This window comes from Euleptes europaea, chromosome 3, assembly GCF_029931775.1.
Source record: "Euleptes europaea isolate rEulEur1 chromosome 3, rEulEur1.hap1, whole genome shotgun sequence".
Taxonomy (NCBI): domain Eukaryota; kingdom Metazoa; phylum Chordata; class Lepidosauria; order Squamata; family Sphaerodactylidae; genus Euleptes; species Euleptes europaea.
Window position 1 is genome coordinate 103897232 of NC_079314.1, and position 143690 is coordinate 104040921.

The 143690-nt window shown below is 45.3% G+C and overlaps 2 protein-coding genes across 2 annotated transcripts; both read left to right on the forward strand.

Moving 5' to 3' along the window:
• The first annotated feature begins 10581 nt into the window (after positions 1–10581).
• CAPRIN2 (caprin family member 2) lies at positions 10582–70224 on the forward strand. The gene is made up of 19 exons (XM_056845943.1): positions 10582–10843; positions 12605–12667; positions 18445–18531; positions 19326–19564; positions 20370–20452; positions 21456–21620; positions 21993–22036; positions 25787–26440; positions 27766–27879; positions 41923–42054; positions 42279–42366; positions 46276–46331; positions 48762–48872; positions 53615–53767; positions 59882–60065; positions 61633–61818; positions 63644–63747; positions 68023–68086; positions 69596–70224. The coding sequence occupies exons 1-19, from the start codon at positions 10592–10594 to the stop codon at positions 70162–70164; spliced, it is 3348 nt and encodes a 1115-aa protein (XP_056701921.1). The 5' UTR covers positions 10582–10591; the 3' UTR covers positions 70165–70224.
• Positions 70225–83253: 13029 nt separating this feature from the next.
• On the forward strand, positions 83254–134664 carry IPO8 (importin 8). Its single transcript, XM_056845945.1, has 25 exons — positions 83254–83341; positions 89488–89569; positions 89849–90005; positions 92044–92202; positions 92602–92758; positions 94945–95034; positions 95500–95594; positions 98786–98870; positions 100539–100673; positions 102048–102147; positions 102898–102974; positions 104588–104704; positions 105481–105570; positions 108121–108286; positions 109070–109230; positions 110501–110626; positions 111051–111117; positions 111326–111451; positions 113169–113266; positions 114507–114602; positions 119215–119435; positions 127885–128090; positions 129983–130198; positions 133029–133145; positions 134534–134664. The coding sequence occupies exons 1-25, from the start codon at positions 83258–83260 to the stop codon at positions 134620–134622; spliced, it is 3117 nt and encodes a 1038-aa protein (XP_056701923.1). The 5' UTR covers positions 83254–83257; the 3' UTR covers positions 134623–134664.
• Positions 134665–143690: the final 9026 nt, after the last annotated feature.

Sequence of the window (143690 nt, forward strand, 5' to 3'; positions counted from 1 at the left end):
CAACAAAACCAGACTACTCAAACAATTTGATTTCCTTTCGGCAACACAGTTTTTTTTTTACACTCCAACTCTAAAAAGGAAAAGAAAGAGAATGAAGGGAGGAGGGAAACTCCTTTTGGCCGATGCCGTCCAGTATCCCAGGCTGGCCCCATAAAAAATAAACACGTTAACATTTGTCAAATAATCACATAACCCTTTATAAAATACTTCACAGAAAGAGAGGACATATAATAAATCACGCTGGACAAAACAAAACACAAAACTACGTTCCCTTTTCTAGGCATTTACCTCTTCCAGTGCCCTGGAGGCAACTGGAAAAATTCCGGATCAGCACAGGATTTTACAATCCCTGCTCTTGCTACTGCTTTTTTTTCATTGATAATATACCATTGGCTGAACCCTCTGTTACAGCCCCCGTTACCATTCCAACTCAGTGGCGTCCCACTGAGCCCCTTATCCATGGTGGCGTTGCTTCTGCCTTCTCCTCTTAGAAGGGCTTACCTCTAAGAACTGCCCCACCATTTAGGGTCCCGTAATTCCTTTCCGCGGTTCCTTACCTCCAGCCCGTTGCTTCTCCTGGGTCGGTTTAAAAGTGGGACTCTGCAATTGCACTCACCCCCAGATGCTGTGTCTGCCAAGCTTGAGGACCAGCGAAATCGCCGGGTGCACCTGTCCTACAAAACTTCGACACCACTCATCTGTGAGCAGTTGACAACCAGATGTCCCATCTGGGGTGCCATAAATCTGTTGGATGTAAATATACATTCTCCTCTGTGACCAGATTTATTATCACAAAGTAGAGACGACGCCAGGTTTAAGAAGCAAAGGGAGAAAAAAGCTTTTTTTTATTTTGCCAGGCAAAAGAGGAAGACATTTCAGCCCTATTCGGGTTCAAAAGTGAAAGTCTCCTAACAGACTCCGCCTAGTCCTCATATTTATACTTCTCCAGAGTTCTTTGTTCTAAGAGGATTTGAATATCTCCTCCTCTCAAATCCACCCTAACTCTGATCTCATTTTTGTGGTCACATGCATATGATCTCATCTGTTATTTGGTGATATCCTGTACCAGATACGAAAAATCACCTGCTTTGTTCAGTTTAAGTTAGACAGGACTATTTTCTACTGACTTACATAAATAACCACAGCTTACAAATATAATAGAAAAATAACATTTTTCTAATATGCTAGAATTAAATTAATTAAAATCTTACACATCCCACATTGTTGCTGTCAAGTTGTAGCTGACTTGTTCTCCCCTCCTCCATTTTCCCCTCACAACAACAACCCTGTCAGGTATGCTAGGCTGAGAGAGAGTGACCAGCCCAAGGTTACCCACCAAATTTCCATGGCAGACTAGGGATTCAAACCTGGGCCTTCTAGATTGTAGTCAGACACATTAACCCCTGCACCATGCTGGGTCTTGACTATGTTTTGCCCATCAGCAAGAGAAGCAGTGAATTGTTGTACATGTCTAATGACAATAATTTCAAAGACTTGTAATATCTTAAGGCAGCAGCAATCTGCATGCTGCATATTTCAGATGGTGCAACTGCTGTCTAGTCCAAGATGGAAAGAACAAATCTTATACTATAATAATTGTCAATGAAAAATGTTTAATGATGCTACTCACGCCCCCTCCAATGGTCAAAGAACCAAGGAAGGTTAATGTGATTAAACTTCTCCCAAAAAACCACGCAGGCTGGTTGATAGAGTATGGTGGATAGACTAATCTAAGACTGCAATTTTACCAGGAAAAAAAAGCCTTCCCTTTTCTGGTGCCTTTTACAGTATCTGGTAGCGTTGCCAACTTCCAGGTACTGGCTGGAGATCTCCCGCTATTATAACTGATCTCCAGCCGATAGAGATCAGTTCACCTGGAGAAAATGGCCACTTTGGCAATCGGACTCTGTGGCATTGAATTCCCTCTCCTCCCCAAACCCCACCCTACTCAGGTTCCGCCCCCAAAATCTCCAGGTATTTCCCAACCTGGAGCTGACAACCCTATAACTATGGGTATGCATCATGACTAGTATCCATTTTTACTAGTAGCCATGAATAGCCCTCTGCTCCATGTCCACTCCCCTCTTAAAGCCTTCCAAGCTGGCAGCCATCACTACATCCTGGGGCAGGGAGTTCCACCATTTAACTATGTGTTGTGTGAAGAAATACTTTTATCTGCTTTGAATCTCTCGCCCTCCAGCTTCAGCAGATGATCCATGTTCTAGTATTATGAGAGAGGGAGAAAATTAAATCAGATTAAATCTCCAGGTGAGCCTTTTCATGGCACAGAGATTAGCATAATCACTTACAAGTTCTTGAAGATCAAACTGCTGTTAAAAGTACAACTGCAGAGACTGGTTCACATTGACAACCCTAAGAGTATCGAAGGAGACGCTGCTCTGGGTATCTTGTAAGTGTGGAGATAAGGAACAGAAACTAGTCATTCCAGGGAAATTTGCCAGTGATGTTAAGGGAAAAGGTTTGGATAGAAATATTTTAAATAAATAGATATACTGGGGTTCCACAGGTCTCTGACTCTCTCCTTTGCCCAACCGCAGCTCAGTGGTCTGCTCAGCTGTGCAAAGCAAAATGTCAAAAGCATTATGTTCAAATCTATTACGAATCAATTCAGAGTTGCAAAAGTACAAAATCGCCATCTTGTATAAATATAGCACATGGGTTTGTGCAAACCTTGAGTTGTGTACATGTGGTGGTACAACTGACAGTCCAGTCTTGTGTGTATCAGAAACACATCCCATTTAGTTCAGTTAGATTTACTGCCAGGTAGTGGCCAAGACTAGCCTGATCTCATCAGACCTCAGAAGCTAAGCAGGGTCAGCCCTGGTTAGTATTTGGATGGGAGACCACCAAGGAAGTCCAGGGTTACTTGGCAGAGGAAGGCACTGGCAAACCACCTCTGTTAGTCTCTTGCCATGAAAACCCCAAAAAGGGGTCACCATAAGTTGGCTGCGACTTGACGGCACTTTACACACACACAGATGTTGATAGGATTGAACTTTAAGCAATATGTGGAATGACTCAGATGTGGGATGGGAAGGCAGGGTTGAGTAGTGACACAAAGCCCCCCAAAGTCTCAATGTCAACAGAATAATTTGGCAACATTTAGAGTATAATTGGAATGATCTTGAATATGAAGGGTGTAAACTGTGCTATTATATGGCTAAAAGTAAGTGAAACACATTGTATGTGTTATAATATTGTACAAAAATAAAATCTTTCTGGGTAATGGAGGCTTAGAAAGTGGGGCTTACGGCCATACCAGTGAGATATGGGAAATAAAGAGGGGCCGTGGCTCAATGGCAGAATATCTGATTGACACACATAGCGTCCCAGGTTCAGTCCTCAGCATCTCCAATGAAAAGGGTCAAGTAACAGGTGTTGTGAAAGTCTCTGGAGAGCCACTGCCAGACTGAGACCAATGATCTGGTTGAGTACAAGGCAGCTTTGCGTGCTCCAGGAACTATACAACCATAGAGAGACCCAGACAGCTAATATTTAAAATGAGCCTTAATTCTTTGCTGGGAAGTGAGAAAGACAATAATGATGGGAATTCCTGGGGAAAGTTTCAACATGTATCTGAGAGTCACACAACCTGATGGGTATGCAGAATCTTGGTATATTGACTGTAAACAACAATCACCAAGGGCTGGTGAATTCTCAAAGAGCCTGGCATGTTTTTCATCAAATGATTGAAGTTTGTGATTCTTAATAAATGTTCTGCAGATCCCATTGCACCACAGAATGAGCTATCCAAAAGGGAGGGGTCTGGAGACCAAGTCCTATGAGGAAAGGTTGAAGGAGCTGGGTATGTTTAGCCTGAAGAGAAGAAGACTGAGAGGGGATATGATAATAATCTTCAAGTACTTGAAGGGCTGTCACATAGAGGATGGTGCCGAGTTGTTTTCTGTTTCCCCAGAAGGTCGGATCAGAACCAATGGGTTAAAATTAAATCAGAAGAGTTTCCATCTAGACATCAGAAAGAATTTTCTATCAGTTAGAGCGGTTCCTCAGTAGAACAGGCTTCCTTGGGAGGTGGTGAGTGCTCCTTCCCTGGAGGTTTTTAAGCAGAGGCTAGATGGCCATCTGTCAGCAATGCTGATTCTATGACCTTAGGCAGTTCATGAGAGGTAGGGCATCTTGGCCATCTTCTGGGCATGGAGTAGGGGTCACTGTGTGGGGGAGGTAGTTGTGAAATTCCTGCATTGTGCAGGGGGTTGGACTAGATGACCCTGGTGGTCCCTTTCAACTCTGATTCTATGAGAATAGTCATCTAACAGAGGAAATGAAGGATTCAGTTTAAAAGAAATATGAAGGAAAGCTCCATGAAAGTGGAGGTGCTACACCCTCACTGTACCCCTACATGCCCAGTATATTATCAGGTATGGCCACAGACCTCCTCCACCAATATCCTTACAGGGAATGTGGAAAAAGACTGTGTGAGAAGAAGGGCTTTGAACAAATGGCCTACACTGCCTAGGCCACCATACAAAGAAGGCCTCTCTACCTTTTTTTGTTTCACATGGTGAAGCTGGATAACTGGAACTGCTACATGTGATGCAGCAATAGATACCCCTCTGCAGTCCCCCCTAGGACTTTATGCTGTGCAATATTCCTCAAACACTTCAGTCTTTATTTCAGTTGTGCATAGGGTTGCCAACCTCCAGGTACTATCTGGAGATCTCCTGCTATTACAAGTGATCTCCAGCCAACAGAGATCAGTTCACCTGAAGAAAATGGCCGTTTTGGCAATTGGGCTCTATGGCATTGAAGTCCCTCCCCTCCCTAAACCCCACCCTCCTTAGGCTCCACCCCAAAAACCTGCTGCCAGTGGCAAAGAGGGACCTAACAACCCTAGGGGTGCATACTACCAAGAGGTACCATTCATATGCAACTCTTCAAATGCTGAAAAGTATTCCACTACAGCAGCAAAATTCCCTACATTCAGGGGCAGTGGTTTCAAATGGCCCATCTTCCACCTATATTTCAAATGTTTATCCCACACAGGGTTGCCAGCTCTGGGTTGGGAAATACCTGGAGATTTTGGGGGTGGAGCCTGAGGGTGGTGTTTGGAGAGGGGAGAGATTTCTATGCCATAGAGTCCAGTTGTCAAAGTGGTTATTTTCTCCAGAGGAACTGATTGATCTCTTTTGCCGGGAGATCAGTTATAATAGCGGGAGATCTCCAGCCACCACCTGCAGGTGGGAAACCCTATCCCACACTTCCTTTGAGAAGGTGCGCTGGTGGTACACCTGAATATCCTTTCCTCCATTTTATCCTCACAACAATCTTGTAAGGTAAGCTAGGCTGAGAGAAAGGAGAGAAACACTCAATGCCAAGCAGAGTGTCCTGGGAGTAAGCCCCATTTGTAGATTTGAGTAGGGTTTTGAGTAAACCAGATTTTGGGGGCAGAGCCTGAGGAGGGTGGGGTTTGGGGAGGGGAGGGACTTCAATGCCATAGAGCCCAGTTGCCAAAGCGGCCATTTTCTCCAGGTGAACTGATCTCTGTTGGCTGGAGATCATTTGTAATAGCAGGAGATGTCCAGGTGGGGAAGGGGCTGTGGCTCAGTAGAGTGTCTGCTTGGCATGCAGAAGGTCCCAGGTTCAATCCCTGGCATTTCCAGTTAAAGGGACTAGGCAGGTAGGTGATATGAAAGACCCCTGCCTGAGGCCCTGGAGAGCCGCTGCTGGTCTGAGTAGATAATACTGATCAGACCAGTGGTTCATCTAGTCCAGCATCCTGTTTCACACAGTGGCCAACCAGTCACCCTGCTTGGCCACCCAGTTACCATTACCTTCCTCTGCCTGCCTAAGGAGAAACCCCCCACCCAATGTAAATGGGAAAAAACAGCCCTATAATGATGACCGACCAAGCCCTAGGGTTGCCAACTTCCAGGTGGTGGCAGGAGATCTCCTGCTATTACAACAGATCTCCAGCCGATAGAGATCAGTTCACCTGGAGAAAATGGCTGCTTTGGCAATTGGACTCTATGGCATTGAAGTCCCTCCCCTCCCCAAACCCCACCCTCCTCAGGCTCCGTCCCAAAAACCTCCCACCAGTGGTGAAGAGGAACCTGGCAGCCCTACCAAGGCCTGACCTGGATGCTCCAGATTAGCCTGATCTTGTCAGATCTCAGAAGCTAAGCAGGATTGGCTCTGGTTAGTACTTGGATGGGAGACCACCATGTCTCTTGCCTTGAAAACTCTACAGGGTCACTATAAATTTGTCTGCAACTTGGGCACTACTGGTGCCCCAAATCTACCCTCTGAGGCTCTAATTTTTGCTCTGTCTGATGGCAGTTCTTAGAGCCCCGTGGCGCAGAGTGTTCAGCTGCAGTACTGCAGTCAAAAGCTCTGCTCACGACCTGAGTTCGATCCCGACGGAAGTCGGTTTCAGGTAGCCGGCTCAAGGTTGACTCAGCCTTCCATCCTTCAGAGGTCGGTCAAATGAGGACCCAGCTTGCTGGGGGTAAAGGGAAGATGACTGGGGAAGGCACTGGCAAACCACCCCGCAAACAAAGTCTGCCTTGGAAACGTCGGGATGTGACGTCACCCCATGGGTCAGGAATGACCCGGTGCTTGCACAGGGGACCTCTACCTTTAATGGCAGTTCTGCTTCTGGAATGAATATTGAATGTCTAGATATTAAAACTGCAGGCATATGTGTCTCAGGATCACTACAAAGTCCATGAATTCAGGCAACAAGAACTCTGTTGTGAATCTAGAATTATGATGGCACCTCACCCGTCCTCCAATCATCTAGACATTAGGAAGGATTTTCTAACAGTTAGAGCGGTTCCTCAGTGGAACAGGCTTCCTCGGGAGGTGGCGAGCTCTCCTTCCCTGGAGGTTTTTAAAAAGAGGTTGGATGGCCGCCTGTCAGCAATGCTGATTCTGTGACCTTAGTCAGATGATGAAAGGGAGGGCATCTTGGCCATCTTCTGGTCACTAGGGGTGTGTGTGGGGGGGAGGTAGTTGTGCATTTCCTGCATTGTGCAGGGGGTTGGACTAGATGACCCTAGTGGTGCCTTCCAACTCTTATGATTTTCAACAAGAGGAGACTGGAAAGGCTCCTCCTCCTGTATAACCGTGCTTACACATTGCAGTCGATATCATTAGTTACTTGCACCCCATTTGTAAAATATATCGCAAGTACTTGTCAGAGAGAAGAAAAGGGCGAGAGTCCAGTAGCACCTTAAAGACTAACAAAAATATTTTCTGGCAGGGTAGGAGCTTTCGTGAGCCACCGCTCACTGCTTCAGATACTTCTCACTTCTTCTTCAGGTATCTGAAGCAGTGAGCGGTGGCTCACGAAAGCTCCTACCCTACCAGAAAATATTCTTGTTAGTCTTTAAGGTGCTACTGGACTCTTGCCCTTTTCTACTACTGCAGACAGACTAACACGGCTACCCACTGCGAATTGTCAGAGAGAAGTAATACTAATAGAATACTACGCTCTTTCCTGAACGCCGTTTCTGAGGATCCCAACAGCCATTTGCATTCAAAACAAAGCCCAGCAACAAAACGATCCCCCCCACCCCCACCCCCAACCATGCCTCAGCATCGCCCAGCACCCTTCCCCCTCCCTCCACGCCCCCGTTAACGGTCGCCATGGTCACGTGGGCGGGACAGAACGCCGGGGCGAGCGGGCCACGCGGCCGCCCCGCAGAGGGAGGGGCGGCGAAGTCCAGCAAGCCGATTGGCGACCCGGAGGGTGACCTGGCCCGCTGGCTCCGCCCTTTCCCCCCCTCCCCGCGGGGGGTGGGAGGCTTTATAAAGAGCGGGGCCCTTCCCAACGTGGGCTTGAGATTGTTTAGGCGGCTGAGGTGAGCAGGAGCTCCGGGCGGAGTTGGCGGGCAGCGCCTCTTGACGGTTGTCCTTGGGGATGCGGTGGGAGCCAGGCGGCGGAGAGGGAGCTCCTGCTGCATTGGGGATGGGGCTTCGCTTGTGTCGCTTCCCTCGCAACTCCGGGGCGTGGGCTTCAAAACGCTTGCCTTGCAATTTGGTAATTCGCAGTGGGTAGCCGTGTTAGTCTGTCTGCAGTAGTAGAAAAGGGCAAGAGTCCAGGAGCACCTTAAAGATAACAAAAATATTTTCTGGTAGGGTATGAGCTTTCGTGAGCCACAGCTCACTTCTTCAGATACAGCTGGAATGTGAATCCATCTGTCTTTAAGTAGAGGAGAGTGAATTCAGACAAGCATCAGTATGTAAATGTGAATAGCAGGCGTGATGGGATGAGGTGTGGTCTGCAGAAGAGTCTGTGATGTCCAGGGGAGAGATGGGGGTGGAGAAATCAGCATTGGTCATGAGCCATGAATGTCTTTATTCAGCCCAGGGTAAATGCATTGAAATGCAATTTGGGTGGCAATTCCATCGCTTTTCTCTGTAGCCGCGGTGGGTGGAATGGGATAACTGGCTTCCCCACTCCGCAACTTTTGCAGCGATGCGAACTGATTTTATTATTAGGGCAATAGCTAGATAAGCTGCAAATCACAGCGATGCGAACTGCTGCTAGTTATCCTTGGCTAGCTCGAGGCAGCAACAATTCCATCCCCGGATGCCCTCAGCAGGAGCTAAAATGCTTAACTATACTTTACCCCTCCGTTAGGGGTGGGGCTGTGGCTCAGTGGTAGAGCATCAGCTTGGCATGCAGAAGGTCCCAGGTTCAATCCCCAGTATCTCCAGTTAAAGGAACTAGGCAAGAAGGCGATGTGAAAGACCCCTGCCTGAGACCCTGGAGAGCTGCTGCCGGTCTGAGAAGACAATGCTGACTTTGATGGACCGAGGGCCTGGTTCATGTGTTCCTTTCCGTTTGCAAATGAAGTGTCTTGCTTAATCTCTCACTGACCACTCTCCACCTTGACCTCCCTGAGAGGTATGTGAATATTGAACGGGGGTGGGCTTATTGGCTGTAGAGCCTGCCCCATCTCATGGACTGGCAGCGTGCTAATTCTCTTGTATCTCTGGCCAGCAAAATAGATGCAAATGCCTTGCACTGCTCCTAGAGGCACCCTTCTTTTGGGGGAGGGGGGAGTGGCTGCTGGTTGTGATCCTGCCTCTGCTGAGCGTGTATCGAAAAGATTGGCCATTTCCGCACGGGAGGTTTTGCCTTGGGTTTGCCACTCTCTAGATGCACTTTTCCCCCATCCAAATTCTCAGAACTCAACAATAAGCCCCCATGCAGAGTTTTGAGAATTCGGATGGGGAAAATGTGCATCTAGAGAGCGGCAAAATCCAAGGCAAAACCTCCCGTGCATAAATGGCCATTGTGTGTTTAAAAAGCTCTCCCCGAGCTCTTTTTGGAAAGAGGCTTACGGATGTCGAGGTCAGTAGTATGTGCTGTCTGTTACACACATTTTGTACTGAATTGAGGTTAGTGCTTCGCTGGCTGGAAGCAGGACAGGTTTAAAGAATTGGTGCGCTGTTCCAAGTTCGTTCTTAAGTTTACTTTTTAAAGCTTGGTTGCTGCCGGGCTCGTGGCGGCTTAAGAGTTAGGTTGGGTTGCCAACTCCAGGTGGGGAAATACCTCGAGATTTGGGGGTAGAGCCCGAGGATGGTGGGGTTTAGAGAGGGCTGTTTAACTTGGAAAGGAGATGGTTAAGGGGAGAAGTGATAGAGGTCTATAACATTATGTATGGTATGGAGAGAGTGGACAGGGAGAAGCTTTTATCTCAATTCTAGAATGCAGGGTCGTCTGCTGAAGCTGGAGGGTGAGAGATTCAAAACTGATAAAAGGAAGTATTTCTTCACACAACGCATAGTTAAATTGTAGAACTATCTGCCCCAGGATGTGGTGATGGCTGCCAACTTGGAAGGCTTGAAGAGGGAAGTGGACATGTTCATGGAGGAGAGGGCTATTCATGGCTACTAGTTAAAATGGATACTAGTCATGATGCATACCTATTCTCTCCAGGATCAGAGGAGCATGCCTATTATATTAGGTGCTTTGGCACACAGGCAGGATCGTGCTGCTGCAATTGTCTTGTTTGTGGGCTTCATAGAGGCAACTTGTTAGCCACTGTGTGAACAGACTGCTGGACTTGATAGGCCTTGGTCTGATCCAGCATGGATTTTCTTATGTTCTTATGGGACCTTAGCTATAGATTCCATCCTCCCAAGCTTCAGTTTTCTCCAAAGGTGTCCATCTCTATCGTCTGGAGAGCATTTGAAACTCTGGGGGGGGGATCTCTAGGCCTCACCTGGAGGATGGCAACCCTAGAGTTAGGTGGTAAATCTAGTCTTTTTGGGGGTTCCCTTAATGCATTATCTGGAAGATGCCTGTGAAATGGCTTCTTCTCTCTGAAGGGCTGTGTTCAGTATTGGGTGTGCAGGCCAGTAGCTTAGTTCTAAAAACTTCTGACTTTCTTCAAACCTCCTGCATTGAGATTGAACCCTGTCACAGGACTGTATCCCATGAAGGTGCGGGAGGTTTTTTTTTCCTCCGTCGAGATCTCAGTACTGTACCCTTTTTTCCCCCTTGCGTGTTAAAGCAGAACGCGAAATGCTGAAGCTGCAGCAGCGAGGAGAGAGAACTAAAAAATTTGCTGGTTCCTTTGCAGCCTTAGCCGCTCCAATGGTGCAGCTTTCACAGTCCCCGCTCCGCCGCCCTTCACCTTCTTGCTGCTCTGAGGAAGGGGAGGAGAAGAGCATGAAGCCAGCCAAGCAGCAGGTGACCCAGGGCTCTCCTGGCGACAACCAGTCCCCTCTGAGCCCCCTGCAGGCAGCTTTGCATTCTGCCACTTCAGCAGCTCAGGCGTATGAGACCTACATCGATAATGGGCTGATCTGCCTGAAACACAAGATAAGGAACATTGAAAAAAAGAAGGTATGTGTATCCTTCTGAAGCAGCAAGTGGCACCTTAGGTACCAACAGGCACGTTAAGAGAGAGTGAGAGAGAGGGCCAGCATGGGGGTGTGGTTAAGAGCAGTGGTTTGGAGCGGAGGACTCTGATCTGGAGAACTAGGTTTGATTCCCTGCTCCACATGAGCGTTGGAGGCTAATCTGGTGAATTGGATTTGTTTCGTCGCTCCTACACATAAAGCCAGCTGGGTGACCTGGGGCTAGTCACAGCTCTCTTAGAGCTCTCTCAGCCTCACCTACCTCACAGGGTGTCTGTTGTGGGGAGGGGGAAGGGAAAATGATTGTAAGCCGGTTTGATTCTTCCTTAAGTGGTAGAGAAAGTCGGCATATAAAAACCAACTCTTCTTCTAAGACAAGTTTATTTCTTTTACATTCATCCCTTTATTTTATTTTTCTCTTCTCCCTTTATTTATAGTTATTCTTCTTTCCTCTGGGCTGAAGGCAATTGTATTTTAACTCTTCCTATTATCTTAGATTATAACCTCTTGGGGGCAGGGACCTGTCACTTTTTGCTGAAGTAATTCTGTAAAGGGCTGTGCACGCTGCTAAATGTAGGGAACTCTCTAGCCTTTAAAATCATTCTTATGATAACGAGCAGTTAGAAAAGATAAAAGCTTTCTGGTGCAATGTAGAATACAGTTTGCATGCATCAGGAGCCTTCTACATTGTGTCTCCTCGGCTTGGCTTACCATTTTTGTATAACATAAAGTGCTGATCAGGTGATGCTGAATTTCCATGCGGCATTAACTGTCACTGTAAAGAACTGTGCATGATTGTAAGTAGTTTCATGCTTGGTTAGCCAGTTTTCGTTTTAATTCTGCAGTCAGTGGCTTTGCAGTCCAGCTGCAGTAGTTACCACAGTTAAGCACAGCTCTTCATGAAAATCCAACAGTTTGCCTCATGATGGTGAATATATATTTTTTTTGCCGTCAAGTCACAGCTGACTATAGCGACCCCGTAGGGTTTTCAAGGCCAGAAACATTGGGAGATGGTTTGCCATTGCCTGCCTCTGCGTCAAGACCCGGGTATTCCTTGGAGGTCTCCCATCCAAATACTAGCCAGGGTCAGGGCTGAATATGTGTGACAGGCCCAACGTCACCCAGCAAGCTTTCCTAGTGAGAGTGGGGATTTGAACCTGGGTTTCCCAGGTCCTAGTCCGACACCTTAACTGCTGCACTATGCTGGTTTTCCATGGTGAATGTACCATTTTAAAATCTTCAAATTCTGAACAGTGATTACTGGTTTTATGAACTTCATATGGGAAACTGTGCATTCAAGAAACCATGTTCTCCTTGCATAAGAGAATGTCTGGCCATATTGTCTCTATATTGCCCTTTATTTTTATGCATTTTGAACCTGGACTGTAGCGGTGCTTGCAGTCTCAAAAACAATGCTCCTTAACTGTTGCTTGAGCTAAATTCCGAAGTCTTGCTTCTGCCTGTTTAAATTAGACTTAGCACTGTCTCCTGATGGCTCAGCTTCAGATTACTAGATTTAATAAATGTAACTGCTTTTTTCTCTATAAAAAATCAGCATGGGGAAGCTACGTAGCAACTGTTGTGGTTGCAGAGTTGGTTGTTATTACTTGAATTCATGTAACCTAAGCTTGAGATGTGCATGAAATTTTCTTCTTCCGTTACCTGAAACTCCTTCCCATACACTTGTAAGAAAAGGCAGTTCTTGCATGAAGCCTAACCCTACATTGGCTTAATATGTGTGTTTCAGCTCAAACTTGAAGACTACAAAGATCGCCTGAAACGGGGGGAGTCCCTCAATCAGGATCAGTTGGTAAGTTTATTTTGTGGGTATTCTTGAACTATTTCTGTGTCTGATAATGTTTATATTTGTATCTACCCTTTCACAGAGGAATTTGGTGGCACAGTTGATCCTTTTAATGATGGCTTCTGGCCTCGTTTTGCGACTGAAACTGTATGGGTCAGCCTGCCTGACGATCTTCACAGGGCAGCGGATGGGCGAAGTGCATCCACATCATTGCTTTCGATACCATCCGCCACGGTATTGTAAGTGCGTAAGAAAGGCCATGCTGGATCAGACCAAGGTCCATCAAGTCCAGCAGTCTGTTCACACAGTGGCCAACCAGGTGCCTCTAGGAAGCCCACAAACAAGACGACTGCAGCAGCACCATCCTGCCTGTGTTCCACAGCACCTAATATAATAGGCATGCTCCTCTAATCCCGGAAAGATCCTTTTGGGCTGATTGGCTGTGATGGTGCTTGGGACACGGCGGCTTCAACCCTGTGAAACAGAGGTTCCAGAAGGTGGTGGTGGGAGACCACTGGCCCGCTTTGGCCTATGGAGGGAAGGAGGGCTCAAAGCTCCATGTTGGCCCTGCTGTTTTTAACGTCTAGTCATCCAGAGATTTGGGGATACAGTGTCATCAGTGTGCTGGTGGCATACAACTCTTGTCTTTGTTCTGCCTAAATCCAGGGAGGGAGGCTATACATTGGTGCCTGGCTTGCAGCTGGAGGGCACTTCTGAATTCTGCCCTACTTTTTCAGAAGCAGGTGGCAAGTATAACTAAGAACACATGTTTATAGGCTGTTCTGTTGGCAGTGATCACTCCTTTAGTAAAGTGGATTTGGCCTTGGTTCTGGACAGGGTGAATTTGATTTAAATCAAATCGATTTAAATCACTAGTCAGTAAGACTAGATTTAAATCATGGTTTTCTGCACTCTTTTATGGCCTGCTGCTGTTATAGGTTTTTTCCTCCAGGGAGAGAATAAAATGATGAACCTCACGCTATACACACAAAAGGATCACAAGACTTGTAGAGTATTCTGCTTAGGTTTTCACTTTATTTTTATTGCTTGCCCCTCCCTCTTCACGCTTAGCTCCTTATGCAGGCCTGTTTCACTCCAAACAATCTTCTATTCATTGAACTTATTAAAACTTAAGGGGTAAGGGGTTGATTCTGTGTACATAGATTAGCAAAGGAGCAATGGGATTTAAGTTCTTTTTCTCAACTCTGTATGTTTACATTATAGCATTTTTGCTGTGAAGAGGCATATTATCTCTGCAGACACAAATTCACAGTTTTGAGAACTGCAAAGCCAAGTGTCTAAGATCATATCTTCTGGATAGAAAAACTGCCGAAAATAATCTTACAGAAACCTCTAAAAGAGCATGACATGCTGACTGGATAAATGGAATTCATTCACCAAAAAAATTTAAACATTGCATGAATATACAGCCTCATGTTTCATAATTAAAAACTAATTTCCTGATGAATAACCTTTGGACTATAATGTATCTTAAATCAAAAACTATCTTTGGATAGCTTTTTCCTCAAAAAACGTTTTATTTTTAAAAATCCGATTTAAATAAAAAATGGATTAAAAATAATAATAATTGCTTATTCTCCTCCCTGGTCCAAGATGTCTTGGACTAAGTGATATGTGGGGCGTCAGGCTGCCTGTGCAGAATGCAGCGATACACTAGACCCCCCCTCCCCATTTTACATTCACATACTGGCTACTAGTTTGTTTCCAAGCCCATTTCAAAGTGCTGCAGTTGACTTGAAGCCCTAAATGGCCTCAGCCTAAGCTATCCGATTGCATCCCTGTACAGATACCTGTAGCTTGCGATCAACTGACACCAGCCTTCTCTGAATGCCCGCCTTAAGTGAAGGGAAATTGGTGGATATGCAGAAGCAGGCTGCGTCAGCTGCGGCCTCCAGGCTTTGGAACGCCTTGCGCTGGGAGGCCTGATCAGCCCTTTCACTGCTGGCCTTTGAGGGGTTCGTTTCCAAGGGCATTCAAAGGGGCTGGACCCAGTGGGGCTGTATTGATAAAGCTCATCTTACGTTTTGGCTTTTACTTTGTTGTTTTATAGCTGATGCTGAGGTGCCGATTTAAAAAAAAACCTGCTTTGTTTTATTAGCTCTAATCTGGAGAACCGGGTTTGATTCCCCGCTCCTCCGCATGAGCTGCGGAGGCTAATCTGGTGAACTGGGTTTGTTTCCCCACTCCTACATATTAAGCTAGCTGGGTGACCTTGGGCGAGTCACACTCTCTCAGCCCCACCTACCTCACAGGGTATCTGTTGTGGGGAGGGGAAGGGAAGGTGATTGTAAGCCGGTTTGATTCTTCCTTAAGTGGTAGAGAAAGTTGGAATATAAAACCAACTCTTCCTCTTCTTCTAGCTGATTTTATTTGAAGGGTATTGACATTTTTAGCTGCTACTACTCTGTTTCTGTGTTTTGAGCTTTTGACCTTGTTAGCTGCCCTAAATATTTTTCATAGGGTAAGGGGAAAGTGCCTGAGATAAAGAGGGTTCCTATGTAGTATTCCCCTCCAGGAGGCCAAGTCAAGACCAGAAGCTGCATCACCTATTTCCAAGCAGTTGTCTAGGTCAAACTTGAATGGAAAGGCAGGCAAGTTGCAAAACGCATTGAAAAGTCTATTTTGTTCTGAATTTTCACTCGCTAAATAAGGTTTTGGAAAAATAACTAGCATGCTAACCTGGTCATGCCCTGACCTGGATGGCCCAGGCTAGCCTGATCTCGTCAGATCTCAGAAGCTAAGCAGAGTCAGCCCTGGTTAGTATTTGGATGGGAGACCACCAAGGAATACCTGGGTTGCTGTGCAGAGGAAGGCACTGGCAAACCACCTCTGTTAGTCTCTTGCCATGAAAACCCCAAAAAGGGGTCGCCATAAGTCGGCTGTGACTTGAAGGCACTTTACAGACACACACACAACCTGGTCATATAAGCTGACTTGGAGGGAGCTTTCTGTGTTATAAATTTCAAGGGGTCACTGTGTTTGCGGTTAGCAAAGATCTGAACCTCGAAAAAGGAGTTTTGTGACACCTTAAACGACTGATAAATGTTGAAAACATACGTTTTGTAGGTCATATGTATGTAGGGGCCTCCCTAGCTCAGAACTTGTTGGCTGTACACCAGTGAGCTTTTCATTCCTGCTTTCAGTGTTGCATGAGTTTCTTGCCTTGCGGGTCTAACTTAGTTCAGGCTCAGTCAGGTCTTGTCTTCACGAATCTCTCCCGATCCTTTAACCCTCCAAACTTAATGAAAAGCAGGATGCAGGTTTGTGCTGCCGGTCTGACATTGAATTCCTGCTGTATTAAAATATTTATGGATTAGAATGCGAAAGTGGTTTCAACAGTGAACATTGAAACCAAGTTGAATGTTGATTGTGGCTAAGGGCTGGGTAGCTTTAATTAACTGCCGTTTAAGGTGGAGAGGCTCATGATGATGGGTTAGGGCTGGGAGCATGCACTATTGTAACTCCTTCCCTAACCATAGTGTATTGCATGTTCCCTGGCCTCAGTTACAGTTTTTCTGCTTTGTCCGAGGGAGGGTTTTCTTGTAGCGTACCTCTTGACCGTATACTTCACGCAATGTGGCCTTGCTGGTACTTGGCCTCCTGGAATTATCAGGTGGATTAACTAGCATTTTGGTGAGGATGCTCAGCGTAATGTGTCTTACTTCATCCTGACTCAGGCTTTTAGCTCTGACAGTGCTTGGCGGGAAACAGTATTTCAGTTCCAGTAATATTTATGTTGAGATCACACTTGATTGTCCCACTTCTGTACTGAATTGTTTGTGATTGTGCAAAAATGGATTTAAGACAGCAGGAAGGCTAACTGTTTTGGCATGTAATACGTGCAAATGGCAGGCTTGAGTAGATGTGCTCGTTAACAGAATAGACAATGTTATGCACAGTAATAGCTATGGGCCTGTTGGTGCAACATGCCATGCTTTGCTTACGCAGAAAGGCTTCCCCTTGATCAGTGATCTGTGCTTGTCCCGCCTCTGTCATTGTATGGTCTATACTGACACGGCAGACTCTACATAGTCAGGGAGCAAAGGGCTCATGGGTCCTTGGAGCACTTCAGAATTAAATTTCCAAGGTCCAAGAGCAAACTTAAAGTTAAATCATGTTATGCCTGGGTGGCGTGACCTTTCTGAATGATGCCTTCTGGTACAAGCTGGCTGCGTAGTTTCAGTGGGGACAAACAATACATCCTGATTTATGGCATGAGCTAAGTAACTGTGCCAGGAGTGTGGATTTAAAGCCGTTTTACCCCTCTTGAATAGATGTTGCTACGGACATGTCTTATTGCAAACTTAAAGTCTGAATCTGTCAAGGTGTCCATGACGCCTGGTCCATTTTTCTGTGATGCAGTGTTAAATCATGATGCGCCTGTTCATCAAAAGGAAACACCAATATTTCTTAAACCATATTTGGCCAAGGACTTTAAACTAGGAATTTGCACACAGAGGCGAACCCCCTGGCGGGACAGGGTGATATTATTCCAGCTTTAGACAAGATTACTATCTCTGGTATGGCTGTACTTGTGCATGTCCTGTTGGATACAAGTTAAGGTGGGCGACCCAAACCATAACCTGCTTGAGTTGCCTGGGGAACAGAAGTTAGAGGAACAAGCTGTGTAAAGCAAATGGTTCCCCTAATCTTGCATCATCACTCAACCCGAGTTGTGCACAGATGAACTAAGCTTGGATGTGCGAGTGGGTACGCTGCCATCTCACTTCTGTTCCTTCCCAAAAAGTGTAATAGGCAAAGAGCATCGTATCTGAAACGGGTAGGTTTTTCAATAGAGGTGGATATTCCATGTAAACCCAAGATATTCTTGTTAAATCTGGTGCCTAATCTAGCTAAAGATCAACTTTGTATGGTGTTACATATGATAACTGTGGCTAGAACGACCTTTGCCAGTCACTGGAAACAAAAATCAACTCCAAAGATAGAGGAATGGCTGGTTAAAGTTAAAGAAATATATGTTTTAATTAAGCTAACAGTATATCAGAAAAATAGAGATACAATAAGATTGGATATGGTATGGTCACATACAATAAGTAAAATAGAGAATTTCATAAATAAGGGTGGGAAAGAGGAATGCGTTGCGCTCAGTCAGGACGTAATGATGAATATCTAGTCCAACCCCCTGTACAATGCAGGAAACTCACAACTACCTCCCCCCACATACACCCAGTGCCCAAAAGATGGCCAAGATGCCCCCCGTCCCATAAACTGCCCAAGTTCATAGAATCAGCATTGCTGACAGATGGCCATCTAGCCTCTGCTTAAAAACCTCCAGAGAAGGAGAGTTTACCACCTCCCGAGGAAGCCTGTTCCACTGAGGAACTGCTCTGACTGTTAGAAAATTCTTCCTAATGTCTAGATGGAAACTCTTCTGATTTAATTTTAACCCGTTGGTTCTGGTCCGACCTTCTGGGGCAACAGAAAACAACTCTGCACCATCCTCTATATGACAGCCCGTCAAGTACTTGAAGATCGTTACCATATCCCCTCTCAGTCTTCTTTTCAAGCTAAACATACCCAGGTCCAGTAAGGTTTGTTTACATATATTGATTTGGACACTCCAACTATACCCCCCCAATGGTGCTGAACAGCCTACTGGGTGTAGTTGGAGTGTCCAAATCAATATATGTAAACAAACCTTACTCTCATGATACTAAGAATACAGTAGATTTCTGTAGCCTAGTGAGATGAGTAAACGTGTCTTGACCAAATCCAATATTGATACCTTCATCTATTTACAGGAAGCAGTTGAAAAGTACGATGAAGTGATGCATAACCTAGAGTTTGCTAAAGAACTTCAGAAGACATTTTCTGGGCTCAGTCAAGATGTAAGTAAACTTCATTATTGATCTTGAAATGGGTCAGTGTTGGCTTAAGCCACCACAGTATGAGTGGGAACAGGATGGACAGGCTATCTGCTATTGCCAGAATAATCACTAATATAAGAATGTCTGGACTTCTCAGGCGTGTGGGTAGGTGAAACTGGTTTTGGACTTGCCCATCTGTTAGATGTCCTCTTCTGTGTAAAGTGCTAGAATACCTGGTATGGAATTGCTTTACTTCTCTTTCATTCATGCCGTAAGACATGCCTCTTCCATTCTGTCTTGGTGTAGTGTACCCTGATGTGATCTACTTGCCAGATAGCTGTTAGTTCTAAAAATTGTATGTCTAGCTGATCATAAAGAAGAGTCTAGCTCTGAAGATTTGAGAAAATACATTATATTACACCTTCATATTGGATGAAATGTTCTTTGAAATTACTATGCCTCTCTTCCAGAGCTGTTATTTTTCACACTTGATCACATAGTACAGTCCATCGTGGTGCCAGGGTGGTATAGTGGTTAAGAGTGGACTCTAATCTGGTGAACCGGGTTGGTTTCCCCACTCCTCCACATGAAACCTGCTGGGCGACCTTGGTTCTTTCAGAACTCTGTCAACCTTACCTATCTCACAAGGTGTCTGTTGTGAGGAGGGGAAGGGAAGGCAACTGTACGCCGCTCTGAGACTCTTTAAAAGGTAGAGAAAAACGAGGTATGAAAACCAACTCTTCTTCTTCACCTACTGATCAAAGGTGTGTCATGAACTTCACTAGTCTGGACAACTTATTCTTGTATTGCTGCAGCTGCTGAAAGCACAGAGGAAGGCTCAGAGAAGGGAGAATATAATGAAGCTTGAAGCAGAGAAGAAGAAGCTCCGCACAGTGCTGCAGGCCCAGTATGTGCTGCAGAATTTCACCCAAGAAAATGTGCAGAAAGACTTCAGAGCCAGCTTGAATGGTGCAGTCTACTTGCCTTCTAAAGAACTAGACTACCTCATTAAGTTTGCAAAGCTGACATGTCCAGGACGAAGCAAGATCCTTAGGTAGGTCAAAGTAGCTTTGGCTGAACTTTAAAGAAGGCGTGTTCTAGCACTTGGCTGTATGGTGCGTTGCAAGCTGGGTTTCAGAACATTGTGAATTACTCTGCCGGCTTCAGGCTTGGTGGTGGGATCTTTTGGACAAGAAGTCCTTGGTGTTGGGGCATCCTCTTCACTCCATGCAGCTGCTGGCCGCTTGCCAGAGCCGCTAGCTCTGACTTTACTACTCACCTGAGGACTGAGCAAGCACCAGAAGTGAGGAGGGGAAGTTGCTGCCAGCCAACTTATGTGGTTCCTTTGGAGAGAGCAGGCAGCAAGGAGGAGCTGCCTGCTTTTTATTCCCTTCTCCCTCTTGGCAGTCAGTTTAGATAAACAAGCCTGCTTGGAGCTCTGAAGCATACAAATATTAGCATAAATGCTGCCCAATTAATAGAATTCGTTAGACGAATAAACCTGCATCACTATGCTTATGTCCATAGAAACAGCATATCCTTCCTGCTTTCTGAAAAAAATTGCCTGTGGAATACATTCCCCTGAAACCATTTTTTTTACCAATTATTGTATTGTAAAGCATGTCTGTCCCCCCCCCCACCCCCCAAAAAAAACACCCCTAGAAAAGGAGTTGGCATACATGTCTGAAATGTAAGTGGATAATAGGATGTTACTACTCATGGGTGGAATGATTCTGGACAATTTTTATGAGCAAAAATGGTGTACTTCGCCATTGCTATAACATCGGATCAGCCGTGTAGAGTGTGTTCTTGAACTGGTCTGAAGCCTGTTTCAAATGGCACTGTTTTTGGCTTTTAAGTGTTGAAGACCAAATGGAACAATCATCACTCTACTTCTGGGACCTGCTAGAAGGCAGTGAAAAAACAGTGGTTGGGACAACTTGTAAGTATCTGCCTGCATAAAAGCAACCTTCATGTTTTCTATGGGTATGCCATTTTGGCTTCTAACCTAATACTGCTCGAAATAAACCACTACATCACTAGGCTGGGATGACAGCTCTTATTCTGTTTAAGGAACTTATTAGCTCTTAGAAGACCTATTTCAAGTGTAGTGTTTGCTGTTGACTAATTATAGAGTCCTTTTCAGGAAAAGGAATTTACTCACCTGTAGCTATAATTGCAAGCCACAGTGATGTGTTATGTTTACATACATAATCCGGCTTAATTGTGCTATACTATTTAAGAATAAGTTAACTTGCCAAAGCTTTAGGGAATGATTTCATTTCCAATATTAGGCATCATTTTAGGAATCATTTCACTTCCAATTTCAACATCTGGTAAGATGTGGGAGAAAATTGTGGATGTATGACCCTTGAGCACGAACTGGATATAAAACCTATCTGAATTTAGCTTAGAGCAGAGCTTCCCAGACTTTTCGGGCCACCGCCCTCTTGGTTCCACAAACTCAACCCCAGTGCCCCCTACCCTATCCAACAACACAGTTGAAGGGGTCCACCTCTAGTGCCCACCTTGCACCCCCTTGCCTCTTAGTTCCCCCCCTAGATAATCCTACCGCCCCCCAGGGGGTGGTACTGCCCACTTTGGGAACCACTGCCTTAGAGCATGTTCTCATATTGGGCAGAATACCTTTCCTAGCCATGCCCTTTTCTGCGTTCTATCTAGAAGTGTGACAGTGTCAGGGCATTCATAATACAGCTGTTTCTTATGTAAATCTATGACACACTGCTGCCAGTTGCCTTTAACTTTCTAAACTTCCCTAGTGGCTCTTGCACCTTTGCTTGGCAGCACTGCCCTACTTTTTGCCACTGCTACTACAGGGAAGCTGGGGTGTTCCTGATTGGGAGGACATCAATTACGATTGCTTTTGTTGCCATTGGGGCAGAACTCTTAAACTCACCTTAACCACTGAACATACTTTTTTTCAGACAAACACCTGAAAGAGCTGTTATCTAAGCTGCTAGATTCTCGTTACTTTGAAAACATCCCTGCTCCTTGTACCGAACCAGAAAAAGAAGAACTGAAAGAAGAAATGCCTGGAAGACCTGAAAGAACAAGACAATTGTCGAAACCAGAGTCTATCAAAGAACCAGGTAGCCTTTAAAGTGAACAATGGCTGACCTCAGCATTATGGAATCCCACATGTCTCTCAGCCGTAGTACCCTGCGGCTTTCCCCACTAAACCACTACTACTCTTGAACAAATTTCAGACATTCTTGTTAAAAATCTTTGGTCATAAGCCAAAAAGTCAGAAGTGTGATACTAGGCATTTAAAGGTTGCAAAGTCCCATGAAATAGCTGCTAGGTCACCTGCCTAAAACAGAACTCTTTAGTATATTTCCTCTGTGAATGTTTAGATCTGGTCTAGTATTAGTGTTAGGAATACTTACTCTGCTCAAAAGAGTTTATGGCGTGTCTCGGCTTTGTGAATACTTGAATTGAAACTACTTCATTATTTTTCTTAGAACCTCAAATGGATTGCGCTCAGTCTGAGATACAGTCTCAAGAGGTAAGTTACTAAAGGTCTTGGTTCAACAGATGGAGTGCAAATAATGTTAAACCAGCGCAGGGCAGCGTGTTACCTTGCTGTAGTGATCCAGAAATTATAAAAGTTGCAGCAGTATTTTTTTTTCCTGAGAAATTCTACCTGTTTGTTCCATCAAAGGCAATTACTGAGTTTGGTTTCAAGTATTTATGACTTTTCAGAGTGGATGCTTTCTCCTGGGCTTTGAGGGAATTATTGGCTTTGAGGGAATTATAGGTTTCAAGGACTCATCCTTTGTGGATGTAACCATGTTTAATGCTTCCTTGGAATTATTCCTGGTCATACCATGCAAGGTAACTAAGAAGTGAAAAAACTTGCATGACTTGCTGATGAGATGATAGCAATCCATACATATAAAACTACAGGTTCTGTAGAGCTGACATAGCAAAGTGACATCTGGAATAACTTCCATGTATCTCTGGACAGACTGAATACATGTTCTGAAATGCTTAAATAGTAAGGATTCTTGTAACATGTGAGAAAGCGAGTGTCAGACTAGAATGGAAAAGGGGTTTACTCGGGCAACTTTCACCGAAGCAGGGGGAAAATGTAAATTTCCGAAATCATGGCATGTTTTTTAAGTTTGGGTGGGAAAAAAATGAAACTTATGCAATGCTTGTTGAAAACCTGAGGTTAATTCACTGCATTATACATTTAATGCTAAGTATGACTTGATACGTGAAATTGATTGGACTGTGTGCAACTTAAAGGTGTCTCTTATACCCTGCTGTCGAGTGCAGCAGCTTACAGTTCTGCCTCCTGAGGCATCTAATTATTAGTTTCTATTTTCAGTTTATCTTAATTATTAGTTTCTATTCTCAGTTTATTCCTGGTTTCCTAACTCACTATCGGTATTGTAATGAACAAGGAAGGCTTAACTCTCTGGTTTAAACCAATGTGTGGAATTCAGCATTGTCCTACAGAAATAAAGACTTGTAAAACTTAGAAAGTACCTCTCTAACACTGAATAACTAAAAGCACTTCTGCTTATGTGGAAGTTTCACCGTTGAATAGTATGTCACATAGCAAAAGACAGATACAGTGTCCTACAGTATCAGATGGAGGGGGGTATAAAAATATGTACGTCTTTAAACTCTAGCATAACGTTTTCTAATTAAAATGTCTCAGAGAGATCCATAGATTCACATTCTGAATTCTTTTTTACTTTGAGCATCGTGGTTTGCAGAAAATGAAAAGTGTTTATGAATTTGAAAGAAGCCCAGTATGCATATGCAAACGTGACTCAGGAAATAGAGGAATCTGAGTTTAAGCAGCTGGGTGGGGTGGCATGGCTTTGAGCACAGAAAAGGCCGAGCACTCTGCCTCTGCTCCTTTCCAGCTTACAGACTCCTGAGGCTGCTTTGGGCGTGCAAAACAAACCTCTGAATCTTGTACGCCTCTCAGATTGGATTGCTACTCCTAGTTTGTCTAAGGAGATAGGCATGTGCTGGACAGTTGCTTCTCTTTCAAGCCTGTGAATACAAACTAGAAAAGAGGAAGCCTTCCTGCATCAACCTACCGGCTGCTCAAATACCTAGTCAGACCAGGTCTGCCAATGGGAAGTCCTTAGACATATCTCCCACTGGCTTTGAACAGGTAAAACTTGGATCAGGCACGTACTGTGGGGGCGGTGTAACCTCCCCTCAGGGCTGGCTGCAAGTTATGGTGCCCCCTAGGACAGAGAGTGCCCAGCCCCCCCTTTCCTGTCTGCTGCCACACGCCCTTCCAACCTGCATGACCTCCCCCACCCCTACATCCTTTACCCCCAGCTCACTTAACTCATGAGCTTTCCCATTGCCGGCACCGCAAATCATGTGCCCCACACGCATGCTTTTGGCGCAGCAGGGACGGGCAGGGCATGTGGCTGAGAGCAGCACTGCAGTGTACCTTCACCTGGTGGTGCTGGGCAGCATCTGCAGGTAGGAGCGCAGGTAACACTAGGATTTGCAAGCAGGTGAGTAGGGGGAAGGATACTCTAGTTGGTGGCAGGGTGGCAGAAGCAGTGTGTGTGTGTAAAGTGCTGTCAAGTCGCAGCCGACTTATGCCGACCCCTTTTGGAGCTTTCATGGCAAGAGACGAACAGAGGTGGTTTGCCATTGCTTTCCTCTGCCAAGCAACCCTGGACTTCCTTGGTGGTCTCCCATCCAAGTACTAACCAGGGCCTACCCTGCTTAGCTTCTGACGAGACCAGGGCCGACCCTGCTTAGCGATCTGACAAGATCGGGCTAGCCTGGGCCATCCGGGTCCTGCTAAAAGCCCTGGGCCCCAGCAGCTGCCCCAGCAGCTGGGTCTGCTGACACACACTGGCCCTGGTTCCCATTGTGCTTTGTCACTTCAATCCTCTCCCCTGGGAGTCCAGGGAGAACTGGAAGGAAGGTTAACCAATCCCTTTCATTGCTCTCGTTACCTTTGCAAATGCACAGTGGAGAACATGCTTTGCTGCGGGAGGGGTAGTCCATTGCTTGGTAAGTTAGGATCCAGCAATTGTCTGTCTGCTGCTTAGTTCAATCATGCCTGCCTTTAGTGGCTAAAGATTAAGTCAAGAAAGGAATCGCCCGTGTTCTCAAAGCATTTATACTCCTTCACTGTCCATTGGACAAAGTGGAGGGCGCTAAAATATTGAGATGCTTTATAAATTAAAATTTATTTTCAGCGTTAACTGATTTATTTTCATCGTTAGACTCCACAGTAGCTAGCAACCTTAAATATGCTGGTGTATGTAAGGGAACAAGGAAGAGTCTTTTCTGACTGATTAAAGATCTGGTGGAGGAGGGTGATGTTAATGCTTGGGGTTAGGAGCCCTGTGGCGCAGAGTGGTAAGCTACAGTACTGCAGTCCAAAGCTCTGCTCACGACCTGAGTTTGATCCCTACAGAAGTTGGTTTCAGGTAGCCGGCTCAAGGTTGACTCAGCCTTCCATCCTTCCGAGGTCGGTAAAATGAGTACCCAGCTTGCTGGGGGTAAAGGGAAGATGACTGGGGAAGGCACTGGCAAACCACCCCGTAAACAAAGTCTGCCTAGAAAATGTCGGGATGTGACGTCACCCCATGGGTCAAGATTGACCCGGTGCTTACACAGGGGACCTAAAGATCTGGTGGAGGAGAGTGATATTAATGATTGGGGTTATAGCACCTCCATTTCTGATCTGGAGGGGCTGTGGCTCAGGGATAGAACTCTTACTTGGCATACAGCAGGGCCTGTGTTCAGTCCCCAGCCTGTCTGGTTTCAAAGGACGAGGTGCTGTCACAGACGTCTGCCTGAGACCTTGGAGAGCCGCTGCCAGTCTGAGTAGACAATGCTGACTTTGATGGACCCAGGGCCTGATTCAGTATAAGGCAGCCTTGCGTGTCCATGCGCCTAATAAAATCTCATTTGCTGAGATCAGTAATGCTGCTGCTTCTATCGCTGCCAGTCCTGCCAGCAACAGTAAGTGTGATCTAAACTGGGACTAGCCTGCTTAAATTTGACAGCAGAAGGCAGGTGGTTGTAAATCAATTTGCAAACAAATGATTTCAAGGAGCAAACTGTATTTTGAAGTGCAGCATTGCAGGGCAACACTTGTGTGACTCTTTATTGATCGGTTGCACTTGGCCTCCCAGGGAACTGCTGGGATTAAAGACTGCTCTTGCTGGCATGACTGCAAAATTTAGCTCAAATTGTACTAAAAAACCGGGATTGTTGCTAGTGAGCAATTAAGTTTCTTTGGTCTGTATAGTTTCTCAATAGGCGCTACTTGCCTGAAGCTGACTACTCTTCCAAGAAGTGTGAAGAACTGAAACCTTGGGAAATGGAACACAGTAAAAAGAAAGATCCTCCCAGGTCATGGGAAACACTTGTTGATATGGAGGAACAGGAGCAGAAGAGGCAAAATCAAGAATCTCTGAAGCCTTTGGGATCCCCAAGGCAGCAAGGGAAGAAGCAAGAAGTTTCGAGGCCTTGGGAAGTTAAAGAAGAAGACCACAAGCGAGAAGTTCCAAAGCCCTGGGTAGCACGGGTCAGGGATCAGCAAGATTCTCCCAAACATTGGATGAGCAAAGTTAAAGAGGAGCCAGAGCAAAAGCAGGAGTTGGCAAAAACGTGGGTTAGTCAAACAAGGGAGGAAACTGTACCGATATCGCAACCTGTAAAGCCTTGGGGGGCGTGTGTTAGAGAAGAGGCAGAGCCAAAGAAACAGAACCCTGGAAAGCCATGGGTAGCACACATTGGGGAAGAGATGGAACCAAAAACACAGTCCCCAAAGACTTGGGTCACCCCTGAGGGGCCCCAGGCAACACAGCCTCTACAGAATTCTCCAAAGGCCTGGGGAGCCACAAATCCTGTGCCAAAGGAGCAGCCTGTGCCAAAAAAGCCTGATTTGGAACCGAAAGAAGTGAGTGGGTATAAGCAGTAGTATTCTATGAAAATGTAGAGTGCCTAAGTAACCAGGCAATTCTCCCAGTTTTTATTTATTTAAAACATTTTTATGCTGCCTTTCTAGATAATCAGGGTTCCCAGGGCAGCAAATGCCAAAACATTAAAATGTTTGAACAATAAATATACAGTTAAAAATTAAATTAAACACATAACACATCTGGCATTGAACCATAGAAGATAGTAAAGGCTGATCTGTACTGTGGGCACTCCTTGAAGCATTATCGAGGGGGGAGATGGACATCTACCTTCAGACTGAAAATAAAGCTGCAGAATAAAGGCTGGTTGGCTCTGGTTCTGCAATAATAAACCCCAAGACTTCCAGTTATCAGGGTGTAAATGGTTCTCAGTTACCAGAACTTTGTTCAAGGGCCTTTTTTTATCAGCACCTTATTTTAAGGGTGGGTGGACAGAGTCTGAAAAAATAATTTCTACATTTTGAAAACCAGATTGGGGGACCTCCAGTTGGGACCTCCAGTGGGTAGGTATTTTCCCCTGTTCCAACCGGGGTACTGCTGTAGTCAAACTCTTATGTACTCACAGTGGAGAAGAGATGAAGTGGAGAGAAGCTAGTCTGCCACAGTACAGAGGTGCTTAATAAGTTAGAGAGATTAGCCACCTCTTAACAAAGGTCTTCCAACCCTGACTTCACTGATGAAAAATACTCAGTTGCTTTGAATGCACCTTCAAATTTGGGGCAGTTCTGGCTTTGTATATTAGATTTTTTTTTTTGCTGTTAAGATTCTGTAATTCAGCAAGAAGACCTCATCAATAATGGTTGGTTCTCTGAGTCCCAAACATTACATTGGGGTTCCCCCCCCCCAAAAGGGAAGCTGTGTTACGTCTAACTTCCATGGCATTTGGGACTGGACAGGCAAGCTGTAGATGTAGTGACATGCAGTGCCAGAGACTGGATCTCTTGGTATGCCTACCCTCTACATGTAATCTGGTAAAACATCTTTCCCCCCCAATATTTTCCTTAGAGACGAGAACGCAAATTGAAGCCTGAATGCGACATGAACCAAGTGGGTAAAGTAAAATATCACTGGGTGTGATGAGGTTGCCCAAAGTAAGCTAATCTGGTAGCACTTCTGCAACTCTCTCCACTGGTGTGTTTTCCTAAAAATTAGTACAGTTTTCTCACTGGTGACGGTCTTTACGTAGCCAGTAAGCAGCAGCATCAGGACATTTTCACACTGGAGGTACAAATGCTTCAGATAAAACTTTGGCTTCCGAGGCTTGCCGGGGTCGTGTTCTAATGAATGGAATTCTTGTTTTGTGTAGGATGGAAAAAATGATGGAGTCAGTGGACAAGGTGATGCTGTAAGGAAAAAAGAGAGCCTTCAGTCAGTTGGGGAATCCTGTAAACTACCTAGGAGCATTCCGAGCATCATGCAGGTGTGCTAGTCAGATCATTATTGAAGCAGTCAGTAAACGTTTTATTTATTTTATTTATTGTTCATACTTCTAGCCCACCCTCCCCCCAGCCAAGGGTGGGCTCAGGGCGGGTTACAACATTAAAATTTACAATATAATGATAAAACATATAAAACCATTCCATTAATTATAAAACGATGGTTGTCATATGTATAAAGAGCCCACTGTCGCAGATGAAAGCCAACCATAAAATAACAGCTTAAAACTTGGTTGGCTATCCACCTCCAATAAGTTGGTTATAGACTAAGAAGGGGTGGGGAGTAGGGAGGCCAGCACTGATCTCACCTGTGGCTGTCCTCAACCATAGGCCTGGCGGAATAGCTCTGTCTTACAGGCCCTGCAGAATTCTTTCAGGTCCCGCAGGGCCTGGTGATACTAGGCAGAGCATTCCACCAGGCCGGAGCCAGGGCAGAAAAGGCCCTGGCCCTGGTCGAGGACAGCCACACACTCCTCGGACCGGGGACCACCAACAAGTTATCAGCAGAGCGTAATGCTCTTCGGGGGGGGGGGTATGCCAAGAGAGGCAGTCCTGAAGATATGAGGGTCCCAGACTGGGTAAGGCTTTAAAGGTTAAAACCAGCACCTTAAACCTGATCCTGGAGCCAGTGCGGTTGTTGGAGCGCTGGCTGTATATGGTCTCGGGGCGAGGCCCCAGTGGGGAGCCTCGCCACCACATTTTGTACCAGCTAGAGCCTCCAGGTCAGTCTTAAGGGCAGCCCTACGTATTTTATTTAGAACATTTAATCTTACATCTAAGCTGCTGGAACAGTTTCTTCTTGGTTTCTCCCCCCCCCCTTCAGAGAGGGCAAGCGATGTCACAGAAGAGGGTGTTAACTTCAGCTGCCTTTTTGGATGGCTGTGACGTTGAGGCGACTAGAACTCAGGCATTAATTTCAAATTTCTTTTCTGTTTTATTTGCTGGTGGTTTGAACTATGTTTTAAGTTGCTTCCTTTCTCAAGCTGCAGGGGTGGTCTAAGTATCCTGTTTAAAAAAAATACTATAGAGGAATATTGTATAGTCCGGAGTCATTTTAAACAACTTTCTGGTACTTTTAGAAAGCATTTTGATCCTTAGGGAAAGAACGCTAAGTTGTAACAAGTAATATATCAAAATGTTTATGGTCAAAAACATTAATTTTAAAACATTTGTTGCAATTTGAGTAACCTATCATGCCAAACCTGTCATGCTTTGAAGGGTTCGGTGACTTGTTTAGGTGCTTAGAGGTCTACCCCTACTAACAGCAGAGGGGCCATGGCTCAGTGGCTGAGTGTTGGCTTTGCATGTGTTGTGCCTGGGTAACCATACCTGCATCACAGGTATAATATATACCGTATTTTTTGCTCCATAGGACACACCTGACCATAAGATGCACCTAGTTTTTAGAGGAGGAAAACAAGAAAAAATCTTGTTTTCCTCCTCTAAAAGCTTGTCTTATGGAGTGAATGCTTGCACGTCGGGACGACACGAGCCAGCGTTCCCCGCCCCGATGGCCAGCTGGGAGGTGGGCGGGGCCGCACAGAGCTGCGCGTGCTCGTTGGGATGGCGCGAGCCGGTTTTCCCCGCCCCGACGGCCAGCTGGGAGGCGGGCGAAGCTGCACAGAGCCACACGTTTGCGTCGGGACGGCGCGAGCCAGCGTTCCCCGCCTGGACGGCCAGCTGGGAGGCGGGCCGCACAGAGCCGGCTGGGCGCATGCGCGTCGGGACGGCGTGAGCCGGCTCTGCGCTCCGCCCGCCTCCCAGCTGGCCGTCAGGGCGGGGAATGCCAGCTCGCGCTGCCCCGACTCGCATGCGCGGCTGTGCGGCCCCGCCCGCCTCCCAGCTGGCCGTCGGGGCGGGGAACGCCGGCTCGCGCTGCCCCTACTCGCATGCGCGGCTCTGTGCGGCTCCACCCGTCTCCCAGCTGGCCGTCGGGGCGGGGAAGGCTGGCTCGCGCCGTCCCGACGCGCACGCACCCAGCCAGCATTCACTCCATAAGACGCACAGACATTTCCCCTCACTTTTGAGGAGGAAAAAAGTGCGTCTTATGGAGCGAAAATTACGGTACATGCATGAGCTCCTTAGGAGCATAACCCAAAGGAGCAGCTTCCCAATGGCCCCTGCTTTCCAAGCATGCACACACATTCCAATGTCTGATAACGGAAGGCTCTGACAGCCTTCCCTCCCCCCATCCCTCCCCTCCTTTAAGTTTTGTTTCTCCCTGCAAGGGAACAATAGAGTTCTATTCATTATTGTAGCAATGGTCAGGTAGGCGCTGTCAAAACTAACGACGTTGCATTGACAAGCTATCATAGAATGTTATTGGAATTTCAAATGTCTATAAAACCTCTTGCATTGCCCTCCCTCGGTGTGACAGGATTGCAGAGCTCATAGTCTGTATCCTGGCTCACCCGGTTATGATTCCTTGATCAATAAAGCAAGCCGTAAGCTCAAACCCAGCCTCTTGCCCTCATTACTCCATAGGACTCTACGTTAATGGGGGGCCACTTCACATGCAGGTTTGATCCCTGGCATGTCTGATTGCAAGGATTAGTAGGTGGCGTGGAAGACACTCACCAGAGACCTCAGAGAGATGGTGCTGGTCAGAATAGAAAATGTCAACCTTCATAGGTCAGTGGTCTGTCTGATGTGTAACGATCAGTATCTTGCAATTGAAAGACGTCTGTCTATAGAAGTCTTATCAGAGGTGGGGAACGTCAGGCCCGCGGGCCGTTTAAGGGCCCACGAAATCATTTGGTCTGGCCCTTTGTGGGTCCTGACAGATCTCTAGCTCAGAAGGATCTAAGACTGGTGATCCGCCCCCTCCCGTGGACAGGATTAGCCTCTATTCAAGGTGTACGTGAGTTTTTTTGCCAAGAAAAGGAAACTCCCTTCCCCCCGAGTGCGCCATCAGTTGGATGCCTGCCTGCTTGCCTGGGGGGGGGGGAGTCAACTGGGGCAGCTGCCTGCTTGGGGCTCGGTCGGCTAATTTTTAAGTTGATAATTTTGTATGGCCCGCGAATGATGTTATAAATATCCAAATGGCCCTTGGCGGAAAAAAGGTTCCCTACCCCATCTTAATTGCTCTTTTATGTGGGGTTGCAGCAAGATGGACTTTGAGCTTAAGTGGAGGTCCTTAAAAGTCTCAAAGGTGAGAGTGCCAAGTGACTACATTGAATTTAATGTTGGGTCTTGGAACTGCTTTTGCAAGGTGCAGGAATAAAGTCCTGCCACTGAGGCATACCTGCTTACAATTTGAACAGAGCCTGTCTGTCCAGCTGCTTTGAGAGTCTGAGAACATTCTGATGTGACAGTTCTGTTGAGGAATTCTATTTCTGGATGATCTTTTGTCTAGACATAAACTAGGTCCAGGGGGGGAAAAGTCCCTCAGGTCTGTTATATAAAATCCTGGTAGCAGTTGTTCTAGTGGTACTGGACTTGTTCCTGGTTACTAAAATAAATAAACAAATAACTTGGTTGGGCCCAAGTGCACACCTTTACACATAAATGGGAGAGATCTCTGTATAAAGTGGGGGAGTGAAATTGGAAGGGCTGAATAAATCTCCCCAACTCCTTAAAAAAAAAATCTTTAAAAAAAAACCCTCATCACATCTTGTGGCAGTGAGTTCTGAACCCAGCTGGTTAGAAAAGCACCAAGTGGGAGGGGCTGCAGAGGACATCAGTGTTGAAGAGGGACATGGCTCAGCAGCCTTAATTCTGACTCTCTGGCACTTTCAGGTTAAACCCACACACCCCTCTTTGCATGTGAACGTGACAGGATCTCATTTTAAAGAAGACGGTTGGCCGCAGTTGCATCTTGGGTCTCGATAGATCTGACTTTTGTCTGAATTGACTGCTGCTTTGAAAAGCAAGCTCTTGATAGTGATCTGTGGTAGAAGTGTATATTAGTGTTTGGATTTGGAGTGTCCTTGGAAAAGAGGCCTTGAATTATGAATAGATAATTTCCAGAAATTTTGAAGCCATGGAAAAAACTTGCTTTTCCCCAGCTTTTGAGGGAAACATAAGAAAATATTCTGAAAGTATTTTCAGTATCTAAACTAATGTTACTACTCTAAGAATATACGTCATGTGTAACTTGAAGCAATTGTTTAGTTTATTTTTTTAAAAAATACTTTCCAGTGTTAGAATGGAAACAAGAAGATGCTTAAGCATGCATTGTTTTGGTTTGTGCGTGTTGGGGGGAAAATAGAGGGGGGCATTAACTAGAAAAAAATGAATGCTGTAATTAAAGAGTTCTCATGAAGGGTTCATACATCGAGTATTATCTAGAAACAGGGCAGAAACATGCAACCCTTGCTTATTGGACGTAACTGTTAGTGCACACGCCACAAGCAATTGCGCTTTCAAATTATTTCCGACTTTCTGAAAGAACTAGTGTCTGTTTCAAGTCTAGCAAATCATCGAAGTAAGGGTGCAGTCAGTAAATCTGGATATTGACAAACTGTAAATGAACTTAAATTCTGTACTATCCTTATAGTGTGGCCAAAATTACACACATGACCAGTTTTCAACAAAACCCTTCCATGACATTTTCCCTGATTGCTTCTGAAAGAACAGTAGCTTCTGAATACTTACTTTTGTCTGACTAGAGATCTAGGGCTGGGGCTCAGTAGTCAAGTATATGCTTTGCATGCAGAATGTTATAGGTTCAGCCCCCCGCATCTCCCGTTCAAGGGGCTTGGTAGCAGCTTGCAGGAGAGAGCTTTCTCTCCTCCCCCCCAAGACTTTGGATTGTTGTTGCCTGTCAGAGGTGATAGAACAAAGGAACGAACAGGAACCAATGATCTGTAAAAGGCAGCTTCCTGTGGTCATCTGAAGAGCTGCATGGGTTGAAAAACAGTTTGCTGCTCACATAGTGGTTACTTTATTTATTTAATGCGCATTTCCAAGAGGGGACCAGTGTCTTTCACTTGCTGCAGAAGGTGGAAGAAGCTGTAGTAGGCAAGATTTGAGGGTGCTTAGTGTCTGCTTAGGAACTGAAGTTGCCATAGCAGGGATGAAGGTTCACACATCTCCTAATTGTCTACATGAAGAGGATGGCTTCTGAAGCAATGTTCAGAATGCAGGGAGGCGAAGGAGGACTGTATGGAATCAGAGTTGGAAGGGGCCGTACAGGCCATCTAGTCCAACCCCTTGCTTAATGCAGGATCAGCCTAGAGCAGTGGTTCTCAACCTTCCTAATGCCGCGACCCTTTAATACAGTTCCTCATGTTGTGGTGACCCCCAACCATAAAATTATTTTCGTTGCTATTTCATACCTGTAATTTTGCTACTGTTATGAATCGTAATGTAAATATCTGATATGCAGGATGTATTTTCATCACATAGGGAGACATTTTAGATGTTACGTTAGGTTTGCATAAGGCAGCTAATTGTGCTCATGAACATTCAGCAATTCAGGGGAACCATATGCTCCGCCTGGGATCATTGGAGACGCCAATACAGTAAATAAAAACAAAATACACCAGTAGGAAAGAAACACCCAACCCCAATTCGTTCAGTCAAAATCTCCCTGCCCTTGGAAGGAGTGAGCCGTGAAGAAGGTGAGCTGTGACTCACGAAAGCCCATATACCCTGCCAGAAATGTTGTTAGTCTTTAAGGTGCTAGATTCTTGCTCTTTTCTACTGCTACAGACAGACTAAGACCCATCCCGATCTATCTCTTTGGAAGTTTTGCAAACGCACAAAGCTGCCTTCTACTGAATCAGATCCTCAGTATTGTCCACTCAGACTGGAAGCGGCTCTCCAGGTTCTTAGGTCAAGGCCTTTCACATCACCAAAATTCTTTTTTTTTTATATAAATTTTATTGGGTTTTATAATAGAAATTTTCCATTGCATTAAACAACGTCTATAACAATATCGAATTTCAATTCTAACCTAAAGTTGTTATAATTCCATATCATATAATAAAAAAGAGAAAAGAAAAAAGAAAAAAAGAAATGGAAAATTTTTTGACTTCCCCATCACCTCTATCTGCCTCTTAATAAAAAGTTCCTCCCGTCATAGGTAATCTAATCTTGATAAAATATCAATACCATATATAAAAAACCATAATCTGTTAGTAAATATAATTATGCTTATTCAATATAAAAAAAAAATCAAAAATAATCCTCTGGATCAGATTAGAAAATATTCTTCCATTCTTCCCAATTTTAACTCATATTCACAATAATGCATCCACGCCCCCCATTCCCCCAAAAACCGAACGTCATTTTCTTCATTTAGAATAGCTGTGAGTTTTGCCATTTCTGCCACTTCAAACATTTTAACAATCCAGTCTTTTTTCTCTGGAGTTTCTAGCCCTTTCCATTTCGCTGCATAAAGCAGTCTCGCAGCTGTTGTGGCATATATCAAAAAGGTTCTTTGTGTTGCTAAGTCGTCTGGAATCATACTCAATAACATCATTTCTGGTGTTTTGGATATATTCTTTTGTAGTATTAGTCTCAGTTCATTATAAATCATGTCCCAGAAGTCTTTGGCTTTGTCACAGGTCCACCACATGTGATAAAAGGAACCAATTTCTTTGTTACATTTCCAACAAATAGGGGACATCGTTTTATAAATCTTTGCAATTTTCTTGGGTGTTAGATACCATCTATACATCATTTTATAGATGTTTTCTCGCACTGACTGTGCTTTTATTCCTTTTAAATCTTTAGACCATAATCTTTCCCATTTATTTAAAACAATATCATGTCCCACATTTTGAGCCCAATCGATCATAGTTGGTTTAATCGTGTCCTGCTCACAGTATATTGTTAAAAGGAGATTATACATTTTAGAAATCAGCTTTGTATTATTGTCTAGTAGAATCCTTTGAAAAGGAGATTTTTCTTTAGAGAAACCTTTTTTTGCATCTTGTACAAAAACTGATTTGATTTGGTAATATTGAAGCCATTGTAAATCATCCTTAAGCAGTTGAAAGTCTTTTAGTGAGCATTTCTTTCCTTCCCAATTAGTTAGATCTTGATAAGTAATAAATTTGTCTGGTCTAAGTGGGCGCAAAGTTAGCATTTCTTGGGGCGATATCCACATCGGTGTTTCTGGTTCCAAAATGTGTTTATATCTCATCCAAATACGAAGTAGAGAGGACCTGATTATATGATTACGGAATGTTGCTTGTAGTTTAATTTTATCATACCACAAATAACCATGCCATCCACTTAAGTTATTATAACCTTCCAAGTCTAGCAAACGTACATTTGACAAATTCATCCAGTCTTTTAGCCATACTAAAGCTACCGCTTCAGCATAGAGTTGAAAGTTAGGCAGTGCTAAACCTCCTCTAGTTTTTAGATCCACCAAGTATTTATAAGCAGTCCTTGGTTTTTTTCCTTGCCAGATGAAGTTTGAAATGTCTTTCCTCCAAGTTTCAAAATATTTTGTTTGTGATATTATTGGTAAATTTTGGAATAAGAAGAGCATCCTCGGTAAGACATTCATTTGGATCGTTGAGATACGTCCCATTAATGACAATTTTTTGTTTGACCATATAATCATATCAGTTTTAATCTTACCCCATAACTTGAGGTAATTGTTGGTTAACAGATCTTTATTCTTTGCAGTGATCCAAATTCCCAGGTATTTAACTTTGTTAGCTTTCTCCCAGCCAGTATATGATATAAATTCCTGTTGTTGTATTTCCGATAAATTTTTAAATATTATCTTTGTTTTTTCTTGATTTACTTTAAAGCCTGATACTTTTCCAAAATCATCCAAAGTCTCCTGAAGTATATTCATTGACTGTGTTGGGTTTTCCAAAATTAGCAGTAGGTCATCCGCGAATGCTCTCAACTTAAATTCATGTTTTTTAATTCTTAGCCCGCGGATGTCCTCCATACTTCTTAGTTTCACACATAGCGGTTCCAACACCAACAAAAATAAAAGTGGAGACAAGGGACATCCCTGTCTAGTCCCTTTCGTGATTTGGCAGTTATCTGACATTGATTCATTAACCAAAATTTTAGCTTGTTGGGAGGTATAAATAGCCGATATACCTTTCTGAAAACGATCTCCAAAATTCAATTTATCCAAAATCCGTTTCAAAAAGTTCCAAGAGACCATATCAAAGGCTTTTTCTGCATCCAAAAATACAAAAGCCGCAGTTTGTTGAATATTATGGTCATAATATTCCAGTGAATCTAGTAAAATTCTTACATTGTCTTTTATTTGCCTTCCTGGTATAAAACCTGCTTGGTCCTCATGTATAAGATCCTTAATAAATTGCTTTATCCTACATGCCAAAACCGAAGCAAAAATTTTGTAATCCACATTTAAGAGCGATATAGGTCTGTAATTAGATGTTCTTTCTGGATCTCTTCCTTCTTTGGGTATCAGTGATATAAATGCGTGTGACCAAGTCTCCGGGGATGTTCCCTCGTCCAAAATTGCATTGTAAAGTGAACCAAAAAATCCAACTAAATTGTCACTAAAAGTTCTATAAAATAGTGCAGTAATTCCATCTGGTCCAGGTGTTTTATCCATTTTTTGTCTCAGTATTGCTTCTTGTATTTCTTCCCTTGTTACTGGAGCTTCAATACATTCTCTCTGGGTCATTGACAAAGCTTTCATCTGTATTGAGTTTAGAAATTTGTCTATTTTCTGTTTTGGAGTATTTTCTTTCTGATATAACTTAGAGTAAAATGAAACAAATTCTTTCTGAATTTCTGAAGTTGAATAAACTGGTCCTTTAGCAGTTTGGATTTTTGTTATAATCTTCTTTTGAAATGAGTCCTTCAGTTGTGTTGCTAAAAATTTTCCTGGTTTATTTGCATATTCAAAATACTTTTGTTTAGCAAGTTTCAGATTTTTATTCATTTCCTCCATTATTACCAAATTTAATTGGTGTTTAGATGCAGAAATCTGTATTTGAATTTCTCTTCTCTCCTCTTCCTGTGTTACCATTACCAATTTCTGCTCCAAATTTTGTAAATTCCAAAGTATGTTGTTTGTAAATTGCAATTGAGTCTTCTTCCAGGCCGAGTGTTTCTGTATCATAAAACCTCTCAGAACAGCTTTGAATGCGTCCCAAACTGTATTTAAAGAAGTTTCCCCATTAAGGTTAATTTCAAAAAAGTCTTTCATTAAAACCTGTAATTCCTTTTGTATCTTGTTGTCTTTTAAAAGTTTATCGTTCATTCGCCATCTAAATGCTTGTTTATTGTTCCAATCAAAGGTAACAGGATTGTGATCAGAAAAAGTTCTAGGTAAAATATGAATTTTACGTAGTTGCGTGAAAATTGATTTACTGGCCCATATCATATCAATTCTGGAGTGTGAATCGTGTCTTGCTGAATAAAAGGTGTATTCTTTAGCTGTTGTATTCATTGTTCTCCAAATGTCTTGTAATTCTAATTCTGAAGCCATGGCAAAGAAAGTTTTAGGCAAGCATCCATCATTGATATCTTTTGCTTTTGATTTTTTGTCCAGAGATGGGAGAATAATTCCATTGAAGTCGCCCATCAATAAAATTTGGTCTTGTGCGTACTGGGTTATCAGGTCATGTAATTTTTCATAGAAGGATTTTTTCCCTTCATTGGGTGCATAGATTCCAACCACTATTGTCCTTTGTCCCAATATTTTAGTTCTGATAATTACAATTCTTCCTTCATTGTCTTTATATACTAGTTCTGGACAGAGACTGGGGTGGGCATAGATTACCACTCCCTTTGTTTTAGTTTTAGCAGAAGCAATAAATGCTTGTCCAAGCATCTGTTTCTCCAAGTATTTTTTATGCTTTGAAGCTATATGGGTTTCTTGTAGGCAGATTAGGGAGTATTTATATTTCTGTAGATATTTGAAGATTCTGGCCCTTTTAGTTTTCTCATTCAGTCCATTTACATTCCAAGAAATTGCTTTTGCCATAATGTAGTATTTTTTAGCAAAATAAAAAGTCTATAATTTAGTACCACCTTCTGCACCCTGTACCTCTTCTTCTTCCTCTTCTTCTTCCTCCTTCTCTCCAGGTAATTCTTTAAGGTCCATTTTATATTTTCTCAAAAATTTCCCCACATCTGCTTGGGATAGAATTGTCGTTTTCACTTCCTTATAGGTGAAAGCCAAACCTTGTGGCATAATCCAACGATATTTGATGCCATTAGCTTTCAGTATAGACACAAAGTCTTTGTAGTTATTCCTCTGTGAAAGTAGATGCCTTGGAATATCCTTCAGTAGTATAAGAGAGGAGTCTCCTGCTGACACTGGATTTTCATAATGAATCTTCATAATCTTGTCTTTAACTCTGGTGTCATAGAACACTATCATCAAATCTCTTGGCTTAGATCTTCTCATTCTAGCAGGTAGTGGTATCCTGTATATTCTATTAATGGCTTGTTTTAATTCTTGTTCATCTATCTGAAATAAGTAGGCCAAATTTGGTATTGCAGATTCTTTATTATCTCCCATCATATCTGGAAAATTGCGTATACGAAGGTTGGTCTCTTTCACTCTCATCTCCATCATTGCCATTTGATTTTTTGCCGCCATCTGATCCGCTTGTATTGTTTCAATCTGTTTTTCTTGGCTTGTTAATTTTTTCTTTGTGTCCTTGTGCTCATCCATCACTTTCTTAATTGATACATCCATCGCTTGCATATCTGTCTTCATAACAATCATTTGAGTTTTTACTTCTTTCAAGTCTCCAGTGACCACATCCAACTTCTGATTAATAGCTTGGGATGCTTGACCAAGATTTGTCATCATAGAAGTCAACTGTGCCATCTGTGCAGACATCTGTTCAAACTGTTTATTTGTTGCCTCAGTTTGTTTAGTTAGCATATCCTGTAACTTTTTTTCCATGGTCGAGGTTTGTAAAGAGTCCCTTAGTTTAGTATAGGCAGGGCTATGTAGTGAGCCAGAGCGGGGTCGAGACATTTACATTCAAAAAAAGCTGGTAAAATACATGTCCACCGACAGGGCCTTTAAGGTGCTGGTTAAAAGATGATAGTTCAAAGATCAGCCTAGTAATTTTTTCGGGTTGAAAAGAGTCGAAATTGGCTTTAAAATTGCATTTTAAAGTTTTAAAATACCAGTGAGTTTTTTCGGTCGCTCTAGATCGGATTAATCAGGAAGTAAACAGGAAGTTACTAGTGCTGCAGACCTTCTATCGCCTCCTCTCGATGGTTATTCCTTCAGGAATGATTTGAAAGTAACTCGAGTGCGACGGATATTCAGTCCCGCGGCTACTTCCTGTTGTTTTAGTTCCAATGATAGAGAGGGTGTTATAGAGAGTCTTCCGTTCCAGGCACTCCCTTACTGCAAACGTGGCAGGAATTCGCCGGAAAATCAGGAAGAGAAATCACCCTCCCCTTCCTTCGGACCTCTCATTGGTGATAGTTCTTGTCAGTCTAAAAGGTATCCTTCCGACTCTTTGTTATGGTTTAGGCTGATCGATCCGATAAGGCTCCTGTCGCTAATCCCGATGACTAACTCAGATCAAACTTTTTCAGTTCGGATTATGGAGGGGTGGGGGTCCCAGAAATATTCTTATCAGCCTCCCGTCTGTTCAAATTTCTAGTAAGTAGACGAAGAGTTCTTTTGTACTCACTTGGGTGTCAAGAGGTGAGGTTCTTTTCTTTATGTAGTCCTTATGTTGGTATTAAGGCGGTGGAGGGTAGAGCTTGCTGCCAAAGTTGCGTTTTGGCGATGTCCTTCCCTAGTGCCCTCGCAGGACCGGCGTCTAGGACTCCGAGGGGCTTAAAAAAGCCCCCTCAGAGTACCTAGGAGGTCAAACCGCGTTTGCGGGCTGCAGGGAGTTCCTGCTTTCCAACCCACTTGCAAGGGTCGGATTGGGGTATCTATGTACCCCAAAAATAACGCAAACTTGGATTTCTCCCAGGACAACCTGGGGAAATGGAGTGCTCTCTCCAACGGCACCACCGGAAGCCTTCCACATCACCAAAATTCTGATCCTTTAACTCAGCTGTTTCCTAACTGTGCTCCATGGAGCACTTGGTGCTCCGTGAAACATCTCCTAGTGCTCTGTGAAGAGACTGGAAAGAAAAATGCTACTGTCATTGCTAGGTGAAAATTAATGACTCATTTCTCTCCTGAAAAGTGCTTCATGATGCAAAAGGTTTGGGAACCACTGTTTTAACTGAAGATGCCGGGGATAGAACCTGGGACCTTCTGCATGCCAAGCAGATGCTTTACCACTGAGCCATGTTTTGGTCTTCCTTCCTGAAGTACTGAGATTTTGAACAGAATGTCCTGCGAGGTTGCAACGTCCCCTTTTGTGAATGCTGCCATCGCCCCCCACCCCCAAAGGCAGTTTTCAATGCAGAAACCGTGGCAGGGAAGAGAAGGCAGAAACCAAGCACAAAAGCTGAGCCCGACCTAAGCCTCTCTCACGGAGCCCGCAACGGCTCCCCCTCAGACCAGAGACCCTGGGAAGGGGGAGGAAACGCCGGAGGGCTCCAATTTGCCCATCTGAGCCACCTCAGGGGGCGAAACTCATCCCCGGCGTCCCTAGCACAGAGCAGCCTCCCGTCCCCATGCTACGTGAGGAAGAAGCCACCGCGGCTCCCGCCAACTGCGTGGGAGGGGACGAGGGAGGGAAGGGGGGGAAAGGAATGTTGGCCTCACGTGATGCGGTGTGGCCAGTGGCAAGGTGGGTTTCGGGCCTGGTGGGGTGGGAGGGGGAAAGAGTGAGAGAGCGAGTTGCTGACTGAGGCAGCTTCCTCCCTTTCCTCGTCTGGGGAGCCTGAGAAGGGGGGGTGGGAGGGGGAAGAGCCCTGCGTGGGGTCTGAGGGAGTTTTCCGATGGTCTTAGGCGACCCCTGTGAAAGGGTCGTTCGACCCCCAAAGGTGTCGCGACTCACAGGTGTTGAGAACCACTGGCCTAGAGCATCTCTGACAAGTGATTGTCCAGCCTCTGCTTAAAGACTGCCAGTGAGGGGGAGCTCCCCACCTCCCTAGGTAGCTGATACACTGTCGAACAACTCTTACTGTAAAAAACTTTTTCCTAATATCCAGCTAGTACCTTTCCTCCCGCAATTTAAACCCATTATTGCGAGTCCTATCCTCTGCTGCCAACAGGAACAGTTCTGTCCACATCCTTTTGAAGTGAGGCCTCCAGAACTGCACACAATACTCCAGGTGCGGCCTGACCAATATCTAGAGTCTCAATTATTTTTTAGCTCTGTAGCTGGGGTGCTGAGGTGAAAAACTATTTATTACTTTGGTCTTCCTGTCAAGTGACTCAACTTGAGTACTTCTGCCAAACGAAGACGGCCAGATTGGATTAACGTGCTGAATTGCAATTCAGCATGTCGGTGCTTTAGATTGGGGTGTGAAACAAAAGGCCCGCGGGCCAGATCCTGCACCTTGAGAGCTCTTATCTGGCCCGTGAGCCAACCGAGGCAGCCACCCACACACCCCATTTTCGATCTGGGCTGGAGAGGCATGACCTGGCCCAACCAAGTGACATTTATGTCATATCTGGCCCTCATAACAATTGAGTTCGACACCCCTGCTTTAGATCCTGCTAGCTCAAGTTCGCTAGAAATTACACTGGATCTTTCTATTTCAGTTTTTCTGTGTCACAAGGAATGCTGCACTCCTTGGGGGATGGTTGCACCTTATTTACATTCTGGTTATCCGGGAAAGGAGTGTGGGTGTACGCCAGTTCTGCAGTGGATCTGTTAACAATCTAGCAATTTTGGAAGGTAGCGTTTCCAGAGTATGCTTCTGAGATGAGTAATGTCTGAATTCTATCTTGCTTTAAAGCTGTCACTTCAACTGGAGTGTATCAAGTAGAGGGGATCACTGTGCGTTTCAAGGTCTCGACAGTAAAACCTGATAGTATTTTACTTAGCTTTTGTATATTTGAACAGGTAAATTGGGTTGTATTTTTGAGGCGGAGGTAAAGAATATCTGCTGCAGTTTGATTCCCAGTACTATTTAATATGTGGAACGCCATCTTGGTAAATGTGTGCTGCTGGAAAGCTTAGCTGTTCTAAGTAGTTTGTTCAGTCTTTCCCTTGTTACTTCATTAACTATTCCATTAGGTGCCAAAGCCTCTACATCAACCAGCTGCTGAATTCTGTTCTACTTCGAGTCTTCCAAAGGATCCCGTACTAAGAAGGGAAAAACTACAGGATCTGATTAGTCAAATACAAGGGACTTACAACTTCATGCAAGTAAGTTTCTTTTGCTTAACACTAGCGACATTCAAGAGTACAGATTCGAAGCCTAACTGAGCATAAGTGTAAAGTAGAAAATTGCTCCAGTTCCAGGCTTTTAAAGGCCTGTTACATTGGAATTTGCACACAACTACAGTTTGGTTTAGTGTTCCCTTTATTGCTGACCTCTGAATAAGTTTTTCCTTATTTTCATGATTTTTGGTGAACTTTTTGTCTTCAAGGAGTCTCTCCTGGATTTTGATAAACCCTCACAAAGTGCCGTTTGTTCATCAAAAGCTCCTCCAGTTGATTCCTCAGGCAATCCTAGTGGTAGGTAGTAACTGGCAACGAGTTTATACTGGTGGGTTTGCTAGTTCTACAGATCTCATGTTTGATGTTTGGTTTGTTTGAAACATTTATATCCCCTCTTTCCTCATGGTTCAAGGCAACTTACAATAACAGTTAACAATGGGTAGCCATGTTAGTCTGTCACCAGCAGTAGAAAAGAGTAAGAGTCCAGTAGCACCTTAAAGACTAACAAAATTTCTGGCAGGGTATGAGCTTTCGTGGCAGGGTGGTGAACTGTGGCTCACAAAAGCTTGTGAGTGTGTGTAAAGTGCTGTCAAGTCACAGCCGACTTATGGCGACCCCTTATAGCAGTGATGGCGAACCTTTTAGAGACCGAGTGCCCAAACTGCAACCCAAAACCCACTTATTCATCGTAAAGTGCCAGCACGGCAATTTAACCTGATTACTGAGGTTTTAGTTTAGAAAAAAAACTCATACGTTAACATCTTATGCTAACAAGCATAAAATGATTCAAACAAAGTAAGGAAAGCAATCCCAAGTGCTTTAATTGATTTAAAATTATTTGGCAGAGAATTCCACACTTTAAGGATTTCATTTTCAGAACTAACTGTACTATCCTTTGTCATCCATAAAATTAAATCATGGCAATGACTGACAAACACCATTTTCCCCATCTGCATTCTCAAAACTCTGCAGGGGGGCTTATTGTTGAGTTGTGCATCTGAGTGGCAAGTCCAAGGCAAAACCTCTCTTTCACAAATAGACACCCCCCCATGCAGTTTTGAGACTCTGGATGGGGTAAATGTGCATCTCAGTGGCAAGTCCAAGGCAAAACCTCTCTTTCACAAATAGACACACACCCCCATGCAGTTTTGAGACTCTGGATGGGGTAAATGTGCATCTCAGTGGCAAGTCCAAGGCAAAACCTCTCTTTCACAAATAGACACCCCCCCATGCAGTTTTGAGACTCTGGATGGGGTAAATGTGCATCTCAGTGGCAAGTCCAAGGCAAAACCTCTCTTTCACAAATAGACACCCCCCCATGCAGTTTTGAGACTCTGGATGGGGTAAATGTGCATCTCAGTGGCAAGTCCAAGGCAAAACCTCTCTTTCACAAATAGACACCCCCCCCCCATGCAGTTTTGAGACTCTGGATGGGGTAAATGTGCATCTCAGTGGCAAGTCCAAGGCAAAACCTCTCTTTCACAAATAGACACACACCCCCATGCAGTTTTGAGACTCTGGATGGGGTAAATGTGCATCTCAGTGGCAAGTCCAAGGCAAAACCTCTCTTTCACAAATAGACACCCCCCCCATGCAGTTTTGAGACTCTGGATGGGGTAAATGTGCATCTCAGTGGCAAGTCCAAGGCAAAACCTCTCTTTCACAAATAGACACCCCCCCCATGCAGTTTTGAGACTCTGGATGGGGTAAATGTGCATCTCAGTGGCAAGTCCAAGGCAAAACCTCTCTTTCACAAATAGACACCCCCCCCATGCAGTTTTGAGACTCTGGATGGGGTAAATGTGCATCTCAGTGGCAAGTCCAAGGCAAAACCTCCCATTCACAAATGGCCAATAACCCCTGTCCTGAGCCCAGGCCTCCCCGGGCCACCTCGGGACTTCCCAGACACCGGCGGGGGCTAGCCACCACCCGCAGGGGGAGAAAAGGAGTCAGGACGGCAGGATAAAAGCCCCTCCCACCCGTCCTTTCCTCCGCCCGCCGACAAACTGCCACAGTTGGGCGCCTGGCCGGGGGGGGAGGGGGGCGAAGCGCCGACGACACCACCCCCAGACAAGAGCCGACCCCCACCACCTACCTTTCCCCCGCAGGTTCCCCAAAGGCAAAAAGGGCAGACGCCCCTGAACCGGCCCAACTGAAGAGGGGTGGGGGGCCTTCTGGCAGGCGGGGAGTCCAGCCCCCCCTGACACATGTGTGTGTGTGTGCACGCGCGCACCCTACTCCTCCACGTGGACCCCTCCAGAGGGCCGCGGGGGACAGCCGGCCAGCCGGCTGCTGGGAGTGAGAAGGGCGGCTGGGCGGAACACCCTCCGGGGGGGCGGAGGGGCACCAGACGCCGAAGGAGGCGCGACAGCGTCAGCGAGCGGAAGCGGCAATGGGCTCCCCTCTTCCGGGCAGCGAGAGGCGAGGAGGCCCGGCTCAACGGCCGGGGAAGGAGCAGCGGGAGGCCCTGATGCGCGCACCCCCTGCAGGGATTTCTCCCCCCACGGCCAGGCCCGGGAGTGGAGCGGGAGGCAGCAGGGAGGGGGGGTTCTCCGCCCCCCCTCGGCTCTGGGCAGGGGGGGATCGGGACCGAGGCTGGGGTGGAAAAATTCGGCAAGGAGTCCAGGAAAGGGGGGCTTTGAACCGAGCGGTTCAAAGCCCCCGCGGCCCAGCTGGGCAGCCGCCTGCCTACAGCCTCCCCCATCCGGGGCGGGGCGGAGCCGGAAAGGCCAGCAGCTGGGAGGAACCATGCGTGCCGGCAGAGAGGGCAACGCGTGCCGGAAGTGGCACGCGTGCCATAGGCTCGCCAACACGGCCTTATAGGGTTTTCAAGGCAAGAGACTAACAGAGGTGGTTTGCCAGTGCCTTCCTCTGTATAGCAACCCTGGACTTCCTTGGTGATATCCCATCCAAATACTAACCAGGGCTGACCCTGCTTAGCTTCTGAGATCTAATGGGATCAGGCTAGCCTGGGCCATCCAGGTCAGGGCCACAAAAGCTCACACCCTGCCAGAATTTTTGTTAGTCTTTAAGGTGCTACTGGATTCTTGCTCTTTTCTAATAACAGTTAAAAACATTTTCACTTAAAACCAAAAATAAAAAGGAAAATCCCCAATCTCTCCCCTTCTTTCCCCCTTACATGTAAAGTGAAGACTCTCTCTCCTGCACTGGGGTCCTGTCATTCTAAAAAAATAATGTTATTTGGAGAAACATTCAGCTATTTAAAAGTAACACAGTGTTTGAATATGCTCTTTCATGTCGTGCCATTAAGCCATTTTACTATTAAAAAATGGTAATTGATAGAGATTAGCTTTTGTTTTGCTTGACTCTTAACAGTCATTCACAGTCCAGCTCAGCAAAGTTGAATGTCACATGAACTGCATAAAACCTTTAGTTAGTACTGTTAGATTTATGCAGCATACTCTAGAAAAAAAAATGCAGTAAATTCATCAAAATATATTGGTTTGGTACCTCAAATTAGAACATTATTTCAAAAAAATACATACTAGTATATTATTTTACATTTAAAAAATTGAATCTGTGAATTCTCCTGTTTTGTGCTTACCCCATGGCGCAGAGTGGTAAGCTGCAGTACTGCTCTGCAGTACAAGCTCTGCTCACGACCTGATTTCGCTCCCGACGGAAGTGGGTTTCAGGTAGCCGGCTCGAGGTTGACTCAGCCTTCCATCCTTCCAAGGTCGGTGAAATGAGTACCCAGCTTGCTGGGGGTAAAGGGAAGATGACTGGGGAAGGCACTGGCAAACCACCCCGTAAACAAAGTCTGCCTAGTAAACGTCGGGATGTGACGTCACCCCATGGGTCAGGAATGACCCGGTGCTTGCACAGGGGACTTTTACCTTTAGTGCTTAATGCCTATAACAGCTTATGGAAATGCTTCCATCTTTGAATTGTTAGTCCTCATTTAAATATTTTTGGAACTAGTTCTGATTTTTTGGTAGCTAGTTGCACCTAGACCAAGGACCAACATTGCAATCCTAAGAACACTTTGCTAGGGGTCGGTAGACTGCAGTAGGATTCTGATCGGACCTGCTTAGGATTGGACTGTTCTCAAAGTGAGGCTACATGTCTGCATTCTTACTTTCTTTATCCACTATTTAAAGACAAACACAATATTACAGCATATTCCAACTCAAATAGCTCTTAAATTATTTGGAAAACGTGACACAACTCTTTCCTGTCTTGTAGCTTGTAAAGATCAAAAACTTGCAAGTCAAAATGACTTTCCTGAGCAGTCGGTGCAGGTAAGAATAAAGCTGGTTTGTCATACAAGGACAGCTAACATTTCTCAAGATAGCAAGTAGAAGTATGCTTTTAAATGGCTAGAAGGGAAGATGGTGACCAGCATCTAAAGAGTCTTGTCTGCCAGGTAACCTGGATGGAGCTCTGAAAGCGAGGAGGCATCTCAAAACTAGTTTGCTTATGACAGGCTATGAGAAGCTGAGCCCTCAGCAAGGGGCACAAACCTTGAGGCTTGTCTAAAGTAATTTATCTTTTGACTTCTGGTCAACGTTAATTGTATAAGACATGAGATTGCGTAAAAATTCAGATCCTAAGCTATCTACTGATTTGAGTCCTGAACCTACATTCTTTACCTTTAATATGCAGTTAACACTTTTCATCCAGCGTGGATGGATGAAAGTTCAGTATGGATATCCGGGCTGTGTGACCGTGGTCTTGGTATTTTCTTTCCTGACGTTTCGCCAGCAGCTGTGGCAGGCATCTTCAGAGGAGTAACACTGAAGGACAGAGACACTGTCCTTCAGTGTTACTCCTCTGAAGATGCCTGCCACAGCTGCTGGCGAAACGTCAGGAAAGAAAATACCAAGACCACGGTCACACAGCCCGGATAGCCTACAAGAACCGATGAACTCTGACCGTGAAAGCCTTCGACAATACTTTCAGAATGGAATTTCTTCTGGCCCTTTATGCTTGATACAGCTGAAGACTGCATAGGTCTATTTTCTTGTTGTGATTTTTTTTCCAAGCCTTGGGGTCAGGAAAAGGTTGTTAAAGCCAGAGCTCATTGCTGTGAACAAGTGGGAAAGAATCTTGGGGGATTAACGCATGGGAAGAATGTTGTTGGTTTGCTCCTCCCTTATCTCACAATATTTTATTCCGAGACAGGATAGTCAAACGCATGACGCTAGTCCATCCCGCTATAAGTCTGAAGCAAGTAGCTGCTGGAGGCTCCCTGTGCGTTTGAGCCACCCATATAATGTGGGATAGTAGTGGAGTGACCGCCGTGTCATTGCCCAAGGATTGGCTGAGGGGTTATCCAATCAAAGGCCAATTCTCCCCCTTTTTTTTCTTGGGACACCAGCGTTGCGGTATACCATCGTGACGGTGTGAAGCACCCCCCCCCTACAGGGCTGGTCCGGGGGGGGCGTCTGTCTGGCCTGGAGAGGGTCCGGGCTTGAGGCGCCTCTTCAGCCTCAGACCAGTCCAAGGGAGAGTCCGAGCTTTCCTCTCCCTCGGAGGCTACCCGGGTGGCTCTATGCTCAGCCAGCCTGGGTCACAGCCTGCTTCCTCCCTGGCTACTCTTCAGGCCAGAGAAGCTCCGCCCCTTCCACCCTCTGCCCTCCCCCTGGAAGTCCATAAAAGGAGCTCTCCTTCCCCGTCACGTCACTTCCCTTCCTAGCCAGCAGCACGGCTCACACCTGCCCTGCCCTTGCTCACCCGCAGCTCAGCTGTTTGTCGGGGCTGGGAGCTTGAACAAAAGGAGGTTAGTAGCGGGCTAGTCGTGTGATTACATGCACGTTGACGTTCCGGTAATGTAGCGAAATTAAAAAAAAGCGGTTTAGCACCGAAAAGATCGCTAGAAACCAAGGATTGCTTAACCCGTTTTTTTTTTTGCTTAAATCGCGCCTAAGGTGGGTCCGATGCGCTGCCCTTGGACGGTCATGTGTTTAGACCACAGGAATTCGCTACTTTTAAGGCACAAAGGCGAGACAGATTGGCCATGCATTAAACCCCTTGGACTCTGTAGAATGTTCATAGTAGCTGGAAATATTTTAATACATTGATACAAGCAACTCTTGTGTTCTGTGTTTCAAGTTGGTGATAAACGTAACTGTTCATGAGGTAACTGTCAGCTCCGAACTGACGAGTTAGTTCCTCAGTCATCATAATATCCTGTCTGAAGGTCAGATGACATAGTAAAGGAAACCCGCCAATTATGTCTTCCTTGTAATGTTAGAAGGCAGCTGTATTTGAGTTTTCTTAAGAGGAGTGGAAATTTCTGCCAATTCCTCCTCCCAGTGGAGGCCTGTCCATTTGCCCCTAACTGTTCCTGAGTGTCTGCTGACACCCCCCACCCCCCGGGGGAACAAATTGTAGGGCCACAGGGGAAGGGGAAATTAATGTAAATTGCCACCTCCTCTTCAGGAAAATGTAGCACCCTTGAGTCATAATGGCATGATTGGGTACTGGCTGATATGTAGTTTGGCCCAGAGAGTAAATTCAGGACTTCTGAAGTGACCTTAACTCAAGATCCTTCCATTTTAAGCTACAGAAATTCTACCTTTACAATCTACCACTTCTGCTTAATAGGTGGCAAAGAGTACCTGGTAGTAAAAAGTACCATTTCACTGAAAAGCGAACTTCCATACTGTAACCTTTTCAGGACTTAACGGCTAGCAGAGTTCTCATTATCAACCTTTTCATTTTGTCAGGCTGCTACTTCTCCTGTGGCCTTGCATGACTCAAACACTTCCTTGACATCTGACCATACCGCGTCTGGGTCTGGATCTGAAACCGAACTTGGAACACCGGAGAGACTGCAGGTAAGATAAAGCTATGCTGCTCCTTCCCTTGAGGCTGACTGTTTGAATCTGCCTTCAGATGTCAGACCATTGATTCAATCTTAGCTCAGTATTGTCTGCTGTGACTGGCAGAGTCTCTGATAGGAGGCGTTTCCCCAACGCCCACTGTTTGGTCTCCTTGACCTGGAGGTGACCTATAGTTAAGTGCCTTTACTGGCACTGACTTTTGAGTAGTGTGTTTAGGGGGTGGGGGGAGCCTTTGTGAGGAGAGCAACTGCTACCAAAATGACATATGCCAGAAACAGGTGAGTGCTCCTGGAAGATGTCCAGATGCCAGATTGGTGTACACGAGGGCTAGTGGACCTCTTCTCATCTATACTATAAAGCAAATTCTACATACTATTCAGTTTTAAAATCCAATACTTGTAATATAACAGTTAAAAGTCTGATTTAGTTCAAAAATTCTGATTCACAATATCTAGAATAATATATTTAAATCCATACGTACCCAATAGCCAATGTTCTGAGACCCTCTGAGAGAGGTCTGAGATTCTAGCCCTTCTGTGCCTTTATTTATACTGTTTAAGTCACCTTCAATGGGCTTGAACCTTGAGCTCGAGCAGAATACAGTTGTACTGCACATGCTCTGTGGCTCCCCTTTAGACTACCATATAAGGACTTCCCCTTCCACCAGGCTATTTTGCTAAACGTTAAACAGTCAGTTTTGAGTCATGTTATCTCTCTACATTTTTAATTTTACCATCATTCTCATCTCCTGGATAATACGAATAAAATGAACCTATTTATAAGGTTCTACCATCATTTTATCATATTAAAACCCAATATAATGTTACAGTACATTAGTCAGCAAAATACAAGGTTGTATGACAGACGTTTGTGAAGGTGATGTCCTTTTAGTACAGGAATACTAGTGGAATTCCTGCATGACACTTCAAGGATAGAATGCTAACAGTATTCTAGGTCCTTCAAGGATAAAGGACAAGCATTGAGCTCGGTGACATTTAAGTCTTTCAAGGATAAGGTGCAAGCATTGTTCTGGCTTGTCACATTTGTCCTTGGCCATGAATGCTCAGGCTTGTATCTTTTTAAATGGGCTTTTATGAGCTGTTAGGGTTTTACATTGAACAATTCTGCACATGTACAACATTAATACAGTAGTTTATATGCCCTAATATGTCAAAGCCTGTAACACAGCCACTACTAGAAGGTACTTGAGCCTCCTCTAAGGAGCTTGGGTTGCTCTTCTTGCTTCTCATTTTATCCTCAACAATCCTGTGAAGTAGAATATTCCCAGATTTTGACTGGCCCAGGGTCACCCATTGAGTCTTGTAGCAGGGTAGGGATTTGAACCCTGGTTTCCTAGTGTTTATTAATTTTGTGTTGGAAAGGATCTTGAATTGGTCAAACCAAGAATGTCCTTGTGGTTGGCAGCTTAAGTTCTCATTTTTTTTTAAACTGTGGCATGGTGTTGTCCGATAGCAGAGATAAGGCTTCTTACACTCCAGCCTCCTGCCCCTCATCCTCCACCCTCCTGCAGCATTACCACCTCGATGGCCAGGTTCTTCAGCTCCCATATCCACCTTTTCTCCACACTGTTGTCTGGGGGAAGTTTCACCCCCTTTTTAAAAGTATGGGATTTTTCTGCAAACCTGGCTGCATCGCCCCACCCCATGTTTGTGGAAGTGTCTCCCTTCTCTTTTCTTGGCCCCGATTTGTAGATTTAAGGAACCATAGCTGGGGCCGTATCGAGAATTAGATATAATGGTGATGAGGGAATTGCAGCCTTTTGAGTGACCATCTTGATATGGTACCTTTTTAATTCCCTTCAGTGGGGTGGATCCTGCCCCTCCACTAGAATCATAGAGTTGGGACCACCAGGGTCATCAAGTCCAACCCCCTGCACAATGCAGGAAATTCACAACTACTTCCCCCCACACCCCCAGTTACCCCTGCTCCATGCCCAGAAGAAGGCCAAGATGCCCTCCCTTTCATCATCTGCCTAAGGTCACAGAATCAGCATTGCTGACAGATGGCCATCTAGCCTCTGTTTGAAAAACCTCCAGGGAAGGAGAGCTTACCACCTCCTGAGGAAGCCTGTTCCATTGAGGAACCGCTCTGACTGTTAGAAAGTTCTTCCTAATGTCTAGATGGAAACTCTTTTGATTTAATTTCAACCCGTTGGTTCTGGTCCGACCTTCTTGGGCAACAGAAAACAACTTGGCACCATCCTCAATATGACAGCCCCTCAAGTACTTGAACATGGTTATCATATCCCTTCTCAGTCTTCAGGCTAAACATACCCAGGTCCTTCAACCTTTCCTCATAGGACTTGGTCTCCAGACCCCTCACCATCTTTGTTGCCCTCCTCTGGACACGAACTCTTCCTCCAACTTCATTGGTTCTTCTGTTGGAAGGACGCTCCTTCTTCCTAGAGGAAGGCTGGATATACCCAAGTATTTGCAACACACGCAATATGTAATCGGATTTTGAATGTTTATATAAAATCAGAGGGTAGCTGTGCTGATTTGCAGTAGAACAGTTAAGATTCGAGTCTAGTAGCACCTTGGAGGAGAGTGTTACAAATACCCTGGACCACCAAAAAACAACAACAAATCAGTGGGTTTTAGATCAAATCAAGCCTGAACTGACCCTAGAAGCTAAAATAACTAAACTGAGCCTGTCGTACTTTGGACATACTATGAGAAGGCGAGAGTCACTGGAAAAGACAATCATGCTAGGAAAAGTTGAAGGCAGCAGGAAAAGAGGAAGACCCAACAAGAGATGGATTGACTCTATAAAGGAAGCCACAGCCCTCAATTTGCAAGATCTGAGCAAGGCTGGTAAAGATAGGACATTGATTCATGGGGTCGCCATGAGTCGGAAAAGACTTGACGGCACTTAACAGACACACACAGCACCTTCAAGACCAGCAAGATTTTCAAGGTATAAGTGAAGGGAGCTTTGACTCTTGAAAGCTTATACCCTGAAAATCTTGTTTGTCTCTAAAGTGCTAACTGGACTCATATCGGACTATATAAAATCGGTTTATCAACTTGATAGCTCTGCTGTATTTTGTAGTTGGGTTGATCTTGGAAGTTTCATGGAATGTAACTGTTGGAACAATTTCAGGAGTTAAATTTTCAGCTGCATATTTTTGTAATGGGCACATGAGCTTGCCAGCTCACAAATCTAATTGTACTGTGTGTGTGTAAAGTGCCATCAAGTCGCAGCCAGCTTGTTGCAACCTAATAAGGTTTTTAAGGCAAAGAGACTAACAGAGGTGTTTTGCCATTGCCTTCCTCTGCATAGCAACCCTGGTATTCCTTGGTGGTCTCCCATCCAAGTACTAGCCAGGACCGACCCTGCTTAGCTTCTGAGATCTGATGAGATCAGGCTAGCCTGGGCCATCCCAGTCAGGGCCTTGTTGTGCTATTCTATATGGGAAATTAAAATCCATATTGTAGCCTTTCGTGCATCATGTACGACATTTAACTTTCCTGTGAGTGCAGCCACAGGAAACTGACTTCTTGTAGATTTCTTTGGCCTGGCTTTGTTCCTTTCATCTTTCTGTCAGGATTTACAAGTGATAAACATAGGCAATGTTTGCCTGTTGCCTTTAAGGCATGATATGATTTAAGGGTGGCTTGTACTTAGATTACTATCACACTACCTTTCAACATCAATATTGAGATTTTGGGCTGGCACCAAGAGGGTAATACTGTGAACTTAATTTTGGCTTTATTTCATTTAAATATGTCCTGGTTTTCCACCCCAGCAGGAACCTGACCCAAAACAGCTTACAAAAAGTATACATTGTATTTATGCAGCCACACAATGTTCAATCCAACTCCCAGAGCTGTTCTGGGATCTGCCTGGGCTGGCTCACTCACCAAGGGCTAAGAGCCAAGAGACCTTTGACTCTGGCCAAATCCAGACTTCAGTACCTGAAACCTGCAGCTGGCAGACCAGTTCCCAAGATTCCCCTCCCTACCTGAGCCCCTTGTGAAACCGTACTTTTAGGTTGGCCATGTCCTCGCAAGTCCTGTTTAACATCTTTTGATTAGAAAAGCTAGTAACTTCCCCGGCTGTGTCTCCAGGCATCTGTTCCACTTTCTCAAGAATCTGGGAACTTCACTTCACCTCAGTCTTTGTATCAAGCCAGCCAACGGATTTCTGAGCCATTAATGCCAAAAAAAATCGAAACGGCCCAGGTGAGTAGAACACTATGGATCTGGGGGGAAAATAGAAACTGTTGACTCTTGATTTTTAAAAAATCTGTATTTTTTTTTGCATGTTTCTAATAAATTGTTGCATAATAAAGGTTACCCAAGTGAGTGCTCTTAAATATTCACGGTAGAATTAATAACTGGGGAGGAGTGCAAACATTGCGGTGCATATGCATATTTTTCTGAGAGGGAGAAGCACTTGGTGCAGTGTAACATTGAAACCTTGAGATCAAGCTTTACCATGACACCAAAGTTGAGCTCCGCAAGGAAGCCCATTTGTGTTAGCCTTGCGCGCATAAAGATTTAAAAGAGCAACGTGGGTCTAATTCAAACAGGTTTGACACAGTCAGCAGAGAATGATGGAAATAATGAACACCCAGCAAAATTCAAACTAAGCAGCAGCGATTCTATTCTTTGCTACCCCCGGCTGCAGAAACTGCAGGCAGTCACCAGTATAGGGTTTAACAACTTAAAATTGCTTCCCGCCAGAATGACTCATTGTTTGGTTCCTTCAAGGCACCTGTTCCTCTTCCAAGTGACTCCCAGGGACCGTTGACACAGTCAGCTTCTACCGTGTCACCCGTGCCCCAAGCGAAAGCATTCCCGTCTCCTCCAGCAAGTAGCAGTTCCGTTACTGTGAAAGCGGCTCCCTTTCAGGCTATGCAGACCGTAAGTATAAATCAGCCCTCCAAGTAAGTAAATAAAATTAGGTGGGAGGGCAGAATCTATCAACCATAACAGTCTGTATGATAGACAGATTTCTCTAGATAAGAGGATGGGGAGGGACTGTAGCTCAGAGGTAGAGCCTGTGCTTTGCATGCAGAACGGAGCCTTGTTTACTCACCGTGTCTGGGATGAAGGGCATCTTGTCAATCGCGGGTATTACGATTACGTGCCCAGGGGGGCAGGACTAAAAAATTTTCCCAGCTTCCTGACCCCTGGGCAGGAAACCCAGTTTTCGTACTCGCTGAGCTAAAGGAGACAGGTAAGTGCAAAAGGCAACCATACACCAAAACAAGGTGCTTACAGAAGAAACATGAACTCTCGATATATGAACATACAAAGAACACAGGAAAACAACAGATTCTGTTCGGTACAGGTAAGATGGCGGACATAAGGAGGATCCTTTATTATGCCTCAATTTAGATTCCACCTAATGGTGATCCCTCTAATGGATATGCTAAGTCTTGGATAAATATTTAATGGGCGGGCAAGATGCCTTCATCCCAGAACAGAAGGAGCTGTCACGGTGAGTAAACAAGGCTCCGTTCTCGTTCTGGGAGAAGGGCATCTTGTCAATCGCGGGATATCCAAGAGCAATTCATCTGAGTGGGACCTAAGATCTATCCAAGACGTGCTGCAAGACCCTTCTACTGAAGGCTGCGTCAGCAGAGGCCATGGAATCGATTTTATAATGTTTTATGAAGGTATTGGCCGTAGATCAGGTAGCTGCTCTACAAATTTCATCCAGTGAGGCTTGCCTATTAAAGGCCGCTGATGTTGCCGCACTGTGCACCGAATATGCAGTGATGCCCAAAGGAGGTGGAATTTTGCTAGCCCTGTATGCTTCAGTAATGCATTGTCTTACTGCATAACTGATGGCAGAACTAGACATTTTTTGTCCCTTGGATGGACTAGTTAGGGAGATGAATAGTGCGTCTGAACGCCTAATAGATTCTGGGCGACTGAGGTAAACCTTTAGAAGTCGCCTAAGGTCTAGATGGTGCCACTCTTTCTCCTTTGGGTGCACTGGATTGGGACAAAAGGAGGTAGGTGAATCACCTGAGATCGATGAAACACAGAATTCACCTTTGGAATGAAGGTGGGGTCCGGTCTGAGGACCACTTTGTCCCTATTAAAGGTACATAAAATTTCGCGCACTGACAGTGCCCTCAACTCGGATACTCGACGAGCCGAGGTCACTGTCGTGAGGAAGATGGTTTTCATCCTCAAAGTCTGTAAAGGAATGTCCCTGATGGGTTCGAAAGGAGCTCATGTCAAGGCGGTGAGGACTATGTTAAGCCACCACATGGGAAAGCGGTGAACTACTGGTGGTTTAGTCTGTGTCACCCCTTTCAGAAATGTCATGATGTGGGGGTGTCTAGAAAGCGGTAGGCCTTCGTTGGATGATAGAACGGTAGACATGGCCGCCACCTGTCTGCGCAGGGTGGAGGCTTTGAGGACTGATCAACTCCATCTTGGAGGAACTCCAGGACCTTGGGGATGCCTGGAGAGAGTGGATCAATATGCTTGCGTTTACACCATAGGACGAAGGCTCTCCAGGAGGTGTTATAAATCCTCCTGGTAGAAGGTTTTCTGGCTTCTAACATACTATCTACCACCACTGAGTTGTATCCCTTCCTTAAGAGAGATGACCGCTCAATTTCCAGGCGGTTGAGCGAAGCCATTGAGGGTCCGGGTGAAACAAGGGCCCCTGATGTAGTAGGTCTGGAATGGCTGGGAGTTCCCAAGGTGGTTGAACTGACAGCCTCTTTAGGCTGGGGAACCAATGTCTCCTCGGCCACAACGGAGCAATGAGGATGACGTTTGCTCCCTCCTTCCTGATCTTTCTTATCACCCTTGGCAAAATTGGGATGGGAGGAAAAGCAAAGAGCATTTCCTTCGGCCATGGAGACAGGAGGGCATCCATGTCCTCCGCCTCCGGGTGGAAGTACCACGTTAGGAATCGTGGGAGTAGGTGATTGTCCGCTGAGGCGAACAGATCCACCTTGGGTTGACCAAACCTTTCCACTATCTGGTTGAAAACTGACCTGTTGAGGGACCATTTCCCTTCGTCTATGATCTGCCGACTCAACCAGTCGGCTTGTAGGTTGAGAACCCCCTGACATGTTCTGCTGCCAGGTTCGCCTCCGCCCATGACAGTATGATTTCCGCCTCCTGATGGAGCCTGGAAGACTTCGACCCCCCCTGCTTGTTGAGATAAGCTTTGGCGGAGACATTGTCCGTTCGAACCAGAATGTGTCTGTGTCTCAGTAGAGCCTGGAAGTGTTGTAGAGCCAGCCGGACGGCTTTTAACTCTAGGACGTTTATGTGCAACCTTCTTTCTCCTGCTGACCACTGGCCTTGAGCTATGTGGTTCTGGCATGTAGCTCCCCAACCCTCTAGACTTGCGTCCGTGTAGACCTGAATCTGATCCTCTATGACAAAGTGTAGCCCTTTGTTGAGGTTGCTGAGCTTGTATCACCAAAAGAGTGATTGACGGAATTCCAGTGACAATGGGATGGATTTGTCCCTGCTTTGTGTGATGAAGGTCTGGTGAGGTTGTAGGAGTTTCTGAAGAGGCCTCGAGTGCCATCTGGCCCATGGTACTGAGCTATGTCTAAGTTCTGGCTAGTCTGCAGTTAGCTGTCACTCTGATCAGTATGATCTGTTTAGCAAAGTCATGTGATGATGCTGGTCTGATCCAGTTTGTACAGCCAGGAATGGGGATTTCCAGAATGACTGAGATATTTGCGGTGTGTCTGATGGATCGGGACGTGAAGGTAGGCCTCCTTCAAGTCCAAGGATGTAAGGAACTGGTCTACCTGTAGGGCTTCTATGATCGACCGGAGGGTTTCCATACGGAACTTCCTGTATTTGACCATTTTGTTTAGGTGCTTCAGGTCTAAGATAGCCCTCCAGTCCCCATTTTTCTTGGGGACTGTAAAGAAAATTGAATAAACCCCACTGCTCATCTCGGGTTGGGGAATGGGCTCTATAGCTTGTATCTGGTGTAGGTGTAGTATGGCATCCAGGGTTCTCTGGTGTTTTCCCCTGCATAATGACCTTTGGAATTTACAAATTTGTCTCTGGGAAGACAGGTGAATTCTATGCGGTAGCCTGAAGATATCATTTGAGACACCCAGGCGTCTGTGTAGGACCTTGCCCACCGTGTATGGAACTGCGGAAGCCTGCCCCCCACTTCCTGTGACTTGGCATCACTGCTTTGGGGTTTTGGAGAATTTGTCTCCCCTGTTGCCTGAGAACTGTTGTTGTTGTCCCTGGGGGGGGGGGGGGACGAAAAAAAGGTTGCCTCCCTGCAAAAGGAGCCCCTAGGATTGTTCCAGGTACCCCTTTGCTGATCTGGTCTGAAAGGTGCCAGGGTGTGAGCAGACCTGAAGTTGGGGAAGGAAGAGGAAGATCTCCCTTCCTTTTTGTAGGATTTTGGGAGGACCTTTTTCTTGTCCCTGCTCTCTACAAGGATCTTTTCTAATCTGTCCCCAAAATGTTTTCCCTCTGTGAAAGGATAAGACACAGTAAGTGTCTTTGTTTTAAACTCGTTCTGCCAGGGGCGGATCCATAGGGCCCTTCTGATGGCGACATTATAGGCAGTGGCGCGGGCAGCGAAGGACATGGTATCAAGAGAAGCATCTGCCATGAACGCAGATGCCTTGAGTAGCCTGTTGAGTCCCTCTGCAACCTTGCGGTTCTCCCCGTCATAAATTTGAATAATTTTCCTGAGCCACACAATGGATGCTCTGGCCATGATGGAAGTCGCCGCAGAGGCTTGGATGGCCGAAGTGGAGACTTCATGAACCTTGGATAGAATCTCCGCTTTTCTATCAAGCGGGTCTCTAATTGTCCCCATCCCATCCTCAGAGGGGAGATCTGGGGAGTGCACTGCTGCCACTGGTGCATCAATCAGAGGAAGCTGAAACAGAGACATGGCTTGGGGGACCATGGTATAAAGCCTTTTAGTGTTGGAGGGAAACTGCCTATTGGCTAAGGGCTTGTCAAACTCTGCTTGTACCTGGTTCTCAAAAAATTCTGGGAAGGGAATTTCCCAGACCTTGGGCTTGGTACTGGGAAAAAATTCTTTTGCCCCCCTCTTCCTAGATTTTGGAGTGGGTTCAGCTACAGAATCTGCATCCTCATTAAGGTCTAAAGCCACCAAAGCCTTGCTTAACAGTCCCTGGAAGTCCTCAGTAGAGAACAGACGGGGATGTTGTTCCTCCAATAGAATTGGGCTCTCTTCGTCAGAGTTAAATTCACCCTCTTCTCTGCTCTCTGTATCAGAGACAACAGATCCGTCCTCCATAATCTGGAGGGTTTGTGAGGACAGGGGGGCTTTTAAGGCTGCCTTTGTGCGCCAGTGGGTCCCAGGTTGGTCCTCCTGTCCCTGTTGGGAACGAGGGGGTGGAACAATGGAGGGCCCCGGGCTTGGCCCCTGTACGAGAGGCACAATGGAGTCCCTAAAGGCCGTCAACATTTGGGCTTGCTTATTTAAAACGCTGTTAAATAAATCAAACATTTCCCGCTGAGATAGAGGAGCCTCCAACTCGGTGCGCATTACATTACCCCCTTGATGAGTCTCGGTAACAAGAGGCGCCTTCCTCCTGAGGTGTTCTAATGGCCGGGGTTGCTGCAGCCGCCATTTCGCGCCACTCGGTCCTTTTTGCGCCATTTTGAGGCGGCTCATTAAAGCGCGTCCTTTTCGGCACGGTTGGCCCCTCTGAGCCTGCTGCTGCGGAACCGCAACTGCGGCTGATAGCGTGGTCCTTAGAACGTCGCCCTGTCGAGGCGACGAGGGCCGAATCATGATCCTCCTCAGAGAGAAGGTCCGAATCCGTCTGCCATCTTGCTCAGCGGGGCGAAGTGGGGACGGAGAAGGAAAGTGAAAGAGGAACGGACTAGTGAGGGGAAGAAAGCGTTTGCGGCCGGAGCCGACAAACGGCAAATAAAATTGGAAGAGGAAGACGCACTAGAGACTAAACACAGATGTAATTTGAACAATCAGATGGAGTTCTATAACAAAGCTGCCACCCTAACCAAGGCAGGACGGAAACTGGGTTTCCTGCTGAGGGGACAGGAAGTTAGGAAATTTTTTTAGTCCTGCCTCCCTGGGCACGTAATGGTAATACCCCCGATTGACAAGATGCCCTTCTCCCAGAACGAGAAGGTCCCAGGTTCAATCCTCAGCATCTCCAGTTAAAGGGACTAGGCAAGTAGGTGATGTGAAAGACCTCTGCCTGAGACCCTGGAGAGCCACTGCCAGTCTGAGTAGGCAATACTGACTGTGATGGACAAAGGGGGTCTGATACCATGTAAGGCAGCTTCATGTGTTCATGTGATGGGTATTCCGGAAAAAATTCTACCAGTCTCACGGATGTAGAAGAAGAGTTGGTTTTTATATGCCGACTTTCTCTACCACTTAAGGGAGACTCAAACCGGCTTACAATCGCCTTCCATTCCCCTCCCCACAACAGACACCTGTGAGGTAGGTGGGGCTGAGAGAGCTCTAACAGAGCTGTAACTTGCCCAAGGGCACCCAGCTGGCTTCGTGTGTAGGAGTGGGGAAACAAATCCAGTTCACCAGATTAGCCTCCGCTGCTCATGTGGAGGAGTAGGGAATCAAACCCGGTTCTCCAGATCAGAGCCCACCGCTCCAAACTAGTATGTAAATGTACATACTAGAAGTTCTCTAGAGAGGAGATCTTTGAAATAACCCTTCATGTTTCTGTAACCATGTAGTAGCTCTTGCCAAATCATGTCACTGAATTGGATTCTCGTTCTACAGTTCTGGCCAAACGCTCAATGAATTGGGAATCCCACTTTTCTTTTTAAGCCCTACCTGAAGTTGCTTGGGGGAGCGATGCCATGTGGCTAGGCAGGGCTTGCAAAGAAGGTATGAGTTGTTCTAGTGGAGGTGGTCAGGGATAAATATTCTGCTCTGTAAGAGAACAAACTGGAACGGCACACTGCAGCCAGAAGGCTTGTGATGCATAGCAGCTGTGCTTTGAGGAATTGCAGGCGCTGCTCGAATAAGTGTCTACCCTGTTGCAGGTGTTCAAAGTGAATGCGCCTCTACCACCTCGTAGGGGGCAGGATATAAAAGAGAACCCCCCACAGCCTGCAGGATATAATCAGAACTTCTCTACAGCAAGCACACAGACTCCACTCCAGTGTAAATTACAGTCTACTCAAAATGCTGAACAAACCACTTTTTCTCAAGAGTCTTTGCCAAAAGGTAAGAGGATTATGCATGAACGTTTGCAGATATGGGAAGTAAGAGACAGGCTGTCTTCACACTAATTATCTGCCTTGTGTTTAATGCTGTTGGGAAGCAGATTTTCAGCCGTGCTTCCCTACAGCATCGTGGTGCATTTGTGCACTTCCCGAGGTTTTTTCCAGTGTTTCTCAAACTTGCTTTGCTCATAGGATTTAGGCAAGATGTCAGTAAAAAAATTGGATTTTCTCACCCACATGGGAGCCATTTTCATTGACCCTGTCCCCAGGGCAAATTATAGTGCTGTGCTGGTCATCTGCAGACAGGGAAGGGGATGATTCCCTTTCAGCTGGCTTTCCAAACAGGGTGTTTGAGTCTAAGCACAATTGTGTTTACCAAAATATTCTACCTTAACTTGCATCAATCGTTGTACATAAAATACCGTATTTTTCCGTGTGTAAGACGCCCGCATGTATAAGATGACCCCTATTTTTTGAACCCAAAATTAGGGGGGGGAAGGAGTCGTCTTATACATGGGGGCGTCTTGGAAAAATACGGGCAGGGAAGAAGCCTTCCCATGGGCCCCGCTCGCTTCCCATGCACCCGGCTCTCTTCTCCGCCCATCAGCTGATGGCTGGAGAAGAGAGCAGGGCCCATGGGAAGCTGTCTCATGGCCCCCACTCTCTTCCCTGCCCGTAATATTCCGTGTATAAGATGACCCTCCAATTTTTAAGTAAACTTTTAAAGAAAAAAACATTGTCTTATACACGGAAAAATACAGTAAGCGGTGCTAGTCTCTGTATTTCCCCCTTGGGGACTACAAAGGGAGACCGAGAACTGAGAGAAAGTGCTCTAGCTATTGAAGGAATCTCCTGTAGGCCTGAAGAATGAGGCTAAAGTGTGTATTTGTGCCAGTCTGAGCACTGGCTCACTAGGTAAACTTGCACTTGAATGAACTACCTTAGCTGCTCTGAATAGGTGACCTTACTGTATCTTAAGTGCAGTTGGAAGGAGAATCACATTTCCTTTACAAGCAGCTTGTGCACGCAGTCAAGCTAGTACCGTTGCCTCCTTGTATTATAAAATGTTGTTTTAGTACTGAGGGGTGGGGAGGTAATCTATTAAAGCAGCAAAGTGTAAGGCAACCCTCTGAGCTGCAGAGCAGCATTAGTGTACAAGCGAGAAAATATTTTTTGGCTGTATGATCTGAGTTCTGATAGTTAAAACTGACAAAAGTAAAATGGGGAAAATAAGTGAATCATTTACTTTTGTTGTGGGTGGCATAATAGATGCCTCTTGGTTCCAATACATGTTTGGTTTGGCTAAAATCTATATTTAGGATAATTGTGTTAAATGTAATCACTGTTTATGTACTTTCCTTCCCTTCCTCCTCCTTCATCCAAGTAATCCCAGTAGTAGAGGGAGTGGGGATTCTCCTAGGGTGTTGGTATAAATATGGGGTGGGGAGAATCCTAAAAGATTTTAGGGTGTTCCTTCCTGCAAAAGCTTAATAAAAACTTTATGATGAATTTGATCATATGTGGTAGCTCATAGGAGATACAATTAAAAATAAACTTCTCACCTTAAGCAGCTAATTACCATTCTGAGGGAACACTTCCTGTAAGCAACGGTAGCTTCGCCTTTTATGCAGCACAGACAACGCCTTTCCCCAGACCACCTCAATCGTTCGTCACAGCCCGTGGGTCAGCCAGAGTCCCCCTCAGAGGTACAAGATCAGTTGCCAACACGTACCGCTCTCCTGGTGGCTATAAAGGTATGTCCATTTGATAAAAATCTCTCCTTTAGAAGCATCAAAACGTAGCACCATAATCGTTAAGTGAAGCACGCAGAATGGCAGCCTCATTGCTTGCGCACGGAAGGTCATTTAATATGTTAGAAGGAAATGAATCTTGGGGAAAAATCAAAGTGGGCACAGGCTGTCAGATGTTGAATTTTGGCAACACCTGGGAACACTCTTGCAATTCGTGGGTGGACGTTAGTGACCAAACATACATGGAGACGGTGCTACAAAAATGGAGATGATGTAGTGGTTGCAAGAGGGAAATTTATTTTCATGTATAGATCCTTTTCATGTATAGATCCCCAAGTAATGACTACAGGAGAATTACACAACTTTAAGGTTGACAATGAGGAAATTGAAATTGTTCAAGACTTTCTATTCCTTGGCTCCACCATCAACCAAAAGGGAGACTGCAACCAAGAAATCAGAAGGAGATTGAGACTGGGAAGGGCAGCCATGAAGGAGCTAGAAAATATTTTGAAGTGTAAGGATGTGTCATTGGCCACCAAGACTAGATTAATTCATGCCATCGTATTCCCTATTACTATGTATGGGTGTGAAAGCTGGACAGTGAAGAAAGCTGATAGGAAGAAAATAGATTACTTTGAAATGTTGGAGGAGGTGTTGGAGGAGAGTGTTACGGATTGCGTGGACTGCCAAAAAAACAAATCAGTGGGTTATAGATCAAATCAAGCCTGAACTGACCCTAGAAGCTAAAATGACTAAACTGTGGCTATCGTATTTTGGTCACGCCATGAGACGGCAAGAGTCACTGGAAAAGACAGTCATGCTAGGAAAAATTGAGGGCAGCAGGAAAAGAGGAAGTCCCAACAAGAGATGGATGGACTCAATAAAGGAAGCCACAGCCTTCAATTTGCAAGATCTGAGCAAGGCTGTCAAAGATAGGACATTTTGGAGGACTTTCATTCATAGGGTCGCCATGAGTCGGAAGTGACTTGACAGCACTTAACACACACACATAGAGCCTTGTGGGCTTTGAGTAACTTGCTTCTGACCAAGAGCAATTACAAAAGATGCCTGGAGCGAGAAAGAGGTTCCTTATTGTGTAGCTCTTAAACACTTGTACTGGATAAATCTCCTCTAGATATGAACATTTTGCAACATCCTGGTCATGAGCCCACATCTTAACCTGAACAGTCGCCATAGCTGGGCAATAGCTGGTGTTCTGATTTATTTACTCTATTTATATTCCGCCTTTCTTACTCAGAATCAAAGCAGATTACACAGGGTAAGTTGGTCACAGAGCCAGTGTGGTGTAGCGGTTAAGAGTGTCGAATTAGTACCTAGGAGACCCGGGTTCAAATCCCCACTCGATGCCATGGAAGCTCGCTGGGTGACCTTGGGCCAATCACACACTCTCATCCTAACTCACCTCACAGGGTTGTTGTGAGGATAAAATGGAGGAGAGGAGAATGATATAAGCCGCCTTGAGTCCCCATTGAGAGAAAGGTGAGGTACAAATAAAAAAAATAATAGTTCATATGAGGAGACATCTAATTACATGAGGAGAAATCTAATGAGCAGTGTTCTAGGACTAGGATTGCTGAAATCTGAATGAGCATAGCGCATTAGACACAATACAAAGTATGGCTATAGTGAAGAAAAATGATATTGATCAGTGTAATATCAGCAAGGTGGAAGTTCCTGCAGTTTATCAGCATGCCCCGAGGTGACCGGAGCAAATTATGTCAATACTAAGTCCATAGATTTGGATCTTAAATCAAAATCTTAATCTGGTAAAGTAAAATTACTTTTACTGCTTCATCTTCTATTCCAGCAAGTTTTGAAGCCTACAGGGGATCCCCTTCAGTGTCTAATGGCAGCTATGGCCAGTTGCAGCTTTCTGGCAGAGATTATCCTGGTGTGCAATATCCTCAGAGGGTAAGGACGTTCACTGCAAGTCTTTCTTTTTGCAGACTCGCATCTTTGATCCTGTAGTGTTCGGCTTTTCCCATCGCAACACTTAGAAAGATTATGAGCTTAGAATTCTCCAAAGCTCTGCTTTTGAAACAATTCGCAGCTTCATTACAATCCTTGCTTTACCATACCAGAAAAAGTTACCACCTTTTCCAACTTTTGATAATACAATACCGTCTTTCGGACCATGAGTCCTGTTTTTTTTTCTTATTCACGTAATCAGTAATTGACCAAACACCTATTTGAATCTATCTTTTATTGATAAAAGAAGATATTCTTTCTCGGCTCAGAGGGACAAAGGGCATCTTCATGATGGGTGTTTCCTTTTCCTCTTAGCTCGGGAGGCAGGATTTAATATTTAAATTTTCCCCCCTGGCTCCTGAGGGTAAACGCCCCCTTAAGGCCATTTTTTCCTGCCTTGATCGGGAGAGCAGCCTTTCGTAGCTCTCAGCTGCAAAAAATCCCACGAGGCTTCAGCCTTAGCAATTAAGTCATCAGTGACTTCAGCACTGGTCTCCAGAGCTGCAATAATATGGGCTAGAAAATTAACACAGCTCATTCCACAGGAGGAAAAACAAGCCTGTGAGGGAGTGTCCAGACTTTTAAGAGCAGTATCTTTCCTTGCTGACTCCACGTTAGACACTATGACTTACGCAGCCAGAGCCATGGCAACCTCAGCAGCCACTAGGAGAGCCCTGTGGTTACGCCCATGGCAAGCGACACATAGGTCAAAATCTGTTTTGATGGGTTTCCCCTATCAAGGGAAAAGACTCTTTGGAGACAGATTAGACCCCATACTGGTGGAAACTAAAGATAAAAAGAAAGCATTACCCAAGAGTCTCCAAAAAGAATTCAAACACAACTCAGGGTACACTCCATTTCGGACTTACCACACACTACAAAGATTTAGACCAGACCAGCGTAGAGGCCAATGGAACCAGAACCGTAACTCCTTTCGTAGAGGAGGAAGGTTTAATAGAGGAGCCAAATTCCACTCATTCCAGGGCGACAAAGGGAATAAGCCCAGTCGCCAAGCAAAACAATGACGCTACACTACAACCTGTGGGAGGACGACTAAAAAATTATCAGACTCAATGGTTAGCATCACACCCAGACCAATGGGTACTCAATATAATAACACAGGGCTACCAAATAGAATTCTCCCACATTCCAGCAAACAGACTGGTTACTTCACCAACATCCAAGAACAAGGACAAACTTCAGAGAACCTCTCAAGCAATACAACATCTGCTGGACATAGCGGCGATAGAGACAGTGCCTCTGTCGGAGCACTCATTGGGAATCTATTCAGTATTCTTCACCGTTCCCAAGAAAGACGGAGGATGGAGAGCCATCCTAGATCTGAAGTTTCTGAACAGATTTATCCCACTGAGACGTTTCCGAATGGAGACACTAAAATCAATCACCGAGGCACTAAGGCCAGGGACTTTTTAACGTCCATAGATCTTACCGAGGCTTATCTACATATCCTCATACATCCACAACACCGCCGATACCTGAGGTTCCTATACCAAGGATCACATTACCAATTCAGGGCCCTCCCCTTCGGGTTAACTTCAGCCCCAAGGGTATTCACCAAAGTACTAGTTACTCTGGTAGCACAACTACGCATAGAGGGAATAAGAATACACCCGTATTTAGACGACATACTGATATGTGCAAATTCAAGACAACAAAGCGCTCTACACACACAATTAGTGATAGAAAAATTGGCAACACACGGATTCCTTATCAATTACAAAAAGAGCAAATTGAACCCCACTCAACGACTAGCACACCTAGGGGCAGAAATAGACACTCAGCAGAATACACTTTTTCTCACAAGAGAAAAAATCAACCTCATCTCGTCCCTAGCCCAAAAGATCTACACTATCAGATCATCAAAACTAATGACCCTTGCCAAGTTGCAGGGTCATATGGTGGCTTGCATCCCCACTGTCCAATGGGCTCGACTCCATGCGAGACCATTACAATGGCTTCTCAGGCCCTACCAACAAGATATACAAAAGAAAAGAGATATCAACATCCTTCTCTCCAAAGAAGCCAAGAACAGCCTAATATGGTGGTCACACCAAAACAACCTATCAAAGGGCCTCAGATACATCCTCCCTATTCCGGAACAGATTTACACCGATGCTTGCACAACAGGTTGGGGGGCGACATTCCACACACACATAGCCCAAGGCACCTGGTCGCCCCAGGAACAAAAATTACACATAAACGCCTTGGAGATCAGAGCAATCTACAGAGCCCTGCAGAGCTTCAAACAACAAGCTCAAGGAAAGAATATACTGATCAGAACAGACAATGTAGCCGCCAAGGCACATTTAAACAAACAGGGGGGATCCAGATCATCACTTCTTCACAAGGAAGTGTTACCAATTCTTCAGTGGGCAGAGTCCAATCTAACATCAATTTTGGCAGAGCACATACAGGGAGTAACCAATGTACAGGCAGATTGGCTCAGCAGGGAGACTCTCAGCGAGACGGAATGGTCTCTACACCCAGACATATTCCACCTTATAACACAGAGATTTGGAACACCAATAGTAGACCTATTTGCAAGCAGCTCAAACCACCAGCTTCCTCGTTATTTTTCCAGGTACAAACAACCAGGGGCGGAACAGACGGATGCATTGACAGCACCCTGGCCCAAGGGAATGCTATATGCCTTCCCACCCCTTCCACTCATTCCAAGAGTACTAAGGAGGATTCAAACATTGAAAGCACATGTCTTATTCATAGCACCGTATTGGCCCAGGCGCCCATGGTTCCCCACATTAATACAAATGTCACGCAACAATCTCTGGAGACTTCCAGACACTCCGGACCTACTGATACAGGGACCAGTTCGTCATCCCGAACCAGAATGGTTCAAAATGACCGCTTGGGTATTGAAAGGGGAAGATTGCACAGATTAGGTTACACTGAGGACATAATTAACACCATTCAGGCCGCACCATTCTGAGCAGAAGAAGCCTTCACGGTAAGTAGCCAAGGCTCTTTTTATTAAGCAAGATAGTGTACAGTAAAGAAGTGAAATAATTGATCCTACACAAAATGTGGTCATACAGGCGAGTATGATTAAAGTTCCTAACATTATTCTAATACTTATAAAAATTAGGTACAACAATTAAAACAGATCAGATTTCAGTCTCTTGTCTATTGCTCTTAAGGATTATAAAATAAACCGTGTCTTACCAATCGTGGATTTCTTCAATCTCTGCCTTCTGAGCCTCAGTTCAAGGAAATCTGATTTGCTGTTCACAACCATGTGTATTTATAGAGAAAATCCATCTATCTGATCAATCTCTAAAGTTGATTAACACAATCATGTTACTATTTCTAAGTATCTAACTGGCTATTGTAATAAGCAATACCAGCAGAAACTCATTACTTGCTCAGCAAAAATACTTTCTCAGGCCTAACAGCTGCAAAACAAAGGATGACCTAACCTAGCAGGTGTACAATCTCCTTATACTAGGGATGAAATTATTACTACCGTGACAGTCCCAGATCAGAAGTCAGGAGCAAGCACTGATTTGCGAACAATTGGAGATGAACATTGTTTCACGATTTAGCCCATTGCCTTGAGAGTGGTGTGCTGTAATGGTTGATCTAGGGACAAATCTTAATTTCCTGTTGCACCCCAGTTATACAGACATTACTGATGGGCCCCTCAGATATATTGAGTTGAAACTTGTGTGCGGTTTTTCTGGCACCAAGCTTCCAATCTGATGTTGGCAAAACTGGACTCCTTTGGAGGTGACTTGCTCTGTATTCAGAAATATACTCTCCGTGTTGGTTTCCTAAAGAGCTCACTGTGGTTCTAAGCCCACGGGATCAAGCGCTTCCACTGAAATGGGGCTCAAGCGAATGAGTGCCAGAGGCATGTAGTAGAATGACTTAACAGGCATCAGCTGTACCCCCATATAGGCACGCCAATCAAACATTCATGTTGCTGCTCAGTTCTTTGCTCCTTATTCCACTATGGAGAAGGAAGTATTGGGAGGCTGCCTGTGTAGGTCTCAACATCCATTCAGTGCAATATATTCGTTTTAAGCATAGGAAAGAGGAGGATCAGCCCATGTTTCTCTTACTGTTTTGAAACCTGTTGACTCTCAAAATCTATGAACCAGGGCTTAATCTAAAGCTTGGTGGAAGAAGATTTTCAGGTGGTTGTACTTGCTGAACAGGAACAAATGTTTCTCTTCCTAGGATATGAATTACCAACAGAATTATAAGCGAGGAGGCATTAATAATGGGCGAGCAAACTCAAGAGGTAAGGCTTTGGTAACGCTTTAAAATACAATGCAGTATTAGATGCCGTGTGTTGAGATGCAGAAAGTCTTTGGGCTGCATCTGCTCGGATACACTTCCTCCACACCTGCTCTGTGTGTGCTCGAGATAAACAGGCTGCAGCAGGTTGTATATATATTTTTCCAATTTCTGCAAATAGTAGACAGACATATGATTTGCAGCTGATGGAAACATCCACTAGGGGGAGTCTCCCTCTCGGGTTTTTGTCCTTCCTTGGCTGAGGAGAGGAGGCTTCCCAAATCTTTCTCGATTTGTGGGCACAGAAGCCTTTTATTTTATTTTTTAGTGGAGAGTCAAAAGCTAGCAACAAGTGCAGCGAGTTGTTCCATAGAAGGATTAAAGGCAGAGCCTGCTAAGAAGCCCCTGTTGTGCCATTCTTGGGACAGCTACCCAGAATTGTCCAGAGGGAACTCCCTGCTACAGTCACATACTCCTCAGTGCAGTAGGAGACTCTGCCTTTCGGGGCTCTGCAAGCAGGAGCTCCCAGAGGGAGCTATGATTTCCCAACTAATAATGTTAAGGTAGTACCAGCTAAGTCATGTCATGTAGAAGCGCTCTGTACACTTCATAAAATCTTTATATAGCTTCTGTGTTTTAGGTTGCAGGCGAGAAACCAGACAGGAAGAGAATTGTTCAACAGGTAGAGCTCAAGGTAGAGCTCGTGGTAGAGAATACTTCAGAAGAAAGGAATTGAGGAAAGCTGAGAGAAATGGCAAAGAATCAGAGTCCGAAAGCAATCTTGTAGCTGCCAAGATGCATCAGTTCAGTTAGTGCTCATAGCGCAGTTGATATTGGTAACTTGGTTTTCTACACTAAATAAACAGACATATTTTTAAGACGTGTGTTTTCTTAGTGATAAGAACATTGCATATATTTAATTTCCTGTATTAGAAAATAACCACAGTGGGAAGTGACATGTTGCTTCTAATCTGATCTTAGAAAGTGGCCTAAATTTGCCAAGGGTGAGCTAGGGGCTCACAAAAGCATTTCTGAGAGTTAGGGGTTAGTTTATGGTACTTGAAGAGGTAGAACAGGCCATTTTCAGAGCTTAAGTATTGACCTGCAGTATTCTTGACTGATTTCTGGAAACCAGGCTGTGCCAAACTTGAAGTGACTAGTTGCAGTGTCTCATGATGTGCCTGTCAATCCATAGTCAAGGAGTTCTGTGTGTTGTGTTAATCTTCACCACATAAAAAACAGCCATTGCAAATGCATCTGAAACTCTACTGTTCTTCCAGTTTAAAGAAATGCACCAGGAATATGTAAGAACTAAGAGCAAGTCTCTAACTAGAAAGACAATGCAAGGCATCTGGCTGGTGACAATGTATGACAGAAGTACTTCTAGAAAATATCTGGAATCTCAAAGTTTGGAAAAGCTAGATTCCTAAAAAATATATATTATGGTCTCTTCCCCCCCTTCCCTTTTCAAAGGTACTTATCTAAATTAACTATTGCTCATGATCTTTGACAGCAGGATGGAGTGATTCTTCTCAGGTGAGCAGCCCAGAACGTGACAGTGAGACCTTTAACAGTGGGGACTCTGGGCAGGGTGACTCCCGCAGCATCACTCCCGTTGACATGCCCGTGACGAGCCAAGCGGCCACCATACTACCTGTTCACGTCTATCCCCTCCCGCAGCAGATGAGAGTCGCTTTTTCTGCTGCTAGAACTTCTAACTTGGCTCCCGGAACTCTAGATCAGCCCATTGTGTTCGACCTGCTGTTGAACAACCTTGGCGAAACCTTCGATATCCAACTTGGTAGATTCAATTGTCCGGTGAATGGCACCTATGTCTTCATCTTCCACATGCTGAAGTTGGCCGTGAACGTCCCCCTGTACGTGAACCTCATGAAAAACGAAGAGGTTCTAGTCTCTGCGTATGCCAATGATGGGGCTCCGGATCATGAGACTGCTAGTAACCACGCAGTCCTCCAGCTTTTTCAAGGGGACCAGATTTGGCTGCGTCTTCATAGGGGAGCCATTTACGGAAGTAGTTGGAAATACTCTACCTTCTCAGGATACCTCCTGTATCAAGACTGAATGCTGTTTACAATAAAGCTGCTTCAGACAGCGTGGAGGAAGGTGAAAGGCAGGAGACTAACTTTTTGCACTTCATACCGGTTACTTAGACACACAACTCTGAAATATGGGGGATTATGGTGTTCTGTCTTGCAATGCGAGATGGAATTGGGTAAGCACTAATGTGGCACTTTATCAGTTGTGATGTAGTCTTGATAGTAAAGCTGTGAATGTATGTTTGCACTTATCCTTGAACTGTAATATCAGCTTACTACACTACTCATAATTGGCTAGAAGTATGGGGTATTCACAATGCCTTGTGCCTAAATAAAAACAATGAATATGCCTTAGTATCGGTGTCTGTTCTGGTTGGGTATCTATGTTTGTAATGCTTGCTGCCCCTTCTTAAAAATCCCATCTTCAGCGGCCGAGTCAAGGACTGAGATTAATTTTAAAAGGTAGCTTTCTAAAAAGATGCGCAACTAAGTAGATAACTAATCTTGAATTTAAAATTTGTTCATTAATTATTTTTTGCACAGCAACTAGAAAAGCTAGTTCTAGGAATAGTTCTGGAGTGATCTGATTTATTTGAACCTCAGTCTCTTCACACAAGTTTTACAATGAGTTCCTGCTCCCAGCACATTTCACTGGCAAATGATAATGCAATTAAAATATTCTTGAAGCTAGTCTCTCCTAGTAGAGGAATCGGATCCTTATATAGTGTGGTGTTGGGTGACCTGGCAAACTCACTCAACAGGTTGGTTTTCCTGGTCCTGTTTCTTTTCTTTTTTAAATGATTTTATTCATTTTTAAAAGGGGTACAGAAAAGGAGAAAAGGGAAAAGACAGATATGGAAGTTTTGACAATTCATCTTGTGTCCTTGCCCAGCAAATCCCTTCTACATGTCTTGTTTTCCCATACAAAGTTTCTTGGGGATCAGTTTCTTCCTGGGCCTTGAAACTTGCCTCTCAAGCCCCTGGACAAGCATGTAGTTTTGTAATCTGAGACGCTGTTGACTTTGCATATAAGCAGCAGAGCTACTAGAGTCTTAATAGGATCCCTGTGTGGAATGGTGCTGCTAATGAAATTCTTCACACTTCAAGTTCTTTTTGTGGCCAGCTGTCTACCCTTCAGCTAGATAACAAATGGGGGAGAAAGTCCACATTCTGTGGGGTGCCTGTTTAGTTTCCCACAAATACATCTGTAAAACCCAGTATGCCGCTATTTCTGAGTTCTGCTACATGTTGTATAGTTACAGCGGTGAATTTCTGGCTACACGTCAAGTCCTTGGTTCTCATGCCTGTAAACTCTGTACAGTTTCGCTCGTCCTGATTTCCACAGCTGTGCTCTGATGTTTAGTCTTCCTTCCTGGAAATCGCTTATCTCGGGGTTGCTTAGCCATGTTTACCTTCACAGCCTGTAGTGCTTTTAAACATGTAACCTGTCTATGTTTCGCCATTACCAGCTTCACCTGCCTGTAGGCAGTTCTTTAATCTGTCTTTTTGCTCCTAATAAAGTATTACTGCTTCGGAGCTACCTGCCTGGATGAGTTTGCTTAAGGGATGCTAGGGACGGAGGCCTGATCCTGACATTAGGCTAGTAATCTGTTTTTGGGCTGCGGTGCCGTGTTCTCCCCAACACCATGGGTGAAGCTCTGGACACCAAAGTGCCCGATACCACGAGTCCACTGATTCCTGACCAAGAGCCAGTAGACCCCAAGGTACCGGACGAGGAACCTAAGCAACCCCGAGATAAGCGATTCCCAGGAAGGAAGACTAAACATCAGGGCACAGCTGTTGAAAACAGGACGAGCGAAACTGTACACAGAGTTTATAGGCATGAGAATCAAGGACTTGACGTGTAGCCAGAAACTGGCCTACTCATGTCAAGAACCTTTACTCCTGCTACCAGCAAAGGCCTGACAGTAAGAATCTGTGTTTCTATCCTTAACCATTGAAAGATATGTGGAAGTCCAAGTATATATTTGGATCTTCTCAATGTCGATATGCTCAAGGAGTTCTACAGCACTGGTAGGACTGAAGTTCCCTTTTATACGTGCCTTTGCCCACCTAGTTTAACTACTGTCTACCAGTTTACCTAGGGTGACTGCTGGCTGGGCTGTTGGGCTTCCAACCGCAACAGAGTATGTCTGAGCTTTCACACAGCATTGCTGCCCAATTTTTTTGTGTGGTTTCCCTTTACTTTCTTAAACCACTGTTTATCATGTTTCCTGCTGATATGCAGCCAAGTGCACATGCTTTTACGCTGTGTTCCGAGAGATGCCCCCCACTCTGGCGCTGTTTTCCCTGGTAAATTCCGCCCCCCCCCCCCACACCACTGGGGTAATTTTAAAAATCAGCAGTAGGCAAATCACCTTATCTGTTAGGTCCTCTGAATCTGGGTACCCAAAGGCTGGGAGGGAAAAGATTCAATTATGTATAGAAATATGTTTATTTTAAGGTGCTGATCTCTATATTAAAAACATTAAAAAATATATTAAAAGGAAGCACAAATGGCAACTAATACAGGTTGATAAACTAAAATCACAACCCAAAAGCATTTCGGCCCCCTAGCCTTCATCAGTGGTCTAATAACATCACTTAAAATGCTCACCAATACGTATTACAACTGTATACCAGTATTATAGCAAAATAATAGCAACAACCCAGGTATGTATGTAGGGATGTATTCCAATTTCTGCCCAATATATTCTATAAGATTTATAAAATTAAAGAGTCCACTGCCATGGAATATTTTCTGCCTGTTGTTTTCTGGGCTGTGTTAGCCTTCCATACAAGGTGTGAACATAAGAAAAGCCATGCTGGATCAGACCAAGGCTCATCAAGTCCAGCAGTCTGTTCACACAGTGGCCAACCAGGGGCCTCTAGGAAGCCACAAACAAGACGACTGCAGCAGCACCATCCTGCCTGTGTTCCACAGCACCCAAAATAATAGGCATGCTCCTCTGATACTAGAGAGAATAGGTATGCAGCATGACTAATATCCATTCTAACTAACAGCCATGAATACCCGTCTCCTCCATGAATATGTCCACTCCCCTCTTAAAGCCTTCCAAGTTGGCAGCCATCAACACATCCTGGGGCAGGGAGTTCAACAATTTAACTATGCGTTGTGTGAAAAAATACTTCCTTTTATCTGTTTTGAATCTCTCACCCTCCAGCTTCAACAGATGACCCCACATTCTAGTATTATGGGAGAGGGAGAAAAACTTCTCCCTGTCCACTCTTTCCAAACCATGCGTAATTTTATAGACCTCTATCATGTCTCCCCTCAGCCGCCTTCTTTCCAAGCTAAACAGCCCTAAGTGTCTTAACCGCTTAGGTTAAACAGCCTTACTGTGTGCATACCAGTACTGTACATACCAGTAGCAGCCTTAGTTTGCGGCAATGAGAAAACGACGGAATCACTGTCTTGTGGTAGATTCCTAGGATGGAGCAGCTTCACAACGCTGCGACTTCCCAGATTCTCTTGGATCCCTTGTTCCCCCCCAAAAAATGGTACTGCGATGACTACAGTCTCCACTGAGGGGGGCAGGTTTTCAGTGTTGCATATTGCAATTAAAAGCGAAGCTTCCATGTTTTGAGTTGGTATCTGAAGAAGTGAGCTGTGGCTCACGAAAGGTCATACCCTACCAGAAAATATTCTTGTTAGTCTTTAAGGTGCTACTGGACTCTTGCCCTTTTCTACTACTGCAGACAGACTAACACGGCTACCCACTGTGAATTATGTTTGAGTTCGTAAACGTTGGGCTTATTAAAATCTGGACAATGCTGGCTTTTTAAAATCTGTTTTGTCAATTTAACTTTTAAACTTCATACTTGGCAGTCGTGGTACGGAAGGGCATCCCTCATCCATCGCTGGACGATGAGAGGAAAGATGCCCTTCATTGTGGGCAACTGCAAAGAGTGCGAATGGATGAGATACTAAGACGTTCTCTGAGGCCTTCAATATTTTCAGTGCACAAAGCAGCACCACTGCCTGTCTGCTCTTGTAGATTTTTCCATCACCCAGTTCTCTTTATTATTCACATAATCTTTATTTTTTTTGCAGTTTGTAAATGGCTAGTTACCTTTCACATCGCCCTTCTCATTCCTACTGTGTATCTGGCTTAGAAGAAGCCATAGCTGCCTGAGAATGTGCAGCAAAAAGGGGGGGGGGGTAGAGTAAAATTTAACTTCCTTGATGTTCAAAACTGGTGTTCAGCAACAGGAGGAATGAAAGCAGTGTTACTGCAAATTCTGTAAATGCTACCGTAGTGTTGATGCCTACTGTGCTGTGACTGGACAAATTACAGTAATTTTGTAAGTAGTTGTCTCGCTCAAAATGTCTTTGCCAAGCATCTTGTAAAATCCAAAATGCACTCATACTTTTTGTTGCATACAGCAGAATTTCATTGGCTGCATTGTCTGAAAACCGCACAGCTGTGAGCCTTGGGCTTTTCTTGTCTTCAGTGGGGAATACGTCGCTAGCTGCCGTGCTGAGTGCTTCAGAGGACCTTTCTTCTCTACACTCAGCTGGATTGCAAAGCATCTGCACCATGTCTTGACCAATAAAAGATAATAGAATCTTGCTGGAGTACTGGCCTCTTTTTATTTCTTGCATTTTGACTAGTTAACATGTTCACCACCTGAGTAGCACAGTAGCAAGCATCTGCTTTGTAGGCATCAGCGAGAACTTGAATATCACACACACCTTGAGCACTCAGTGATTCTGTGGTCAGTTCATGCCTTCAGTGGTGATTCATCATGTAATGCATATGTGAATGGGAAGGGGCTGTGGCTCAGTGGTAACAACTGCTTGGCATGTGGAAGGTCGCAGGTTCATTCCCCCTGCACCTCCAGTTAAAAAGACGAGGCAGGAGGTGATAAGAAAAAGAGTTGGTTTTTATATGCCGACTTTCTCTACCACTTAAGGCAGAATCAAACCAGCTTACAATCACCTTCCCTCCCCACAACAGACACCCTGTGAGGTAGGTGGGGCTGAGAGAGCTTTAAAAGAGCTGTGACTAGCCCAAGGTCACCCAGCTGGCTTTGTGTGTAGGAGTGGGGAAATCCAGTTCATCAGATTAGCCTCCACTGCTCTGTTGACATTTAAGACTGCACATAGCAAGCAGATTGCAATGATCTGAGTGACAGTCAGGTGATAGGTGGTGTCACATGATCGCTCAATGACTGAGCAGAAAATCTGGCCAAAACTGGACTGAGCAAGATAGTCCTGGCAACTAGGCAGCCAACAGTTCATTGGCTGGGAAACTGTGCCAGATGTGTATATATGTGTACTATTTGTGTATAGTTGGTGTGGGTTAAGAGAAGGAGGTGCTTTGCGGAACACTTTGACACTGTGAATAAAAGAGCACTTATTTATACGTGCTGTCTCTGCTGTTTTCACTCGCTGCTGGGGTGACTAACGATTCTCACAAATGCCATCAGGGCTATGGGCCCAGCTCAGCTCAACTGCGCTACGTCCTGGAGGTTCTGAACGGAGGTTCTATCTGTGGAACAAGGGCTGTGGTGAGCAGAAGGAGCGAGTGAATGTCTGGTGAGGATTCGGACGGAGCAGAGGAGGAGGCAAGCTGGTCTGCTGGCAGTGATGAGGCGGAGGAGGAGAGCAACACGGAGGTCGAGCAGCTGGGTGCTGGCGACATGGCACAGGCGGCTACGGCGCTACTTGTTGATAAGCTCAACTCCACAAACTACAATGTCTGGTCGTTGCGGATGCAGCACTACCTCAAGAGAGAGGCGTTGTGGATTTATGTCTCTAACACCCTGGACCCAGAGACAGCTCAAGACGTGGCGAAAGATGAAAAAGCACTGGCTATCATTGTGCTCAGCATAGCTGATGATCAACTTGTACACGTCTCGGGTAAGCTGAAAGCGAAAGAGGCATGACTCTTTGAGTCAGGTGTACATGCAGAAAACGGCCGGCAATTTAATAGCCATCACCAGGCCCATGTACAGAACTGTAATGCAACCGGGGGTGCCAATTCGGAAGCATATAAACACTTTAACAGAATGCTTCCAAATGCTTGAACGGAGAGGGAAAACTTTGTTGGAAGAAAACAAGGTGTTTATTATACTAAGCTCTCTGACTGAAGAATATAATATGCTCATTACCGCTTTGGAGTCAGTGGAAACAGATAAGCTGACCTTGTATATAACCGGGTGATTGCTGGAGCACGAGCAAAGATTGAACGTGTCAGTGTCTGGGAAACCTGCCAAGTCAGAGGGAGGCGAGGAAAAGACGCATTGCTTCACCGGCGAGGAGAGAAACACAGAAAGAAAGCCGAAGGGAGATTTTCAACATGTGGCGTTGAGAGTCAGAAAATGCTTTGTTTGTGAATCTATAAATCACCTAAAGAGAGACTGCCCAAACATCAAGAAAAGGAGCCGAGGGGAACAGTCTTCAAAGGGTGCAGCCAGAAGTCAGAAGGTGTCACTGGTGCTGACTGAGACTAATGACACTACTGGTGTTCGGATTCTGGATTCTGCAGCTTCTCAAAACATTTGCCAAAATGAGGAGCTGTTACAGGACATACGCAGTTCCAGCTTGCAGCATGTCAGTTTATCTGATGGACGTAACTCAGATGTGGCATGTGAGGGAAGTGTGAGGTTTCCTGCACTGAATTGTGTGTTTAAAAAGGTGCTGTGTGTACCAACCATTGAAAATAATTTGCTAAGTGTATGTGCTTTGGACAAAGCAGGGTTTACTGTAACATTTGCTGGAAAGTCATGCCTGATAGCTAAGGATGCAGAAGTGCTTCTAAAGGGGAGGCTGTGTAATAATGTATATGTAGTGGAGAATGTGCATGTGGAGGCTAAAACAGTAATTAATCAAAGTCCACATGACGGCTGCTTGCATTTGCTCCATCGGCGCCTCGGCCACGCAGGGTTCGATGCTATAAATAAGACGTTGTCTATACTGGGGAAAGAAAAAGTAAAAGAAGTGTGGGAGGTTTCTGGATTGTGAAATCTGCAAATGTTTCAAATCTAAGTCTTACCCAGTGGCTAGACATAGTGACAGAAGGTCAGAAAAAGCTCTACAGCTGGTGCATGGCAATGTAATTGGCCTGTGTAGAGAGAGCCACTCAGGTAACAAATATGCGTTGATTCTGACGGATGACCATAGCAGATTCACATGGGTGTTTCCCATTAAGAAAAAATCTGAGGTGTTTGAAACTTTTAAGTACTGGGCTAAAAGAGTGCAAAAGCAGCTTGGCCAAGAACTATGTGCTTTGCAGACAGATTTTGGTGGTGAATTCATGTCCAATGCATTTGCTAAGTGGTTGCAGGAACAAGGTGTGCATCACAGGGTGGCAAATGTGGCTGTGCCACAGGAAAATGGGATAGCCGAACGGCATGGTGGGATGCTAGACTAAAATGTATGCAATGCTGCAAGACGCAGAATTATCCATGACCTATTAGGCTGAAGCCATCAAGGCAGCCAGTTACTTATCCAACAGGATCTGGACTAGGTCCATAGACAATATACCATACAGCGCACTGTATAACAAAGACCCTAGCCTGAGCTATCTAAGGGTGTTTGGAGTGAAGGCCTGGGTAAATGTTCCTTTAACCCAAAGGAGGAAAGGAGGAGCAAGAGCCAAAAAGCTAACTTCCCTGGGTTACCAAACAGGAATGAAGGCCTATAGGTTTGCAAATGAGCAGAATTCCTTGAGTTACAGTAGATCTGCCAACTTTTGCAAGAGCTGTAACTGGGATAGAATTCATGGACAGAAGGTGTCACAACAAGTACTTCCTTTGACTGATATCTCTCAGGATGGAAATGGGGTGAAACAGGAGGGATCTCCTAGTAGGGCCTCATCAGAGAGTGTGCAAAGTGAAAGGCAGATACCTAGAGAGTTCAGCAGGAGTACCAAAGGAATTCCTCCTGTGAGGTTTGGTTTTGAAACTAATGATGTGAACCATGTGTGTATAAAAGAACCGAAGAGTTATCAGGAGGTGATGTCTTTTGAAGGGAGAGAAAAGGAGGGTTGGCTAGAAGCCATGAAATCAGAGTTTGACTCTCTCCAAGAGAATGAAGTGTTTTCAATGACTCACCTACCGGCACAAAGAAATGCCATTGGTTGCAGATGGCTGTACAAAGTCAAATATCTTCCTGATGGGAAAATACTTAGGAAGGCCAGGCTCGTGGCCAAGGGTTATTCTCAGTAGGAGGGACAGGATTTTGATGAGGTTTTTGCCCCCACTGTAAAGTCTGAGACATTAAAAGCTGCATTATGCAAGGCTGCAAGAGACAGAATGCTTGTGCACCACTTTGATTTTACCACGGCATACTTGAATGCAAGTCTCAGTGAGGAATTGTACATGGAGCAGATTCCTGGTTTTGAAAGTAAGGACGAGCAGGGGATACTGAGACTGCATAAGGCAATCTATGGTTTAAAGCAGAGTGCACGTGCATGGTCACAATGTCTTAGCAAGGCTTTAACCAATCTTGGTTTTCAGCAAGGAGTGGCTGACCCTTGCATGTTCACAAAGTGTGTAGGTGACACAGAATGTGTGCTCATCGTGTACGTAGCGATATCTGCTTTATGTTCCACACAGAGGAACAATTACAGTGGTTCAAGAAGGCTGCTGGAGGCTTGTTCAAAATCAAGCACTTGGGGAATATTCAAAATTATCTGGGGGTGCAAATAACCAGGAACCCAGAGGGATATTTTGAATGAAGCCAAGAAAAGAAAATTGAACAGCTGTTAATAAAATTTGGAATGACAGAGGCTAAATGTACAGACACTCCCATGGCAACAGGGTATGCAAAGGAGGTGGATGACCAGGTGTTCCACAATAAGGTTTTGTATCAGTCCCTGGTGGGATCTTTGCTGTATTTGTCATGTTGGACCAGACCTGACTCATGTATAGCTGTACATTTGTTATGCCAGAAGTGTGTGTGTCCTTATGCCAAGGATTGGACAGCAGCAAAGAGGGTGCTGCGGTATCTGAAGGACACAGCTTCAGTTAAACTGAGTCTCAAAACTGATGAGGAGGAGCCAATCACTGTTTACAGTGATGCTAGTTGGGGAGCCAGGGAAGACGGGAAGTCCACTACTGGGTATGCGGTGTATTTGCATGGAGCCCTAATCATGTGGAAGTCATTAAAGCAGACCCATGTCTCGACTAGTACTTGTGAGGCTGAGTACTCCGCACTAAGCGATTGCGAAATACAGTTGGAATGGCTACAGCAACTGGTAAAAGATCTAAGCCTGGAATGGAACCTGCCTGTGGGTATATACTGTGATAATACTGCAGCACAGCAGTTGGCAGGGGACCAAGGTATTAGAACTAGAAGCAAACACATCACAATCAGGTACAATAATGTCAGGGAAGCGGTAAACAATGGGTTTATTACATTAAAACATTGTGCTTCAAATGATAACATTGCTGACATGTTTACAAAATGTTTGCCTGTGGAAAAGTTTGTGCAATTCAGTTGTTCTTTGGGGCTTGCTATGTTAGTCTAGGAGGAGTGTTGACATTTAAGACTGCACATAGCAAGCAGATTGCAATGATCTGAGTGACAGCCAGGTAATAGGTGGTGTCACATGATCGCTCAATGACTGAGCAGAAAATCTGGCCAAAACTGGACTGAACAAGATAGTCCTGGCAACTAGGCAGCCAATACTTCATTGGCTGGGAAACTATGCCAGATGTGTATATATGTGTACTATATGTGTATAGCTGGCGTGGGTTAAGAGAAGGAGGTGCTTTGCGGAGCACTTTGATACTGTGAATAAAAGAGCACTTATTTATACGTGCTATCTCTGCTGTTTTCACTCCCTGCTGGGGTGACTAACGATTCTCACAAACACCATCACGCTCATGTGGAGGAGTGGGGGAATCAAACCCGGTTCTCCAGATCAGAGTCCACAGCTCCAAACCACCGCTCTTAACCACTAGACCACTGCCTGAAACTGGAGAGCCGCTGCCAGTCTGAGTAGACAATACTGACTGACCTCAATGGACCAAGGGTCTGATTCAGTATAAGTCAGATTCATGTGTATGAATTTGTACAGGGATTCCTAGAGGGAAATTTACTACCACTGTGACCTGGTGTCCACGTACTAAAATAAAGCTTTCCAAAGTGATTGCAAAAAGGGAAAAAAAGAACAATATGAACGAAATTGGTGCACCTGTTTCAATTCCATTGCAGATGCAAGTTTTCTAGTTGGGTAAATATTTCAGCTGAGCCTGTGTTATTTCCGGACAATGTACTTATGTGACCTTCAGCAAACACAAACAGAGTACCTTCTGGATCAGATACTAGACAATAGGAGGCAATTCATATAGACTAACTAAAGTGTTTGGACTCAGGTTGAGTGGACCATTGCTGTGTCTGCCATGTGATACTTAGCTGCTGGAGGCAACCTGACTGCATATATATTCAAAAATCACTTCTACTATATTCATTTTTTATGTAAAAAATTATTTTTCAATACAAAACATACCAGCAAAAGCATACAGATTATTACATTTTATTGGAGCTTACTTTGAAATTACATTTCAATTATTAACTTTGACTTGCGCTTTTCTATATTCAGATTATATTTTCATATCTAATAATACATATGTTACTTAAATTCTTACATTCTATTTCTATGATTACTTTTCAACTATGGTTAAAGGATTCATTCCATTTTTCATAAAATTCAAAGATTGATCTATTATGTACTGAAGGTGTCAATTTTGCTATAGTTGACTTTCACTGCATTCATTGTCTATTATGAAATATCTGACTCAAAGCTCTCCTCACCTGTAGCCTCATTAGGTTACCTTCAGCACCATTCTGTAACTTCTGCAATATGAGAATATGAGAATGATCCTGACCTACCTTTCAGGGATATTTCGATGGTTTCTGAGAGAACATACAAGAACCACGGGGAACGTGCTATGCTGATATTACTTCACCAGACAACATCTGGCAAATTAACATTTGAAATGGCTTGAAGAACTTAAATGCTGCTGCGGATTGGGTTGCTGTGTTGCTTTGTGTTGTAGTGAACACAAACTGTCCTCAGCGGACTGGAAGGAACAGCAAGAAAGGAGTGATGAGTTTTGCAATGCGGTACAGAGGTCTCTGTAGCAAAGCACACTCTTTACGCCAATAAAGGTGATGATTGATTGATTGACTGAGCACACTCTTAGGCCATTTATCCATGGAAGGTTTTGCCTTGGATTTGCCACTCTTTAGATGCACATTTCCCCCATCCGAATTCTCACAATTCGACAATAAGCCCCCATGCAGAGTTTTGAGAATTCAGATGGGAAAAATGTGCATCTAAAGAGTGGCAAATCCAAGGCAAAACCTTCCACGAATAAATGACTTTAGTCTAAGGCTGCTGAGATGTGCAGCTTGGAGAGAATTGATCAGACTTGCAAGAAAGGTTGCCCCACCATCCGCGTGCAAATGGCAGAGGCAGTTTCCTCCCCCCACAACCTTCCCAACATTCCTAAATAATTAGAAAAAAAACTTTGACAAGCTGATCATAGTGTCAGCTTTCATGGCCGAAGTATGCTCTACCACTGAAGTATGCCCTTCCCCTGCGGCCACAGAGTGTGACTGGAACTCCAGAGGATAAGGAGAAAAAGTTCCGTCGCACTGTGAAAAAAAGGGTCTTGTGGTGCCCTAAAAGCTAACAGGTTAATTGAACGACAAACACCTCAGTAACATTTTCTTATACCCAATTCCCTGTAATATATTTACTTAGAAATAAGTCTCAGTTTGTTCAGTGCGGGGCTTGCTCCCAAATGTGCGTAAAGCACCATCAAGTCATAGCTGACTTACAGCAACCCAGTAGGGTTTTCAAGGCAGGAGACTAACAGAGGTGCTTTGCCATTGTGTGTGTGTGAAGTGCCGTCAAGCCGTTTCCAACTCATGGCGACCCTATGAATCAATGTCCTCTAAAGTGTCCTATCCTTAACAGCCTTGCTCAGATCTTGCAAATTGAGGGCCGTGGCTTCCTTTATAGAGTCCATCCATCTCTTGTTGGGTCTTCCTCTTTTCCTGCTGCCTTCAACTTTTCCTAGCATGACTGTCTTTTCCAGAGACTCTTGTCTTCTCATAATATGTCCAAAGTACGACAGCCTCAGTTTAGTCATTGCCTGCCTCTAAATAGAGAAGCAGCTGACTTATGACAGCCCAGTAGTGTTTTCAAAGCAAGAGACTAACAGAGGTGGTTTGCTTTCCTCTGCACAGCGACCTTGGGCTTCCTTGGTGGTCACCCTGCGTAGCTTCTGAGATCTGACAAGATCAGGCTAGCTTGGGCCAACCAGGTCCAAACCCAAAATCTTTTCCCCCTTTCAGTCAGTTCAGACTCCTTTAGCATATACCTGAAGTTGGGATTTTTGTGCATCAATTTACACTTAGTAGAAAAGGGCAAGAGTCCAGTAGCACCTTAAAGACGAACAAGAATATTTCCTGGCAGGGTGTGAGCTTTCGTGAGCCACAGCTCACTTCTTCAGATACAGCTAGAATGTGACTCCATCTGTCTTTAAGTAGAGGAGAGTGAATTCAGACAAGCATTAGTATGTAAATGTTAACAGTATGTAAATGTGAATAGCAGGCGTGATGGGATGAGGTGTGGTCTGCAGAAGAGTCTGTGATTTCCAGGGGAGAGATGGGGGTGGAGAAATCAGCACTGGTCATGAGCCATGAATGCAAGGTCTTTATTCATGAATGCAAGGTCTTTATTCAGCATTGACTTCAGTTTGAATATCCACTGTAATTCAGCAGTTTCTCAATTTACACTTAGCAACACTGAACTTCATTCGCCCGCCCAAATAAGCGCGCTCAAAGCCCCAGCTTTAAAGGTGCCCGAAGACCCGCCCGCCGCGGCTTTATCGCCTTTCCGTAACGCATCATGGCCACCTCCACGCAGCACCGTGGGAAGAAGCCCCGCCCCGCCCCTTTACCCTTTCCGTACCACAACATGGCGCCCGGCATGACAACCCCGCGGTTCGAGAGGGGAAACCGGCGTCGAGGTCGTAAAGCAGCCTGCCCTCCGCACGACGCCGTCGCAAGCCGGTGAATGGCTCCTGTGTGGTGAAGGGGGAGAGGCGAGCGGGCGGAGAGGCCGAGGGCCATGGATCCCAACAGGATCATCCAGGCGCTCAAAGGCACCATCGACCCCAAGCTGCGCCTGGCGGCCGAGAATGAGCTCAACCAGGTGAGAGAGAGCGCGCGCAGCCCCGCCGGACCCTCCCCTGTTCGTCGGCGGGAGGGGGCACTTCCGGGTTCAGCCTCTTCCCCTCGCAGGCCTGTCGGTAGGGGGGAGGGGGCCTTTTGTCGTCCCCCCCCCCCCGGACGCCACTTCTTCAGGGGAGTCTGCTTCGGGATCCTCGCCCTGCTTTTCCTGGTCGTCGTGTGGCAAAAGGGCGCTTTATAATTGCATGATAAACATATCAAGGAAGCAAGATATTGTGACATTCAACAATAGCCATACAGATTAGCTTTGGATTACACACACTAACAGATCACTTCAGGATACAATGGTTCCATATTAACATACCATACCCTCATTAGCACATTATCTTGATACTTACAGGACAATACTTTTGCAGGACAATACTCAGCTCAAACCCAACCCCTTTCTGACTATATATTACTCTTCCTACACCCTTGACACTGAGAGACACTGTCCTTCAGTGTTACTACTCTGAAGATGCCTGCCACAGTTGCTGGCGAAACGTCAGGAAAGAAAATTCCAAGACCACGGTTACACAGCCCGGATAACCTACAAGAACCAAGATATTGTGACTTTTCTTAATTAGGATATAAACCCCAGGTGTACAGAAATCATAATTCAGATGTGAGTCAACATCAGGATTGTGTAGCAACTGAGTTGGGCAGAAGGAGTCATAAAAACGTTAAAGATAGGATATGCATAGTGAGTTGGAAGTTTTGTAAACTCTGGGTTGGAATCGCCATGATCCCCATGTTCTAAAAACATTTGTTCTATGGGTGTTCAATTATATATACATGCCAGTGAGATCCAAGAACGCCATAAGAAGCTGATATAGCCCATTGTAGCAGTAAAGCATTGTTCACGAGTTTCTCAGTGGGAAAAATGTAAACACAGAGCAGTCTGTAGCAAATTCTGTTTGACAGCTGTATATAAGCAGTCTGTTTTGGTCCTGTTACATTAGCATTAAAAGACATCAGCTGTTGTATACTAGAAACATTTCCAGTGGTTCCAGTGTTCATTTGGATCTGTCTGAGAAAGTGAAATAAAATCCTCAGAATGTTCTGCTAATAAAATTGTTTTCTGTTCGTTTGGATGCGGGATTTGCAACGTGGTTTTTTTGAAAGGGGGAACGACATAATACACAACATGCAACATAATGCATCAAATAGTATCTGTCACTTGGTGTCTTCTTTTGAAGAAATACAATGACAGCATTGTTCTGTTTTGCTTTAGAAACTTGTGGATTCCCCTTCGGCAGGCAGCTCTTAAATACAAGCAGTGTTAGATTAGAATATGATCAAAATTTCATGTAGGATCAAACAAAGGATAAAAATGTCCACCAGCTTTTGATATGATAAATAAAGGAAGGCCGAATTTGATGTTGGAAAGCATTATCAGGGCTGAAATGAAATCCCTGGGTGCCTCTGTTCCTAGAAATTTGATTCTAAGTGGCTTCTAGGAATGAGACTACTTACCAGCGCCTTGGGTAGAGTGACTGCCAAAAGATTTCAAATTAAACATGATTTTTAAAAAAATGGACTGCTTTAAAAAGCTAACCAGACCTGCCCTCCCTGGTCCATTATCCCCCCCACCTTTTTTTGCTGAAAGATAAACAGTGGGGATTATAAGCATCCCAGAAATGAAAAGTAGTGTATATTTGGTGCACAAGGCTAGCAGATGCCAGGCAATCAGAGAGGGTAAATAGTTGGTTGCCCCCCTCAGTAATAAGCTCGCCAGACTGAAAATATAGCAAATCTGGGAGCTATATATTTGGGCAGTCATTCAGTGCACCTTAACAATCGTTTGCAAGTGGATTTTGCCAGTTCACACAGTAAAATCCACCTTCAAAGTGCATTGGAAGTGGATTATTTGGGCTGTGTGAAAGTGCCCTTAAGTCTCTGGTGTCATCTGATTCCCACGATCAGAAGGATTCCGTGTTAAATTGACAGTGTCATTGTTTGAACTGCTTGTGATTCCTGTTGATAGCAGTCACAGGGGGCAGAAAACCTGAGCCTGACTGGCAGGACTCTCAGCTTGGGTGCTGGTGGCCCCCACAATTTCACATTCCTTCATACATGCCAAAAAATCCAGGTATTTAGTATCCAACCCAAGCAAATAGGTGCATGCTGCTGTTCCATCTCCTTATGATACCAGTTGCCTGTGGGCAGAAAGAAAGCCGAACATTCTGCTGTTACCACCTCCTCCTGGCTCTTCGTCTGAGCCTAGGCACATGTCTCTGTGCATGTTCCAGGAGAGAGGAATCAATGCCTGCTGCTGCTGCTCCTTCTGGATTGAAGAAGCCAAAAAAGTGTGATTTCCAGCCCAGAAAGAATCCTAGAAAATATAATTCTGCTCTTAGTTCAAAAAGCATCCTTGACTGAATGTTTGATAGCTGTGGTTTTCACACACACAGTACCAAGTGAAAGGATTGCTAGAGCTGATCCTGACTTCATTGGAAAGGATCTTGCTTAGAGAGGAACAGATCAGTTACACCAGTGTTTCTCACACTGGGATCTGGAGTCCCTTGCAGTCCATAAAGTCACTCCAGTGGACCAAGGAGTCCCCCTCATACCCATCCAGCTCCTGCGTAAGCAGATCTGTCTATGGGAGATGGGGGCTTTCCATCTCAGGGAAGGAGACGGGATTGAATTCACATTCTTTCAAATGATGGGAGCTTTTTAGAGCCACTGCCACCACTCACAGTCATCTAGCTTCTAGATCACCCCTCCTTTCCCCCCCTTTGCCATCAAATCACAGCTGACTTACGGCAACCCCATAAAGTTTTCAGGGCCAAAGGCATTAAGAGGTGGTTTGCCATGGCCTGCCTCTGCGTAGTGACCCTAGTATTCCTTGGTGGTCTCCCATCTAAATACTGGCCAGGGGCCAACTCTGCTTAGCTGTTGAGATCTGATGAGATCAGGCTGGCCTGGGGCCATCCAGGTCAGGGCTCACCACCCCATTGTAGTAACCCACGCACTGATTGCTTCTGGATATCTAGTAGCTCAGAAACTCTTAACTGGCTGAGTGACACTAAGGAGGTACAGTCCTAAAGCAGTCATCAGCTCTTCTTCAGGTATAAAATTGATGTTGTTTTTATTGCATTTTCCATCACAAAGGATTTCACTAGAGGAGAAGAAGAGTTGGTTTTTATATGCCGACTTTCCCTAGCCTTTTAAGGGAGAATCAAACCGGCTTGCAATCTCCTTCCCTTCCTCTCCCCACAACAGACACCTTGTGAGGTAGGTGAGGCTGAGAGAGTTCGGAGGGAAACTGTGACTAGCCCAAGGTCACCTAGCAGACTTCATATGTAGGAGCGGGGAAACCAATCCAGTCCTCCAGATTTGAGTCTGCTGATCATGTAGAGGAGCAGGGAATCAAATCCAGTTCTCCAGATTAGAGTCGACTGCTCCCAACCACTACACCACATTGGCCCTCATTCTACATCCACAGACACCCCCCAACAGTCGATTTTGATTGGAGTTCTGGTTGTGCACGACACTGGTCTTTTTCTGTGAACAGCTCTGAATGTTTTCCTAGGCCCTTTCCTGCCTTGGATCAACCAGCCTTTATCTATAATACAAATAAGAAATAAGGAAACACAAAAAAATAGCATCTCTGGCACAAAGTCCTTTCCAATTCAGGGCCTTTTGAGTTGTGGCCCTATAGAATTGTTTGTATGTGTGCGCATATACACACACACATGTATATATATAGAAAGAACCCTGTGGAACCTAACCTTATTGGTCATGTACAAACAATACAAACATACTTAAACTTGTTTTTAAAACATAGCTGCTGTGATCGCTGTATTGTTTTGAGGACATAGGCAAGCATGACACGTCTCACATTTTGAACTGGGGCAGTTTGGTGTGCTGCAGGCACCAGTGAAAAAGATAGAAGAATTTGGGGGATCAAAAAAAAAATCAATCAAAATGGAGATCTCTTGCTCGGTGAAGTTTGGGAATGCTTTTTATCCTTGACACATCAACACACTTAACTGCTGAATCCTGAATTACGCTGCTCCCACTGGGAAATGTAGGATGCATTTCCATAGCAATTAACGTGGAGTGAAATGCACCCCTTCGTGTGTATCCCAACTCTGGGGCTTTAACTGTATCACTGGAATAGTAAAATATTGTCGTGAAATTGCAATCCATAAGGCACCTTTTGCCTGTCTGTCAGCCACTTGGCAAGATCCTGATGACGCCTCCTTTTCATTTCAACTTTCTAGCCAAGTAGACGGGGAGAGCTTTGGAGAAGCGCACGCTGCGTCCGCCCAGAGGAAGGCAGCTGCAGCCAGTGGAGTGCTGTCCATGAGCGGCAGGTGCTGATCCATGGGCACCGAGCCTTAGGGTTCCTTCGTGTTCATGCTTCCATTGCCGTTGAGGAGCAGCTGCTGCTGGCAAAATTCTTTGGCATTAGAGGCCTTTAATAGGTGCCCATCTGCTTATCATCTGGGAAGATAAAGGGCTATAATCGATCCAGGATGGTTGTACGCCATCCAGTCAGCCACGTTAATTTTTTGAGCTGATGCAAATAAGGCTGGTATTGTATCCAGTTGCTCTCTTGACACAATAGATTAGGTTCCAATCTAGTACAAATGGCTGTTAGCTCATATTTGAGAAGCTGCTTAAATTGTGAGTGCATTTTGATGTTACCCATGTTCCACTTTTCAGATCTGGCGTTCTTTGTGTGTAGAAGGTCAGTAGCATTTTGGGTATTTTTCAAGGTCCCTCTTGTTGGGGTGTTTTTGTGATCGCAGAAAATACTTTTTACAAAGTGGGGATCAGTTTATATTAAAAGGAACATGAACCAGCTAAAGGCTATTTCCCCCCCCCCTCCACCACCGCTAATTTTATGAAGGTTTTGAAAAGAATAACAGAAGAGAGCAAAAGACTTCATGTCAAAGTTTACAAACTATACAGAATCAAGTGAATACAAGGTAAAATAATTTTCAAAGCACAGGCACCCAACTTTCTTAATTCAGTAACAGCATTTCCTCATTTGCAAGTATCTGTCACCTCTGTCACTATAAAACTTATGCATTAAGACTACCGGGACCAGTAATCTAATACCTTATTTTGCATAAAGTGAATGAAGTATGTTAAGTTTTTAATACCTTGAGCTTATTCCAAACTGTAGAAAGCTAAGCCTTGAATGGAGGAAGGTCTTTCTTAAGGCAGTATCTTGCAGTTAGGAGATTTGCTGCTGCTAAGGGATAGATCGCAAGTGGAAGCACTTAATTTATTAAAGCATTTGTATGCCGCTCCCTCAAAGCGGTGAACAAAAACAGTATGTTCCAAGTACATCTCCACCAGCATCGTTAAAATGATAACAACCACATCTTACAAAACAACAAAAAGCTGTAATAATAAAAAGGGTACCAAAGTGTTTTCGGCCCTTAGACCCCCTCAGATGGCATCCTAAACAACTCAGTTTTACATAATTTCTTAAAGCACGTGAGGGTCGATGTCTTACATTTTGAGATAGCATGTTCAATAAGACTGGAGCCACTGCTGTTAAGTGTCCGTGGCTGTAGAGGTGGGAGATCAGCCACTGCCCACAAGTGGATAGAGAGAAGAGATCGTTGAGATGACCAGGGCCACCACACAAGATAGGGTTGCTAGCTCCTGGTTGGGAAATACCTGGAGATTTTTGGGGTGGAGCCTTGAGAGGGCAGGGTTTGGGGAGGGACTTCAAATGCCATAGAGTCCAATTGCCAAAGTGGCCATTTTGTCCAGGTGAGCTGATCTCTATCAGCTAGATATCAGTTGTAATAGCAGGAGATCTCCAGCTACTACCTGGAGGTTGGCAACCCTAACACAGGATCATATTCTGTTTCCCAATGCATTTTTTAAAAGACATGCGGCAACCCTACTGGATTCAAGGACGGAACAATCCCTATTGCATCTAACCCAGCCCAAGGAAAGCACGCCAAGTGCCACTGATTTCAATAAGAAAATATTAACTGTCTTTTAAAACAAATGGTACCTAAATGGTTAACATTTTCAAGGGTGCACTTTATTTGGGAGGAAGGGGATGTCCCGTATTCATGGCAATGCTGTTATACTTGCATTTTTACAACATGTACCACTACAACATGGTTTAATGTTTGGTATGATTTTCAGTCCTACAAGATCATCAACTTTGCTCCAAGCCTACTGCAAATAATTGTTTCTGATCAAGTGGAATTCCCAGTGCGACAAGCAGGTGAGTGAAGACTCTACCACAATTTCCTTCTGCCTGTTGTGACTAGGGCTGTGCATTGGTGGTTGTCCACACATGGGGCACTACTATTGCGGAGATGTGTAGTTAAAGGAAGCCTCAGCTTCTTGTGATCGTTTTGCTGAATTTCAAGCTGTTAGTTCCACAATTGGGACTTCCTTTGCAGATCCCTCTGGCACTTGCTTTAGAACTTAGCCAAAGCCTTAAGCAGTCTTTCTTAATGCTTCTCAGTCAGAACTTTTAAATTTTTTTTCTGTAACTAAGCTGCCATTTATCTGAAGAACATGGTTACGCAGTACTGGCCGGATCGGGAGCCGCCACCCGGAGAAGTGATATTTCCATTCAACATTCATGAAAACGATCGGCAGCAGATTCGGGACAATATTGTGGAAGGAATTATTCGTTCTCCAGACTTAGTGAGGTATGTTAGGGTCAGGGATGTGATCTGGCAGGTTAAGTAAAGTTTACTCTGCATTATTTTGTTTTTTGAAAATCAAGGTTTTGCAGGAAGTGAGAATTTTTTTGAGAGAGACTTGGTGGCAGCAGAAAAGAACTGAAGATGCTAAAAATTGGGGTTGGTTGAAGGGATCAGTAGGACTAAGGAATGCCATACAGAGGTGGGGGATGTAATGTCAGGCTGTGTGTGGCATGTGCGTCCTACTGATTGTTGGAAATCTTACTCAGCTAATAGGGGCTGTGGCTCAGTGGCAGAGCCTCTGCTTGGCATGCAGAAGGCCCCAGGTTCAATCCCTGGCATCTCCAGTTAAAGGGACTAGGCAAGTAGGTGATGTGAAAGACTTCTGCCTGAGACCCTGGAGAGCTGCTGCTGGTCTGAGTAGACAATACTGACTTTGATGGACCAGGGGTCTGATTCAGTATAAGGCAGCTTCATGTGAATGGGGGCTTTGAAATGTTTGACTTCTCAACTTCAGCAGAGCAAGATTAATTTTTCGTGCAGGTTCTCCTTAACATTCTGTAAAAGCAAAATAGCAAAAGGAAACTAATTTCCAATTCCTTACTTAGATATCGCCCCCACCCCCACATTTCCAGTGCTTTCTTGGCAACCAGCTGGGGCTAGAATAATTTAATGTGAACACCAAAGGCATGAATCTGGTGCTTGCTTGATGAAATAGCAGAGAAGTGGGCGGTAACAGTGGCCACCTTGATCCGAGAGACTCCTTGTTATAACTAGAGAGGAGGAAAAATAACAGCAAGGATGAGGAACTGGCAGTGGATGGAACAGAAAGGATTACGGAAAGAGATCTAAAAGCATTAGAGTCAGTTCTGAACTTTACAGTAATTCTTAACTGGAGGTTTCCAGGAGAACCGTTTCCAGGAGATGGCCGTGATAATCTGTGTATATGTCTGTGTGGGGAACACAGAGGATAAAGCAGGCTCTGAATCGTGAAAGCTTATGCTGGAAGAAGGGTTGTTAGTCTTTAATATGCCGCTGGGCTCCCATTTCGTTTTGCTTCCACTGCCTAATGCCGCGAACCATCTGGAGTTACACAGAGGAAGGCAAAAGAGAAGAGCTCAGAAACTATTATGGCTCTCTTGCAAGAGTAAAGAAGATTTGCTTCCCAGATGAGGGTAAGGAAATAGGAATTTAAATGGCTCTCTTATCTGAGTGTTAGCTGAGATGGTGTGTTCCCAGTGCAGAGGCACTATGCAGTGGAGGGAATGGAATTGTACCTTCCAGTTGTCCACATTTGGGTGTAATCTGAACCTACCCGGACTACTGTATCCATATACCACATAGGATTTTGAAATGTTGATATTTGGGCCTGTGTGTGTTGTATTGTATCTCTGTAGGCGTACATGCAGATCTGAAACCCTAGTGTGAAACTCTCGCAGGACATTTGCACCTGGTATGTAGTGAAAGAAGGTGCTGTCTTATTCCCCACCACATACAGTTTCCACCCTACTCTGGGGGAAGACTGTCCAAGTCAGCCCAGGATTATCCATCACAGAGTGATGATCTGAAAGTCCCCTTTCTATAATCCTTTCTTTCCCATCGACTGGGAGATCTTCACTGTTTTCTCTCCTTGCCTCTATAGCTATAAAATGATCTGTCTGATCAAAGTGGTTTTCTGCCTTCCGCTGCTATTTCACTAAAGCATAGGATCTTTGCTAGCTTTTCTGTTTGAGCTTTTTAAAAAAAGTTTACATCTTGACTTTGTAGTGGTGGCTGATAGCAATTTCATTAATCCATGGATGCGACTCCAGATCTTTTCCCTTGTGAAAGGCTTCTGATATCCGTCACATTTATTTATTTATTAGATTTATACTCCACCTTCCCTGGCACAGTTGGGCTCGGTGGCTTTTGGTTGGCTAAACAATATTTGTTAAGGCACAAACCTCACTCCAGCTTAAAGCATTTCCCGCTGGTCCTGTTTACCGGAACATCATAGTTCTTGTTGACTCTTCTCCTCTCTCTCCTTTTCTTCCCAACCTTTCAGGGCCCAGCTAACAATGTGCCTCCGTGCCATCATCAAGCATGATTTCCCAGGTCATTGGACAGCCGTGGTGGACAAGATAGGCTATTACCTGCAGTCTCCCAATAGTGGGAGCTGGCTGGGAAGTCTGCTGTGCCTGTACCAGCTAGTGAAGACCTATGAGTAAGTAGATCTTCATCAAGGAGGCACTTCCTTTGCAGCCCATTCAGGGAAGAGTGACTGGAGAGCTTCTGATTCTTTGCATGAATTGATTTACTAGTGGGGCATAGTGGTTAAGAGTGGCGGACTGATCTGGTGAACTGGGTTGGATCGCCCACTCCTACACATGAGTGGCAGACTCTAATCTGGCAAGCTGTTAATACTTCTAAGCTGATGCATGAAAGCAAGGTGGGGCCTTTCCATCAAAATCCAAAATGCTGACGAGCACCACATTTTTGTGCTCTGGGCTGTTGTGAAGATCTGGGGGCAGGGTGGTGGCAGAAATGGTCCCTCAAACAGGGTCATTAGGGTAAGAAGACAACTTTGCTCACTGACTGTTTCTGGGTCTGGCTGCTTCTGCAGGTACAAGAAAGCCGAGGAGCGAGACCCCCTTATCGCCGCCATGCAGATATTCCTGCCTCGGATTCAGCAGCAGATGATCCAGCTCCTTCCCGACAACTCCCATTACTCGGTGCTCCTTCAAAAGCAGATCTTAAAAATTTTCTATGCACTTGTCCAGGTATAAGCCTTTTGTCCCCAAAGGGACAGCAAGGAGAAGCCCTAATAGAGCAGGGGTGTCAAACAGCAAGGAAAAATCCTCCTAGAGCAGGGGTGTCAAACGTAATTGTTACAAGGGCTGGATCTGACATACATGTCACTTGGTCTGGCTGGGCCATGCCTCACCAGCCCAGATTGTGAGTGGGGGAGGGGCGGCCGGGAGGGGGGCTCCCTCGGCTGGCTCATGGGCCAGATAAGAGCTCTCAAGGGGCCGGATCCGGCCTATAGGCCTTATGTTTGATGCCCCTGCTCCTAGATGTCTGTTTCTACTTTAAAGTGTTGCTTTCATTGTTATCTAGTTTCAAAAAAGTACCCTGAAGGTGGTAGCCTTAGGCACAGGCATCTTAGCCTTTGAGCAGAGAAGATAAGAAGAGCCCTGTTGGATCAGCGGTTCATCTAGTCCAGCAACCTTTCTTACACAGTGGCCATCCGATTTCTCTGGGCCACAACAACAGGGCCCAGAGACCAGGGCCTTCCACTGATGTTGCCTCCTGGCACTGGGATTCAGAGGCTGACTGTCTCTGAATGCAGAGGCTCCCCTTAGTCACATGGCTAGTAGCCACTGATGGACCTGGTGGCCACTGGTTGCCACTGATAGACCTGGTTGCCACTGTTGGACCTATCTTCCATGAGTCTGTCTTAACCCCTTTTTTAAAGCTGTCTGTGCAGAGAAAACTGACGTGGTTATGTTTCAAAACAATTCCTTATTTTATAAGCCTCTTTAGAATTGCCATTTTTTTTATTTTTCGACTAAGAAATATCGTTCTGACAATACATAGTAACCAAAAAAAAAATCCTTTGAAACTCTTTTGTCCCGCTTCCATTTGAGATCAAATCATGAAGATATAGTTGTCAGGAATTCCAACTAGCCAGCCCAAAATCCATACTTGAATAAGGCATCTCCAATACTTAATAACTGCCTCCCCCCATGGTGAAGTAATCATGGAATCATAGAGTTGGAAGGGATCACCAGGGTCATCTAGTCCAACCCCCTGCACAATGCAGGACATTCACAACTACCTCTCCTACCCCACCCCCAGTGACCCATACTCCATGCCCAGAAGATGACCAAGATGCCCTCCCTCTCATCATCTGTTTAAGGTCATAGAATCTTTAATAAGGACTGCTTTACATCTTTTTCTGAAAATCATTAGAGATACTGTCTTAATGATCTCCTCGGACAGGCCAATCCACAAAGTGGGGGCCACTACCGAGAAAGCCCATGCTCATTCCAGGAAGAATTAAATGCTTCCATGGGCTACAATGGTAAGTAAGAGCTTGTGAGCGCAGTCAGTGAATAGATGGCTGTGTTAAATCTCTGTGACGGACTCTCCCTTTGAGAAAGGCTCTTGTACCTTCATGTCTGAGTGTGGCTCGTAGTCAGGTGAAGCCTCTGGTATGTTTGACTTCCATCGACACAAATTCCCTCTATTGGCTGGTCTTAAATATGGTAGTCTGTGCTAAGGCTTAGTAAAAGCAGCAGCCTTTTGTGTTCCCTTTCTATTACTTTTGTGCACTGCAGCAATTGCTCTCCTGTTTTCCCTTCTGATGTTTCGGTGTTTGTCTGTGTAACTGCTGTGTCTTTCTCCTTAAAGAAACCCTTAAAAGTTTCAACATGGGATAACCACAAAATGAGGGTGAAGGGATGGCTGTGGACCACCAGTTGGCCATGACATTATGTAGCCCCCTAGGACTATAAGGAAGGCAGCCCTATGGGTGGTCTCCTTCCCCATGGAGCACGACAGGTCCTCTAGCGGTACTGCATCTTCCCACTAATGATAAAACCAGTTTTTTCCCCTTCTAGAGCAAAAAGCAAGCTGTGGAAGGGCTGTGATAGAGCCTCTGCTTGGTGGTAGAGCCTCTGCTTGGCATGCAGAAGGTTCAGTCCCCGGCATCTCCAGTTAAAGGGACTAGGCAAGTAGGTGATGTGAAAGACCTCTCTGCCTGAGACCCTGAGAGCCGCTGCCGGTCTGAGTAGACAGTACTGACCTTGACGTACCGAGGGTCTGATTCAGTATAAGGCAGCTTCATGTGTTCAGTTTCAGGAAGGAAGTACAAGTAGTGTTTTTTGGGGGGGAAGTTGCGAGACCTTTGCTGTTTTTGTATCCAACCGACGTCTGTCTGTCTCTCCCCCTTCTTTTTCCCCAGTATGCACTGCCACTTCAGCTGGTGAACAACCAAACCATGACTCAGTGGATGGAGATCTTCCGGACGGTCATTGACAGGAACGTGCCTGCTGTAAGGTTTACTCTTCTGGTCAACGTGAAAATCTTGGGTGGATTGGGGATGTTGAGCGCAAGGAGTATATCGGCATTTCTGGTGCAGGGGCAGTACTCTGCCGTAGAGGGCTTTCCTCTGGCATTAGATGCTTCCGTGGTTTTCAGGAGGATGAATTACAATTAGTCACATATTAGGATAAAATTGTAGCTTTGCAAGAACATTAACTAGTAAGTACTCCTTGAATAATATGTGATTTTTACATGATTGTCGAAGTATTATTTTATTAATTAAAATATATGTCCCATCTTTGTATAAACATAAAGCGGATTAGAGATTTTTTTTTTTTTTAAGGAGAGGTTTTAGTGCAATGTTTGGTGTGTTACAAACTTGTATCGCAAAGATATGAATCTCTTATTATGCTGTGTTTAATGTTAACTTTTTTATTGGTTCGCATGCCGGCTGATAGTAATTTCATTTGAACAGGAAACTCTGCAGATCGATGAAGACGACCGACCAGAGTTGGTGTGGTGGAAATGTAAGAAGTGGGCTTTGCGGATTGTCGCTCGCCTTTTTGAAAGGTAATAAGGCTGAGAACAAAAAAACGTTTCTAAATTCTATTTTGTCTCCCTGTATACTTTTTTCGTACATCTAACAACCACCACCAAATCTCCCTCTTTCAGTTTCTCTTTCCTCACTTCCAACAGCCTTGTGAAGAAACCCATAATTCCTTCCCTAACTGAGAATTAAACAATAAGAAAATACCAAGGAAAGAGAGAAAGGGGCAGGAAAGGGGGAGGAAACTTGATGGCAGTGGCAAACTCTGCGTTCTTTTGTCAGGCTTCCATTCGTATCTTTTGAGGAAGCGGACCCAGTTTTGTATCTTTCTTTACTCGTTCGTCTCTCCGTCCAAGCCTGAGGTAGCGAGGCACTCTTGGCTTGTGTCCCATCTGCCTACGGTTGCCAACCTCCAGGTGCATTTGTAATATCAGCCACTGGCTGGCATTTCTGTTTTCATAGAATCATAGAGTTGGAAGGGACCACCAGAGCCATCAAGTCCAACCCCCTGCACAATGCAGGAAATTCACAGCTACCTTCCCCCTCCACACCCCTAGTGACCAGAAGATGGCCAAGATGCCCTCCCTCTCATCATCTGCCTAAGATCACAGAATCAGCATTGCTGACAGATGGCCATCTAACCTCTTCTTAAAAACCTCCAGGGAAGGAGAGCTTACCACTTCCTGAGGAAGCCTGTTCCACTGAGGAACCGCTCTAACTGTTAGAAAATTCTTCCTAATGTCTAGACGGAAACTCTTTTGATTTAATTTCAACCCGTTGGTTCTGGTTTGACCTTCTTGAGCAACAGAAAACAACTCGGCACCCTCCTCTATATGACAGCCCTTCAAGTTCATGATGGTTATCATATCCCCTCTCAGTAGTCCCCTCTTCAGGCTAAACATACCCAGCTCCTTCAACCTTTCCTCATAGGACTTGGTCTCCAGACCCCTCACCATCTTTGTTGCCCTTCTCTGGACACGTTCCAGCTTGTCTACATCTTTCTTAAATTGTGGTGCCCAAAACTGAACACAGTATTCTAGTGGAGGTCTAACCAGAGCAGAGTAAAGCGATACCATCATTTCGCATGATCTGGACACTTTGAATATGTTTTGCACACTTTGAATATGTGATTGTAACCTTGATCATTATAGAACCCTCAGCTAGGGATATTCTTATGTGTTCTCATACAGACTTTTGTTGTTCAGAAATTGTTATGTAGTTGTGTATGAAATTGTTATATAATTGAGATGTCAATATAGTTTCGTTCAAAATTGTTATAAACTGATTGCTAGTAGTTCTTTAAATTGATCGTTTAGCCACAGGGCTATGTTTTGTTTTGCCAAACCTCCAGGTGGGGGCTGGAGATCTCCTGCTATTACAACTGATCTCCAGGTGACAGAGATCAGTTCCCCTGGGGAATATGGCCGCTTTGGCAATTGGACTTGATGGCATTGAAGTCCCTCCCCTCCCAAAACCCCACCCTCCTCAAGCTCCACCCCCAAACCTCCTGCCAGTGGTGAAGAGGGACCTGGCAACCCTATATCAGCCCTGTCTGGGGATCCATCAGACATTCAGTAAGCCTCTTGGTTTGCTACCCTCCTGGGACTGGCAGACTTCAAGCTGGGTGATGGACTGTGTTCAGCTTAGCAGGTCCCAAGGATAGCATCCTCCCATTTCGGAAACACCCTTCTTTCAGCGGTAAATCGGCCCCAGAGAGCTGTTCTCACTGCTAACAGAAGGGTGCATCCCCCTCTTCATCCCTGCTGGTGTGTTTCTTGGACTCCCTTTCCTTAGCTGATGGCACTGTATCCAACCACGACAGTGCTGCTCAAAATCATTTTGTCTTACAATAATAAAAGTGTGTGTGGTGCTTTAGTCCCAGGCATTTAACAAGTGTTGTTTTAATACTTGCAATAGCCCTGTATAGCAGGCCAGTCGTATTGCAGAGAAAAGGGCTGAGACTGACAGGATATGTCCCTAATGAGTTTGTGGTGGAGGCAAGATTGAAACGGGAGATTTAATAGAATCATAGAGTTGGAAGGGACCACCAAGGTCATCTAGTCCAAGCCCCTGCACAATACAGGAAATTCACAACTACCTCCCCACACACACACACACAGTTACCACCTACTCCATGCCCAGAAGATGCCCTTCCTCTCATCATCTGCTTAAGGTCATAGAATCAGCATTGCTGACAGATGGCCATCTAGCCTCTTCTTAAAATCCTCCAAAGAAGGAGAGCTTACCACCTACTGAGGAAGCCTGTTCCACTGAGGAACTGCTCTAACTGTTAGGAAATTCTTCCTAATGTCTAGACGGAAACTCTTTTGATTTAATTTCAACCCGTTCTGGTCAGACCTGGAGCAACAGGATTTCCAGATTCAGAACTTGGGCTTTTAAGCCACTATGTGAGAGGAGTTCTCCCCATGTAATCCCACAATGTGTGCAAGACGCCACAGTGTGCCTCTGAACGCTGTTACTTACAGGCCATTTATGCAGGGCTGTTTCCCTGAGGTCACCCCTGCTGACTGCTCCAGTGCTTAGTTTTGATTAGCTTCCCGACTGTTGGAGGTCGCCTTGCTCTCCCCCTGCATTTCTGCACATTTTGCCTGCGTTTTCCGGATTTTCGCTAAAACAGCATTCAGAAAACACAGGTGAGATGCACGGAAACACGCAGGGAGAGCGAGGCAAACTCTGGTGGTCAGGAAAGGCATGCATAATAAAATGAAGCACCGGAACAGTCGGCGGGGCGACCACAAGGGAAACAGCCCTGCATAAATGGCCACAGGGGCCGATTCATGCTTTCCCCAGCTGCATCATGGAGACCCGGGAATTACCCCTTTCTCCAGTGCTTCGTGCAGTCCAGGTTTTAATGAAGCAGCATTTGTCTAAAACAACCACCGTATTGCTCAGCCTCGTTCAGAAAAACAGGGCATTTGATGTTGGGGTTTAGCATCCCTTTTGTCATACATTCAGCAGCCTCTCTTGAGAGCTTTGAGTAAGAGGCAGTGTGGTGTATGGGGGAAGCTGGCTTAGGGTAACATCTAGAGAAATTCGGTGGAGGCTGCACTGCCACTCAGCCCCCACAGGAACATTTTTGTATGTATTAAGCTTTCTGTGAATAAGTAAATTGCCAAAGGATTTGTTTCTTTTGACAGATACACATTTTGGTTTAAAGCTTACATAGTTGATTTGGATATCTCTTTTCTTAAAGGTATGGTAGTCCGGGGAATGTAACAAAAGAATATTTTGAATTTTCCGAGTTCTTTTTGAAAACCTACGCTGTTGGAATCCAACAGGTAAATATTTTTCATTTATTTTGGGAAGGAGTGTGATGGCTCCCCAGTAAGGGTTTGCTGTTGCCTTTTATGCAGATATCGTCAAAATCAGTCATTCCTCTTCCTTGGCCAGGGGAGGGTCTGTCTGTGGCAGGAAGGAAGGAACAGCAGGGGCACCCTTGGAGTGGGAGGTAGGCTTAGAAAGTACTTAGCAGGCTCTTCTAGGCACTCAAAGGCAGTGTGTGTTCTTTCAGTAAGTTTTTGTACCCTGATCTTCTCTACCTTAAGGGGTCTCAAAGCAGCTTAAAATCGCTTTCCTTTCCTCTTCCCACAACCGACACCCTGAGAGGTAGGTGGGGCTGAGAGAGTTCAGAGAGAAGTGTGACTAGCCCAAGGGCACCCAGCAGGCTTCATGTGGAGGCGTGGGGAAACGAACCCGGTTCTCCAGATTAGAGTCCACCCCTCTTAACCGCTATACCACACTGATTTGTTCATTTCACCGAAATTTTGAACAAGTAATGTGTTGATCCGGGCTGTTAACTTATAGGAAGGTCACTTTGAGGAGGCTGTGGAGAAGATTTGCTTCATCTTCAAAGTGGATTGCCAGAAAGTCCTGTTTTTGTCGTAACCACTACTCCTTCTGATGCCTTTGGCTTGGCAATAGGGGTGTGGGGGGGGGGAGAGGGGAGCTCTTGAGGTGGATTTTGCTCCAAAGTTTCCAGTTGCTCTTCACCAGTTTAGCTGTTGGCAACCTGAATAACCCAGACTGCTCTTGAGTTTGTCAGAGCTCAGAAACTAAGCAGGGTTGGTCCTTGTTAGTACTTGGATGAAGGACACCAAGGAAGTTGCTATAGAAAGGAAGGCAATGGCAGACCACCTCCTCTGCTCATCTCTTGGCTTGAAAACCCCATGAGGGGAATGCCATGAGTCGGTTGAGACTTGACGGCACTTAATTATTATTATTTATGTGTTAAACCGCTAATGTCTATAGATCATCTGAGATTGCATATTTGGGGTAAGGGGCAATGACAAATTTGGTATCGAGAGGTCCTCCCTCCCTTATCAGAAACAGTTTGCTATTAATCCAACGGCATGTCTTCTACAAGCTTTTCAATGGGATGAAAGCAACTCTGGGTGATTAGTATCCTGCAATTTCTGCCAAGATTTTTAGCAGTACCAAAAAATCTGCTAATAATCTTAAGACAAGAGTCACCGGAAAGCCAATCATGCTAGGAAAAGTTGAAGGCAGCAGGAAAAGAGGAAGACCCAACAAGAGATGGAGTGACTCTATAAAGGAAGCCACGGCCCTCAGTTTGCAAGATCTGAGTAAAGCTGTTAAGGATAGAACGTCTTGGAGGACATTGATTCATAGGGTCGCCATGAGTCGGAAGCGACTTGACAGCACTTAACACACACACACACACACAATTTCTGCCAGTTGTCCTTTATTCAGATCAACTTGTGAGCTATTAATGAAAGGGAATCCAGGGTGCTTTTTTCCTGTTGTAAATGCCAGTTGGTATTGAGTAGCTCTCAGTATGCCTAAGGTCAGAACTCAGATGTTAAAATGGCAGAGCGTTGAGTAGCTTTTCTTCTGCTTTAGGGTGCTATGAGACTGCCCCAAGGTTCTCGTTGCAAGGTTTCTTTAACACAGTCGGATGTTTGTTCTCTTGCTCCCTACCCCTTTAGGTACTGCTAAAAATCTTAGACCAATACAGACAGAAACAATACGTCGCGCCTCGTGTCCTTCAGCAAACATTAAACTATCTGAACCAAGGGGTTCATCACTGTATAACCTGGAAGCAGATGAAGCCGCATATACAGGTCAGTGCAAAAGTCAGTGATTCGCACTAGTGTGCAATACTGTTTGAACTAGGATTTCTTGGACCTTGGGGCAAACATTCCCCCCCGTGGATGTTAAAATGGGAACAAACTCGCTGTGATAGAAATAATAAATAATCACCCAGCCAATATTTTGGTGGCTTTAATTCCCAAGCATTCTTTTGCCAAGTCAACAAAGTTCGTCACACAGGGGTTGCATCATAGCTGTTGATTCTGCTGTCATTATTTGTGTTCAAATGTATCTACGGCCAATTTTTTAAAGTTATTTCCGTGTCTGTTGTTTCATGCGTCGGAGTGGATCCAATAATGAGATCGGTTATGTCAATTCACCTCCTAGGTCAGGCCACCTTGCGCATTTCGTTGTGATAGTTCCATGAATAGGTGATATTTTGGACTGCTGAGTTTCTGAAAAACGCAAAATTTCCCCCATACCTGTCCCCCACATCCGCCATGAGTGCAAGGTACTACTGTGCAATGTCCAAGCTGCAGTCGATTGGTATTTTTGGATGCATTTAGCAATTTGAGCAAGAGGCATCATCTCCATAGACCAGCCATTATATTTTAAAACCGTTTTTAATATACGCTAACATTAGGTGAGCTCCATCTAACAGCCGTGTCAATGCCAGGCTAGCATGTAGCGGCAGACGGTAGCAGCAAGGCACAGTCTTTCAGATGCCCAGGTCATTAAGGACTTTGTAGGTTAGAAATGGAGAGCCAGCGTGGTATAGTGGTTAAGAGAGGTGGACTCTAATCTAGAGAACCGGGTTCAATTCCCCACTCCTCCAAATGTAGCCTGCTGGGTGACCTTGGGCCAGTCACAGTTCTCTCAGGACTCTCTCAGCCCACGCGGAGGAAGGCAATGGCAAACCACCTCCAAATGTCTCTTGCTTTGAAAACCCTACGGGGTCACCATAAGTCAGCTGTGACTTGAAGGCATTTTCTACCACAGGTTAGAAACAGCACTTTGAATTGTATTTATTTATTCTTTATTCATGCATTTATAACCAGTTTATATAATTCTCCTTTCCACCATTTTATCCTCCCAACAACCCTGTAAGGTAGGTTAGTCAGAGAGAGCGTGATTGGGCCAGGGTCACCCAGTGAGTTTCCATGGCGCGAGTGGGGATTTCAACCTGGGTCTCTCAGATACTAGTCCAGCACTCTTAACCACTATACCACACTGGGCACATTGTACTCAGAAACAAACTGGGAAGCTATTAGATAATTGTTCTGTAATTATATTTTCTAGACACTAGAACATTGTTTTGCTTTAGGATTTCTTAATGATGCTTTTGTTGGAGTACTGAATTACGGTGGAGTAATTTTCTTGTTGTGCTTTGTACTCTGCTTTATAAGACTCTCTGTGAAGAAGTGATCTTCTCCCTGATGTGTTACAAAGATGAGGATGAAGATCTCTGGCAGGAGGACCCCTATGAGTACATTCGCATTAAATTTGGTAAATATCTGTGGAAGTTCTTGATGTTGTGCTGTTGTGTTCCTAGAATTCCCAATAACAGTACCAAAAAACGTGTTATAATTATCTGTTGAAGTTCATCTCTCCAGTTAAGAGGGTTGTGGATCTTTTGTGTTTTTAGCCAAAACTTGTAATTGTATCATTGTTTAGGCTCTAACAAAGGAAAGAAGCCCACCCCATACTGCAAGGAGAGCCCAGCTCTGCTACAATTACCTGAACACATGAAGCTGCCTTCTACTGAATCAGACCCTTGGCCCATCAAAGTCAGTATTGACTACTCAGAGTGGTAGCGGCTCTCCAGGGTCTCAGGCTGAGGTCTTTCACATCTCCTACTTGCCTAGTCCCTTTAACTGGAGATGTCAGGGACTGAACCTGGGACCTTCTGCATGCCAAGCAGACGCTCTACCACTGAGCCACAGCCCCTCCCCTTTGTTGCAGTGTCCTAGAAACCCTCATTAACTACACATTTAAAAAGCACAATGGGGGCAGAGTTGGGTGTCAGCTGTAGTGCTCCTGCTAGTGAACATCTGAAGGGCCCTGGTGGCCCAGACTAGTGGTCCATCTAGTCCAGCATCCTGTTTCACACACTGGCCAGACAGTTGCCCTTCAGGGCCAAGAAACAGGGCATACAGGCCAAGGTCTTCTCCTGTTTAGTCATCCTTGTACAGTAAATTTCAAGGTGATTTTCCTGCAAAATTATCCAGTGACACATTTTTTCTGAAACTTTGTCAGATGTGTTTGAAGATTATGCATCCCCCACAACAGCGGCTCAGATTCTTCTGTATACTGCAGCAAAAAAACGAAAGGAGGTACTTCATTCTCATTTTTTTAAAAATGCAGTGACAAATTTTAAAGGATCAGAAGTTTGCCCCCACCCATGTTCCTCAAAGGCAGTTGTGCTGTTTCTTATATTTGTCTTCTTCCATTTTTAATTTTTATCTTATTGTTACATTTTTATCTTCCCTGTCATGATCTCTCTCCTGCTCCAGACCCTGTAGGATAGGTTGGGCTGGAAGCAAAATTGACTGACCTGAGGTTATTCAATCAGATTTGTGGCTGAGCGAGGGTTTGACCCCTGGTTCCATAATCTGGCACTCTATCTGCTATACGGCACCGGTCCCCTGGAATCTCAAAGCTTAGTTATGCTTAGCTGGGGTGGAGAGGGGAATGCTCTGAGCAGCTTACAATATTCAACAAAAGCAGCTATCTAAATCAGGGGTGTCAAACATATGGCCTGTGGGCCAGATCCGGGCCATTGAGAGCTCTTATCCAGCCCGCGAGCCAACTGAGGCAACCATCCTTCCCCCCCGTCCCAATCTGGGCTGGTAAGTCCGGTGCGGGCTCTCCAGCTGAGGCAGCCATTCCCCACCCTTGATCTGGGCTGGCGAGCCCGCTTTGGGGTCTCCATATGAGGCAGCCACCCCGCACACACTCCCACCATGGCCCTGCCTGACCAAGTGACATTTATGTCATATCCAGCCCTCGTAACAAATGAGTTCGATACCCCTGATCTAAATCTAAGGCTTAAAACTACTGTTTACAAAATAGAGTGTATGTTAAGGCTGGAAAATAAGCCCCTGCTTTGGGGTCTCCTAGGAGCCCCGTGGCGCAGAGTGGTAAGCTGCAGTACTGCAGTTCAGGCTCTGCTCACGACCTGAGTAGCCGGTTCAAGGTTGACTCAGCCTTCCATCCTTCCGAGGTCGGTAAAATTAGTACCCAGCTTGCTGGGGGTAAAGGGAAGATGACTGGGGAATGCACTGGCAAACCACCCCGTAAATAAAGTCTGCCTAGAAAATGTTGGGATGTGACATCACCCCATGGGTCAAGAATGACCCGGTGCTTGCACAGGGGACCTTTACCTTTACCTTGGGGTCTCCAGATGAGGCAGCCACCACCACCACCACTCCCACCATGGCCCTGCCCGACCAAGTGACATTGATGTCATATCCGGCCCTCGTAACAAATGAGTTCGACACCCCTGATCTAAATCTAAGGCTTAGAACTACTGTTTACAAGATACAGTGTATGTCAAGGCAGGAAAATAACAATACATTTAAGAATACTTAGAAATGTCTTTATCCTCTGCTGCTTTCCCAAGGCTCTGCTGTGTATCTTCTTCCCGTCCCTTTTGGAATGTTTATACTATCCCTGTGGTCAACCATACAAGTTTGTTGCTTGCCCAGATGAGAGTTCTTGAGTTTCCTGATTGCCTTGATATAATGTGGCAAAGGCTTTCTAGGGCAATGCTCAATGCCTGCTGTGAAATTGTAGGCTTGTGACAAAATTCTCACTCCTTTGGCGGGGAGATCTCAGTTGTCTTGAAGTGTAATCTCACAGAGCAGTCACGCTGTTCTGGCTTTGATAGTAATCATTGGTGACTTCTCTGGCCAAAACTACCTTTGTTTTCATGCCACCCCTTCAGGTGTTACCCAAAATGATGGCATTTTGCTATCAGATCCTCACTGAACCGAGCGGGGACCCGAGGAAGAAAGACGGAGCGTTGCACGTGATAGGATCTCTAGCAGACATTCTATTGAAGGTAATGGGATGAAGTCGCAGAGGAAGAGTCTGTCTTTGTCTCCGAAGATTCTGTTTTGCTCGTTGATACCAGAGACTGAAAATATATTTTAAAAGTAATGCAGGAAACAAGTAATGCAGGAACCCATAATCAATATTTCTGATAAAGGATATGTAATATATAAGGGCTTGATAAGTAAGTACTGCCCGAATTCTCGTTGTACATACTCTCACATTTCATTTTTGTCCTATCTTAGTTCATGGGTGTGACACAAGAGGGCACTTTGTGCTGTCAGCAAATATGGTGTCAGGGAACCCTCCTGCAACTTGTGAAAGGGATCCATTCTGGTCTTGAGACTTAAGCCTGCAGTTGGTCATTAACTCGGGAGTCGGGGACTGTCCAGCAGGGATTGTCTGTGCATGATCACCTAGGTCTTATCAACACAGGGAACTGCAGAGAACAGGCATGTTAACAAGCGATGGCTGAATTACTGTAACTTGCTCTACGTAGGGCCTCCCTTGAGACAGATGCGAAAACATGGCTTGGGATCGTGTTATAGTATAAATCTAGAATATCCTGAGTGTGCCTGTGAGGTGGTTGTCCTATTGAACATTTGGGCCAGTCTACATTTCACTGGACCTGTACGGTATCAGAATATTTTCTAGAAATGGACTTAAATTAGAGGCTGCTTTGACTTAAGTTAGTAAAATGGTTCCAGGGCAGTTTTCTGAGAAGTAGGAGAAACCATGCAATAAAATGGAGATTGACTTTTTGTTTGTTGTTGTTGACTCCGGCAGAAGGGTATATTCAAGGATCAAATGGAGCTGATGCTACAAAATCATGTCTTCCCATTGTTCATGTCCAGCCTTGGTTATTTAAGAGCAAGAGTAAGTGCCCAGAGTTCATGCATTATTCTGTTGGGGTTATTTTGATATTGAACATCAGTCGAGAGCATCTGTTTCAAATTGTTGCAAAAAAAATCTATGGTAGAAGCTGTTGGGGAGTGGGGTCCTCTCCTCAGTCACCTGCACCTCTCAGCCACACCTGTGCTACTCCTTCCTCTTGCACACTTAAAAAATTGCCAGATTTCATACCAAGGCAACCAGGCTGCCATTTCCTGCATTGCCAAAACTTGGTGGCAGCAGAGGGGCAGTAAGCACCTCCTTTGTTCACTGTGGTAACTGGGCTGGCACTCCCAACCAAGTCGAGTGGTCATGTGGGAGCATGTCCAAATTTTTATGTAGCATTTTGGTAGATTTGTCATTTCTTCTCCGTTTTTATAGTTTGGGTGCCCAGGAGTACTGAAGTGCTCCCTTTATTATGTAAAGACTCAATCACCACCGCAGCCTACAGAAGAATACCTTCTTAAAATAGTTCCGTGGTGTTGTGATACAAGTTGTAATCTACAACTTACTTTTTACTGTGCATCTGAATGTCTAGAACTGACCCTAAACTTTTGGATTTCTGAGGCTAGTTCATCCCATTATATTTTCTGTCAACTTTCTTGGAGGATACAGCAACCGCTGTCACCAGATAATCATGCTGCTGCCCTGCTATCTGCAAGTCCAACCCTAGAAGCACCCATGACAGGTCTAGGATTTTTTTCCCAACTTAAGACACTGCTGAAAGCACCACCGAATGAGAGGTTGGCAGCTGGTGGTTAAGAAGGACCAGGCCTTTTGGCGTCTTTTTCTGGGAACTCACTTCCAAAGGAGACTTTTCGGCCTGTCTCTCTACTAGCTTTTCGAATATCAATTGAGACCTGACTTTTTCAGAAGGAATTTGGAGTTGTGCACTGAAGTCCTGACTGTGTGCAGCTGTTTTACATGTCTCTTTGCTGTCGTTTTAAGCTATTTTTGCTGGCTTTTATTGCTGGACTTCAAAAGGTCATACCTTTTTGAAGGGAGCCTTCACAGAGCCCGACTTGATGGTGGCACAAAGAACATAAGCTGGAAAGATGAATAAGGAACCCCGAGTCCATGTCAAAGCCGGTGATTTAAACTGGGATTTTAATCAGTTTAGCGTGTGCGGAATTTAGCTCTGCATTCAGAATCGTGAGATGGGATATAAATGTTCTAAACCAAGAGTGCCTGAATCGATAAAGAATAACAAAACCCATCACATCGAACAGGGGTGGGGAAACTTTTTTTCTGCCAAGGGCCATTTGGATATTTATAATATCATTCGCGGGCTATACAAAATTATCGACTTAAAAATTAGCCTGCTGTATTCTTGGGTGGTCTTAGCAGCTCCGTAGCTTACGACTCTTCTGCAAGGGGGGGAAAGGTTCCTTTTCTCGGCAACACAAACTCATATCCTCCTTGAATAGAGGCTATTCCTGTCCATGGGAGGGGGCGGATCACCAGTCTTAGATCCTTCTGAGCTAGAGATCTGCCAGGACCCACAAAGGGCCAGACCAAATGATTTCGCTGGCCTTAAACGGCCCCCAGGCCTGACGTTCCCCACCCCTGACATAGAAAAAAGTCTAGTGACTGCAGCAGGGCCATGCCTTGATAAGGACTAGATTAAACCTCCACAAAGTGGTAAACAAGTTGTCAGAGACTAGATTTTCCCGTGTTGGTAAACAGATTGAATATCTCAGATTTTTTTAACGTTGTCTATTTATTGAATAATCGTTCACCCCAAATATTGGAGATGGTGGCTCAGTTTTTTTTAAAAGTTAGTTTATAAGCCCGCCAAACAGCTAATTAGATGGCAGTATCAACGAACTGTATTTCTCAATGTAACCATCTTTTAACCATTTTATAAAGGGCACCTTTTAACCTGGGAGCCAGCGTGGTGTAGTGGTTAAGAGCGGTGGTTTGGATCGGTGGAGTCTGATCTGGAGAACCTGGTTTGATTCCTCACTCCTCCACATGAGCGGCGGAGGCTAATCTGGTGAACTGGATTTGTTTCCCCCGCTCCTACACATGAAACCAGTTGGGTGACCTTGGGCTAGTCACAGCTCTCCCATCCCCACCTACTCTCTCAGCCCCACAGGGCGTCTGTTGTGAGGAGGGGAAGGGAAGGTGATCGTAAGCCAGTTTGATTCTTCCTTAAGTGGTAGAGAAAGTTGGCATATAAAAACCAACTCTTCTTCTTCTTTCCATTCCTTTTGTAACCTTTTGAAGTGTGTTTGTATGCCAATAAAGGGAGGATGAGGATGACTAGATTAAACCTCCAGTAAGTAGTAAACAAGTTGTCAGGGTCATGAGCACTCTTCCTCAGGTTAGATATTTAGCCCCCCCCCCAAAAAAAACACACACACCACAAGCATAAAAGAGTAGTAGTAGGAAAAGTTTCTGCAGTAGTAGTAGGAAAATGTCTTCTAGTCCGCCTTCAGCGCCTGTGGGAGACTATAAATAAAGACAAAATTAAAATCTCCAGTTGTCAAGTTGTTGAGAGTCTGATCCACTTTCTCCTTTGGGTGTTTTCAGTCTTGCTGGACTCTTCATTCCTTCAGCACATTGAAGTTCCACAATGAGCTCAACCTGAGGAATGCTGTCGAGCTGGCCAAGAAGAGCCTGATTGACGACAAAGAAATGCCAGTCAAAGTCGAGGCTGCCATAGCCCTGCAGTCGTTAATCAGCCATCAGGATCAAGGTTTGGTTTTTGTTCCTCATCTGTTCCCCTGCTCTGATTTGGCTTACCGTTTCCAATTTCTTTCATTCATTCATTCATTCATTCATTCATTCATTCATTCATTGGATTTTTATACCGCACTCATCCCCGGACACATCACACTCAGTCTAAATATATACTTCTGATCTTGGAAGTTACTGACAATCTTTTGTTCTTATCTCCCTCGTTTTGTCTTCATACTTCTGTTGACCTCTTTCTGGACCGGATTTGCTGTTCGGTTTGTCCCTTTCGTCCTGTCTTTCTTTGCTCTCTATTGATGAAATCTGCTTTCCCTGTCTCTTCTCGTTTGTGTTTTTTAAATCTCACCTTTTTGTACCGCACCTTTGTACTTTGAGCACGAAACGTTTAGTTTTCTTTAATTTGGTGATAGTTAAGCATGCAGATAGGCATGAGGTGATGGTATGGATTGGTGAACTAGCCGCTGATGTCAAGTGTGGATCTGATGGCTTGCTGAAGTGGAGGCTATTTTCCTGTGTAACCTTATGGAGAAGGAACTTCATATTGCGGTTGTGTGCACGAGCTTCTCAGTTCCCCAAATGGTTTACATTTTCTCACTCTCAACATCCATATAATGTATCTCCTACACTCGCTAGCAAAGTGGTTCAAGAAGAAGAAACAAACGGACCAATTTGCTGACACGTGGGACACAGTCATACAACGATACCTATAAAGGGGACTAAGGTGTTTTTTTTCCCTCTTCAGGAAATTCTTGAATCTTTCTAACATGCTTCTTCATCCTTTTAGCAAAAGAATACGTTAAGCCCTACATCAGGCCTGTCATGCAGGAGCTGCTGCTCGTCATCCGGGAGACGGAGAATGACGATCTCACCAACGTCATCCAGAAGCTGATCTGTGAATACAGCCAGGAAGTAGGATCCATTGCTGTTGAAATGACGCAGCACCTGGTAAGATTTCTGATTTTGCCTGAATGAAGTTTTTATTCAGGAGAGGAAGAATCCCTGGCACACATTTTATTACACTGTGAATTTTACCTGGAATTTAGAAGAACTATAATCGACCCCTGGTTACAACAATTTGGACTTTTACATCAATCTATAACCAGTGAGAGTTCAATCATTAAATTTCTGCACGAGGATAAAAATCCTGCTATATCTTACTATGTAGCTAAATTTTGTTGGAAGGCCATTACTAAAAGGAACGCTCAGAATAAATAGGGTTATACTTTTTGTGATGCACCAGGTGATGAGTGATGGGTGAAGCATGGTATAATGTATTTTTTCCCTTTTTTCTTTTGTATTTTAATATGCTGACAAATTTATTTTGAGGTGATGCCGACATCTTCCATCTTTTTCCTTGCGCTTCAGTTGGGTTAGTCTCAGGGACTGCAAAACCATCTGTTCCATTAATTCCTTGCTTAATTCCCCAGTAGAAAAAGAAAACCACTAAAATCCATTATAGGGAGGGGCCGTGGCTCAGTGGGAGAGCATCTTCTTGACAGGCGGAAGGCCCCGGGCTCAGTCCCCAGCATCTCCAGTTAAAAGGATAGGATAACAGGTGATGTGAAAGGCCTCTACTGGAAATCCTGCAGAGCTGCTGTCAGTCGGAGTAGACAGTGCCGACTGTGATAGACCAGTGGTCTCATTCCTTTCCTTTCCTTTCTCCCTTAGAAGCTCCTTGATTCATAAATCTTGAGCACCATAATTCTAAATCTGTAAGGACCAAGATGCCCTGACCTGGATGGCCCAGGCTAGCCTGATCTTGTCAGATCTCAGAAGCTAAGCAGGGTCAGCCCTGGTTAGTATTTGGATGGGAGACCACCAAGGAATACCAGGGTTGCTGTGCAGAGGAAGGCACTGGCAAACAACCTCTGTTAGTCTCTTGCCATGAAACCCCAAAAAGGGGTTGCCATAAGTCGGCTACGACTTGAAGGCACTTTACTCACTCACTCAGGACCGCGATAAATTTTGCCACTGAGTTCAGTATCTTGAGACTGCACTTTTTCTCATTCACCCCCTTCTTTACATTGCCATTCTCCTCTCTGTCTCTTCTTGCAGTTGTTGGCTGGTAAGCTTTTGGGGGCAGGTATACAAAGCACCCTCTCTGTCGGTGCTGCGTAAATAATTCCATAGGGTCCAGGAGCTGCAATTCAGGAGGTTTGCGGATGGCGCAGTGCCAGATAAGATGACTCGCCTCTCTGATTTTTCTTCTCTTTAGGCAGAGATATTCGGCAAAGTTCTTCAGAGTGAAGAATATGAAGAAATGGAGGACAAAACTGTCATGGCCATGGGAATCCTGCACACCATTGACACCATCCTGACAGTCGTGCAGGTCCACAAAGAGGTTAGCTTTCCCTGTTGTTCTAAAGCCGTGCAGGCCGGCCAGCTGCTCTAACAGGAGGGGCCATGGCTCAGTGGCAGAGCCTCTGCTTGGCATGCAGAAGGTCCCAGGTTCAATCCCCAGCATCTCCAGTTAAAGGGGCAGGCAAGTAGGTGATGTGAAAGACCCCTGCCTGAGACCCTGGAGAGCTGCTGCCGGTCTGAGTAGATAATACTGACTTTGATGGACCAAGGGTCTGATTCAGTATAAGGCAGCTTCACGTGTTCAACAGCCCTCAGTGCCTCACGGGAGATCCATATCTGTCCTGTGCAGAGCTTTCAGCTGGAAACTGATAATGAAGACTTTACAGAAAGGTGTTTAAAAAAAAAAAAATCTCAGTGTGTGAATTTCATATCAGTGAGTCTTTTTTTTGTTTCATTTCTTCCAGATAACTCAACAGTTGGAGAGCATTTGCTTGCAGATCATCGGCCTCGTCTTGCAGAAGCGTGTAATAGGTATTGTTTAAAAAGCCAGCCTTTGACAGTGCCGACTGTGATAGTTGGCATATAAAAACCAACTCTTCTCCTCCTCCTCTTCCTCCTCCCAAGGTCACCCAGCTGGTTTTATGTGTGGGAGTGGGGAATTAACAATAATATGGATCTATGGGAAATGTGCAAGGCATGGTTTTCCGGCCTTCTTCAGTTTTTGTTTTTTCCCTTTCAGAGTTCTACGAAGAAATCCTCTATCTGGCGTACAGCCTAACCTGCCATGTGATTTCGCCTCAAATGTGGCAGCTTCTAGGTGTCTTATATGAAGTGTTTCAGCAGGATTACTTTGAGTACTTTGCAGGTAATGAGCTACGTACTGTGTTCTGAAGGAGAATTGATGGATGCTATCATAGCCTCAGAGACTTGGCGAAAGACTCATGTTGGCTCGCAGTCGTTTGGATAGCCGTGATGGAGTGTATCAATTGTCATAATGTGTCGGCTACTTTAGCTAAGCAAAAACAAGTTTGGTTCACTTTTCGATGCCAGGCATTTGGCGCCGCTAGGTTTGAGTTGAATAGAACCTTAAAGACCAACAGGATTTCCAGGGTATGAGCTGTTGGGAGTCAGAGCTCCGTTTGTCAGGAGTTTAGGGCTTGAACGTAAACCGAATAGCCATTTTCAGGATTTGTCTGGCTGGGGAGAGGAAAAAAATTAACACTGCATTAAAGTAAAAAATTTAAAAAGGCTGCCTTTATCTCTGAATTTCTTCACCTTCATTTTCAAAGGTGAGGAAATACAGTGTAGTAGATTTGAGTGTTGGAGTTGGACCAAAGGGGGCCCCATGTTTAAATCCTCATTTAAGCTTGGAGGTTATTGGTACAGAATAGGGGTAACTCCATGTATACCCACAAACTATTCTCTGGGGGAGTATTCACCCTTATACCTAGGTTTAATGCTGCCACAATCTCTTACGACATACTTTGACTTCTTGATAGTCCCACACTGCGGACGATTATTTATGTTGGCTAGATTGAATGCTATTCCATCAGGGGAGCTATTGGGTCATTTAAATAAGGTGCCATATTCTGAGCACATGCGTCAATGTGGTTCTGGTACACCCTTCAACATTCTCTATTCACCTGTGGCCTGCTCATTGTGGCAAGAGATAGATGGATAAAACCCTAGGTGTAAATTGGATAATTTGAGGTTTCTTTTAGCTGGGGTGGGTTTTAATATTACATTGGCAGTTGCCAAGTTTTCCCCCAATTGATTAAGGTTAAAAATTATTAATTCTCTATTTTGTGTGTGTGTGTATAAGTGTGTGTATACACACACACACACACACACACATATATCCTTTCTTTAGTCTTAGTGTGACACTGTTCAGAGCTGAATTGGCTCTATGAGCAGTATCATTAAAGTTAAAAAAATTATTCTCTGGGTAGTTCTCGTTACTCTTGCAAATGCAGAGATTGCTAGATCACATTATAATGATCTGTTGCAGTAATATACTTACACAGCTTTCAACTTTTAAAAAGATAAGTCTTCAGTTCTTTTCCTTTAGACGTTATAAGGGGAAATGTGCTGGCTGCACATTTCCCCTTATAAGTCTAGAATTAAAAGAGGTGGACTTCCTTAAAAAAAAAAAGTAAGGTGGCAGTCAATATATTGTTTCCATAGACCATTATAATGCGATAGCAATCTGCATTTTTTTTAAAAGCCTGTAAAATTTACCTCCATGTGTGGGTGGGGAAACCGCAGCCACAGTGTCTGAGGAAAAGAACACAGCGCAGATGTGGGCAGAACCTGCAGAAACCCACACCTTCCCTTCCACACGGCATTCAGAGGCACTTTGCTTGTGACCTTTCCCAAAAGATGATATTAAACTAGGTTTGGGAAACATTGCAACAAAGTGCAAAGGGGGAAATATGGGCCTCAGAGGTTTGTGCTAGAGGGCTATTCTGGAACCACAAATAAACTTGGTGGGTGACTTTTTAAAAGAAAGAAAAGCCATTTTACCTTGCTAAACTTTCATTCCCCACCCCCCAATAATGACCTTGTTGCTTGTCTTTCTCTAGATATGATGCCTCTTCTGCACAACTACATCACTGTTGCCACGGATACATTATTGTCAAATCCTAAACATTTAGAGATAATTTATGCTATGTGTAAAAAGGTGAGTGTATACATTTCCTATTATCCATACCAACTGGATACTCCCCATTTTTTTGTTTGTTACATCCTGCCTCAGGGGAGGAAGAAGGGTTGAGTGGAAAGGATGAAAAAATTTTCGGCCTATTGAGAGCTTTTTAAAAAATCGAGAATTTTCAGATTTGTATAGCATTATTATTAGCACTATTGCAAGAGCCTCTGTTATAAGAGAGTGTGAAGCCATAGATTCACGCACGCCATAGATTCATGCACACAATTTGACAAAAGATTGATGTTGGCTCGCAGTCATTTGGATAGCTGAGCAAAAACAAGCTTGATTCACTTTTTGATACCAGATGTTTAGGGCAGCTAGATTTGAGTTGAGTAGCACCTTTTAGATCAGTATTAGCACTATTGCAATAATATACTTGCACAGCTTTACAGTTTTAAAAAGAGACTTCTAGCCCCTTTTCTTGTGAAGTTATAAGGGGAAAGGTAGTGGCTGCATGTTTTCCCTTATAACGCTGGAATGAAACTTCCTTTTTTCAAAAATGAAAGCTGGGAGCCAATACATGGTTTCAATCGACCACTTATAATGTAAGGCTATATGTTGAGAATTCTGATCGCATCCTGTTTTTGTTTTGCTTTTTAAATGACGAATTTTAGTGAGTGTGTTTTTACTGGAGAGCCAGTATTAATGTAATGGTTACAGACTAGGATCGGGGCGACCCAGGCTGGAATCCCCACTCTGCAGGTGATGCTTGCTTTGTGTCCTTGGGCCTGTTCCACGCTCTTGGCCTCACTTATCTCACAAGGGAGGTGGTTGTGGAGATAAAGGAGGAAGAGGGGAGAGCAGCGTAAGCCACTGCGAGTCCACATTGGGGAGAAAAGCAAAGTAACAGAATAAATAATAAATGTTAAATGAACTCCATGGGGATCACCGTTCCCACACCAGGAAACCTGTGACTGTTCCCAGTATTCAGATTCTTCCTGTGCAATTAGCATTCCTGGTTTTGTTTGCTGTTATTATCCAGTTACCTTTGGTTGCCCTGCAGGCCCATTCATCGAAGAGATCAGTCTTCAAATGTTGTCAGACACAATACACTGGTTCCATTAAATTGTTTGCATTTGTCAATTGAGCTTGCCTGGTCTGTCAGGGCAGGTTCGGTTCCTTCTGTTTAAATCTACACAAGAAGTGTTGTCCGTCCTCCTGGCAAGCTGCAAACAAAATGGCTGCTCTAAATTATTCTGGGTTTTGTTGCCAGGTTTTAACTGGGGATGCAGGTGAAGACGCAGAGTGTCACGCCGCCAAGCTCCTAGAGGTCATTGTTCTGCAGTGCAAAGGGAGGGGTATTGACCAGGTAAACTGCTGGATACAACTTTTTTTCTGTGCATGTATCAAGAAGCTAACTACTTGTGTTAGAAAGACAAACTTTTTTTTTCTTTTGATATGACTTTCCAGATGGGGAAAGTTCTTTTTCAGTTCAAATGTCTTTAGAAGGTGTAGTGGTTAGAGTGTTGGACAAGGATCTGGGAGACCCAAGTTTGAAATCCCACTCTGCCATATGGGCTCGCTCACTGGGTGACCTTGATCCAGTCATGCATTCTTAACCTAACCTACCTTGCAGGGTTGTTGTAAGTGTAAAATGGAGGAGAGGGGAACAATGGCAGCTGCTTTGAGTGCTAGTTGGACAGAAAGGAGCAGTATAAATGAAGTAAATAAAATTTCCCTCTGTTGTGAGAATGTCTCCCTCCCTTTCTGTTGGCTCCAGCCAATACAGAGGAACTGTTCAAAGTTGCCCTATAGGGACATGAAGGGGCTGTCTAAGCAATGCTTCTTGTATCACCTGGAAAATTCCTAGAGCAGCAGAAGAAGAAGAGTTGGTTTTTACATGCCGACTTTCTCTACCACTTAGGGGAGAATCAGACCGGCTGACAATCACCTTCCCTTCCCCTCCCCACAGCAGACACCCTGTGAGGTAGGTGGGGTTGAGAGAGAGTGACTTGCCAAAGGTCATCCAGTTGACTTCATGTGTAGGAGTGGGGAAACCAACCCGATTCACCAGATTAGCATCCACTGCTCATGTGTAGGAGTAGGAAATCAAACACGGTTGTCCAGATTAGAGTCCACCTAAACCACCGCTCTTAACCACTACACCACGCCAGTACTGCTGTGTTGGAAGGAAGCGTGGAGGGCTCCTTTCTCACTTTGCTTGGTGCTGGAGGCATAAGTGGCAATGGCTCTGTTTTCAGGGGCTCCTTAGACAATGTGGGGAGCACTTTCTGGAACACTGGAGCACCCCTCATAACAACGGAGAGGGAGGAGGCCGTGCCTGCTTCTGTTGGCAGCTGAGTGCAGGACAGGAGTTGGGAACTGGGTCATAGTGGGAGGCGAATGGGCCTAGGGAATAGGGAAGAAGCCCGACAGTGGGGAGGGGAGCCAGAAGAGGAAAAGGACTGAAACGTGGGGGGGGGAATTGGAGGGACCAGTGTAATTGCTCCCCTTTCAAAGCATCCTTCGTCCGTCAAACTGGCTGACTCCTGGCTGACTCTTGACTGGTGAGAAAAATGTTTACCCAATGCATCCACTAGGTGGCGCTCTGGGTGCTTTACTTCCAAACGATTCCATGAAAGATGTCCGGGACTCGATTAAAAACACCTTAAGTGGGGAAGGCATTCTAAGAGGGTCATCTAGAAGAACAGCCTTCATGCATTTTTCAGAGGCGAGGTGAGAAGGACCGATAAAGAGACTTGGAGGCAGCTAACCGGAAGACTTATGAAGCGATAGCCAGTTCTCCAAACGCAGGCAGGGTCTGAGAGCGTGACCTGATGGAGATTGCTGAAGCAGATCCTACATTGAAACTAGCCTCATAGAGTCAGCCAGTGTAAAGGGTGAAAGGGAAGGTGGTGGAATACCCTCACTGCTCATGTCAAGGTTTGGGCTCTTCCGCCAGGTCTGTTAGGTCCATTTAGTCACATTGGAAACCCTGAGGGTTGGAATAGAAACCAGCCTCATTGCCCCTTTCCCTCCTGAGCCCCCTACCCTTCTGTCCCTTCAATCTTACTAATGGCATGCATCTTTTCTGCTCCTGGGGCCAGGGCAAAGTACGTGTCCCAGCCAGCATGGCGTAGTGGTCAAGTGCGGCAGACTCTAATCTGGAGAACCGGGTTTGATTCCCCACTTCTCCACATGAGCAGCAGACTCTAATCTGGAAAGCCAGGTTTGATTCCCCACTCCTCCACGTGAAGCCTGCCGGGTGACCTTGGGCCAGTCACAGTTCTCTCCAAACTTTCTCAGCCCCACCTACTTCATAAGGTGCCTGTTGTGGGGAGGGGAAGGGAAGGTGATTGTAAGTTGCTTTGAGACTCCTTATGGTAGAGAAAAAGCAGGGTATAAAAACCAGCTTTTCTTCTTACTTTCTCTTTTTCCTCTGCTTGTTCTGCCATTTCCTTTTAGCTTTATATTTCTCATCCTGCTTGGGCCTTCCCCTTTTACAACATAGGGAAGCTGAGGTTCTCAATCCTGTGTCTCCCTCATAATTGGAGGGGGGAGGCAATTCCAGTAGGAATTGTGCTGGGTATGCTTAATCATTCCTCTGCCTGGAAATACCCAGAAGTAAGTCTGGCTGAAGAGAAAAATGACCTTGGGAAGGGTAGATGTTGGGGAGAATGGAGAATGGAATGCGGATAGGTGGGTGTAGTGCTGCATGTTGATTCTCCTCTGCTTTCTCCCTGGTTGGTTTGTTTCCTTTGGCAAGCTTGCGGTTGCATGCCAACACGGATAATGTGTAGTCTTGTCCACAGCCATCCCTGCTCTTGGGCAGACTTTTCACGCTGCCCAATGCTGTCTCTTCAATCTTTGGCCTTCTCCCTTCCCAGCCGGTTTGACCTTCTGCTTCCCTTGCTAGTTATGCTGATTGCATCTTTCTGGGGTGGATTCTTACACCTCAGTGGTTAGAAAGCATCTAAATATGTGGTGAGATCCAGGGGCTTAGAAGATGTCACAAAGCCAGTTTCTTGCCTGTTATTTAGTGTGATCTACGTGAGGGAGAGCCAGCGTGGTGTAGTGGTTAAGAGCAGGGGAATGTAATCTGGAGAACCGGGTTTGATTCCCCACTCCTCCTCAGGAAGCCTGCTGGGTGACCTTGGGCCAGTCACAGTTCTCTCAGAACTCTCTCAGCCCACACAGAGGCAAGACATGGCAAACCTCCTCTGAATTCCTCTTGCCTGTGGGGTCACCATAAGTCAGCAGGGACTTGACGGCACTTTACGCAGACACACATCTGTATGAGGGCTGTAAAATAATTCAAATTTTGCATCAAGGTCGTCTTTCTGTGGTCCGTATTAAATTACGGAAGTTTGCGTGTGTCCTCTTTTCATGGTTGATTCTGCTTTTGCTGGTCATGGAGAGGATCAAGGAAGTGGTTCAGTGTTGTGCAGTGGTTAGAGCATCATCTTAGGAGTTAGGAAACTGGGGTTCGAATTCTCATTCCGCCATGGACGCTTGCTTGGTGACCTTGGGGCAGCCACATTCTCTTTGCCAAACCTCCTTTCCAGGTCTGTGATGAGGATAAAATGGGAAGGAGAGAAAATGGTGCCCTGATTTCCTCTGTTAGCCGAAATGCTCCTTTATATGGGGAAATTAGCTGAGCAATCGGTAACTATGTATTTTTATAGCGATCTCGCACTCAGCTATACCAGAATCCGTTTAATGAGACGTTTGAATAAAGACAGAGACTAGGGGTTCCAAATTAAACAGTGTTTATGTATTCAAGCATTCAAATGGTGCAGTACAGACATACAAGAGGCTAAGAAATATCAGAGAGTAGCACAGAGACGTTTGCCAACGTGGCAGGAGAGCGTTGACCCAATATTTACCGTATCTAGATGAGGTGTTGTCCAACTCACGCAGGCTATTAACAGATTGAAAAGGAAGACCGAGATGGGGGTAGGGGTTCCCGTAGACTTGACCAGCAAGGCGGGAGGGAGCGTGGTTAGGTCCGCGAAACCAAACCAACAGAGTAACGGCTAAGATGCCAGTAAAGATCTAAGGTGTCTAGAATGGGCCAGGGATATCCCAGTTATACTATTTTCTGGGGGCGGGAAGAGGGGTTTGACCCCTCCCAGGTTCCCAGGTGACAAAAGGTGACAGAAGGATTAAGCTGTATCTACCGGGGCAGGGTAGTGAGAATTTGGAAATCTTTTCTAATGCCAATGGCTTTCGCAACCCGAGATGGTCAGGAATCTTTCTGCTGATGTGATTTACATTCAGGAACAATAGGTGCGATCTGTGCAAATGTCCTGGGGTCTCTGCAGCTGGACAGGAGAGATGACTCATCTGGATATCAGGATTACTACTAACGACCCATTGAGCAACAGAGGAAGTTGGGAGGGGGAGCAGCTCGCATTGAGTATGTGGCTGTCAGCTCTCTGTGAAATGGCTGCTACTGGAACAGAGGTTTTACAGGAACATGGCTCCTCTCAGGCTCACAAGAGACGGCTCTCTGCATTTGTCCCTAATGGCTGGTTGCCCGGGCTGGCGAGAGCGGCTGTGTCAGTTTCAAATGGGCCGCGCCGCGACCGCCCAGTAGCGTTTGGGGCAGACGCGCGGCTGGAAAGCAGTGAGTGCGCTTGCATACCGGGTTGCCAGGTCCAGTCCTGGAGATTTAGGCAGGCCCGTATGCTATCACCTCAGAGGAAAGATGGAATAAGCACTAAGGAGTTTCTTTTCTTTGAGGAGAATAAAGCTCCTTTGAATTGCAAATGGAAGTTTTGTTGAGAAGAGAAAAAGAAAAAGGTGTATAGACACAGTTATCCCTTCAAGTTTATATAAAGAACCAAAGGTGCTCTCTTGCTGGAAAGAGAATTGTAATCGATGTCTGTAGAGAATGCATCTTTAAAGCCAGGATATTTCTTTGAAACTGTGTGTGTGTATGTTCCCCCCCCCTTTCCCCCCTTGCTCTCTGTCTCCAGTGTATCCCACTCTTTGTAGAAGCTGTTCTGGAGCGTTTAACGCGAGGGGTGAAAACCAGTGAATTGCGCACGATGTGCCTCCAGGTTGCCATTGCTGCCCTTTACTACAACCCCGAACTCCTTTTGCACACTCTAGAGAACATCCGGTTTCCTCACAACCCCGAGCCCATCACCGCACAGTTTATAAACCAGTGGATGAATGACACCGACTGTTTTCTCGGGTAAGTGTCAAGTGAGGGTCCTTGCCCCCCTTTTCCGAGCAACTTTGTGATTGTGGATCAGGGAATTTGGACACTGTTTGGCATTTTTTTTTGGTAGATTGTAAAAAGCATGATCTCGCCAGAGACAAATAGATCACAATACACGTTCAGAGGTGGGGGAGCTGCCATAAAGCAAGATGTAGTTGCAAAGTTATTGGCTGATACTGATCCAAATGTAACCCTCGCCGTGGCAAAATTTTTATCTTTGGTTTTTAATGAAACCTCTTTTTAATTGTACTGTTTAGATATTATATTTTTGTATGTTTGGGTATTTATGTATTATGGAATGTACTGAATTTGTTTTGCTCATGACCTGTTGGTCCATGAGCATAAAGAATGGAATAAAGGAATAAAAAAAGGGGGGTCCTTGCGGGGGGGGGGATGTTAAGACAACCGTATTATTTTTTTGGAAAGTGAATTGTAATCTTGACCTGAGCAGCAACGAGGGAGGAACCCTGTAAAATCTTGGGAGGGGAGGGTAAGACTTTGTTTGCTCTTTGTTCTATCCCCCAGCCTCAAGTGAAGAAAACGTATGATGAAGTTTTTGTTTCACTACGACAGAAAAATAATTTTTTTACATTATTGCTGCTGCCCTTTAGTTGTATTAGATGATTTGCCCTAAGCCTACTCCCCTTGAGAAAGGCAGGGTATAAATGAAAATAAAATAAACCTAAATTAAAGCCACACAAAATTCCTTGTATATAAATAATTATATAAGAAAAAATGGATCCTATTTTCATTGTTTGTTCATTCAAATAAGAAATCAGGTCCATGCCCTGAAAGACTAAGATAAGTCTGAATACTTACAAATAAGTGGCCCTTTAGTTGTCAAACAAGCTATGTAAAATGCAGTAACTCCATGATATCAACAGTTCCTTGTATTCTCTTGCCAGTTCTTGCTGCAGCTTCTAATCACATGCTGTATCGCAACATCCTGTATTGTGACTAAGGGATGTAATTATCTGTCTTCAATCTGTACCAAGGGATGCTATGAAAAGTTTTAAATAAAGTTTAAAAAGAGAACAGTCTATGCCAGCAGGCTTGGAAATAAATCCATAGAAGTTATCAGTCCACAGATTTTTTTTTATTAGCCTGCTTCCCAGTCCATACCAGTGATAGCCAGTTGAGGCATGTTAATGGCCTTTTAAAAAGCAAAAACGGCAACACTTCCAATTCACAAAAAAATTACCCTGCCTGGTCACCTGTAGATTATTCTAGCTCGCCACGGGTGAGCAGCTGCTGACAAATCTGATTCACCCATATGGCAGAATGGGTTGCATAATGTTAAAAAGGCTGGGATTTTGGACTGAAATATCACCAGCAGCCTTGGTGGTTGATTTTTGCTTACCATTAGATGAGGGTAGTCCATTGCAACTGATATTTGCTAGACCAATCAGCAGCGTTTTATACTTTGATAGTTTGGTGGGTAGACTGAAATCAAGGTTTGGGAAATCAAGGTTCGTTTCACTCATTTCTTGTAGGTAGGAAATACAGTGACGATGGGAGAGGCCCATATGTTAATAACCCCCCCCCCCAGCTTTATGTCTTTGTGTCCCCAGAGGTAGCCGTGAGGGTTGTGGGCTGTGGTCTCGAGCCCATGGTCAAGTGGCTGAGGATAAACATATTAAAGCTCAATTCAGACAAGACAGAGATTATATTGGCTGGGAAGGCAGACCAGTGTTCAGCTGGTGTTGATTTACCAGACTTAGGTGGGAGAGAGCCAGTGTGGTGTAGTGGTTAAGAGCGGTGGACTCCAATCTGGAGAACCGGGTTCGATTTACTGCTCCTCCACATGCAGCCTGCTGGGTGATCTTGGGCCAGTCACAGCTCTCCGAACTCTCTCAGCCCCACCTACCTCACAAGGTGCCTGTTGTGGGGAGAGGAAGGGAAGGCAATTGTAAGAGAGCCAGCATGGTGTAGTGGTTAAGAGCGGTGGAGTCTGCTCTGGAGAACTGGGTTTGATTCCCCACTGCTCCACATGGGCAGCAGAAGCTAATCTGGTGAACTGGATTTGTTTCCCCACTCCTACACATGTAGACAGCTGGGTGACCTTGGGCCAGTCATACTCTCTCAGCCCCACCCACCTTCCCTTCCCCTCCCCACAACAAGCTGTGAGGTAGGTGGGGCAAAAAGCACAATCAACTATTCCATATATGTTTACTCACAACCAATATACAAGGAAACAATAATGCCTTAAGAGCTTCCAAAAGAAGCAGTGGTAGCCTGTAACAACTGCGTCAACTGCAGACTCCGGGTGATGGAAAGTCCTCCACTATCCGATGTTAGACTGAACAGTAGAACAGAAGTGTCCAGTAGACACCTGGTCTTCACTTACCTGCTGTGGTCCACGACTGCTCCACGCCTTGGGGATGGTTGGACTATGAACACAGATTGTGTACATTGCTATCGTGTATCATATGACTCATTATGAATACACGTATTGATGGATTTGGAATTATAGTAGTAATGGGCATTATTGTTTCCTTGTATATTGGTTGTGAGTAAACGTATATGGAATAGTTGATTGTGCTTTGAGCATTGGTGCTGCTCTTTGTATTAACTAAGTACCTGGAGGTTGGCAACCCTAGAGGAGAGAAATGCTTTGGCTGGGTTAGCTCTGCTCTGTGTGGTTAGTTGTGTGCTTTAAATCTCGAGTGGTTTTAGATTTGTAACTCATGTGCATTAATTTGAACATTGGTAATGGGATCATTGTAATTTCTGCCCTTACAACTTGGTTGCTGTGTTGTTCGCCATCTTGAGTCCAAGGAGATAAGGCGGGGGGAGATAAATATTTAAATAAATAAAAATGAATGGCCACTCCCTCCCCTTGCATATGGCTGATGTGTGGGGAGGGGCCATGGCTCAGTGGTAGATAGGGTTGCCAGGTCCCTCTTCGCCACCGGCGGGAGATTTGTGGGGCGGAGCCTGAGGAAGGCGGGATTTGGGAGGGGAGGGACTTCAATGCCATCGAGTTCAATTGCCAAAGCGGCCATTTTTCTCCAGGTGAACTGATCTCTATCGACTGGAGATCAGTTGAATTAGCAGGAGATCTCCTGCTACTACCTGGCAGTTGGCAACCCTAGTGGCAGAGCATCTACTTGGCCTGCAGAAGGTCCCAGGTTCAATCCCCGGCATCTCCAGTTAAAGGGACTAGGCAAGTAGGTGATGTAAAAGACCTCTGCCTGAGACCCTGGAGAGCCGCTGCCAGTCTGAGTAGACAATACTGACTTTGATGGACCAAGGGTCTGATTCAGTATCAGGCAGCTTCGTGTGTTCATGTGTTATGTACATGGTAAGGAAATTCTATTATTCCCATATGCAGCTGCAGTATGACTAAGGACGTTCTCCATTCTTTGCTCAGTAACATTTAAATCGGGCCATCGGCATCTAAAATAAGAAATTTCCGGCTGTGTTTGAAGCTTTAGTGTGCTGAACTTGCCAGGTTTTATTTTTTTAAGATGGTTATTGTTAAAAAAAGCCATCGGCAATAGGCACTTTCTTGGCTGCTGTCTAGGAAGAAGCTTTTAATGAGAAGTAGAAACCATTAATTACTGCTGTGGTCTTGACGGCTGGTAATATTTCCTCTTGTCTTGGAGTTGGTGTTACATAACTGCAAAGCATTACAGCATGCCGTAAATGTAGTTTTAACATGACATTTACTGCTCTGGTACGTGTGCAGTTAAATGACTTCATTGCATGCCATGGGGGTGGGGGGGGGGAGATAGCGAGCTTTCAGAGCGCATCGGCTGCCAAATGCAAATTTTGAGTGTTTTCTTCAGAATGAAAAGGCTTTTTTGTTGAGCTGGTTTTAAAATTAAGGATGCTGGGGGAAGAGTTGAGTTTTCTTTTTCTCCTTAGGGCATTTGTACCATGACTAAGTGATGCGGGGTAGTAAGAGTTTGTGTGTCAGTGAGCCAGCGTGGTGTAGTGGTTAAGGTGTCGGACTAGGACCTGGGAAACCCAAGTTCGAATCCCCACTCGCTTCATGGAAGTTTGCCGGGTGACCTTGGGCCAGTCACACACTCTCAGCCCTGACCCTGGCTAGTAATACCTCCAAGGAATGCCAGGGTCGTGATGTGGAGGCAGGCAATGGCAAACCACCTCTGAAAGGCGTCTTGTCTTGAAAACCCTACGGGTTTGCCACGAGTCAGCTGTGACTTGACAGCAAAAGAAAATAAAGGAGGGGGTCAAGCGTGGACAGCAAAGGCAGGACCAAGGGCCCTGTCTTTGCCGCTGAGTTTTCAAGCTTCTTATAAGGACTGGACTGTTTCCCCAAAAGCTGAAACTGGGATTCCCAGGACTTCAGCAAGTGCTTTTGGACCAAGCAGAAGAACTGAAGACCTCAGCGAGCAAATGTGTACAATGGCAAAACCAGCCCCTTCTCTTCCTCTTATGCCTGTTGCATTCTACACCACGACCACCTCTTCTGGCGACCAGGAACAATTCTCTAGGCTGGTGTTGGCATTGAAAATTCATTAGGGGAGGGGCCGTGGCTCAGTGGTAGAGAATCTGCTTGGCATGCAGAAGGTCCCAAGTTCAATCCCCGGCATCTCCAGTTAAAGGGGCTAGGCAAGTAGGTGATGTGAAAGACCTTTGCCTGAGACCCTGGAGAGCTGCTGCCGGCCTGAGTAGGCAGTACTAACTTTGATGGACTGATTCAGTATCAGGCAGCTTCATGTGTTCAAGAGAGGGCACCTTAAGGAGACGAGTTCTGAAGACTAACTAAGGCAGGGAAGTATACTGCGAGGTGCAGTTTGATAAGTATAAAGGCCTTGAAGGGCTTAAGCGGTAATAAGCAGCTCTTTGAATTGGGCCCGAAAGCAATTGGCAGCCTTCACTTATACTGGTACTGGGTGCAAATGTTCTCTGGCATATGCAGGCCCCGGGCCATCTTGTTCCTGTGTCCAGTCCAAGTTGCGTGCACCTGAGAATGATCTGTAGCCCTCTGACCTAGGGCTGTTCCCCTCTCACGCTGCTCAGACAAATAGTTTGTACTTTAGTGTCAGTTTTGTCCACACTGTATGTCTGAAAGCATCCACAGTTTGATTATGAGAAGACAAGAGTCACTAGAAAAGACTGTCACAGCAGGAAAAGTTGAGGGCAGCAGGAAAAGAGGAAGACCCGACAAGAGATGGATGGACTCAATCAAGGAAGCCATGGACTTCAATTTGCAAGATCTGAGCAAGGCTGTCAAAGACAGGACATTTTGGAGGACTTTGATTCATAGGGTCGCCATGTGTCGGAAGTGACTTGACAGCACTTAACACACATACACACACACACACACACAGCGTGCTCCTTATATTGTCCACGTCGGTTTCTTGGGTTGTCTGTAATTTCCTTGCGACAAAGCGTCCTAAAATTTAGACAGGCCAGACATCCCTGATCCACAGCCCCCTGTTTCAAGTGCTGCGCGTGATTGCTTCTCCCTGCCCACTGTTAGCCCTTGACGTTCTTTCAGCTGTCGGTCTGTCATCTCCCTCACTAAAGAAAGCCTATTTTTGAGTTCCCCCATACTGAATCCCTTTGTGAGCTACATGAAGGGCCTTCTGAATGAGGTGTTTTTTTTAAAAAAGGGGTTTGCAGCATCTTTCCTTTTTAATCTTAGCTGCACCATTAATTTAATGCGTCACCGAGGCATCCTTCTTGAACGTTAATAGTCCTGTTCGATAAAAAGCAGCATCCTGGATCTTGCATTTAACCACTGCCCAGCTCCCACCCTCCAATAATTCACTGTTTATTGTTCCCATTTGCTGGGTCCTTCTGCCAATTTCAATTCTTTTTTTCCCAGCCAATTCAAATTAATTTTTCCATCAGATTTATAGCTGGTCCCCTGTCATTATAATTCAGCAGAGGGCAGGATATCGCTCTCATTAGTTAACTGCATGTGTTTATTTAGCTGTAGACCTCTGGCAAATTATTCTCTGAAACAGCAATCTTTTTTTTAAAAAAAGCCCTCAGAATATAATTGGCTATGCAGGTTAATAGGGTAGCAACTCAACATTTCGGCCCCCCCAAGGTAGAAAACTGGTGTATTGAAGAAGTGAAAAAAAATGAGAACTGCAATTCTAGGAATGCCTTATCTCACTGATCTCCCCCATATAACCTTCAAGGTACTTTGAAAATCTTTTTATGTCAAATAATATCTGTTTTCTTCATTAGTATTCAGTATCACCTGCCAAGTTTCCTTCACTATTGGTCAAAAGCGCAAATGAAAATTCTTATTCCCTGCTGTGTTCCTAGGGTTGCCAGCCTCCAGGCGGAGCCTGGAGATCTCCCACTATTACAATTGATCTCCAGCCAATAGAAATCAGTTCCCCCGGAGGAAATGGCTGCTTTGGAGAGTGGTCTCTATGCCTGCTGAGTGACCTTGGGACAGTCACAGTTTGAACTCTCAGCCCACGCAGGGGCAGGCAATGGCAAACCACCCCTGAACGTATCTTGCCTTGAAAACCCTACGGGGTCACCATAAGTCAGCTGTGACTTGATGGTGCACACACACACAGCGGCTTTGATTGTGCAGTAGATCCTTCCTTTTCTTTTGGATAATCTTCCTATCTCCCCATCCCAAATCACCTTCCCTTCTTTATCTACATGCACAATACCACCTGACTTTAGTTTCTTTCTCTTGCGGGGTAACGAATACTTCCTGATATATCCTGGTTTGGGCATTCCTGCTACAGTCCCTTTATTGGGCCATGCCGTCTTGGAGGCGCAGGGTAGCAAAGCAAAGAACCACTACCTGATTCCCACTGTTGTTTGGAGCAGGCCAGGGGTGGACATAGCCAACAGGCAATCCAGGCAGCTGTCCCAGGCCCTTCACTGGGGTCCCCCAACCATCCGTGGCCCCACCCCTCTGATGGAAGGCAGAGAAGTAGAGGAGGAGGAACAGGCTGCTGCCACCATTTATCCCTGCCCTGTCTGGGGCTCAGGAAACATTTGCCGCAACAGTTTCCACCCACCTCAAATGGGGCAGGGGCATCCCCTTGTTTACCCCTGGAGGGGGGAGTAGTGGGGTTGTGTGACAGTGATTCTGGGGCCTTGACCTGCATTGTGGCTTGCTTGCTTGCTTGCTTTCAAGTCACATTTGACTTATGGCTACCCCTGGTACAGTTTTCAAGGCAAGAGACGTTCAGACGTGATTTGCCATTGCCTGACTCTGCATCACGACCCTGGACTTCCTTGGTGAACACTTGAAGCTGCCTTATACTGAACCAGACCCTTGGTCCATCAAAGTCAGTATTGTCTAACTCAGACCGGCGGCAGCTCTCCAGGGTCTCAGGCAGAGGTCTTTCACATCACCTACTTGCTAGCCCCTTTAACTGGAGATGCCAGGGATTGAACCTGGGACCTTCTGCATGCCAAGCAGATGCTCTACCACTGAGCCACAACCTCTCCCATCCAAATACTAGCCAGGGCCGACCCTGCTTAGCTTCCGAGATCTGACGAGATCAGGCTAGCCTGGACTATCCAGGCCAGGGGGACTGTTGCCTAAGATCACCCCTGGGGCAGCCTCATTCCCTTTAAACGAGACGAGAGTCTGAAGTGAGTTCCACCTGGGCTTCTACTTACAGAACCCTGTGTGCTATCAGACAAAGTTTTCCTTCTTCCGCTCCCAATTTCCCACCACCGCCAAGAGAAACCTCATGCATTTAGTATGACACATTCACGCTATCCCTTTATTTATTTTACAAATTGTATGATCAGCCTCCCTTTAAAAATGCTCAAGGCAGTGTACCGAAAATGAAAATGGAAACCAATCTAAAATCATCCAGCATAACAAAAAAACAAAAAAACAAAAAAAAACCCTAAACAACAGCAGCATTTTAAAAGCATCAGAGAAGAGAAAGGGATTTTCCACATGTAAACATCTAAATAACAATGTTGCCTGGCAAGATTCTTTAGCGGAGTCTGTTCTGCAGCTGCGGTGCCACCCCAGAGAGGGTCCCACTCTGAGGGCTCGTGGATCTTGCCTCGAGAGTGGGTGGAATCAGAGGGGTGCCTCCCCATTTGATTAGTAAGAAAGAGGGGAGGGGGATTACACGCCCAGTCCTCCCTTTTGTCAGTCTGTCGGGTCAACCGATCCTTGCCAGCTGTCTGCACTTGCCAACGGGGTGTAGTGGTTAAGAGCGGTGGTTTAGAGCGGTGGAGTCTGATCTGGAGAACCGGGTTTGATTCCCCACTCCTCCACAGGAGCGGCGGAGGCTAATCTGGTGAACTGGATTTGTTTCCCCACTCCTACATATGAAGCCAGTTGCGTGACCCTGGGCAAGTCACATTCTCTCAGCTTCACCCACCTCACAGGGGTAGGGGAAGGTGATTGCAAACCGGTTTGAGTCTCCCTTAAGTGGTAGAGAAAGTCGGCATATAAAAACCAAGTCGTCGTTGTCTTCTTTGTTTTTGTGTTTAGACTTCATGACAGGAAGATGTGCATCATAGGGCTGAGTATCCTGGTGGGGCTGCCCGCCCGCCCCCCTGCCGTTGATGCGGTGGCAGCCCAGATTGTCCCGTCGGTTCTGCTGCTGTTTCTGGGCCTCAAGCAAGTCTGTGCCACCCGGCAGCACACCGAGCACGAAGAGCACGCTAAAGCAGAAAAGAATGACGCGGAAGATAATGGTAAACCACCCCCCCCAAAAAAAAAGATTCTGTATTGCACACATCAGAGGAAATCGGTGTTGGAGGGCAGAGGTTTCTAGTTGTCAGTAGCCAGCCTGTCTTCTCTGCTAATTATTGCCAGCAAACTGCTTGTGATGAAGACACACAAGGGCATGTACAGAGGGAGGGATTGTGTTCTGCATACTTAAAGGACTGAGAGCTCCCGTATGACCAGTGGTGGAGTGGCCAGGGTGTCAGCTTGCCCGATGGCAAGTGGGCCCTGTGGGCCCCTGATGAAGTGGGGCCCCCCTTAAACATTAGTCAATACGTTAAAAATGTTAACATTTTTAGTAGCTTAAAAATATAATAGAAGTTCCAATGTTATTACTGTATGCAACTAAAAATTACACTGTATTACTATTTTAATATTTTTTTAATAAAAGCATTTTTCGAGGCTACTTTATATTTAAGAATATAATAAATTACTCTGAAAAAATCTGATTCAGGTTATGGGAGGCCGACGCATACATTATATAGGCTCGGATCTTTACTATTGCGACTTATAGTTGTGGGTGGGCCCCCTTTGTCCCCTGGCAACCAACATTTTTAGACCCAGTCCGCCACTGCGTATGACCCTGGCAGCCAGCTATGCACCTTGCCCTGCTCTCTGGCCTCCCGCCTTCTGGAATTAGGTCCGTGACCACCAGAAACAGGGCCTTCTTTGCTGTGGCGCCTCATTTGTAGAACCCCCCCCCCCCGAGAAATTCACCTGGCACCAGAGTTAAGGTAAAGGCACTCCCTGCGCAAGCACCGGGTCATTGCTGACCCACGGGGTGACATCACATAATGGCATGCCAAACTGACTGAGCTTTAAACACCAAGTTAACCCATCCCCGTTCGGCCAGGCCTTTGGTGGTTGTTTTTTTATTCCCCCTCCCTTGTCCCAAGAGCATCGTTCATATCTTTTGTGTGCCAGTTTTACTGCCGCTTTGAGGTGGCTTTGCCGCTTTCAGGTGTTTGGTTTGCTAGCTCTTTAGATGGTATCTTTAGGACAATGTTCTGTTTTAATTATGGAAGGTAGCTGAACTGTGAGGCGGGGGATAAATATTGCGAGGAGCCCCGAAGGATGCCTGCAAAGACACAACTGCACACCTTCCCCCTTTCAGGATATCCGATTGGCCTGAGTCTGGCACCCCAAAGATTGTCATCACAACAGTGCCCCCAAACACAGCTTTATTTTTCCTTCATTGATGAAGGGTTATACTGGGGAGAGCCAGCGTGGTGTAGTGGTTAAGAGCAGTGGTTTGGAGCGGCGGGGGTTCTGATCTGGAGAACTGGGTTTGATTCCCCACTCCTACCCATGAGCAGCGGAGACTAATCTGGTGAACTGGGTTTGTTTCCCTGCTCCTACACACGAAGCCAGCTGGGTGACCTTGGACTAGTCACAGTTCTGTTAAGAGCTCTCTCACCCTCACCTACTTCACAGGGTGTCTGTTGTGGGGAGGGGAAGGGAAGGCGATTGTAAGCTGGTTTGAGTCTCCCTTAAGTGGTAGAGAAAGTCAGCATATAAAAACCAACGCTTCTTCTAAATCTGTTTTCTTCCCCTCCCCTCAACTCCCTTGTTCTCACTTCAAGGGCTGGGATGCTGAGTCTTCCTTAATGACAAATGAATTCTCTTTTTCGTGGTCGCTTTCACTAGGCTTGTTGACTGGAGGGGTGCTAATTGCCTTCTGTGCTTTTGGAGGGTGCCACTGATGTTTGAAGCAAAACCAGACCACGCATCAGGAAATCAGATCTTTTTTTGGGGGGGGGGGTGTCCCAGCAACGGTGGCATTCTCCCTAGCATGAATGCAGTGGAGAACTGTTAAGCAGGCGATCCTTTTAAAATGTCAAGTCTACTACTTAACTTACAGAAGAGATCCAAAGCGATGAAGAGGAGGCAAACGAAGTAAGCCAGGAAATGCAGGAGAACCACGCGGGTGGAGGCAGCAATGCAGGAGACGAAGATGACGAAGATGACGAGTGGGATGACGATGCGTTGGAAGAGACGGCTTTAGAGGGCTTCAGCACCCCTATCGACCTGGAAGGGGGCGTGGATGAGTACCAGTTCTTCGCACAAGCGCTCTTAGGTATATGCGTAGTTAAGACCCCTTAAATGTTTCTTATACATGGACACATGAAGCTGCCTTATACTGAATCAGACCCTTGGTCTATCAAAGTCCGTATTGTATACACAGACCGGTAGCGGCTCTCCAAGTCTCAGGCAGGGAAGAAGAAGAAGAGTTGGTTTTTGTATGCTGACTTTCTCTACCACTTAAGGGAGACTAACCCAAGGCCACCCAGCTGGCTTCGTGTGTAGGAGTGGGGAAACAAATCCAGTTCAGTAGATTAGCCTCCACTGCTCATGTGGACGAGTGGGGAATCAAACCCAGTTCTCCAGATCAGAATCTACCACTCCAAACCACCGCTTTTAACCACTACACCACGCTGGCAAGGGTCTTTCATATCACCTACCTGCCTAGTCCCTTTAACTAGAGATGCCGGGGATTGAACCTTCTGCATGTCAAGCAGATGCTCTACCACTGAGCTACAGCCCCTCTTAGTTTCTGCCTTCTCCAAGATTGCCTGCTGCTTCGATGCAGGTTTCTTTGTTGCCTTAGGGAAAAGTTCCCAGACATTCTGCAAGCTGACTCGGCCTGCTTGAATTAAAAAAAAATGTTTTTCTCTTTCTGCCCTGCAAGGGTACTCTGATTGAAGTGAAGATAGAGAATCCGCCAGAGCTGGAAATCTCTTTGCTATGCTTTTTTTGAAAGGTTTGAAGAAACCCATACTATGGTCTGGGTCCCCCCTCCCCCAAAAAGACCACAGGCCTGTGATTGATCAGCATAGTCTGTTCTCTAGTCTCTTAAGAGGCTACAGTGAAGAGGGTCATAAGCAACTGATAAGAGTACATGCTTTGTGTGCCAATTTCTCCCCACATTTTTTTTTAAGATGTTGGTTAGCAGGGCTAGGAGAAGAGCAAGATTTGAGTCCTGTAGCACCTTAAAGGCTAACCAGATTTCTAGGGTATAAGCTTGCTTTCAAGGGTCAAAGTTCACTTCGTCAGATAGTATCTCGAAAGCTTATACCCTGGAGCCAGCGTGGTGTAGTGGTTAAGAGCAGTGATTTGGAGTGGTGGACTCGTAATTTGGAGAACTGGGCTTGATTCCCCACTCTTCCACATGAGCAGTGAACTCTAATCTGGTGAACCAGGTTGGTTTCCTCACTCCTCCACATGAAGCCAGCTGGGTGACCTTGGGCTAGTAACAGCTCTCCTAGAGCTCTCTAAGCCCCACCTACTTCACAGGGTGTTTGTTGTGGGGAGGGAAAGGGAAGGTGATTGTAATCCGGATTGATTCTTCCTTAAGTGGGACAGCAAGTCAGCATATACAAATCAACTCTTCTTCTACTTCAGACCCACCTACCTGAGGGCAAGAAGAGACATCTGCTAGAAAACTGAGGGAGCTGCTGCCAGTCAGAGTAGACTATATTATGTTTTGAGTCCAAAACTGTTCCAAATCCCAGAGAGAGCCAGTGTGGTGGATGTGCTCAGAGTGTCAGGCTAGAACCTGGGAGACCCAGTTTCGAAAACCAGCTCTGCCATGGAAGCTCACTGGATGACCTTCAGCCAGTCAGACACGCTCAGCCTAACCTACCTTACAGGGTTTGTTGTGATAAAATGGAGGAGAAAAGAACAGAACAGCGGAAGCAGCTTTGGGGCCCCATTGGGGAGAAAGGCAGGGTGTAAATCCAGTAATTATATAATAAATAAATAAATCCCTGCTTGGCTATGAAGTCACTTGTTTAATTTGGGCAAGCCTTTCTTCTCTGTTTAAACTTCATCATGGGGTTGTCTTGACATTTGTGTGTGTGTTAAGTGCTGTCAAGTCGCACCCGACTCATGGCGACCCTATGAATCAATGTCCTCCAAAATGTCCTATCTTTGACAGCCTTGCTCAGATCTTGCAAACTGAGGGCTGTGGCTTCCTTTATAGAGTCAATCCATCTCTTGTTGGGTCTTCCTCTTTTCCTGCTGCCTTCAACTTTTCCTAGCATGATTGTCTTTTCCAGTGGCTCTTGTCTTCTCATAATTTGACCAAAGTATGACAGCCTCAGTTTAGTCATTTTAGCTTCTAGAGTCAGTTCAGGCTTGATTTGATCTATAACCCACTGATTTGTTTTTTTGGCAGTCCACGGTATCCGTAACACTCTCCTCCAACACCACATTTCAAAGGAATCTACTTTCTTCCTATCAGCTTTCTTCAATGTCCAGCTTTCACACCCATACATAGTAATAGGGACTACGATGGCATGAATTAACTTGATCTTAGTGGCCAGTGACACATCCTTCAGAATCTTTTCTAGCTCCTTCATGGCTGCCCTTCCCAGTCTCAATCTCCTTCTGATTTCTTGGCTGCAGTCTCCCTTTTGATTGATGATGGTGCCAAGGAATAGAAAATCTTGAGATTTAGACATTGCATATGTAATCCTGGGCTTTGTGGAGGAAGGGGTGGGATAGAAATGAAGAAAATAAGCACATGCTTATCGAAGTGGGGATTAAAAAAAATTATCACTGAAGATAAACGGTCAAGTAGGTTAAATTAGGGTGTGCACACAGTAACATGCTCAGTGCACTAACCCTGCAGCTGAATAGTCCTCACTCTTTATAAAGATAGTTTCAGTGAGTAGTCGTGTTTATCTGCAGTAGAACAGCTAGTTGTAGCTCCTTAGAGGCCAACACAATTTTGGGGGGATAAGCTTTCGAGAGCCAAAGCTATCTGATGAAGGGAGCTTTGCCTCTCGAAAGCTGAAAGGTGCTACAGGACTCGTTGCTACTCTTTATGCAAGGGCTATGGCTGGTTGCGTATCCAGCTTGTTTCCGTAGTTCTTAAAAGGAGGCCGTTTATTCTGTGTTGACAGCGGTACAGAGCCAAGACACAGTCTGGTACCACTCGCTGACAGCTCCACTCAGCAACGATCAGAAGACGCAGTTGCAGGAAATCTGTGCGTTAGCCGAACACCGGAGGACTTCCTCAGGTCAGTCTGCTCTCCGGAGTAGGGGGCAACAGTGCTTGGAGAAAGCGTGCGCAAAGGGCAGGGGATTCTCAAGTAGTTGTAACAAGCCCGGCAAGTATTGATTTTTGGCTGTTGTAACAAGCTTCTGGGGGGAAGGGGGAAATATATCTTTCATGATCTGAGAGGCAGGCTGCCATCAGAGCGAGAACAAACATGGCCCTTTACCTGGCACGTACCAACTTCTCACCTGCCCATAGGCAGTAGAGACGGGTGCGCCGGGGAAGGATTGCTGCATTGGAAACTGGAGTCAAGAGGTGTTCTAAGAACAGGGAAACACTGTAAAAAGCAAAGTATGAAGAACAGAGGAGTTTCAGAACTGACCCCTCCCCCCTCCCAGAGCCCTTTCAGAAAGGAGGGAGGGGGAACAAGATTTTCAGCAAGTTTTAAAGACAGGCTTCTGTGGGTGTTCAAGGTTAAATTGCACAAAAGCATTTGTTGCATGTTGTTATAGATCCTAACTATAGCAAGGTTTACCAGCTTGAGTAAAAAGAGTCTCTCCCTCTTTGTCTCTGCCATGCCTCTCTGATCATTGTCCCATTTAAGAGTTAATAATAGTATCTTGATATGTAGAAGTATCGGTGCTTCGAGGGAATGGTTACATATGGTTTGAAATATCTGTGTGTGTGTGTGAGGGGGCTGAGGGAGCCCTCCTTATACCCCCTGATTGGAGCCTCAGCATTCCCACACCCTTATATTTGCTCAGTTTCCTTCCCTAATAAATTGTATATAGATTAGTTCTACTTATGATGTACTTAAATGGTGCCCATTTTCCATCCAAGCTAGAAAGACACAGAAGGGAGATTCTGGAACCCTGAGAGCCAACGTGGTGTAGTGGTTAAGAGTGGTGGTTTGGCGTGGTGGACTCTGATCTGGAGAACACAGTTTGATTCCCCACTCCTACCCATGAGTGGCAAACTCTAATCTGGTGAACTGGGTTAGTTTCCCCACTTGGGCTAGTCACAGCTCTCTTAGAGCTCTCTCAGCACTACCTACCTCACAGGGTGTCTGTTGTGGGGAGCGGAAAGGAAGGTGACTGTAAGCCAGTTTGATTCTTCCTTAAGTCGGCATATAAAAACCAACTCTTCTTCTTCCATCCAAGCTAGAGGGAGCCATGGGGAGATTCTGGAACCCTGAACCTTCTGATGGGGTCAGTAGCTTTCCCCTCTCAATTTTTAGCATGGAGAGGGCGGTCAGCATCACTGAATACAAATCTGGAAGAAGATTTCAGTTTTTCTGATTTTGTAACAAGCATATCTTTGAAGGTGGGTGAGCGAGGTCAATTAGTATGATATAAAGGCAGACTTTCACACCTACTTCTTAATATACGTCTCCATTTCTTTTAATTCTAGAATCAAAGAGGATAGAACAGCAGACGGGCTACACATTTGATAACAAAGGACTGGTCTCTTCCTTTAACTTTGTTCCAGGCAGCAACTGAAGTGGGTGGAAAAAAGCCGGAAAGACTCTGCAGAATAGCTCAATATTGCATTTTCTTATAAAACATTTATGACGTGACTGGGCAAAGGGAGGTAATTGGGTGCTGTGGGAAAATTTCCCCTTTGGGAACGGCAGTGATTGACCCTCTTCCCCCTCATTAGGACACTCTTTCTAACCAGCTACTGTAATGTATAAATTCTTGTGGTATTTTTATAAGTTGTTGGGCTGAAAAGAAAGTTACCTGTCCCCCGCTCACCCCACTAAGGGAAAGGGGAATCAGTTGGATGAAATCGGATTGAGTTGTGCTTCTCAGGTTTCTGCCATGTGAAATTGAAGAGGCCCCCTGCATTAACTGTGCCTTCTCTTGTATATGGATTGCCTGAACAAAAGAATTTTGGAATGTGTTGTATTTCTTCTTTCTTTTAAAGGACGGACATTTGTAGGCACAATTCAGACCTTGCTTTCCACGTTCTTCCCCTTGATAATGACAACTGTGTAGCTGTCACGGTGTTAGCTACAGAACCTTTTTTCTTCTCTACTTGTGTGTGTTGAGCATCATTATCAAGAATGCCCCTTCCGTTCATCAGCCTTTCCAGGGAGCACACAAATAAGGAATCCTTATCTTTCCCCCTGAACGTTGACCATGCCTTCGGAGTCCTTTAATGCAGTGGGTTTAAACATACAAACATAAGAAAAGCCCTGCTGGATCAGACCAAGACCCATCAAGTCCAGCAGTCTGTTCACACAGTGGCCAACCAGGTGCCTCAAAGAAGCCCACAAATAAGACAACTGCAGCAGCATTGTCCTGCCTGTGTTCCACAGCACCTAATATATTCGGCATGCTCCTCTGATCCTGGAGAGAATGAGTATGCATGACTAGTATCCATTTTTTACTAGTAGCCATGAATACCCCTCTCCTCCATGAACATGTCCACTCCCCTCTTAAAGCCTTCCAAGTTGGCAGCCATCACCACATCCTGGGGCAGGGAGTTCCACAATTTAACTATGCGTTGTTTCTCCAACATACTTTCCATTTGGATTTGCCTGTCGTGGAACCGGTCACACATTGCAGAAGGCTCCAGAGTGTGCATGCAAAAACATCCGGGTCTGTTGAGTTTCACCATGACGTCTGCAAGCTCGGAGTATGTTTTAGAATTATACCCTAGTGGTTTGCGCGTTGTCTGAGAAGACTGGAAGTTGTGGGTTCACCCGTCTGCCCGCTGAGTCCGTGCCTGCCGTATGTCTGACCTCCTCGAGGAGATCCTGAGGGTTCCTCAGAAGACAACTTTGAAGAAAAACCCACGCGTTAATGAAAACGAAGGCATTGTGAGGCTTCTGAAACAAGTCTGTAGAAGTTGCAGTGATGCTTCCGGTCGGGCAGATTCAGATCTACAGCTGTTATCAATGCTGATAGGTATTTCTTGATGTGCCAGTAATCAAACCACGGGCTTTTAAAGTCATTGTCGACATCATATTCGCTCAAGTTTGGACAGGAAGGGATTCTACATTAGGATCCTGTGAAGCCCTTTCATTTACGGTATTTAGCTATCATACCGTCAGCCATCTTAATGGTGAAAAGCATAAGGCTTTAAATAATTGGCGATAAATCTAGCTCCGGTATCCAGTGACTGAGTGACGAACAGGTACAGTAGAATGATGGGCTAGAATAAAATGGCTTACAGGGTGGGGTCCTAATGATTTGGGGTGGGGGAATGGCAAAGACACCAGTGGGTGAGGTTCCTTGTCTGCCAGTCGCCTGCCCCTGGTTGTCTGTCGCACCCCCTGACGCCAGATGCTCTTCTGTTTCTCCGATAGTTCTCCTTAATGAAGCATAATATTTGAGCCTCATCAGTTTCCCAGATACACTTTGAAGGCTGCACTTAATGAGATACTTTGTATTCCCGTATGACTGCTTATAGAAAATACAGGAACACTGTGTCAGCTGTGAAGAGTGTGTTTATTTCGAGGGCGTCTTTTCCTTTTAAAACACAGAAGTGGCAAGCGGCTAAGGTCCACACTCCCGCATCAGTGTCTTTTAAAGGGGGTGGGTGGGAAGCTGTGTTCAGAATGCTCCTTTCTGTAAGGTTTTAGGGGTTCCCCCTTCCCACCTTGCATTGGTCTCAGTTCTCAAGAACCTAATCGCTTTTTGGATGCAGGTCCGATGCTCTGAGACACATCAGTGAAAACTCCTCTCGTTCTCTGGGCTGTTATAATTTAGTGATTAACCGTGTCTTTACTAAGGTTTCAACTAAGCCAAGATACTAAGAGAGCCAGCGCGGTGTAGTGGTTAAGAACAGTGGTTTGGAGTGGTGGAGTCTGATCTGGAGAACTGGGTTTGATTCCCCACTCCTACACACGAAGCCAGCTGGGTGACCTTGGGCAAGTCACACTCTCTCAGCCTCACCTACCTCACAGGGTGTCTGTTGTGGGGAGGGGAAGGGAAGGTGGTTGTAAGCCGGTTTGATTCTGCCTTAAGTGATAGAGAAAGTCGGCATATAAAAACCAACTTTTCTTCTTCTAAGCCTTGTATCTCAAGGAAGAAACTAAAAAGAACTAATACTGTGTCTGAGCAACCTGAAGATGATCTTTATCAGGTGGGGATGTAAAGGCCCCTGCCTTTAATGCATGTCAGGTTTGGTTGCTTACAAGCTGCTCATTTCTATGGGTGCTAAGTCAAAAAATGTACCGTATTTTTTGCTCCATAAGACGCACTTTTTTCCTCCTCAAAAGTGAGGGGAAATGTCTGTGCGTCTTATGGACCCTAGCCTGGTCCATCCGGGACTCCCAGAGCCGGGCGGAGGGACCCCCTCCCCTCCCACCAAACGGCTGGGCGTGCCGGAACGACGTGAGCCGGCTTTCCCCGCCCCGATGGCCAGCTGGGAGGTGGGCGGGGCGCACAGAGCTTGGCGTGTCAGGACGGCGCGCTGGGAGGCGGGCAGGGGGCGCACAGAGCTGGGCGCTTTGGGACGGCACGAGCCGGCGTTCCCCGATCCGACGGCCAGCTGGGGGGGGCGTCTTATGGAGCGAAAAGTACGGTAGTTGTATTAAGAGTTTCCCTTCAGACACGTCCTTGCTTCCTCCCCACCAGTTCAGCCTACAGTTGAGTCCCTCTGCAACCATGTTTAGCTGTAAGAGGAAACTTGTTTGCCTGCCCGAACCATCAAATAGGGATGATTTAATACGGTACATTTTGCAGCTGAAAGGAGTCCCTTGTCACGACGCATTGTTGAGCTGCCTTGAAAAGCTCTGCGTTCTGAAATAAGCAGAACATCTCAGATCAATAAGGGTAGGGGTTGCTGTCAAAGCCGGCTCTTGGATTCTGCAGTGAAACGCGGGCGGGGTGTGTGTGAGAATGCTGTGATGGTTTTGTAATTGCAACCTAAAGGGCACTTTGCACATTCTGGAAGAGGCAAGAACGTTGGATTGCTGCAGAGTGTGCACTGAGCAGGGAATCACAGCTAGGACCAGCTCCCCGATGAAGGCTTCCTCTAAGATACCTGTATTTGCAAGCAGTGGTCCCAGACTCGCTTCAGGCCGGCGTTTGAGACCCAAGGCCAGGAGCCCTGAGGGTAGGAGGGTGGTCCTGCTGCCTCAGTGCCGGTGGCGTGTGTCCTATAGGAGCATAGGCCCCTTAGCACAGTTGGCAGCTGGCAGCCTGGGATGGGGAGGGCCCCCCCAGGTGAGCCTGCTTACGCTCCTTCTACGCAGGCTGCCCCACCCATCCCTTACTTAGCTGTGCTGCAGCCAGGACCTTCTCCTCACTTGGCTCCTATAAGATGCCTGTATTTGCAAGTTAAGGGCTATTGTGTGTGCACTCCTTGAATTCTCTTTTAAAGCCGTAATGTGTGACAGCCTTGATCTTAATATTTGCTTTCTGTCTCGCCTTTACCTAGTATGATGAACTCCTGCCTCCGTTCTTTGCTAACTCTGTCCTTTTGTATACCAAAGAAATTCCCCGTAAACGCTTTAGTACACCATTGTTCATTTCCTTTGTCGACCTGGAGTCTCTGTGATCTCACATTTGGGATTTGAAGGAGGCTTTTGAAGATGGGGTGTGAGAAATAAAATAAGGAGCCACCCCCCCCCCACCCTTGTTGATGTCATTTCGGGGGGGAAATTCCCAGATGCCCTTGGCCATCACAGACCATGTACGGAACTTGTACGCAGCTACACATCGCCTCAAATATAAGGCCATTAATGGTTTTCAGTTCACCCACTCTGCTGCTGGTAATGAACTGTACCATTAACAAGTGTAGAGAAACCAAGTGATATACATGCAGAGGGGTACCAGCCCCTAATTCTATGACCTTAAGCAGGTGATGAGAAGGAGGGCATCTTGGCCATCTTTTGGGCATGGAGTAGGGGTCACTGGGGGTGTTGGGGGGGAGGTAGTTGTGAATTTCCTGCATTGTGCAGGGGGTTGGACTAGATGGCCCCGGTGGTCCCTTCCAACTCTATGATTCTATGACTTGATAATGGGGACCAATCAAGATAACTGGGGCCAACTTCTACTGAACGCAGTTCCTATAAACATTTGCCATACTTGCATATGAAGTGGAGCGTTTACTGCTGCGTGTATTGGAACTGAACACATCCAGGTAACCTAAGTGGTCCCTGCCAATAAATTTGAAATGTTCTAGAGGGGAGTAGTCACCAGACGACACTTCTGTTCTCTCACCCACCCACCCACCCACACTAACTTAGGTTGTTTAAACCAAATAAATTGTCTAGTAAAACAGCTAGCTTCTATGAGGGGGGAGAGCAAAAGTTAAAAGAACAATTTTGTGCAAGGTTTTAAATGGGGCTTGTATGCTTGAGCAAGCTTTGATTAAAGGGGAAAAAATCTACAGTAACCCAGTTATCAACAAAATCTCTGAAAATATGTGTTCTGTTTTTGGAATATAAAGAATAAAGTTCATTTCATGCTGCCTTTTGCAGTGTGGGGGCTGCTCTTCCCCCAGCAGCTGGGCAAGTTTAAAAGCCCCAGATCAGTGCCGTGCCACTGCGGGTGGGGTGTTTATATCTAATTCTTAAAGTCAGCATAAAAAACCAACTCTTCTTCTTCTCTCAAGTTGGGACCCAAAGTGGCTTACCTAAGCACCTAAATAACATTTAGAGAAACTAAGAAGAAGAGTTGTTTTTTATATGCCTTAAGGAATACTCAAAGTGGATTACAATCACCTTCCCTTCCCCTCCCCACAATAGACACCCTGTGAGGTAGGTGAGGCTGAGAGAGCTCCAAGAGAGCTGTGACTAGCCCAAGGTCACCCAGCTGGCTTCCTGGGGAGGAGTGGGGAAACCAACCCAGTTCACCAGATCAGCGTCTGCCGCTCATGTGGAGGAGAGGGGCATCAAACCCGGTTCTCCAGATCAGAGTCCACTGCTCCAAACCACTGCTCTTAACCACTACACCACACTGGCTCCCTATACCTTATACACAGAAAAAGGCACGCAAGGCTACATTCCAAGTGGATTCTGAATCCCGTGGCCATAGACTGGTAACCATGGGCAAAGAACCCTTTTGGCTGTTGCCCTCCGGTTCAACCCCAAACCGGCTTGGGCATCTGGCCACACCCAGGTTTCCACACCTGTAATAAGTGGGGAGACAGAAGCTCAGCTCGATGTTATGCAGCTGGCAGGATGTTGCCAAAAAGTCCCTCTCTGCTTTGTATGCCTTGAGCATACTTTTGCCAGTAACTGTATGGAGTCTCCTTGCTTGGTACTGGTGGCCATAAGGCAGTGATAAAGGGAGCACAGATGTTACCGCTGCAAGCAGGCCAGTCAACCTGGGTTGGTGGGTGGTCTTGTGACTGTGAGGGGGGCAACTTGAATTCCAGCTATGGTGTTGGGAGAAGATGTTAAATCCAGCCCCCAGCTGTAGTTTGCTCCTTGGGGAACCAAGGGTGGGGTCCTTTAAATCAGGGTGACGTGTGCGTAAAGTGCCATCAAGTCGCAGCTGACTTCTAGTGACCGCTGGTGGGGCCTTTAAGGCAAGTGATTAAGCAGAAGGGAGTTTGCCATTGCCTTCCTCTGCAGAGTATGCCTTGGAGGTCTCCCTGACCCAGCTTAGCTTCTGAGATCTGATGAGCTGGGCCTATGCCATACCATTCCACATCCCCAGGGTGAATTACAGGTGATTTAAAACTGGAGAAAAAGTATGAAAGGACAGAAATGTATTCTTTCCCCCAGTGACCCTTCCCCAATCTTGAAAGTGGCCACGCTGGTAGTTAGTTTCTTAAACTATTTTGACCCTTAGGTAATTATTTGGTCATGTGCCCTTGTCTGCTCTGAGCAGACAATGAAACCTGATAACTACTATATAGCAGGAACAGAGTTCTGGCTAGTGAGTATTTAAAATGTGAGAGCCAGAAGTAACCACCAGCAACGCCAAACAGTAATGAGATGGGAAGAAGGAAAAAAAATCTTTTTTGAGCTGCAGAGAACGCAACTCTTTTGGCTCTGCACAAGTGCAGGCAGCTGTTTTGGGGACATCTCAGTGGCAGATGTAATGGGCATCCCTGCTCTTTCAGTGGGCAGGCAGGAGGCACATTTCAGCCACACTAGGCTGTGAAAGCAGGACACTCCTTTATACGGCTTGACAGTTGCTTGCTCTTGCGCTCCCTAGAATGGCTCTGTCTGCTATTGCAATACTGATGGCAGCTCCTTAGATCAACAGCCTGACAACCCAGCCAGATATAATTCCTGAGGACAGAGCTTCATGTTTTCCTAACCATTAAATTATAGTGGGTGAGACTCTCACAATTTATGGCTTGTCTCTTTGATGCGATATATGTTTCTCATTAAATAGCATGCGTACGCACACATGCGCACACGCCGCTGCTTGAGACCTTTCATCATTATTGCTGTTATTAAACACTTTTGCTGTGTCCCAGCGCTGGCCAGGATTTTGCTGCTGTGGTTATTGTACAAACTTATTACTTTTGCCGTCAAATCACAACTGAATTCTAGTGACCCGACAGGATTTTCAAGAGAAATTCAGAGGTTGGTTTGCCATTATCTACTTCTGCACAACAACCCTGCTATTCCTTGGTGATCTCCCATCCAAATGTCGACCAGCACCGACCCTGCTTAGCTTTCGAGATTTGACGAGACCAGGCTGCCCTGGGCTATCCAGGTCACAGTGTACAAACATACAAGGTTGCGTTACCTCTGATGCAAAGGCCTCCGCCAAACACTTTCTAACTTTGATTTTACTTGTTGAAAACCTTAATGCACATAGTCACCTTTTAAAATTCAATTCAATGCATAGCTTGACATGGGCTGCAGCAGCTTTCTGTTTCCAGAAGTGATCCTACCCAGTCGTGGAACAAGGCATGAATGACATCAGGTTATGGGGCTACACAGTCAATCAGATTTAGCTACAGGATAATGTCATTGAGGGAAAATAAAGTCAACTTGGAGTGAGAACAAATCAGAGCAATGTATCTGAATAGCCCTTGTCCGGATATCATTTTCAACACTGCCAGAAATGCCTATGAAAAACAGGGTGGCTTTACATAACCTTCCTAAGTTCTTGTCAGAGGAGATTTCCAATTAAATTTGGGCTTCTGTAATTGCTAGGGTTGCCAGCCTCCAGGTAATAGCTGGAGATCTCCTGCTGTTACAACTGATCTCCAGCCAATATAAATCAGCTCACCTGGAGAAAATGGCCACTTTGGCAACTGGAGTCTATGGCATTGAGGTCCCTCCCCAAACCCTGTCCTCCTCAGCCTCCACCCCAAAAACCTCCCGCTGGTGGCGAAGAGAGACCTGGCAACCCTAGTTATTGCATACTTTGGGAAGTGTTGCCCAAGGATCTTCAAGCCTTCATTTTGGTGACTTCAATCTCTACTTCTCTGGCCTGTGATCAGCCAAACTCTTGCCAGACTTGCAAGCCCTGCCTTGGGCTACGCGCAGAGGAATAACACCACCTCTAACACAACTCCTTCCTGCCCTAAGCCTTCCTTTCCTTTCCTTATATGGAAGCATCCCCACATTAGAAACACCTCCAGCCCATCAAGCAGCTATTTGCTGACTTGGTCTTAATACATCACTTTGCTTCAAACTTGGGGAAATAAAAATGCTTTCTTGTTTATTACCCTAACTTTTGAATCAGAACTGCCCTAATAGGGTTGCCAACCTTCAGGTACTAGCTGGAGATCTCCTGCTATAGAGATCAGTTCACCTGGAGAAAAATGGCCGCTTTGGCAACTGGACTCTATGGCATTGAAGTCCCTCCCCAAACTCCGCCCTCCTTAGGCTATGCCCAAAAAACCTCCCGCCGGTAGCGAAGGGGGACCTGGCAACCCTATGGCCTAGCTCTAGTTTTGCCAGCTCTGGGTTGGTAAATACCTGGAGATTTTGGGGGCGGAGCCTGAGGAGGGCAGGTGAACTAGGCCCAATAGACTTGGCCAATATCCTGCCTGAACTGAGTGTGCGCCTTAGAATATTTCCCAGAATCCTCTGCTATGTGCAGGAGTTCCATGGGAGAGAAGCAAATGTGGAATTGGTTCCCTTAAGGCTGAAATGGTTTCATAGTGCTAGACCTAAAAATACGCTATTTCACTACAGTTCATTTTCATTCTGACCATTTTAAAAGCAGGAAGCACTGACCACATTATTAGAAAATCCCATCAATTCATGATAAACATCCAATTCAAAACAGTGGGAAAGAAATGCTCACATGAAAGTAGACCATGCAACAAAATCTCCTGTCTGGCACAACAGGCGATGCTAGTTTAAGTTCTTTGACTGATGGTCTTTCTCTCCCTCCCCACATTAGATGTAGCATTTGCTGAAATGCATCAGTGCCAAAACCATTTTTGGGGGGACAGGGGGAGGAATCAAAGTGGAAGTGTGTGTCGAAAAGCTTGGGAGGTTTACTTTTCAGATTTGCAGGGCTGGAGGTAACTTAAAATAGTGTTATAAACATTTATTCAAGTGTAATCGAAATTGTTTATAATGGAGTATAATCCACTGGCCACCAAGACTAGATTGATTCATATTTCCTATTACTACGTATGGGTGTGAAAGCTGGACAGTGAAGAAAGCTGATAGGAAGAAAATAGA

Bases quoted from the DNA above. Each gene is read 5' to 3' on its own strand.
- IPO8 (XM_056845945.1), top strand. From the start codon at position 83,258: ATGGATCCCAACAGGATCATCCAGGCGCTCAAAGGCACCATCGACCCC. The intron at 92,759-94,944 runs GTATAAGCCTTT...CTTTTTCCCCAG, and splicing joins TTTTCTATGCACTTGTCCAG to TATGCACTGCCACTTCAGCT. The intron at 133,146-134,533 runs GTCAGTCTGCTC...TTTTAATTCTAG, and splicing joins ACACCGGAGGACTTCCTCAG to AATCAAAGAGGATAGAACAG.
- CAPRIN2 (XM_056845943.1), top strand. From the start codon at position 10,592: ATGGTGCAGCTTTCACAGTCCCCGCTCCGCCGCCCTTCACCTTCTTGC. The intron at 18,532-19,325 runs GTAAGTAAACTT...GTATTGCTGCAG, and splicing joins TTTCTGGGCTCAGTCAAGAT to CTGCTGAAAGCACAGAGGAA. The intron at 21,621-21,992 runs GTAGCCTTTAAA...TATTTTTCTTAG, and splicing joins AGAGTCTATCAAAGAACCAG to AACCTCAAATGGATTGCGCT.